We start from the raw sequence: 120,995 nt of genomic DNA on the forward strand, positions 1-120,995 counted from the left end.
CTTCAAATTGAAAATAGTCTGAACTGTTTAGATATAGGATCAACTTGTATTATTTATTGGGAAAAAAAAACCAAAACTACCTCCCAAAATTCTGCTCCTGAACCTGGTAAAAGGTCACTGGGATGCTATCAGTGCCATCAGCAAGATTAATAGCATGAGTGAGAGAAGTGATTCAAATTCCTGAATGCCTTAGACAGTGCTGAGTATTTGAAACATCTGCACAGGGCTTGCAGCTACTGGACCTACAAGGGAACTGCACTCTTCTGGAGCAATAGCTGGAATGCAGGTGGGATATCCTACTGATCTTTCCTCAGGCTTCTGGCTTTCACCTGAAAAACACTGATAACATATTTCCGGTTACAAGAAGAAAAACAAGGAAAACAGCATTTATCTGCAATATTTTGCATTTCACTTTCAGGTGAAATGTATTTAATAAACTCAAAACCAAATTGTACTAATTTCTATGTATCATTAGTATAACATAACCAATTTTAAATTCGTCCCAAATAGTGCTTTTATTCTTTGATGGATGTTCTGTAAGTAGCAGAACTGCACAAACATGTGAGATGGAAAGTAATTCTCTAGTTGAATCTACTTTCTTTGGGAGGTTGGACTAGATGACCTCCAGAAATTCCTTCCAATGTAAATTAAGTGAGTATATAAAATGTAGATGCAGTTTTTAAAAATACCCTTGTGGAAAAGCCATACAGCACAGTACCTCTTCTAATATCACTGGCAAAGAATAACTGAATTCTGAAAATTATAAACTTTGGTGATTGAAAATATCACATATTACGCATTGGTTTTAGTATATTTCATCTTTCACAGCCATTGAACAGGTTAAATTACAAAGACCTATTGTGCTATTGGTTTTTCAGTAAAGTACTGTCAAAAACATTGAGAAGTAAAAAAATGGCAGAATGATTTAGCACATCAAATCATTATTGTCCAAGTGTCAGTTGCTGGACTGTGATAAAACTCTTAGAAGAGTTTTCCCCAGAGATGGTGAAGCATGTGGGCAGAACAAGACAGCATCCAACAGAGACATGTTACATTTTAAATCAGGTTTGATGTGAATTTTACTGTCCCATGTTTCTATAACGTGGTTTTTAAAGCAACACAATGACAATCTTCTATACCCGTGGTGTTTGGCCAAAGCATGGACATACCAGGAGGCCTCTGAAGTAGAGAACAAAAGGTGTCACTTCCCAAGATGCCTGTAGCCTTATGATTTACAAAATCAGTAACCTCCTGTTCTGCCCTATCATCTTCGTCAGAAAAAGCAGATCTGTCTGTGCTTTCCCCAATCCTTTGTTCTGTTACCACATACTATAAAGTCATGTTGTCTTGTTGCAACTACTTATCCATGCATAAGCACATTAAGTATTTTTGCTACATAAATATTAGAAGTTTTTTTGAAAAATATGTATAACAGATCAGTCATTATTGTGAGTAACCCAAAGGAAAAATGATTGTTCACTTATGGACAGCAATTCAATTCAGGAATAGTAATAAATAGATGATAGGCTACATATTTTGGAAAAAAAAAACAACAATACCAAGCCACTGTAAAATACAGTCACAGGTCAGTCTGAATGAAATAAATATTCATTTTCTGCCCAAATTCCATTAAACTCATTGGGTATTTTAAGAGTCGATTTCCAAATGCAGGAAGAAATAGGTATTAACTTAACTGAATTTGAGACAGTCTCTATTTAATCATCCAGATTAAGTATGTAGCTACCAGTTGTTAATAGAGACAAGCACCTTAAAACCCCAAAGCATATCAAAAAAACCCCTCACCTCACGTACATCACACCTCTCTGAGGGAATACAACAGAATACTTTCCAGATGTTCCCTCTCTCTCTTTTCCCATATTTAATGACTGAATTTTCTTGTCCTAGCATATTAATTGGACTAATTGATATGTCACTTTCATTATTAAATGTGAATAACTACTTTGCCTCTCACAATTCTAAACTGGTAAGCTCTAAGCTCTAAGCTCTATCTTCTTGACTTAAAACACTGAATTTAAATGTAGAATGAAAAAAATACAGAACTCTAGTACCAGTTTGTTCTTCTCCATTACAGTCCCTTTTTTCATGGTTTTAAATACCCTAGAGATATTTTTAGAAGCTAAAATAAGGGATTAAAGCAATTCTTCTTGTCAGTTTTATACCTTTAACATGTCTAGTTTTCTTATTTGAGGTTTCTATTTGTTTAAAGCTACCTAGCTGACATGGAAGCCACACAGAGAATTTTTTCCATGAAAATTAGATATTTGCAATATAATACTTGTACTGTAGTTCCATTCCTCCATCATACACACTACATCTAGCTTCAGTGGTCTGAACAAGCAGAGGCATGCACATAATTAATTCCATGAGGGACAGCTTATTCATGTATTTGCACACACAACTCTTGTTCTTTGTATATCAGTTACACATAATTTACAATGACTATTTCTGCTAACTTGAGTACTCGGCGTAAATTAAATTCTAAATAAAGCTCGAAGTTTTCAGACATATTTTTGTTGTAGCTTGATCAAACATTTTCTTTTGTCCTACTTGCACATGAGTGCGTGCACACACACACACTGGAAATGGCTTTTTCTATTCTTCAGCTTGTGCTATGCAGTAAAATGGTTATAAAAATAGCAACATGGCAACAGTTGCTTGCACATGTGGATGTCATAAACATTTTGTGTTCCTTTACAGCCAAACTCAATCCAAAGCACTGTCACAGCAGTGGGCCCACTCCAGGAGCCTGCACGGCAGAGGGGCTCTCAGGCACCAAGGTGATTTGCAAGTTGCAAGGGAGTAATACATACGGTGTGAATTAGCTGTAAATTAAATGCACAAGTGTTTTCTTTATAAGTGACATGTATTCTGGAGGAATTTCTTCACAGAAAGGGTGATTAGACATTGGAATGGTCTGCCCAGGGAGGTGGTGGGGGTCTCAGTCCCTGAAGGTTGTCAGGGCAAGACAAGATGTGGCACGTAGTACCACGGTCTAGTGGGCATGGTAGGTTTTGGTCATAGGTTGGACTCAGTGATCTCAGAGAGCTCTTCCAACTTAATTAATTCTGTGATAGACACAGGATCTGAGTTTAAAAATAAAGAAACCATAGGAATATAGCTAAAAAAACAAAAATAAAAGCAAGCAAATATGGGTTGTGAGCAAATATGATCCAGGAGACAGCCCAGAGGTATCCCTGGGGGTATCCCAGTTCCCTCTACCCACTGCCCACCGGGGGTCTCTTGCTGGCCCACCCAGGACCCCTCTCCGAGTCCTGGCTCCCGGTGTGGGTACCCCTTCCTCACCATCGAGCTCCTTGCCCAGCACAAAGCCCTGTCTTGATTCACGCCCAGGCTGGGGCTCCCATTTCAGTGTTACACCATTGCTACTGCATCGAGTTCTAGGACCGTCACTTCAGGAAGGACACTGAGGTGATGGAGCATGTCCAGAGAAGGGCAAGTGAGATGGGGAGGAGTCTGGAGCACAACTCTTATGAGAAATGGCTGAGGGAGCTGGTGTTGTTTAGCCTGGAGGAAAGGAGGCTCAGGGGAGACCTTATTGCTCTCTACAACTCCCTGAAAGGACGCTGTGGTGGGGGTCGTTCTCTTCTCCCAGGCCACCAGTGACGGGACCAGAGAACAGTGTCAAGCTGTGCCAGAAGAAGAAATAATATCCTCACAAAAAGGGTGATTAGACATTGGAATGAGTTGCCCGGGAAGGTGGTGGAGTCACCGTTTAGATGTTTAAAGAAAGATTAGATGTGGCACTCAGTGGCACAATCTAGTTGAGGCGGTGGTGATCAGTCATATGTTGGACTTGATGATCTCGGAGGTACTTTCTTAAACCGATTCCGTCACTCTAGGGGCGTGCGGGAACTGCAGGCACCGAAGGCCCACTCCAGCCTGGCCCGGCCGCGTCCTGCCCGTCCGGCCCAGCGCCGCTCAGCCCACGTCTCGCGATCCCACCCGCTGCCCGCCCACAGCGGGGCTCTAAGATGGCGGCGGCCGCCACGGCCGGCGGGCAGGTGAGCGGGCGCGGCCTCTCCTCTCTCCTCGGCCCGCCCTGGGCCGCTCCTCGGCCCGCCCTGGCCGCTCCTCTCCCCGCCTGGCCCCGCCCGGAACGGCAGCCTCCCCAGCCCGGCCCGGCCCGGCCCGGCCTCAGCGGCCTGGCCTCGGCCTTTCTGTCTGCTCGGCACCGCCGCCGCACGCCGAGGCGAGGCGCGTTCCGTCCTCCCCCGCCCGGCCTCGGGGCGGCAGCGAGCGGCTTGGATCCTCCGAGAGAGCCGGCGCAGCCCTGCCTGTCCTTCCTCGGCAGCCAGTGAGCACGCCTGAGCCCTGCAGGCCCCGCCGGGGCCGACAGGGACGGGGCTCCAGGGTGGGGAGAGGATGAGATCTCGCATAACGGAGTGTGGGAAGTAGGAATCTTTGAGCACAGCTTTGCTGTGGAACGCTACCCCCGGGCTGGTGCTTTCTACCGTCGGTGTGCCTTCCCTGTTGTCACGTTGGCACTCCCCATCGGTGTGTCCCGCAGTGCCGAGGCCTGACATCGGCACATTTGGGGTGTCTCACAGCTGCTTTTCTCCAGAGATCCCCTGGTGTTCCATGGGGAGATTGTGCAAGTGTAATAACAAAACTATGGCCATTTGTTCCAGACCTTTGCCCTTCCCAACATCTGCAGTTGACAGCTGGCCTGGCCGTGCCCGGTTCTGGGCAAAAGGCAGGGATACAAGCGGCCTGCATGTGCCTGGCTGCCCCTGGCCAGAGACTGCCACAGGTTCCACACATATGCAAAACCTATTTTGTGTAGGTTTAGCACACCCAGAACACGCTGGAGTGGTTGTGCAGCCAATACAGGCCACTCTCAACATGCCTGTCAGTACTTCCAAGCCATTTTGTGCTTGTGAAATTGTATCAGTTTTGTGTTTTAAGCAATATTGGTCATAATGATGTTAGGCACAATAGCTCATATTTAAACCCATTTTTTTTTGATACGCATTTTAGTTTTTATCAACCACTAGTAAAAGAGACATAATTCTTATGTTAATGGGTTTCGTTTCTTTTGCAAATTATGACACATCAAGAATATATTCTGAAAATAAAAATCATGTCTGCATTTTTCAGTGTTAAATGTATAAGCAGAGTTTTCTAGATGCATAGTTTTAAAAGGTCATGTGCATAGTTTTAAAGTAAAGCTGCATAAAATAAAGTTGCAACTGTAATGCAAAGTAAGCAGTTTCCTTGTTCATCACAAGTACTGGGTTAGCTGACCTGAGTGAGAAGCCCATTCTCCAGTTAACATATGTTAATTTCTCATTTCACGGCTACCATCTATGATTCTCCACAGGAAAAGAAAATTAGTGTGTGTAGCCTAATCACCAGACTATTTTTATCAATTTAAAATAGAGACAGGAAATTTAATACCTCTTTATATCTCTTAGAACATGTTACAGTTTGCTGTAATAAGGTGCTGTGATACATATATTAATTTTGGTCTTCACGTTACTTTAAACACTGTGTTCACATATGTTACAATGTAATGACTCCATAGTGATGCAGCATATTATACTGACAAATGTACTGTGTACTGTCAGGCAATAGAAAAACAGCTGAAGATTTGTGGCTATAAGAGCAATGTGGATGTCGTTGCACTGTATCTGGCTAGACAGTAAGTAAAACGTTTCTTGCTTTGACTTTTACTAAAAGTAGAGCACACAGTAAATAGAAATCTTTCACAGCGCTTTCTGTACCAGGAGCTCTGAACATCATTTACTCTGAACATCATTTATATGTGAAATACCAGTAATCATATTTTTACGTAGTCCATACATGTTGTGAATGAAGAAATGGTAAAAGTACACAGACACACAGCAGCACTGTGCTCACAGCTAGTAGCCTCATCCCTAGATACACAGTCTGTCTCCAGCAGCCCAGAGTTGCTTGAGGGTCTGTGAGTTCACAGAGTTGTACATGAATTTCTGCCATGGGGAGCAGAGGAGTGAGAGTTGATGAGCTGATCTCTGCCTGTTCTAACAGGCGCGTAAGGCTGGGTGGAAGGAGTATCAAGAAGGCAAATGAAAGAACACGGGACCTGCCCAGTCTAGGAACTGCCAAATTTCTGACCTCCCTGAAGAAATGTGTTACTGCAATGGCAAAACTCAGTGGTACCACCCTTGAAATTACCTGCATTTGTACTGCTAAGAACTGAAGGGAGGGCAGGGCAAGATAAAGTGAATACAAGCACAAGAATACTTCTTTTGGGCAGGCAGTACTGATGAGAGAGCTGATCTCCTCTGAGAGCTTAATGAAACAGCTTGAGATGTAGGGCAGATGAGGAGAAGAAGATGTGCTAAGTGAAGGAAAGCAAACTTTCATGAACCTGTGGGTGATCTAGGTTGATAGAGGTGTATGCTGTAGTATGAACACGCTGAGAGGCAGCCATAGAGGGATGGATACATGACAGGACATACTTCAAAGTTTTGGGAAAGCGTGCTTGGAATTTCTGGCCAGGGCACAATTCCAAGTGTTGCATACCTGTCTGCAGCCTCCAGCCTCCCAACTGCATCCACTGCTCACGTGGTTGATGGCATATAGAAAAACTAACATAGTTTAGTAATTCAGGGACAAAGTTTTCAAGGTCTCTTGGTCCAATGAGTGAAAAAAAAAAGGTCTTAAGGGATTGAGGGATTTCAGTGCTGTCTGGTCTGTTTTTAGTGGAGCTTATATGGTCTTGAAAATCTAAATGTGCTCACTAATATGTTTAAATTCCTTATCACATCTCCTGATTTACATCAAGAAAGTATTTGGTGATTTGTGAGGTAAAACATATAGTTACTGTCAAATTTCTTAATATGTGCATTTTAGAAAGAAGAAAAAAGATAAAATTTAAGGGACAAATTTCTATAATGAGAAAATTACAAGGGGCATATATACATACTTTCTGAACAATACAATTATTATGCCACATGTGTCAAGAATTAAGACTGTGTATACAGTCTTAATTGGCATATTTTCTGTTTTTAAATGCTTAAATGTGTGCCCTCCCTGGCTTTCAAGTATTTTTTTGGTATAGAATAAAAAGAAATGCTCACATGGCAGATACATAAGTGATCTGTCTTCCCATTAAACCATTTTGGTAAAGATGAGGCAAAATAGATTCTTTCATGATTGGATAGAAGTGAACTCCTTTTATTCTGTATCAGTTTATATAAACTTGAACCCCAGCCAAGCTCAGTATCAGATCATGCCTCCTTTAGTGTTGTTTTGACATATTTTTCTGATAGCTGAAATAAGAAAATGGAAATCAAATAAGAGGGAATGAGTTTATATTTTTAAACCACTACTATTAAAGGGACATGAAACAATGTATTTTGGATGCTGAAAACTGTCATCCCAGGAAACGTGATTAACTTAGCAGTAGGTAGAAAAAGAGTGCTGCAGGCCAAAAAGGATCAGTTTATAAAAGACATACAAAGTCTGGAAGGCATGTAGAAAAGGACAGGCTCTTTTAAAATGTTAGAGGAATTAAGCTCTACCTGGGGCAAATTAAATGCCTTAATATAAAAAAAAAAAAAAAAAAAAAAAAAAAAAAAAAAAAAAAGCAATGCAGCAACCAAAACCAAAAAACCAACAGATTGAGGCTTGGAGATAGTCAAGATGAGGCTGTTACTAGACAGGGAGTAAAGCCAATTAAATGTAAAACTGTAATCTAGTTATGGAGTGGCAGTGATCAAGAATATTAGAAATTTTGGCTTTGCTACCTAAAATGTAGTTCAGGGATGCACAGGAGAATTGGATAGGAGCTCTGTAGGAGCTCTGTATGTCCTGTCAACAGCCATCAGCTTGTCCCTGCTACTTGCAGTAGTATCTTTTTCTGTTACTTGTGACAGCAGACACATTAAGTATGTATTTGCAGGGTTAGTTTCTATGGCTTATCTGAGGAAGCCAAAGAAACAGTTTAAAGTAGCAACATGAGAGGATAGCCTGATTTTCAGTAATACAAGGGACTAAAAGTATAGTGCCTCAACTTTGTAGGGTTTGCTCTTGACAGACTTTTCATTTGCAAAAGCAAGATGAGAAACGGCATCCACCCTCCCTTTGTCTGTACCTGGAGGGTGTGTTGGAAAAAAAGCAACCCAACAAATAAAAAGACAGCATGGAAAGGTACAGACCAGACTTCACAGCTGGGAAACAAACATGCCTTTAGCCTGATTATATGAGGTTAATTTTTATCAGTCCTATTACCTTCTGAAACACTGGCCTTCATCTTGCAACACATTAAAATTCAAAAGAAAATTTTTATTATGGCAACTAAAAATTGTCAGGTTAAAGTAATCTATACTTTTTCTAGTGGAAATTAAGAACATCTATTTATAGCAATGAAAATAAAGAAGAGCAGTTAGTTAAAATCACTTGGCAGCTCACTAATATTTTCTGGTCAGTAGGTAATTTTTTATTTATAGTACACTAGCAAGCTCAAAGTGCTAGATACACAATTAAACATAAAACCATACTAGTGTGGGAGATCATGTCAGCCTCAGTGGATGTACTAAGTTTCTATGAGAATAGGACAGGAATAGAAAAAAGGCAAAATTTCACAATATACACTAATATGAAAAATAATAAAAAATGCACATTGACGTGCTTGATGTCTGTCTTCTGTTGGCTTCTCTGGCACTGTGGCTGGACAATCCCCACTGCACCTTCAAAGCAGTTTTGCTTTTAGCTTCATGTCCCCAGGGTGCCAAACTTCTCCGCCTGTGTTCTGAGCAGGATTTCTACAAAGTGCAAAGTACATGTGACTCAGACTCATAACTCATGCTGTTATGGAAAAGCAATTAATGTATCACTTATTTTGTTCGTGTTTCTTTACCACCTGCTGCCTTGTTATGTTTGCAGGTGTGCAGAGTGCTTACACTGTCTCTGCCACCTTCTCTTTGTGTCTTTCTGTACTATAAATTTTAAGGAAGTGTGCCTTTCTGGTTCTTGTCTAATATTATTTATGGAAAATAAAATATCAAATTAGTAAGCACTATTAATGTTAAGAAATTTGTTACTCTTATTTTTTTCTTTCATCAGAGGACTAAGAAGTATCCCAAGTCTATCACAGTTTCGCAGATTAAGATATTTGTGGATTAACAACAATAAGGTACTCTGATATTCCTTTAAAGAGCAGAACAATGCATCTATACTCCCTGATTATTATTTTGAGGTCTTTTCTAGCATAAAGTATTATATCTATTGTCAAACAAATAGATTCTTTTCAATTTCCAGGCTAATTTTAACTGCCAAACATAACAGATATGAAGAAAACTTTCTTTATTTTACATTACATAGTATAAGCTAATATATTTTCCTTTAGATTCACATTAACTTTATAAATTTTATTTAAGGAGCTGAGGTTTTGTGCTAAGTCCTGAGCTCCCAGTGTAATTAGAGTGGGCAGTTCTTGGAACAGACTGAGGGGTGATGCAGCTGTAGGACAGGAGTGGATTGCAGGAAATGCATGGCTCTTCTTTTATATTCTGGCAGACATACATAGTTTATTTCCTGGCAGGCTGGTGGTTGAGGTGAAGCTCCTTTTTCATGTCATGCACACGAGAGTGATATAAAACTGTGAAATGAGCTTCTCCCTGTGCACAGGAAGCAGCACTGCAGTTCTAGGGGTGACATGGTATGAATGTTTTACTGTACAGTAGTTTACATGACTTCCACAGTGACCCCAAATTCTTCCATCTCCAGAATTGCTTCCTCAGGTAAATAAGGAGATCTGTGAGCAGCAGAAAAAATAAATTTGCATTCCATGTCACTTCAGAGCACATGTATATCTGCTGCCCCAGGCTAGCATCAGTTATATGGCATCTTATGTCCAATTCATCAAAAGATCTCAACTAACTATTTTTGAAAAGAGCAAATGCATAGATATCTTAAAATGTTAAACTAAAATCACAGGTATAATAGGACTTTTCCTTGTATAGTGAAAGGACATTAAAGAAAAAGAAGAAATGGCCTGATGACTAAGCTGAACTGATCTTGCTGATCAAAAAAGATAAATTAATTGGATTTTTGCACAACTCTCACTTTTCCTACCTAAGCAGTAACACAGAACATTCTTTTGTTGTTCTGTATAACTTATGTGGAGAAGTCACTCGGTGGCTTTTCATAGGAGAAATCTTACTGAAATGCCTCAATAGAAGCAGCATATTTTTCTGTAATTAATAATTCTATCAGAAAAAAAGCAAATATCAGATGATTCTGAAAACAGGACTTGCCAAAAATAGGGAAAACCATTGTACAAGGGAGTGGAAAAACTTCTGTCTTATGCTCTTCCTTCCAGCTTTTAGGTACTGTTGATACACAGAGCAAAGCACATTTATTTCGGAGTCAGTGGCAAAATTCAAGGACTGAAATAATTCCTTTCATAACAAATTACTTTTCATCACCAAATTCACAGAGTCAGGAATAAAATTCTGTTTGTTGTTCTTGCATTTAAACTGTAGGATAAAAACTTCATCACCATTAGTACTCCCATTTCTCAGAGACTATAAAAGGTCAGCTTGCTGCCCCACTGCAGATACTTTACCTTGCACTGGAGTCAAAAGTGTATTGGAATTGTGCTTCTCCAAACAAGGTGTGATTCCATAGGAACTGAAGATAACTCTTTATTTGAAATACACCCATACTCTTACTGATTTTTTTTTTCTATAACTCTCATTGATTCTCTAAATATGATTAGATGACATTTCTGATGAATAAGAACAAATTTGTGCTCTTTGAACCTGCTGGGGAAAAAACAATTTAAAACCAAGATGCTGGGTTTATTCAAATGATATATTTCAGGAATATTCTTAAACCAACATAGAATTATCATGCTCTACAAGGATCTTCTAACAATAAAAATTATTTCAAATATGCATAGAAGGAAGAGAAAATATGGAGACCAGTCATTTAAAGAAATCTGTTTCCAAATACAAATGTTAAATGTGTAGTTCAAAAAATTAGGTAAGGCTCTACTGCTTGTATTTGATTTGTAATTAGTACTTCTAATGAAGGTTCAGTTGTCAAGAGAATCCTTAAACCAAGAGTCTTAAACAGAAATTTAAGAAACTACCTGTGGTTAAACAGTTTTCAAGAGGCCTTGTTTATAATTCTCCAACACCACATTCAGAGTGACATTCAACAGTTTGCCTAACTCTAATTTCAGATCCAAGATTTAACCTTCTTGATCAAAAACTATTACTTGACCGAACTCTATCTCAACAATAACGAGCTGACAGATATATCAGGTACCAGTCTTCCCTTTTTAAGTTGTTGAGCAGAGACCTATACTTTCTTTTTTTCTTTATTGGCATTCAAATTTATAAGACTGGATCACAGCAAGTAACTTATTGGTTGGAAGATCCTATGTATGTATAATTATAATTATTAGATATTTAATTTTTCCAACATACTTGAGTGACAGTAAGGTGATGTGTTTATTCTGGTTTAAGGGATGAAATGTCATTCACTTTATGTCAGGCAATTGTGAAATACTTTTGATCTTACATGACCGTATTTAATAATGAAAATTTATAACCAGAAGTATTTTGCAATGTTACTGCCAAATTTGGTTTATTTTAAAAAAGCATCTGTCTTATACTTCTATTTTAGTTTTTCTTGTCCTTGTAGATTAAAATGGCTTTACCAGACTTGTGAATTTGTGAATGAACAGGCCAAAGCGTAATACATTTCCAAATATTTTAGACATTTTAAATGTTAATATTTTATTTTTTTCTGTCCTTGGATGAGAAATGATGTTCGTTTGTTTCTGTGAGATTTCAAGCAATCTTTGTCTTTGAAAGACATAAATATGGATACAGGAGACAATACAGATGATAAAAAAATATGGATAAACAGAAGGCTGTCATTAGTAGAGAAATAAAATACTGTACATGGTTTGGAAAGTGAGATATCTAATCTTGACGTGGGAGGATGTGAACACAGTCTGGGTCAAAACAATATTTTGTAATAGCTTTTTAATACATCAATAATTACTTGAAACAGAACTATTTTCTAAGGAATGCATTATTTACTGCTTGCGAGACAAAGGTAGTATTAGGGATATACTGTTGTTTGTGAGGCAAAGGTAATATTAGGTCAAGGTAAAAGGAAGTGAATTAACCAAAGATTGCAGGGATATAGGAGGAATGAAGGGTGGTAGAAGAGAGGTTGCAAGTGAGGCTGATTTGTCAATGCAAGGGTGATGTGGACAAATGGAAAAAATTGTAATGAAAAAAAGATAGGCATGTGCTTAAAGGATGTGACTAGAAAGGTGAAAAGGATATTGAAATATCTTTGATTTATTGCTTAATTAACATCTCACGCAATGTGCTACCAAAATACAGGCATACATAGATAACTAAAATACCAAATTCAGTGTACAGCATAGCAAAATAATGTTCTAATAAAGGCAGCTATGGTGAGAATGATTAATTATTTTTCATTTTATTTCAGGTGCTCTGAAACACCTACGTTCCTTACAGATTCTGTTTCTTCACAACAACGAGTTAAAAAAACTTGGCAAAACAGTGAAGGAATTGAAAGGAATGATAAGCTTGCAGACTCTAAGTAATACCTTAATTTTATTTTGCAGAACAGCAAGTAGTAACTTTTTAGTTTCTTATCAGGATGTTTCTTGTCTATTTCCGCATCATTTGCCAATAGCTTTTGAACCTAATTAGCAATTTCAGCCAAATTTGACAGAAGAAAGAGATCTCTAAGACATGAAAATTCCACAAAGAGTACCTCAACTGAGGAAAATCTGCTAAGTGAGTTCAGAAGTTAACTTTTTGGCTGCTGACTGCCAGTAGCTTTGATGAATAGCTTGAAGGGTGTCTAAGCAGTTTACAGTTTACTAAGCTGCCTCTTTGTAATGGAACACAGGAGTAGGGTGAGATTATCATAAAGGTGAAAGGAGTTGAAAAATGGGTGTTACTGCTGTTGAGACTGTGAGTGATAGGTTATAGAGCCCAAATGCCTGCCTCATTAATTCTCTTGCTTATAGAACTTCCTTTCTGCATCTTTTTGGCAGACTAGATTTCTAGAGTCTAAGAATAAATGTACTTTAGGTATTATTCATAACAATGTCTGTTAAGGAGCATACTTTCTGATACACTGGCTGAAAATGAAAATTGCACCATCTCTGAAATTTCAAATGAAGTTATACAAGACAGTGTTGGTGGCACTAAGTTACAATATAAGAAGGTAGGATTATATGCTATTAAGATATTGAAAATTAAAATATAAGCAATATTTTTCCATGATTCCTAAAGGAATGTCAACATAGGTCATGCCAAATGCTTATTACTTGGAGAAGACAGTAAACAAGTTTTGTGCCTTGGTGACATGGTTAAGGAGGTGAATGTCCAAATGTCACCAGGCCATAAACATCTCCTTAAGTATTCAGAAAACTGAATGTCTGATTGTGGGAAAGGAAAATATGAATGAAAAATTAAACTTTTAATTCAACTTGACCCTGAACCAAAACTAAGAAAAACAAATCAAGTGTTCAGGAAGACAACATGCCAGCCAAACTATTGAAAGTCTTTTCATTATATGCAAGATAGAAAAATGAGTCCATTTAAGAATGCAGTTGTTTGAAATGATTAGGCAGCGTCTGGAGAGACATCCTATGTATGAATGGTGCAGTCACTTGAATTTAATGTTAGCTCTACAAATTAATAAGGAGCTTCAACAAGCATAGGAAGTTTGTTGTACTTGTTGCAACCATCTGTGGGAAATATATAGCAGATAGTTAAAGTGCTGCTGAGTTATTATAAATGGCAGTTACAAAGGCACAGTGAAAATTGTATGCAAATTGGACCAGCCACCACCATAGAAAAGGAAGTGTTTGAAAGAACAATCAAACAATATATATAATATACTGATCTACCCTAATTTAAAAATAAAATTGTTATTTAGTTCAAATATTTGTACAAGAATAAACAGTAGTCAGTGGAAGAAGCTTAACAACCTTAATAACCATAACTTCAAAGTCATTCCTTCATGACCTTTGCAGTCATGAAAAAAATTGTCAATGTGTTTGCTTCAAGGGGATTTTGTAATAATGATTTCTCAAATTAACAGGTCTCTATTGGTTTAATAAAATGCCCTGTCATATTTGAAGTAAATTAAATCAGTAAATTAACAAAATAAATTTTAAAAGTCATATCCTATATATCGTATTACTATATAATTTATCTGCCTTCTTGCAATATTAATAAATATTAAATGGGTGCAGAATTTGCACTGTGTAGCTTTGCAAAGGGCTGTGCCCATAACTCACTTTTATAAAAAAAAACAGTGAGACTTCTCACTGTTATGAGGTAGATCTTTTTTATTGCTAATCTGATTTAAAAAAAAAGTCACTTGCTAACCTTCAATAGACCTTATGGATGCTTAACAACATTTTATTATTTTGTAGCTCTTGGAGATAATAGAACTATTAAAACACACTATTATTTGTTTGCTTCAGGAGGAGCATCCAGCTGCCAAAATGTTGCATTTCTCTTCCTGAAGGCTCTCTTGGGATTTTAGCCACTGCCCTGCACTGGATATGTAGCATAACAACCATCCTTCATCAGTTGTCTAGGGGAGACACTCAGCTTCAAAAGATTTACTGCATGTGCTGCCTACAACTGCAGCCTTTTGGGAGATTCAGAGTGCTTCTTTTTGGGCTCACCCTGTGCTCACATCCCCCTTTTGGAATCCAAGATTTTTGTTACGTACTCTGTAAATTGCCTCAACTGATTTATTGTCCACAGCTGATAACATCCTGCTGCTAGACCTCAGAAAACTCTCGTGTTCACTATGTTTCTGCCCCATGTGGCACAGACACACTGTTTTCCTACACTCCAAATAGAGAAAACAGACAAAACTATGGAGGAAGAAAGCATTATCCTAATTTGTACAACTAAAATTGCATGACCTTGACAAGAAAGTAGATAGCTCAGCCAGGAATTGATCCCAGATGTTTTGTAAAACAAAACCATCTTGATCTGTACAAGGGTTGAATTTATTGTAAAAATGAGGAGTAGAAAAGTGTACATTCTTTAAAACAAACCTACAATTTAGTGTTGTTGAGCAGGGACATAGTCCAAGCAGCATCCAGATTCACAAGTTTAATATCAGACCTGTTTTGTGCCTTGGAAAAATTTCTCTTGAATCTGTATTCTATTCTACTACCAAACATATGTGCTTTTAGAGATCTTTCTGAAACCTTTTTCTCTTTGGAGTGCTGTAGTATATTTTCTTGACTCAAGAATAGACTTACCAGATACATACATAATATTCTTTCTGATTAACACTGTCTAGGAAAAAAAAAAAAAAAGCAAAAAAAAAAACACCCCAAAAATAAAACAAACAAAAAAAATTCAGTTAAAATAGAACTTTATTTTGCTGCCACCTTGTGGGTGTCTTACTAATTTTAAGTACAGCAATTTTTAAAAATCTGTTAAAGAATTAAAAGTTCTCCTCTGAATACATGAACGGATATTTTCTGTGAAGGAGAGGACAAATGCTCATTCCAGCCTTGTTGCAGCTTCAAAATACCTGCAAAATCCCATCAAGCATTGAGCCCTCTCAGCAGTCCTGAAGAACATGAAATTGCATCTTGTAGATAACAAATCTGTGTGGAATATTTTCTGACTTTTTTCTTCTACTATCTCTTACTTGCTTCTGTAATACCATCTTCCTCTTCCTAACTGCTAAATGACATAATTTTTTTACCCTAGAGCAAGTATTAGCCACAGCCTCTCCTCAGAAAAACAGATGACTGCAGACTGTAGCAGTAGTTGTAAAAATGACTAAGATTTTTTCCCCTGCTCTCATCTCAAGGTGACAACCTCCTGAGTATTTTTACTGCCTTAGAAGAACAGCATTTGTATAAGGAGATAAAAAGCATTGTTATGTTTTTTATTTAGAAAAGAGGTCCCACCCCACAACACTTGCTTGTTTATTAGCTCATCTGTGAATGAGCCAGTTTCTATTTTAATCAGCTCAGATATCACAGTCACTAAACAAACTGATTTGGCATGTGAGCTAGGCTAAGGTTCCACACGTGGCCAAGCAGCAGCACAGGGCTGATACCTGTCTCTGTGTTGCAAAGGTTTGGTTAGACAGGTAATGTGAGCCCAAACATAAACATTTTAGCCAGATTGCTAATGAGCTTTTGGAACTTGGTATTGCCAGTCTCAAGGAAAGCAACTGGAACCCAGGTTCTTAGAATTTAGGCCCTCTGAAACATTATTCTCTTACGTTTCTTGAGTTTTCAAAACCATCATCTGTCAAAATATCAGAAGGCTTTGTTTTTGCATTTTACATTTTATTTGTGGGATACAGCCTCTTATCAGCTCTGATAAAGTCTTAGGTATCCTAAAGCTCATCTGATATTAAATTCATCCTCCTACAAATTTTGTGTCTTATATTTAAGCTTTCACACCTAAAAGACCATTGCTATTTGAAATAGGGATTACCTAATACTATGTAAGAAAATCAAAGGCAAACACTTCAGTGTTTTTTGGTATAAAGGTTTGGAGTGCATGATGACACCTTTACTGAGTTCTTGCCTGTGGCATATTGCATACTCTGCATTAAGTCAGTTCCTGCAGTCCAAGTTTAGATGAGTAATTTCACATGTGTAAAGTGTTTACACGGCCTAAGAACAATTTGAATTTGATATTTTGTACGAAATCTTTGGCTCCTAGTGACCTTTAATTTTCCTGCCTTGAAAGTTGTTGTTTTGCTGGGTTTGCTTTTTTGTGACATTGGGGCTTTTTTTCTGTATATGTTTTGCAGATCTATTCCATAACCCTCTGGAATATGATCCAGACTACCGGCTTTATGTGATATACTTCCTTCCTTCAGTTCAGCTCCTTGACAGGAAGTGTAAGGATTGCTTTCCTCTCTCACAAAGCATTGACAGTTGCTTTTGATTCTAACCAGTTGGGAACATAGGTGAAATTATCCTATCTCTTGTTTTACATGCCTTTGTGGATAGAGCAAGAGAACTAATGAACAAGATATCTGTTTTTGTAAGATTTATCAAGCGAAAAGAGTTTGCATGGCATAAACACTTTCTCAAATGTTTTTGATTTCTTTTTAAATTGTGTAGGTTTTTCTTGTATCTTGGTCGATTTGGGTAAAGATAAAAACTTGTGCTTAGAAACATGTACCTACCTCTGTGCATTCAGACTGGTATATTCACATGGGTGAGTGTGCTTACTTAGGTTTGTACATGTTTCTGTACAGTTTAAGTATATATATGCACATTTCTTGATAAGGCAAATGCAGACCAAGTTTTCAAATATAATAAATGTTCACAAGTTATCAAGAGATCTTTCACAGCTTGTCTACTGAAAATTCTACAGAAAAAAAATTCTTTAGAATAGCCAGATTTTAAATCAGTGAATCCATAAACATGCCACAATGTACCCAGAAAATCACCTTTGGTTATTTTTATCCCTGGTGTTTGGAGAGCTGTGTGACTGACAGGACTGAAAATTACTGGAGAGCACTAAGAAAGTAGCTGATTCCTACTTCAGCTCTGTAAGAAAGCAGCAAGGAAAAATCAGCACCTTCTTGAAAAGGGACTGAGCAAGGCAGATGCAGGACATCTGCAGGTGCTGGGAAGCTGTGCAGCTGTTGTGTAGGAAAGCTGGTGGATGGGCCCCAGCAGGTGCTGATGAGGAGGTGCTGGATCTGACCAGGTGCCCATTTGCTCACACAGTCACTTTGCACAGGTACCTTCACTCTCCTGAGCACTTGCTCTTGTGTTACACTTGTGCTTAGCACATCTGCCAGGCTGTTACTAAAATACCACTTTTTGACTGGGGAGTGATGACTGAAGCTTAATGTGCTGAAAAATACATGTTGCATTTACATGTCTAGAAACACTTCCATAAAACTTCCTGGACTTCATCTCCTAACTACAGTTCTACTCTAATCAGTCCTGGATTAAGACTTGAGGCAGTAATTTGTATCAAGCTGTATCCTGGACTTTCTGTTTAGTGAAATATTTCTCTAAAACATTACTAAGCTTCACCATCTGTAGAACATTACCAGCATAGTCCTGGCTGTCTCCTTCCCACAAGACATGTACTCACGTTCTGCTACCTTCAGGCATGACTACTGCAGTTCCTTCCTAATTGGTCCCCTAGACACCATGACTCCAGAACTTCCCTGAACTGAAAATGCTTCTCCCAGTTACTTGTTCTAAAAGTTTAGCTGACTTCTGTTCCATAGCTGAAGTACTAGATTAGTATAAGGTTCATAAAATTAGGCCACCATCCCCAATTTGATTTAACAGCCTCCAACTATTTGTTTAAAAATTAAAGCTATTTCTCTTCAAGTGGAAAACAGGAAAAAAACTTTTCTTCTGATTGCACTCCTAGGGTTTTCTCTGTAATTGACCAATGGGAATTGAACTGGCCTTAAACCAAGACTTGTTTTTGCTATTCATAAAGACACTTCCAAATCTTTACTTACTTCTGCTTATTTAAGATCTCATTTAAGCAGCACAAAAAGTCTTGCTTTCTAGGCTCTTCATTTAAAACTTCTGATCCTACTGCACTCAGAAGAAAATACTTTACTGTATAGGGCTTCACCCTAAAGCCTTAGTATCACTCCATGTTCCCATTTTGAATTGCCATGAAATTGTGTCATTAACATTATTATTGTTAAAAAACTGCACAGAAAACCTATGAATCACCTTTTGTAGGCTGCCTTTTCAACTGACAGAAATAAAATTTTTTTTTTATATCCCTTTTAACAGTAGTTACACAAAGAGAAAGGGAGTCAGCACTTCATCTCTATAACCCCAAAAGAGCTTGGATGATGCAGTCAGTAGCTTTTGGGAAGAGAGCAGACACATCCCTGGGGACTACGGTGGGATCTGGCAAATGCACTCAACCAGCCAGAAGACCAATAATGCCCTCAGGTATTTATATACTCAAAGGAAGGCATACATTTTTAGGACATTTGAATTGGAAATATTTTCTTTTCATTCATCTGATAAAACATTATTGTTTTTAGTAATAAAATATAAATGCATTGAGAACTCAGCTGGTTTGCTTCATAAAGTAGTTGTAGCAGCAGCAGCAGGCAACAAATGAATCCTTCTACTGAGAGTATTGTGGCAGATAAGTTCTAGTCATACCCTGCAGTTACAGAATTGTCCTTAAAGATAACCGAAAAATTTTTTGTCAGTATGAGTCTTGTGTTTAGTTTTACTTATATTTAAAACATCTCAATAGACTTATGACTCCAAGTGCTCAGCATCATAGAGTTTTGATGCCCTCTAGTGCTTTTACAAGATAATCTCCCGAAGAAAATATTTTCTTCTAGTGTTCTAAATTTTATGTGTCTAGTTTTGTAAGCAGATTCATGCTTTCCAAGCTGGGAATATTTTAATGATGTCTTATAACACCATATAAAGCAATTTCTAGAGTTCTTAAAACATTCAGATCTGGAAGACAGCATGATCCCGGCACAAGAAAGCAGGCAAATCCCACCTGGAACCATGAGACTTGTATCACAATCCAGAACCAACTTTGAAATCCCACACAACCTTGTCAGCTTTTGATGTTTTAAAGATAAAATAAAACCATTGTGCATAGATAACTGAAATTGTTGCACTTTAAGTAGTGTAGATGAAAGTTTAAAAAGTAATCAAATACTTGCAAGTTTTTTTAAATGTATATATCGCAATAGTAAAACTGAAAGCACTGTATTTAACAATGATTTTGAAGAGGTTGGGAAAAAGAGGATAGTTTAAGCATATTTAGTATTTTTTTTGCTGATGATAATCAAAGCAGGCAGACAGCTCTCTTTATCTCTACCCTGCAATTACACACATCTACAGTGACATCATTTTCTGTGAAAGAAAAAAAAGCCTGGATGCGTATGTCCACAGGAAATACAAAAAACTTAAAACCCAGCAAATACTTGCTTCCATAGTAATTTAATAAAATATTATCTTAAATATTTCAAATCATGTGCTAGTTTTCAATTAATTTGAACAAGTAATTTAGGATCAGGATAGCAATCAGTTCTCAGCTACTCAAATTGCTGCATAGCCATTAATATCATAATTTGAACTTTCTCTTGTAGGTCATGAATTTGGAAATAACACTAATAAGTAAGTAATGTGTTCAGTGTCTTCTTCCTTTTGCATCTCTGAAGCATTTAAGTTCCTCTTCCTATGCCTAAAAAATACCCTAACTAGAGAAAATTTCCAGTAAAAATGAGCTTTTGGAACAGTTTCAGGTCTTTGTATTCAATATAGCTGCAACTCTACATTAGGTTTGCTGTCTAAAATTTAGTATTGAAAGGTATTCCACATTTGGAAATGGGTACATAAAAATGCCATTTATTTGTAAGATCAAACACTGATCACTAGAAAAAGCATGCTCAAAGTATTAAAGCTTCAGAATCGCTGTTCTGTATTATGTCCCAGAAAATGTTCTCCTGACTGGCTGCTCAAAAACACACTCTCTAGAAAATATTATGACTTGTAGAATGAAATTGTTTTATTCTGTATGTGATGTTATTTTTATTCTGTTCAGTTTCAAAATCATAGAAATAAATGTAAAACTTTTATCTCTGTGTCTGGATTGAGACAGGAGAAAGGTTGCATTTTAATGTGATGACATTTTAGATGCAAACTTTGTAAGAGGAGATTTACAAACTTTAGGTATCAGGCTTGGCTTTACTTTCTAGCTTTACATATGAGAAGATTTGAAAAAGGCATTGAAGGAAATAATAAGAACCTACATATATCCTTTAACAGTACTCAGAGCACAGCTCTTTAAAAATCAAGTTTTTTCTGTTGAACAATTAAGTCTTACCCACCTTCACTGCAATTAGCTGTCCTCATAGTTAGAAGGGATGTACAGCTGCCTGAAGTCTTATTTATGGACATGCTGAGGCTTTGCGAGGTGTCTTTTCATGACAAAGTGCATGACTCAGAGGAGACAGTCCTGTGGCTTATATGAGGTGTGTTACTACAGGGACATCTTTAAGAAATAAGTTCTTATAAGATAAAATTTTAATACTGTATGTGAGTTGGAAGGTTTTGGTTCCTTGTCAGTGCTGCTTGATGGTGTGAATCTGCTGCTTTTCTCTCCCAGACAGCAGCTGTGGCAGTATACATGAACACAAGCTCACAGTGGTCTGGATTCAGAGCTTGGAGAATGGATATTTGCCTGTGGGCTAGTTAAGTGATCCACAGTGAAATAAATGTGCATTTCCATTAATGGGTACCAAATCACTTGAATCATGTCCATTGAATCAGAGCATTAAAAGCATACAATTACAACTTTTGTGGGAGAAAAAAATTGAAAACAAAGAAACATTTTAAAGTCTACTATAAATGTTTTTTAAATAATTTATAGCGTGATTTTTTCAAATAGAATCTCATGACTCTGACCTTTTTTCATTTTGTTCTGCTTTCTTAAATTTGGTAGAAAAAAACCTTCTGAAAATTTAAAATTTTTAAATCCTCCCTCTTTAGTGTCATCATGACTGCTACTTTCATTTTCCAGAGACTGTGTGTTGTGAATTAATTCTGAAGTGGTTTGGAAATGTTCAGGTAAAGGACTTGCTCTGTTCTTTTTGCAGAGTACCATTTGAGGACCCCGAAGATGCGGTTTTAGTGCGGGCAATGACAAGATCTCTAATGGAATTTTCCTCTGTGGACTGGAACAAAGTAGCCACCTGTCAAGAAAGGCGGCTTGAAAACAAAGCAGAAGAGCCCCTCGAGAAGCTGACAATCCAGTTTAGATGAAAAAAACCCTACTTCTCTAATATTAATCCCATAAGTAGGTCAACAGCTCAATAAAACAATTACACAACAACACGCATCTAATTAGGTGAATTTCCAGAAAAAAAAGGTTAGTGTAACGATTCTTTTATCTTATGTTGTATAGAGAGTGAAGAAATTTGATAACAAATTATAAACAGTGGCAATGTTATAATAAAAGTTGCTTTAAATGGAATCCTTACCATAATTTTGTTATCTGAAAGTCCTAAACTGCACACTAATTTTTAGGAAACTAAGGATAAATACTTTTATATCTTATAATACACTTCCTCACACATTTCTCCTTCCATTCTGTCAAGGCTTAATGGAAAGCAATGATGCTTTCTAAACATTCCAAAGCCCTTCTTTCAGGTTGTAGCTTGTCTGCTGAGTTCCTTCCTTCTCTCTTAAGTTAGCACAGAGCCACAGGACGGTCTATGCTGGCAGGGATCTCTGGAGCTTATCTAGTCCAGCCTTCCTGCTGGAAGCAGGGTGGAGATGAGGTTGTCTGGTGGCCTGATGGGGAATCAGAGATTTCCAATGAGCAAGGCACCGCCACTGGGAGAATGAAAGCAGGATTGGTGCTGAGCCCCTAACGCTGTGAGTGGAACAGGGAGGCAGCAGCACTTCTGCATTCCCAGACCTCAGAGTGGAGGGTGACTACAGCATGACTACAGATCTGAGTTTCAGGCAGGCATTTCTTGCCTGCCAATTGTCATGAAGTTAAATTTGTATACTCAAGCTACAGGACTCCCCTGCATGTCACACGAGAATGTCACCATGTTTCAGACGCAGGAAGCATAATTACCACATAGCCCCTTTCTTTTAAAAAAATTCCCTTTATTCTTCACAATCTACTAATCCTTGAAATTAAAACACAAGTACATTCCCTGCACAGGTGGATTTATGTATCCTCACTCTTACAGTTTTGAGAATATTAAACAAAAAACTTTCAACATATTAAATAGTAAAAAAATTAATAGTGTTTTCTCTGTTTTGAGGATGGTCCTTACTCCTCCAATTAGAAGAATACTGCTATATTTAAACACCACTGATTCAGCTGACAATGGGAGTCTCCACTTTTGCCATCCTTATGCAGCAAGTGATATTTTCAGTTGTGGCACTTCCATTGATTTAATGAGACACAGAAATAAATCTGAGTGAAAAACAAAGTTATGGGGAGCTATTTTCTAGATCTGGTATTTAGCTGAAAGCTGAAGTGAAATCCCAGTTGTATCAATGCACACATGAATGTTCTCTTCCAATTCACTGTGACCAGTTCAGCATGAAAAATCCTAACCATTTTTTGTTTATGAAATAATTCACAAGCAACATCCCACTGTGCTCTAAGGCATCTTTACCTGAAAAATTTAGAATGCATTATTCTTGTCAGTCAAAATATTTCGAGTCATTGTGGTCTTCCCTTCATTAGACTTTGGAATATTTCTGACCAAACCAATAGTGAAATACACATTTCACCATCAGCTTGAGACACCTGAAACAGCAGTTTCATTTACTACAATTGCCACAAAACAGACATTATTTTTGTGCTCTCACTAGTCAAAAATATTTACAGTAATGTCATGAAAAACTGAGAGTTCAAATGAGTATCTTCAGAAACTTAATTGCTACTGAATTCCTTCAGATAAAGCTTCATAAAGTGCTGAAGAAAAAAGCAATTTAATAGTTGGCCTTCCAGTGCTTTTAATAACAGGTCTATGTACTTGCAGAAAAAAAAAATTACAATTAAAGTAAGTTTTAAGTTTGGAAAACATGAATATTCCAAATCAAATGCTGTTCATTTTTCACTATGTGGCTCATTAACCACAGAAACTCAGAGTTTCACTAGGCTTATTGTTGGTATACATACAGATGGATCTATGCCACTAATTTTTAGCAGATAATAAATACCTAACTTGACAATTTACAACAAAACCTGGAGTATTTCTAGACAAAGTAGCCAGTATTCTATCCCTTGATGAACAGAGACATTCTGTCTTTTAAAAGAAGTCTTGCATAAGCCATGCTCCAAGAACTTAGACATGGTCAGCATAAAAAATTCTTTAGTACCCTTGAGAACTCTCAGTCCCTTCCTACCCTCTTCTTACTCCTCAGAATCTTGAATTTTTTGAAGATCAATGTCATCTAAGGCAGTTTCACTCTCCAGTGCATTTTCAGGTTGCAGGGCTAGCGCCTCCATCTCTTTGGTAAATTCAGGTTCTTCTGTTCCATCAGTAGGATGATTTGGATCCACATTTTTTGTAGGATCTGGACCAGGATCTGACTGTTGTTCACTTGTAGAACTTCCCTCTACTAGTTGCATTTCATCTGAACAAAAGAGAAATCACACAATTAATAAACACTGAACTCCTTTGCAAGCAAACATTTTTAATTGTTGAAAAACAGTAACACTAGGATACTTTGCATCAATTACAAAAGTGATTTATTTAGAAAATCTTTATTGAAAAAACCCAAAACACTAAAGCTTTGCTTAAGTTGGTATAAGGTTACTCTGGAACTAACCCTATACAAAGCTCTCATTAATTTATCTTCCATTTTGCCAGACTACTTTTTTTTTTATTATCGAGAGGAGCAAAGTAGGATACTATAGTCATTTTAACTTTCAATTCAAACATGCTTTATTGACACTATACTAATCACCAGCTTTTCAAAGAATAGCTGCAAGCCAGTTAAACACCAAGTACAGGTGGGGTTTGTTTTAAATCAAAAAGGCATGGACACGACTACATAGGACGCATTTCTGCATAAAACAGACTGAAGAAATTATGTGCTTAAAAACAATGAACTTTGGTTGAAATGAGTCATCCTAAAATTCGTAACTTGACTGGTGGAACAGAATAAACTATTGCACCTTTACTCTTCAAGCAATGTTTTCTGAGAAAAAAGAAGTGTTAAATAACTTTTTTCACCCGATTCTACTAAGTAGGGCTTGCATGCTAGGACTTCTGAAAAAAAGGAGGGGAAAGCCTGATTGGGAGAAGTAGTTATATCTCGGTTTATTTTTCTCTGCTGTGATTGATAGCCAGCCAAGAATGGTCACAGCTAGCTAGCCACAGCCTTGCCAAAGCCCTGCCAAGGTCTTACATGGCAGTGAGCTAAGAGCCTTCAGCACAGGCTGAAACACGGACTTTCTTGACACTCAACCCTGTACAGCAGAAACACTTAAAACTCTTGAGTTTGCTTGTAGTTGCAACTGTTGCATTTGGTTTTTTTAATTATTGCTTTCCTGATGTACAGGATTTGTAGGGGGTATTACTAACTTTCTGAAATAAAGCTGCTGTTGATATGAAATGCTCTGACACAACACCATTCACAAGGTGACCTGAAGCTCAGATGACTTCAGTGTCTTACTAACAGTGCATAACTGGATAAGGTCAATAGTGTGCTGGCCGTCTACTTGAATCAGTTAATGAAGATTAACATGTAGATAATGGAGGAGAAACATAACAAAAAACGTTAGCTTCCCTTTTTAGGCAGGAAGGGAGAAGAGGCACCCACCAAGATCCTGCCTCTCCCTCTGAAAAGGACAGCATGTGAGGCATCACTGCTCACAGCTCATTATGTTTTGTTGTACTGGTATACAACATATCCAGGGATTTCTAATATCCTTGCCTCCAACTTCCACAGTCCTCCTGATCCCATCCAACAGCGGCTCTTGTAAAAGGATCAACAGAGGAAACTGTTGAAAACTTTAACTATTACTGATTTATTACTGATTTATATCCTGTTATTTTGAGTACAGCTGAAGCGAACAATATTACCACTGTAAGGCAACAATGATTTGTGCAGTGCACTTCTACAATCCTTAAAACAAAGAAAGGGAAATCCAGTAAGTTGTAAAAGAGAAAAAGTGATTTAATTCCCTACTTTCCTATTATTTCACTTGGAGAAACATGGGAAGGGGCAATACAGTGTTTATTTGGGTATTATGTTTTAATTACTTTTTTCTTGAAGGGAGGAAACCACCATAAGAAGTTTAAAGACTACTGCTTGCTTTCCTCACATTCGAAGCACACAACACAATTGACTTGATACTGTGACTATGAAGAGAAGTATTATGGGAGATGTAACATCTACATTAACCTTTGCAACTGGAAGCAGCAGGCTGCTTGCTTATTATCCAACTTGTCTTAACACCTCCATCAAAACAGAGCAGCATTAAAGTTCTGCACTAGCGTGTTTAAAGATCTGGAGTTTGAAACAGTGCAGTGTAAATCAGAATGCTTCCATTATAGAAATCTGTGTAACTGTATCATTAAAAACCACATTTGGAAAGTATACAGCATTTTTAAATTTAAAGGCCAGAATCCCAACAAACTCAGCTTTGCTGTTATGTTTCATCAAAGATTTTTCTCCAAACCTCAGCTGTTACAGTTTTAAGACCTGTTAAATTGCTCTTTGTGATGCAGTTAACACAGCATTAGTTTCAGCAAGGGAGCAACAGATCCTAACCTTTCTTTTGCTTCTTTTCTTGTTTCCTTTTCTCTTTGGCAGCTTCTAGTTCTTGTTTCTCATGAATTTCCTTCAGGATCTTGCAGACCTTTTTGTGGGTAAACCAGTGTATTTTCTGGCAGTTCTGGTCACAATACATCACCTGAAAGTTACCAGAGTTACCAATTAATTTTCATGTACGATAAGAATTTCTTTGCATTCTTAGTGAAGCAGATTAAATGTCTCTGTATAGCACTTAATGTTATTTTTAAGCAATTTTTAAGGTCATATGGAGTGACACTAACCTATATAAGAATCTATAAAGAGCAGTTTTTTATTAACTCTAAACATACAGAATTTTTGCTATTTCTTCATTCTTAAGTGTATACACTTGGAAATCCAAGTACTCCTTCCTACTTGTGAATTTCATGCATCTTTCAAGTAGATGGCTTGAACGTCTTCAGTGCAGGCATGCATGACATTCTTCCTAAGTCTACACAGTGAATAGAGAGGGATTCAAAATCCTCACAGCACCTCAGTGCCACCATCTTTTTTATTCTTACCATTTTACATACTGAGCATCTTTTGTCTGCTCCCTTTCCCCCACAAGTTGTGCAGAATTCAGCATCCACAAAACCCACTTGGCCGGTAATCGCTTGTGTAAGCACAGAAAAAGCTGTGGGGTCAGAGCCCTGAAAGGCAAGAGGTGATAATGAGATTAAAAGCCAGCCCTGTTGCAGAGAGGGACGCACAAGGGAAAACCAGAAATGGTGAACATGAGCTTCAGTCTCACTCAAAGTGATGCAGCAGTAAATATATAAAACCAAGTCACAGAACTTCAACTAACATGCACAACTTAAGATTTATCTTTAGATAGACATTTGTATATGAAGTTAACTTAAGCCCTGAGCTTCTGTAGTATTTCCTCTGTAAGTCATTAATAAACTCCACATTCTTTACATCTGTATATCCTATGCAGCAGATTTTTGCAGCTCAGTCTCTGGCCTGGCACACGAAAAAATGTTTCATTTGTCACTGCTGTGCTCAGTGCACACAGGTGCTACAGACCAAATGGTCAGAATTTGAAATTTTCAATTAGTTGCATATTACTATTTAGATGTTATTTGCAGCATCCTTCCCATGCAATGCAAGCAGTAAGGTTTAGGTAACCATACATTAAAACTATTCTTTTGAGCAATGATGTAAATATTTGAAGAAAAAGCACCGAGTTGTTCTGGCTCTAAGTAATTCCTATAACTGTCAGACTACCATGGAATATGCACAGTTATAACTACTATGACAACACTGAGATGCCAAGACTGAATCCAAGTAATTGTGCAATGGCAAAGGTCAAAGGCTTCCACATAAATAAAAATTACAGTATGTCCTCCTTTCCAGCTCTGCATAATAGACAGAAATCCAATGAAATAAACCACTGCTTTAAAGGCATGAAAGACTGCAGGCTGTCCTAAGAAAAAAGCAACAGGAAGGAAAATGTTTACTCTAAAGAAAGTTGTAATGCATCACAATGGCTTATATTTTTACACTCTGTTTATCTTCCTGGCTTAGGCAAACAGAGATTGCACTAAGCCTCAGGACTTTTTAGCAGACCAGGAGCCACTTAAGATGGAGGCTATTTTTAATTGGCTCTGAATAATCCAAACACGTCACAAGATTGTTCCAATTCCCCAGTGTTTGTGCGTACAACATCTCGCTCTCAGAGACCAGAGAGAACATGCTTAAAAAAGAACAGCCACTCTTGAGTAAAATTTATTATGAAGCAATAAATAGTCCTAAAATGAAGAGTGTGCTAGCAAAGACCTAAGAGGACAACTGAGGTTAGATTTTTAACTTGTAATTTTTATTTCCTAATTTAGATAAAAATTTTGCTGCACATTGCATCATCTTGCCTCTCCCTCTCTGTGAAAAAATGAACCCCACTGAACCTTTTTCTAACATCACATATTACCAACTTCTTGTGTACAATAGAGCAAATGAATGCATTAAATCTAGGAAATTATTCAATCTTTAACTGAATTTAGACATTGTGAAAACAGAGTGCAAATTAAGATTCATTTTTATCTGACTCTACCATTTCAATAAGTGAACTGGCATAGAAAAATTGAGAAGAGGAAAAGAAAGCTCAGAGACAAGAAAAAATTGCCTCAGTTTTCTTTAAAAGCTGAGGTGTTTAAGCATTTGTTATGGGCACATGAAAAGAATACTAGTTGAAGTACTTTAGAGCATTTTCCTGCAATATAAAAAGTAAACTCCAGCACCAGAGAGTTTAGGGACATCAAACCCTTTGCTTAAGGATTGCAGGGTTGTAATATGTTGCAGAAGTTGAGGACAGAAAGATGTCTCTATCTGGATTTAGTATGCAAGTTACTGAGGAAGCATTTTCTTGACAGGAGAAGGTCACTATTCACATTACTTACTATTTCAACAGGAGCTATACTTCTCACAAGCTGCTGGAGCAATGTGGCTTCGCAGTAAGGAAACTTCCGGATACTTTCTCGAATTAGCTTCTCTTGATACACAGGGAAACCATCTTTATCTCTCCCTTTCAAGAGGCTAAATTTTTTTAAATGCATGTAAAATAATAAATCACATAGTGTATATTCAAGAACAAACACATACAGCATGCTATATGCTGTCCCCTTTCAGATTAGGCAGAAGAATTCATAATATTTTGGCAACTTCCTATGTTAAGTTCATATGTTAAAATGCAAATGAAAGTGTTTTTATTCTAATGCACAATCATTATGAAATACACAATATATAAATACTCTGAAACCAGGACTTACTAATTCAGTCACAGTGAAAAATAATAATATATAGGCATACTATCTACTATCTACATCTGACTAAAATATCAAAATGCTTTGTGCTGTTTAAAAATGATCACTGTAATAATAAACTCTGATAAATGAGCAATACCTTAAAACACAAATTCCACTTTATTATAATAACATGTTGTAGTCCTTATGCCTCTTTGGGTAGTGTTTTTTTTATATGGATCACTGATGAACTATTTAAATTCATTATGTGAAAGTTGACTTCATAATTTATTTTCAGTCTCAGAGGATTTCAGTAAAAATTCACAGTGCTGTACGGGGAACGTGATTCTTCTAAAAGTCAGGTCACTTAATTTGATATGTAGTATCAGGCAGCTGGTTTGTAACTCAGTAGATTTTGAAGATCTGTATAAGTTATTTAAGAGGATAAGTCTCATCCAGAGTCTGTGGGATCTGCAATTCTCACTTGCTTAAGTGTTTTTGAAAAAAAAAACCTCAACCTGCATCACTGCTGGAGAGCAAAACAGCACAAGAAATGTTCCCAGATGAACCATACTGGACACTGAGAAGTTCTTTTTTTCAAGCCTATGACTCCCTTTTTTTCAATCACACATTGCTGTCTGCTGCTTCATGGTGCATATGTAAATGCCAATTTCAAACCAGTTCCAGCAGAACTGAAATTCCAGGAATGTTTCCTTTCTACCCAGGAAAGGACAGTGTCACTTCAGACACCGAAAAAAGGCAGACCTGAAGTAAATGCAGTTGGGATTACTTAACAAGTTATTTGCCATAGCCTTTATCCAAACCAATTCAATCTATTCCTTCAGTTGTCTTTTTCCTGGTATCTGTAACACCAGGGCATACATCTGCTTTCAGACCTCTCAGTAGAAATACTCACCTTTTGATAAACCCATCTAGTTTATCCTCTCGCTCTTTTAAAAATGTAATACATTTCTGGAAGATGCAACTGATATAGTGCATTTTCATAGCAAGAACTTCATTCATGTCTTTCTGCTTCATGCATTTCTCACAAATGAGATCCAGAACCCTGTAACATTTCTGCAGTGCTTCTACTTCAGCCAACAGAGGGTTCTCTTTCACCAGCAACACGATCTAGAAGAGTGAAGAAAATGTAATCCAGTTAAGACTTGAGCATTGGCATTAAAGCTTACATAGCTCATTGCAGCGAAATTTCAATGGAGTTTCTAATATTCTTCTACTTCCTTCTTATGCAGTCTTCCCTTCCTTTTTCCAGGCATTATTTACCGTTCTTATTCAACATACTGTAATTCACAATTCCCATATAAAAAACATTTACAACTAAGATTGGTATTAAAAATAGCAAGTTTGTTTTGTTTTTTTCTTTTTAGAATAAGAACCTGAAGAATCAAAACTACTTCTAAAGAAAGTTAGAGAAACTACCTACACTATACACTAAAATCTCTTTCCTTTTGAACACTACAGTCTTGTATGATTTATAGACTTGTATGATGTAAGCAGTTTCACAGAACACATCAACCTCACATAATCGTGAGGTACTTCCTGTAGCCTAATAAAGCACTGAAGAAAATATTCCAAGAGGAAACTATGCTCTACTCACTCAATTAGCTGCCACTGGTGCACTACTGTCTCTGTGTACTGCAGATACCTAGCTGGAAACTGTTAACAAATTCTGGGCTTTGATTGGCAAGCCCAATGAATTTGTATTTGAATTTAGGTGCATTCATGTCTCTGAACTACACTGGAGGAGCAAACCATAAAAGACATTATTGTCAGCAATATCCTGGGAAGTAAAATAAACATTCTCTTGCACATACTTTCAGAAACAGCAACAGTAGTAGATGTTACTGTGGTGAACCAGTGATGAAGGTAGGAAGATACATGACCAGAAAACCATTGAGAGAACAATGAGATTTTGTTAAGATAGGACATCGTTGTATGTTTCCACTTCAAGTGGGGCTGAGAAATAAAGCCAAAAAAGACAGCTATTTATGGTTACTGATATAAGAAGTAAGAATCTCTCCACTTAAAGGTGTTAGTTCAAGATTCTGGAGTATGCAAACGCTGAAATAATTTTTTAATCACATCTAAACATTGAGCCTGCTTCTTCCTCATTTTCAGAAGAAGTTGAATTAGCAGATAATGCTTTTGATCTGAGTTGAACTTGCAGAAACGTAGAATGCTTTATGACACAAAGAAACCACTCCCACACCAACAAACACATACAATTTATGTATTACTCCACCTTAACAGGATGCATGTTGGTAGTAGTAATAATTTTATGCAGAGGGCCAGCTAATTTTACTGGCAGTTTTGGTTCTTTGTCTAAGCCTTGTGGTTTAGTATAGTAGTCCAGCCTTTCACGTGGAAAGAAGTTGTTGATGACAGTCACACAATCATGTTGACCTAAAGGCACACAAGAAAAAAAATCACCAGTGAAATAATAACAAGAAAAAAAAAAACCAAAACCACCTAAACACAAATGTAATATAAGCAATACAAGTGAGAACTACTCACATGCAAAGGAGCTCTGCATGATATATGTTGCACTGCAAAGACGCAACTCTTGTCATTCTCTTGTGTGTAGCTTTAATCTTCAGTAAGTGTTATTAACTTAGTGACTCCCAGCAGGGAATGCCCTCATGAAAATTAATTCTGAATATCCTGTCCGCTTCCTGCATTCTCTTTCCTTGGTAAGCCACAACTAAGAGAACAGTCATTTCTCCCCAAATTATACGATACCAGTAGTCTCATACTGCTGCTATAATTTTTCAAGCTAAGATTTTTCTACTTTGTACTTTTGAAATTAATGACATTTGCACTGAGATTCCTAAGTTTCAGACCTGCAAGCAGGTACTACTGTATTAACCTAAGGTGGGAGAAGTTATAAGAACAGAATATGCTTAAAGTTTACCAAAAATAAAAGGACTGTAATGAAAGTAACAAGATGAGAAAAGTTACATCCTCTTCTTGTTTTCTACATCTGACAATACAATAGATTACTTGACTAAAGGGAAAGTAAAACTTATCTTTTCTAGCTCAGGACCACAATCTTTAAATTGATTGATTTGTCTTGGCACTAATCCTATAATCAGTAGAAGACATGGCCAATCAAATTCCAACATTTAAAATCCTCCACTGTTTTAGAAGAGACAGTTCTGAGCTAATAGAGCACAGTGTAAGACAAATGACAGGGGAAGAAGTATCCTCACTTCCCACACACAGGCAGATGAATTAATGTTGATTGGACAAAGAATAAAAAAGGAACAGGAATAGATTCCAATGTGCAGGCTCTTACAGAGTAGTGTATCTCAGTATGCCTGAAAATATTTATGCTACCTTGGTAATGTGATGAGATTTTAAACAAAATTCTCAAAAATTATGTTGGAGATAATATTCCCCATTCACTCCACACAGCATCCCATCAGAAAAGACTCTCCAAATCCAAATGACAATTAATGGGAGTAGACTTCTCTGATACTTAAATGAATAGTTAAGGTTTTGCTGTTTGAACCTCAAGTGAGCAATGTCAGCCTTTTCTTCTTTAAAACAGCAGAATGAGATAATGGAAACTGAAACAGCACTAAATCACTATTCAAGGAAGTAAACCTAAATTGCAAGGTAGCCTTGAATTCAGAACACCAAAAGGACTTGAAAGGGGATTCTCAGGCATTCAAACACCATGAAAGGTTGTGTTTGAAAGAAAATACAGGTTCTCATTTCTGGGAAGCAATAGCTGTGCCATTGAAAATGACTCCACTTAACCTTGTAATATTTTATCAATTCTCCCTGCTAAAGAAGAAGTGGGACATTAAGCCAGGAACCAAGTATTGTCAAGGAGGGTAAAAAATTTAAAAAGAGCTTATAAAAACAAACAAAAAAAGACCAAAAATACGGAAAAAAAAAACAGCAAAAAAAGCCTGCTGCATGTTTTGCCAGAGATTATTTTGCATGCTGGAATGATAAATCTTTCTCTTATTCTAGTGAAGTTCAGGTCAGTAAGTAGTGACTGCCTCAGAAGAGGTTCCAAGACTTCTCCCTCTCCCAGAAGCCAGGAAGAAGGGCAGGGGGTGGCATGCTGCCAGCACTCAGCTGCAAAGCTCAGCTGAGTTCCTAACTCCTGGCACTACAGTTGCCCTTTCCCACAAGAGAAGCTCCAATTAGCACTTGGTGCTGCACTTTGGATGTAACCAGCTTCCTCTTACTATTTCCATAGCAGTGACATTGCAAAAACTTACACACTTGTGTATCACCTGTTCTCACAGGTAAGATCATCTGTGTTTTTAGGAAATCAAACATGGGAATAGGACACAAATTGACTCTTACATGATGAGATGTGGAAAACAAAGCTCAACAAGTCAGTTCAGAACAAGTCATTAAATAATGTTTTTCCAAGAAAAAGCATCAGACTCTAACACTTCACTTCTTTAGGAGTTTAGAATATTATAGCAATTTTCATCTTACTGTCGTGGTTTGAGGGGAAATGGTTTTTTTGGGATGGTGTGGTCACGCCAATCGGTGTCCAGATTTTAATATTGGCACCTGGTTTGTCCACTGAGGGCATGGATACGCCTCTGAGAACACAGGGGGTTAAAAGCTGTGAACTCTCACTGGAAGTTCCTTTTGAGTTCCGGCCCTGGACCAGAGGAGACCTCCCCTGTCCAGCTCCGAGCTGGGCAGGGGGGAGGGGAGCCATGCGGCCGGAGGGAGGTAGGCCAGGCCTGGGCAGAAGGGTGGAGGAGCATTGCACAGCGAGGGCTTCGGGCAGCCATCCCCCATTCCCCCCCCGGAGGGAGAGAGAGAGAGCAGCCTGTGCCTGTGATAGCGCGGCTGGAGTGAAGGAGAAGGGGGGGTGCCCAGCAGGGCAGCCAGCCGTGGGAGTTCATGAAGACGACGGGTGAGGAGGGTGGTGGTGGTGCCCTCCGTCTTCGAAGAAGAAGAAGAGGAAGATGATCTCTGTTAAAGAGACCCCTCAGCCCCAGGGGGTGAAACATGGGGGGGACAGGTGTCCCAAAAGGAGAGGGACTGTGCTCTTTTTTGGAACTGGACAAAGCATCCTTAAAGGGAAAAATCCCTAGAAGCAGCTCTGGTCCATGTGCAGTGGTGAGAGCACTGGACATGGAAGGAAGAGGTCACGATGGCAAAATGTTCTCCGGGCGGTGCCACATGTGACACGGAAACACAAGAAGTTTCGACTGTTTCCTGGGTGAAGTCTGTGGTGCAAGAGGGACTCCTCTCTTCTCAAAGAATTGAGAATTGATTATCCAAAGGGTGGTAACAGAATTAGGAGATTTGGTGGGGGGAGGAGGAGGAAATTTGGAAGGTTTTCATCCTGTGTTCTGTGTGTTTTTTCCCTGTAGTTTTACGTTAATAAAGTTTTTTTCCTTTCAATCATAAGTTGGAGCCTGCTCTGCTCTGTCTCTGATCACATCGCACAGTAGATACCAGGAAAAGAGGTTTTCTCATGGAAGCACTGGCATTTCGCCAGGCTCAGACCATGACACTTACCCACAAAAGCAGCCATCTGAGCAGCTGTCCTTCCCACAGAGTTGACAACATCAGTTTCTGCTCCAGCCTCTAACATCATCCAGGTGATTTCTTTGTTTCCTGAATTTGCAGGAAAGATATGAGGAATGAACAAGGACAAATCAGAACTTGTAGTTCTCTATGCTTCAGAAAAGATGTACTGAATTTCTTAAAGACCAGGAACAACACAGAGGAAAATGAATGCTCTTAATGTCATTATTTTAAGCATGGATTAAGAGAAACGCATGTGCTTATTTAGAGTTCCAGCGGGTGTAACTCTGCTCTCTGTAATGCACATTCAGCTTCCCATGGAGCTTATGGGAGTCATCCTCATGTAGCTACACTAGAGGTTGGTCCCTCTGGACAGCAGTATAGAAGGAAATTCTGCTAATCTAATTTAACAGTTTAACTACATTTGCTATTCTAAGAAGAAAAACACATTCAGGACTATGATGTAGCAGGAACACAGTGAACAGAACAGATTGCTCCTTTCTCCACTGTGGGAACTGGGTGTTCAGACTGGGCTAAATACCAAGTAAAATGGAGCTAAAATTTGATGGGAAGATTAGATTACTTAATTGGTGCCCTTCAGAGACTAAAAAAGGACATTTGTCACCACTCCTGCTGGTTCTGCTTTCAAAGGTATTCTTACTTTATCCATTTTTGTGCAGATGCTAAGTACAGAAAAGTGAATACAAAAAGGGGATGGTGGATGAAAATGAATGTTTAAAAACAAAGTCGCTGCATCAGTAGTGCTCATGTACCTTTTGTGCTCACAGATAACAGACTCTAAAGTCAACATTCAGAAGCTTTCACACCCAGGAAGTCAGGCTAAAAGCTCAGCTGTGAGAAAATGGTAAAAATACAGCATTTTCTATAAAGTTGCAGTCATTTAACAGCCTCTAAGAGTTTGTTCTCATCTATCTGCTGCAGCTGCGATATTGCTCAATACCACAGAACACTGGAATTTCACAAATCTTTTTATCAAAGTTGTAGCTGAAAAACAAACTGATCATCTAGTTAAGGTTCATGTACATACATTAGCCTTTTAAAAAATATTTATGATGAATGAAGGCAGTTTAAACTCTACCTGCTAAGAACCCTGACTCCCCTAGAATTTCATTTTTGGAAAGACATAAGTGGCCTAGTAAAGAAGATACTTAAAATAACCTAAAATTCCCAAATCAAATCTTTTCTCCAAAAGGAACAATGTTTTAATGTAGTGTCTTTTTCTCACTCAAGGAAATTACTGTTCCAGCCATCAGGGGAAAAGAACAGCAAGAGGAAAGCTGCAAACCACCACTTGAGACAGGAGAACATATATACAGCTATTAGCACTCCCATGAAAAAAAAAATAACGTAAGAGGAGAGTGAAAATTATTTTGGGAAAACATGGTTTTAAAACTTACTAAATACATTTTTAAAAGCCCACATGACAGTTGGAAAAATAACGTAGGAGAAAGACAAAATTTGAAAAATACTGGATTGAGAAGTCTTATATATTACCAAAAGCTACTGGTGCAGCATCATTTTCAGTGTAACACAGTCTAAGTAAACAAAATGTATCCCACTGCACAAGAAAACTGTCCCAGGAAAGGGAATGTTGAGATCTCAAACAAACAGGACAAAGAAGGTACAAGACAAGTAGGCTGTATGCCTCAAAATGCTGAACAAAATACATTTTTATAGGAGTCTGAACAGAGGTTCTCCTGTTGCACTGCCCACAGGATTTTACTGATCATGACGTAGTTGCATGGTTCATCTAAATAACAGCAAACCTGAATAATAAAAGCATGTCAACACTTATTTTTAAATTACTACCTTATGGCAAACTGCACTCATCGGTGTCACAAAAATCAGTGATCTGAGTCTAGTAAGAAGTTACCTGAAAGTCCAGCAAACATCAAGGCGGTGTATCCATGCTCATGTTCATTGCAGTTTACATCAGCTCCGTGTCTCAACAGCAACCTGCACATGTCCACCTTCCCTTTGTAGGCTGCATGCATCAGAGGGGTCATGCCATGCTGGCAAAAGAAAGGAGAGGCAAGTAGTATAGAAAAAGAATGTTACATCTCTTGATCTTCATACCACTGATTATTTTTACTTGGCCATACATATTCAATATAACTACCAAAGCTTCATGTAATATTTTATTTACAAAAAACCCACACAAAATCTTAATGAAGAAATATGTTTACTAACATGCAGCAGATTTCCATGTCCGTTTTCTTATGCTGTGCTATAGATTTGAAAACAGAGCATGGTTTAACAAATGAAAACCATTTACAGTCAATTTATCATTGTCCTTTTATGTAAGACATTAGTGTTGAAGACACCTAATCTTTCTGCTGGTTGGAAAAGCTTGGTTTAGAAAACGTGTTAGCTTTCTATATTACTCTTTTCTCCCCTGCTGTGGCTTATATGATAAGCAGCTAGAAAATTAGAAATAGGCTGTTGTTATTTTAAACATTACAAAGATTTTCAGTCTCTGAAACCCATCTTGCTCATTACTGGTAGTTCCGCCATCCACCTCTCTCCCACTTCTCCACCTCCATGGCATTGTGTCCATGATCAGCCAGAGCTCTGAAAGGTCTCATAAAGACACACAGCTCTTGTCAGACTTTAACAAACCTGGCTGGTTTGATCAACTGCCCCAGTACAAAAAGGATTTGCTTCAGCGTGGGAGGACTGAACTGTGATCATAAAAAGTAAAGCTGGGGAAACCCCAGAGGAAATTTTCAGAACTAGGGTGAACAGGCTCTCTCTCTCTCTTCAAAGGCAGAGAGAAGTATGCTGCTGGTTGATAAAATTGCATGACACTCATTTTCAGAATACAGTGTGCTTTTTCCAATATGCTGTTTATTTTCACTTAACATCAGGTCAGGATTCACGTTATCAGCCAAGACACTCTAACTGTCCAAGAACACCTTCCAACACTGCATACCAGGGAGAGTGCTTTAGTTCGTCCCTCAAGAAAATCAAAATGGCATTCTGTTCCTTTTTTTGCCAGTCAAGGCCGTGTACTTGAGTACATTCATGTACTGCAGCTCTGGTAAATGCCTGGTAATGTGATACTCTGAAATAATGCAATTGTCAGTTTGAGCCTTAATGTATTTCTTGGTTCGATTTACGACTGAGTGAAATCCAAGTAAGTCTAATTTACCAGCATGACTTAAAAAAAAACTTCTAAAGGTGAGGGAAAATGGAAAAGTTAAAAGTATAATCATTTTAAGGTATTACAGTTTCATTACCCTCCATCTTAACTGAAAATAATAGAAAGTGCATACTTGATGTATCATATTTTAGTAACCGACATATTTTGGTAAACTGCAATATAAACTGACATTGAAGAACCAAAATACCTAATGAGATCCCTTCATGAATATGAAACACACTGCTTTTGCTAGATTTCATTTGGGGTGTCTCAAATGTTGAATAAAGACTTTCTGTCCTACTATATAAAATATATTTTATTCTATTATATTTCATAATGTTACATCAAAAGCAACTTTACAGGCCAGTCTCAGTCTGGAGTCACAGGAGGGATTTGTCTCCTTTAGCAGCACAGAAAGGTACTGCAGTAAGGGAATATAAACACAGCACAGTTTTTGATGGGAGAAAGATTTTTAAAAAACAATGATTTTTAAGTTTGGTCATATCTTGAAAGCCAGTTGTTTCAATTAAGATTATACAACAAAGTAAAGAACTGGGTTTGTTTTATCCTCTCCTCCCAGAAAACTGTTAAAATCCTTTCATTTAATTTTGGAAGTGTCAGGCAGTGGTGTCATCAAAAAAACAGAAAATATATGTATGGTTGCTATAAAATTGGATTTGAAGACACATCAATATCAGTTTTTCACATTCACAGAAAAAAAGAGGGTCAGGAAAGAAACAAATTTATTTGGTAAGGCTTGGTATCCTGTATTATGTCCCTACACTGAAACTGGATTGACTGCAAATACTTTTCTCAGCCTGAATGTCAAAGACAGGTCCAGCAACAGTCTGTTTTCTCACAGATGACATTTGGATTGTCAATACAATGTACTTAAAAGACAAAACTTGCAGATGGTTTATTAAGCATACAGATGCAACAAATATTTTTTCCACTACGAAACATCAGATGAAGGATCCTTTTTCTAGCTGTTACCATGCAACATTCTTCTAACCAAAAGAATCGAGCTTTTTTTTCCAAAGGCCAAAAGTGAATTCTTCCCGGCTTTCTTTTTTTTGTAAGTATGTTACATGGTAACACCTCTTCTCTTCTGCAGGGCTGAACTATTTCCTGTATGTCTCACCATTCAAAAGGAGTAGAGTTTGCTGGAGAGGCATTTTTAGCACCTCTAAAAACTACCTGGCACTTCTCTTGACTGGGTTCTCCAGCTCACCAGCCATCAAGACCTCTCTGGCACAACAGGGCTCTTGGCACAGCCAGCCTGGCCATTACAGACCATCCTTCCCAGTTCTTCATGTTGAAAAGAACCAAAAGCAGACTGAGGAATGGGATTCCAAGAACTGCTGCCATGGTGGGGAAGTCAATTGATTAAAAAAAACCCAAACAGCAAACTATGGGGTCAGTGGAGGGGCAGACAGATGAGTACCAGAACCAGGAAGGGGTTGGACTCCACCACCAGCACAAAGGAAGAAGAAAACAGGTCAATCTCTCTTCAGCATACAACTGAGGTGTACTTGAACAGGATAAATAAAAACAAATTTATGAAGACAATAAAATGGAAAAGCAACCTTCTGCCTCCTAGGACCTATAAAGGAAGCTTCCAACAAAACTCCTGCTTAACCTTCATCAACAGAGGAATGGGGAAACACAGAACAGCTAGGAAATAAGAAGTGGGACAAACAAACAAAAAATGCACAATATCTCCCACTCCAGTGGCATGTGCATATGTGGCACAAAACCTCTCCATTTTGTGAACATTTAAACACTCATGATGACTGTGTAAGAGCACAAGCATCACATGCATATTGTTTTGTGGCTAACACGATGAAAATTTGCCACTGAAGTAGCCACATAAACCTGTGTTACACAATCCAAATGCTCCCAACATTCCCATGCTCACTTCACTCTTCTTCTCAACCATGGAACCGTGTCAAGATGTGGCACACAGGCTGGATTACACTGGAGCACCAGCTCTTTTTCTCTTATATAGAGTGGGAAAAGTAAAAAAAAGGAAAGTGAAAGGGCTGTCAAAACCCAAGCTGAAAAACTGCTGTAGACACTTGTATGCCAGCAATTTAAAAGCATCCACCTCTCCCTTCTCCAGGGAGAATTGGAATCATTCCGCCAATGAGGAATGCAGCCCCACATTAACATAGAAAGAGTGTCTTACTTTACCCTTCAGGTTCAGGCAACAGTTCAAGTCAGAAAATTATAAACAAAACAGAACTCTGGTTTTGGCTTTTACTTGAGACAGTTTTTGGGACATTGCTAAAAATGATGTAAAAAGAACAGGTGTTACAAGGCAGAAATACTTGTTGATGTATCTTTTCAAAATCAACTCTCTTGTACTGAATGCTGTTAGTCTAGAAATACAACTTGACTCTTCGGTGGATGAAAGCCTCTAGATATTTCACCCTTCAAGCTTTTGAAAAAGACTGCCCTTACGCATCTTAAATTTCCTAAAAGCAGGATTTGGAAGGAGGTCAACAGCTACATGCACAAATAATTTTATCTGTAGCTAAGTATGGACTAATTAGAATATGAAATACTGTTCAGTATGTGTCAATCACAGCTACAGTTCTCCTTTATAGTCATCCTGCTCAGCTGTTGGTTTCACATATGTAACACATTAGATTCCTCTGATGATCTTTCAGTTCATCTGCAGTGATGAAAACTTAAAGCCTACATCAATCAGCAACCTGAATTGAAACCAGATAATTCTTACTAGCAGGGAAATTTTCTTTGGTTTGTGTATTTTGAAGTATTATGTAAAAAACATCAAAAGACAAAACCCTTCCTCCTCAACCAAGGCCAAGGATCTGGCATTTTCTGCTAGCATAGGATTTTCACACTAGAATAGCAAGACAGATTACCTGAGGAACCCTCCATTGAACATATTCAGTATGAGTGAAGCTACTCACATTTCAGCCACGAATAAGCAGGCTGTTGCTGTAATTCCCAGGAAGTGTTCGGTTCTGTAGCATAGAGAAGTGGACTGTTTCTAAATAATCCATTACCAAACTGAACAGCTGAATTACCCAACTAGAGGAAAAAAGTAACGTCGCTAATGCCAGATGATAGTTCTGTAAGAAGATTATGAACAACCTTACAGTTATTTTAAATAAAGAAAAATGATGCACTTTTCAGGTCAAGTCTGTTGGCTTGATCTGCAGAAAATAGGGGATATAGTACTACAGTACTCCTTTGCAACCTTAACTACCAATGCGACCAGAGGAAACTTCCACAGTTGGAAAGCCCATATGCTTCCTTGAGTCTGCCTTTCTATAACAATCTGAAATATTTTAGCCACATGCTGCAGATGGAGTTCAAGTCAGCAAAGTGCTGACAAAAAGTCACAGTATTTACAACCACTGCACTCTTAGGGGAAAGAAAAGTTCTGAACACTTTCTCCCATACTAAGTTTCCAAATTATCAACCACTCCATTAAAAAATTACTAAGTGTGCATTTAAGTTAAATATATTTGTTTTTATTTTACATCCATTTCTACAGCCCACCTATTTGCCCCAATGTTTGAGGACACCTGAACTTAAATGTCCCTGAAGTTTTAAACTCGCCAAACTGTTAAAGACCAGTTCTGCAGAAAAGCCATTGCACTTCTTTTCATAAAGACAGTGATTAAGACACAACAAAACAATTTATCTGGTCAGAAGGGGTGCTGAGAAAAAACAGGACTGTATCTGCTGGATATCTCCAACCTTCTGGAAGATGGACATCTGGGAAACTCATTTGAGTGAAGGGATCTTACTCTGTGCTGACACTCCCAGCGGAGCTCAGCAGACAGCAGGAGGTGAAGGGTATGAGGGAGTCTTGGAACAACGGCAGGAAAAGCAAGCAGACTTGGAAAGTATTTTTTTTTATTTCTAAATGCATGTACCAACAGCAGAAGCAATGCTGAAATATTGCATCCATCTCATATGTACATTTTTGAAGTAAGAAGCTGAAACAACTGGAAAGGATTTGAAAAAGAGCCACTATTATAGCTCACTTGCTGCAGAAACATAACTTTAGGCAAGATACTTAAAAGGTCACTGCATCTGGAAAATGTTAAAATGTGACTTGGTCCTTGTCTAAAGGTACATAGAGAAAGGACAGCTGATTGTTAGTAGTTTTTAATTTACAAGAAAGTGGATCCAAGCAGTTAGAATATACAGTCAAACCGAAAACGAAAGGAACAGATTATACGTGGGTTCTTTTTAAATTAGGAAGTGCACTATATAACAACCTGCTTCTGATGCCGTGAGTTCTTCAGCCCAAAATTATTAAATTGTGATTGCATTCTTGCTGCACCACAGCTAGAAGACAGAATTACATTCAACCTGGGCTCATTCTCTGGATTCTCTCATGTAGAAAAGTCTTCAAGGATAGAAATGAGCTCCTAACTGAATTGAGCTCCCACTTTAATACCTAAACATTCCATCTTCAGGTCTTCCTTACTTCTTAACATTACCAAACTAAGTAACAGTAGTAATATAAACGTGAATTTCAAGATAAGCAACTAAGGCAACAGAGAAAAAAAAATAAGACCTGATGCACTGAGAGCAGTCTCCAATTGTGGCAACAATGAAAAACAGACTAAGCTGAAGTTTAACTGGGATTTCACACACTCTTACTTATGTATAGATATTAGAATAACACACTAGAGAGAAAATAGGTTATGAAAGAAAAACTGTAACCCTCACATAGCTGATGGATTCAAGGAACCTGAACCCTCTCCTGTTTAATGTGCATGATTCTTGGGAGTAAAAATGAATCTGCAAGATTCTTGGGAGTAAAAATGAATCTGCAAGAAGTCTATTGCATAAAGTTTTAAGGGCCTTATTTGTATTTAGTCAAATACGAGCCTTAGGTAAATACTGTTAATACTATTTCTTCTACAACAATAGCCTGAAGCACAACCCAGACATGGTTTCTTTGATTAAGCCATATCCTCTCAACACTAATCCTGGATGCTGCACTAATACTGCAGCAATGCTGCTGTCATTCAGCACAACTTCAGCAATTACACTTAAGGAAAACCTTTTGATGTCCATACAATAAAGCACACTTACAACCAGACTTATATTGTGTCTTGGGTTCCTAAAGTTCACTGTAAAGCTTAGTTTGACTAGTTTTACAGAAACTTGTTGAAATTCACACAATAGAAATTTAAATTTAGTATTTAACTTGAGAACAATCAGAAAATTGATCTGTTGGCAGAAAAAAAAAAAAAGGCTAACAATATCCCATGAAGATACTGATAGAAGAAATGGCAATTTTTCTCCATTCAGCATTCATAAGACCACATCTACAATATACCCTGTCCCATTTTGAGCCTTCCAGTGCAATAAAGACATGGATAAACTGCAACAAAATCAATGGAGTACCACCACTACACAGTAGGAACCTGAGCACTTGTGCAGTGAAGAGAGGCTGCAGGAGCTGGGCTTGCACAGCCTGGAAAAGAAATTGCTTTTGTAGGACCCAACAGCCGCCTGCCAGAGCTGACAAGGGAGATCATTGAGAAGACAAATTCCTCACTTATGGTGGTAGGAGACACTGAGCCTGAACTGAAGCAAGTGAAACACTTTTTCACTGAAATCACAGTAAGAGAGTAGAACAAGTTGCTCAGAAATATTTTACAGTCTCCATCCTTAGAGATTTACAAGGCCAGACATGTCAAAACTCAGAGCAATCTCATCTGACCCTGAAGCTGAAGCTGCTTTGAGGCAGAGGCTGAACTAGACATATTCCCAGAATTTCCCAGTGATACCTACGAAACAATAAAACTGTGAAAACAAGCACAGATTAACATTTAAATTGATAAATTACACAGATTTAACGCGCATGATGGGGAATTAGTTTTGCTTGCATGTTACATTTCATATTAATGTTACATGCTTTAGAAATACATTGTAAAAAGAAAAATAAGAGGAAACATGAACAGCACATAGGTTCCTTTCTCCACAAACTTATTCCCACCTTCAAGTAGCACTTCAGGATTTAATCCTCTACATGTTTACCACACCCACTTGTATAAAAGACTGTGGTTCCATTTCTGATCGAGCTAGTATGCTTATGAGACCCAAGCATGGGATGGGGACAGGTGCTGTCTGTGATAGAGGGACTACTGCTTGTGAAGGTGACAAGAAGTCAGGCAGCACCCCCAAGTGTTTTGCTGCAGCATTTGTCTTACCTTACAGACAAAGCTCATGCTGGAACTTGAGACAAAATACAATGTAGTACTTTAAGCAACATTCATCTTTAACCTTTCTTAAAAAAACAGTAAGAACTCTTCAAAGGTTCATTATTCAGCTGCAGGCTGGAAATATCTTGAGAGTAACCCTGATTTTCAGGGCTATAGCAACTGCTGTTAGAGAAATGTTATTTAACAACATGAAGGCCTTCAGACCTAGCATTTTAAACATTAAACCTTATTTTAACCTTATTTAACTCAGTATAATGCTTGCACAGTTTTGCAGTACCTCATCTAGGCAATTGACACGGACATTCTTGCTCCCCAGTAGCCTTCCAGCCTCCTCAGTGTTTCCTTTAAATAAAAAGACACAGAGAGAAAAAGGGGTGAGAAATAGAATAAACTGAGAATCTGGAGGAAAATGGTCATTTCCATTTCTCATTAGAATCAAAATCTTTGTATGTTACCTGCTTAGGACATAGATTAACCACCAATAAATTAACTGCACTTAGTGAAGAAGCTTAGGAACAAAGAGTGTTATGTTCTAGAAGCTAAAAGCCAAGAACTCACAACATCAAAGAGGAGTTGGAAAGCATGAATTACAAGTAAACATCCATTTTTTGTGAAGTAACTGATGTACAGACACAAAAAAGGGACACTCAAACAGCACATGAACAGCTCCAAAAAAGTATCATGGTACTGAGCATTTTAACAAATTTTGTGATTTCATCTCTTCTGGAGCCTCTTTTGTCTTAAAGAGCAGTCTACATTCTCAAAAAAAGAAATTACCTCACTTTAAAGACTTTTTGGTTTTAATGAAACATGCTTTATCATTTACTCACATCATTTTTCCTGTTTCAATTTGAAATTTGCAACGTAACATATTCACAAAAGTGAAATGAATTTGCTTTTGCTAATAGAGAATAGAGATAGAAAGGACCCAGGTAGCTTAATTTCTAAAAATTGCCAAACGCATAAGCAGACTGAACTCGGAAAAAAAACGTGCCACGAAAAACAGGCTACACCTGTTTTTCAATTCTACTGTCCTACTATTTTTCAATTCACTACCAAAATCCTTTTGGCTAAGCCACAGGTCTATGAACATGATTTAAAGTCCACTGGAAGACTATTCAGATATTGCCAACACAGCTTCTACATGCACAAAGAAATAAAAGAACATTCCAAGAGTCTGAGTTTGGAGAATATTATTGCAAATTAACAGAAACTTCTAATTACTGATTCAATCATCAGCAAAGCTCTTTCAGCAGTGATGTGCTTACTAAAAATAAGCACTGCATCACTTACTTTAATTATTTTCATGTTTATCTTCACTCTTTCAGAAGTCATCCAGCAATTTTTCAGCAAAACAGTTCTTGCAACTTCAGTTTTGGCTAAAAAATCCCATTGATATACTAGAAATAATTTATTTTCATAAGGCTTTTTGGTGTGGTTTAACTACACTACATGGGCTTTTACCATTTTTAATTCATTAATTTCAGGAAAAAAAGACAATTACCTGAGTTATCTCACACAATTAATAAAGACTTATGACTGACAGTCAGGGAATCATCAACTAACTTACTCCCCCAGATATACATATATTCTAAACATGTTAGAAGCTTCTTAAGAACTGGATCAGTTTTCAGAAGAATATCCCAGCCAAAGAACAAACATCAGCAAGAAAAAGTCTTCAGGGGGTGATCTTCAAGTAAATTTTAATACAAGCAAAGCAAAGTCGCATTTACAAACTCAGAGTTCTGTATGACAAAACACTGAAGGATTTTCAAACAAGACTCTAAACTGATGGAAGTCAGACTTCTAGAATTGGCCAGAGGTAAAAGTTGGAGCCAGGCGCCTCGTAGTGGTGGCATGGTAGGAAGCCAAGAGATAACAGGCAGAAGCTGAAACAAAAGGAAGCTTCAGACTGGAGATAAAGAAAAACATTTTCACTATGAACCCAGTAAGGCAAAGAGATTGCCCAGATACACCGTGCAGCCTTCCTCCTTGGAATTTTTCAAGGCCTGATGGGATAAAGCCCTGAGCGATCACAACTGACCTCACAGCTGATGTGTTCTGAGCAGGTGGTTGGCCTAGAGACCTCCTGAGGGCTCTTCCAACCTCAATTATCCCATCATCCTAATCAGAAGCAGCAGGTAAATTAGACAGAGGTTTCTTCAAGACCAAGGTCTGAAACTCTTATTAAAGTGAGTCAATCAAACTAGTTCTGACTGTCCTACGCTTGTGTCTCTGACACAGAGGAACATTTTAATGCAACTGAGAGTGAAGCACCAAAACTGTAGTAAAACTTTCATGGGTTCAAATTGCCTGGAAACTACATATAGAAATGCATAGAACACAAAGTGTTTGTAGTTGGCCTCCAACTAATGAACACTGCCCACGATTTTCAAAATACCAGCTGGAAGGTAACTATTTAGCTGGGGTTATGATATTCACATTGCTGGACCAGGAAACCCAAATGACAGCAGGTTCCCTGGCAACAAGCTTGTGTGACAGACAGTGTGATGAAACTGTGACACTCACATGAAATGTAAAACCTCAGAATAGGTCAGGTTAGAAGGGACCACAGTAGCCTGGTTATCTGGTCCAACGTCCTTGCTAAAGCACGCTCAGAGCACATGGCACAGAATTGCATCCAGATAGTTCTTGAGTATCTCCAGTGAGGGAGACTCCACAACTTCTCTCGTTAATCTGTTCCAGATTAACCGGTCAACTGCAGTTGCATGGTCAACTACACAGCAAAGAAGTCCTTCCTCTTATGCAAGTGGAACTTTCTGTGCATCAGTTTCTGCCCAATGCCTCATGTCCTGTTGCTTGGCACCACTGGGAAGCACCGGGGTCTATCACCCTTCCTTCAGACAGACACTGATGCCCTCTCCTCTCTCTAAGAGAACAATATAAACTACTATAAGGAATAGTAAAATAAAACATTATAAGGGATAAGAGGCGCACAACACCCCAAACAACCTCAAGTGCTGCCAATGTGAGAATAAGGTGTCTGCAAAGATGCCCTGGTCTGGCAACAGCACATGCGAAAAACCTCACAGCACGCTAGAAGACTGGATTACCCCCAAGAAACCTTTTTTTTTTTTTTTTTTTTTTTTTTTGGCAGTGGACATTAACACCAATAATTAGGCAAATACCGACATTGCCAATAAAATGCAAGCTTTCCTTGGCAGAGTTAGTCCCGCCCAGAGGAGCTTCCTCAGCGCCACTGCACAGCAGCGCGGCCCCCGCTGCACTCCCCGGGTGACGCGGGCCTTCCCGAGAAAAAAGCGCCGCTCTCGCACGGAACAGCCGCTCTCCCCAGCAGAGAGAAGGGTGACGGCCCGAAGGCGGGCGGGAAGGCAGGCGGCCCTCAGTGCCGTGACCTGAGGAGCGCGGCCCGGGTCGAGGGGAGCCCGCGGCGAGCGGCCGGTAACGGCGCCTCACCCGCCGCCCCCAACGTGCGGGGACACGAAATCCCTCCCGGGGCACGGCCAGCGGGGCCCGTGGGAGCTGCGGCCCGGGGCCGCGAGCGGCGTGGGCCGGGAGGGCTCACCTGTGGCGATCACTGCCAGCAAGTCCTTCTCCTCCGCGCTCAGGTCGCCTTTCCTGGGGGGAGCCATCGCGACCCCCGCGCAGGGTAAGGCGGGATCAGCCCGGGACGGCGCCCGAAGCGCCCCCTCCCGCAGCACCGCCCCCGCCCCGCTCCTCCTGGAGCCTTCCGCCCGCAGCCCCGCCCTGCCGGAGCCGACTGCGGGGCGAACCATTCCCGCTCAGGGATGGGGGTCACTGCTTGCCAGCCTCTCGCCCTCCGACAGTTTCCCATGCGGTGCTGCCGGAGAGAAGGAGCCTGTCCGCTTTTATCCCTTCTTTTCAAGTTGAGAAATGCGTTATGCTTTTCTTTTGTCTCCCATTTTTGGCTTCTCCTCGTGTCCTTCGCTTTTCCTCCCCGGGGAGGTGCCTGGAGTGGTGCGGGCGGGCGGAGGCACCCGTGTGTCAATGTGTCCGTCCTTCACTCCTCCATTGTCTCCCGCCGTCGCTGCTGCTGTCGCGTTCGCTCGCCCTCCCCGCCCCGGACCGCGCAACCACCCGACAGGTGCGGCCGGGATGGGGAGAGCGCCGGGCGGGAGCCCCGCCGGAGCCCCGCCGGAGTCCCGCGGCCGCGCTGCCCAGGCGACGGCGGCTGCTGTGGGGCAGCTCTGGCCGGGCGGGCGGGCGCGGCGGCCATGGCGGGGCAGGGCAGGGAGGGCGGCGGCGTCACAGCCCCGGTGTGGGTGCTGGAGCCCGGGTTCGGAAATGCCGCCGTTCGCGGGTTTGCGGAGCACCGGCGGCGCCGGGTCCGCTGCGGGAGGGCGGCGGTGCAGGCTCTTGTGCACGCCGGCCCTTCCTGCCGTGCTCCTGCTTTCCTGCCTTTTTATGGCATCGGTTGGTTGGGTGGTTGGGCTTTTTGTTGTTTCATTTTTTCCGGGAAGGAAGAGCTTTTTGTTGGGCTAAAGCGGTCGAATGGAGCCGTGGTCGTGCCGCGGCATCGTGTCCTCAGGAGGAAGCGGGCGCTGATGGATCGGGAGGGGAAGGAACGCGCTCGGGGTGTTCAGAGCGGTGCCTTTTGTTGGCGCCTTTCTAAAATTAAACTGTTGGTGGAAAAATAATCTTTGTTACAGATCCAACTTTCCACTATTCCAGTGGAAGCTTGGTAGGCACAGGGTCCTGTTCCCTCCAAGGGACAGAGACTGAGGTTTAACATCCTTGATTTTTGCCTGTGTTTATATCAGAGAAAAGAGCAAGACCCTTGTACTTGATGCTGACTTTTACCCTCTTTTGCCCTACTCGTAAATGTATATTTTTTGTATCCCACCTTTTAAGGAAACCATTTGTTTTCCTGTATCTAATTTTTGAAGGCACGGCTTTATCAGCAAGCCGAATTTTTCCGTTCCTTAGTACTTGCAGGTCTCATACTGAAATATTTAAATACATGTTGGAATTTCTCTTTCTAATACTGATCTTGTTCTCTATTTTGTTACCTGTTGATGACTTGTTGACTGACTTTGAGAAATGGTGAAGTCTCTCATAGAAGAGCATGCTCTCTGAATGTAGTGTATCTTTTTTACTATTTGGGTAAAAAAACCGAAATGCGATACAATTTTATTTTAACTAAAATTGTGTACCTTGCCATGATTTTAAAAATCATGGAAATACAGGGGTGTACCACCATCTGGTTTTACTTGCATCAACAAGTGTAAATAAAAGAGATTGGTTTGGACTTCAGATTATAACAGATTCCCTTGACGTTTTTTGTGGGAAACAAAAATGTCTTGAAGGAAGTGCAGTTGAAGCACAAGTGCTTTTAATATCAGATCCAGAAAACGATCCCCATGTAGTGCTAACAGAAGTATGTCACTGGCTCAACCGTGAAGGCTGAAATTAGGATTTAAGTGGTCTTTTGTTGGTTCACTGCAGGGTGTGAATTTTACCTGCTGTGAACAAATTTTGTGATACTACAGTGCCCCAATAATCTCTGTGGCACTATTAAATAATAGCCTTCAAGCTTCCTTTTGCATTTAAAAACCCCACAAAAACTGTCATGCATTCAGCACAGAAAGGTATTCCTTTTATTTAATATGAGAATGCCATTATTGCCATCCTGCCCTTGTTCACAGAGTGAACAGACAGTTTTTCCTTGGCAGCCTCACTGGATCTCACTTGGTGACTAAGGCTAGAGGAGTGTTCCATCTGCAAGGGTAATAAAATACTTTCAGTGCTAGTTAAAACATGTTTCTCACTCTTACCTGGCTTCTGTGTGACCTTCAATCCTGTAATATGCAGATATTTCAGATCTTCAGATTATCCTTGTGAGAGTGTGAGGAAGTGGCATTGCCTCCATTTTATGAACATGATTTGAGGCATGGAGGCAACAAGTGATTTTTTTTAAGGCAGTGTAGGGAGTTACTGTCTCAGCAGAGAACTGGAACATGAAAATGTAGGTTCTGTGCCTTTGTGTCTTTTTAATGCATTTTCTTTTATTTGCTGTATCTGTTTGTTTCAAATATTTAAGATGTGTGCATTACTGCTCGGTAATTACTAATTTATATTTTGAGTATTACAGAGGGAGAAGGAAATGTTAACCTCACTGTGATTCAGAATATTTTCTCGATTTTAAATTATATGTTTACATATTAAAAATTCCCTATTTCCTCATCAGGTAATACATCTGGTACTTGTGATTTGTGAAGCATGGCATGAACCGGTAGTGACATTTTTCCCCAGCAGTTTGCTGGTTTTACTGCATGGAGGCGTGCTCATGGGGATTTGTGATAGATATTGTTACCAATGTGTAGGGGATCCTAAGTGCCCGTCTGCAGTTTTCAGGGTAAGATTCATGCAAGAAGATAACAAGGATTTCTTTAATTAAGTAACATTCATTTTGGGAGAATGTACAGTGCAATAACCTTTTTCTCAGGGCAGTTTGGGGAGAAGAGACTGCCCCTATACCTTGGAGAGTGCACCATGAAACTCAGTCTTTGGACATGGAAGTGAGGGAGAGGAAATGCTGAACTGGTTTCACTGTTTTCTCTCAAATGGCCTACCTTCACTTCTGTCTTGGAGGGTTGCCTGAATTCTGGGTGTGTACCTTGCAGAGGTCAAAGATCCCATAGTCACTTTCAGTGCCTGGGCCTGGCAGGGTCAGAAACCTGTCTGACCCACTCCATTTTGTCTAGGGGAAAATAATAGGTCAAACAAGTATGCATAGTTCTATGACTTATTTCCTAGCTCCCATCTCACTGGTTCGGCTAGGGATTTCCTCAGCAAGAAGTGGTGTCCTTGTGTTTACCTTTATATTTGGTAGTCTAAAGCAGGCTGGTAGCCTTTTTAAATTTAGGTAAATTGTGTGTATGTAGCATCCCATGATTATAACTTTCATGACTGCTTGAAAGAGGACTGCTTCTTTCCTGTTTGTGAACCTGCTGCTTCATGGTTTTGTTCAATCCCCAGTCCTCAGTTCCTGTTTTGGGAGTCAATAAGGAATTGGTTCCTGTTCAGCCTTGACGTGCAGTCAGGCCTTGACAGACCTGTGGTGTCCCCTACCATTGTCTTTTTGCTGAGCTGAAGTTATAGGTGTATGTAGAATCTATTACATACTGTGGCCAAGTGTATTTTTGTAAACTAGCTCTGTCTTCCTGCATGCCCTGGGCAATAGGAAATCTCCTTCAAGTGGAGTTGAGCCTTGCAGACAGACCCCCACTGGGTTTTGGTCCTGCTGTCTCCAATCCTTATAATTATATCCCGGCCAAAGTTAAGAGGATCTAATAGGATTATTCATTTAGATCAATTCAAGTTCATGCAAGTTCAAGGGGTTTTTATTGCTAGAAACATCCTCTGTTTTTTCCTCTCAGATCTCATAAATAGTAATCTCTGGATAAGTTACTTCCGTGCCCCCCGCAGCCCAGTTGATTGGCATTGTGTAACTCTCAGATTTCTTTAAGGGCTTTTATTATATTGTAAGGGATGCTTTTTCGACTTTTATATATTTCTGGATCTCAGGGCAGCCACTCATCTATGTTATGATCTGTCAACGTTTCTAAGACCTGTTTTATACCAGAGGGTAGATTATAAAACCACGGAAAAATAACTGGTGAGCGCTGATACATGTGTTTGAGCACAACCAGTGTATCCACAATAGCTACACACAAGGTATTCCTGTAGATAAAATGCTAATCTGAGACCTCAATAGAGATCTTGGCTACTGATTCCTTGTGAGACCTTGCACAAAGTTAGGCTTTCTCTACACTTTGAACTTCAGAAGCAAATCTTAGGACTTGACTCTTGCTGTAGCCAAAGTCTGGCAAGAAGAGGTTTGTGCTTCTTTCATCTTCTCTTGAATCCTGACTTGAAGGATTCAAGAGATTACATATATGGGACAGAAGGACACCAAAGTATTTTCCAGAAGATTGTCTGATGCAGACTACAGGATGAGCACAGTTGAGGTGAGCAGTGTTCTCTGGCAGGAAATACAGGTCAGAGCAGCGTGAAAATACCAGTTTGGGGCTTGAATGTCTGTATAATGGTAAGGCACTCGTGCCTGGGCTTAGTAGTCTGATGTAACTTAGGTATTGGTTTACTCCAAGACTTGACCTGATTGAGGAGAGCCAGCTTTGGTGGTTTTGCACCTAAAATATATCCAGAATTGCAGTCACCCATAGAATTTTCTTCTAAGAAAACTGTTCAGCTGTTTATTTGTATATGTTGCAAAGTGCATTTTTCAGCATATGCTTTTTATTTTTGTGTGTCTTTAACTGCTAATCATGCCAGGGCAACCAGAATCTTCCCACAGGGAGTGAGGATTAACAGAGAAAAGAAGAAATTTCGAGGTGCTCAGTATTGTGATGATGATCATGGGCAATGTAAGTGCCTTAGATGAATGTGCATTTGTACTACCTGGTTAAAAGCTTCCTTTGAAAAAGTCAGCATTGCTTTCACAACAAAATCAGATATGTGTACTTCTTTCTTCTTTTATATACCCAGGATAGGAAAAAAATAAATTGCTCTTTTGCAGATTGAGTTCACGTTCCCTCATTTGTTTTTTCTAGGTGGTTCTAGTATGAGTGGCTTGCTCAGACAATACATGCTTTGTGCTTTTCATGTGTAGCTCTAAGTCACTGTGGTTTTATTGAATTAAAAGAAATCTAAGCTTTAAACAAATTGTTTCGTGCCTGTGAATTCCACATAGTTAGGTACTGGCATTTTTTGGAACAGATGGCATGCAAGCAGCTTTCTGCTGTTAAAGACTGAGATGTGTTTAGTGACAGCAGAGCAGTATGTGTCAGAGTATGCCTGAGCACCTTTGCAAGAGTAAATTCTTTCCCTCTTAAGCTTTGCAGGTGGTAGCAATAACCCAGTAATGCATTAGCACAGCTTCTGTAAGAGTTGGTTTGCAATTGCTTTTCAGATGGATGTTCCTAAAATAAATTCAAAATTTCAGAGCGATAAAGCAAATAAAATTACATGAAGGTGCAAGGGAGATGTATCTGTGTGTAGGAGGAGATGGAAAAATTACAGCACATACTGAATTTTTACTGGTTTTAGGGATTCATGAGTGCAGTACTGGGAAAAACAGTGTTAGGTTTGATTGTCACTGACTAAATGCTGCTTTCTTTGGTGAGGAATGGTGGAGGCACTTGGGTTAAACATTTAATGAGATCTAATTAGTGAGTAATTTTTTAACCTCCAGACAGGATTATTTAAACTCTGCTTACAGTCATGTGCAGATATATGTACCTCTTTGTAGGCTTAAGGTTATTGTTTAGGACAGAGGAATTAGATCATGCATTGAATGGATGTGTGCTGTCAAATTCAGGTTACTTTAAGAGGCATCATCTCTTATTCCTCGTTTTCTGTCCTCATTCCTCCTGTGCAAATTCAAGAATTCCTACATCTGTGTTGCTCATAAGGCAATAGGCTGTCACCCACATCTGTCTCTCTGCTTGAGCTTACAGATGGAGTAATTCCATTTTTTATATTTTATGAGCAATAAATCACCTTTGAACTGCAATGGTTTCCCATCAAACTGTAGATTTGATTTCTGAAATGGTTTATTTTTCCATGTGATCCAGTGTTGATTAAAAATGACTCTTCTCCTCTTCTCCTACTTTAATATGGAAGTACTGCAACAGTACTTACATATTAAAGTAGCAACTGTCTGTTGAAAGATAAATAAAATACTCGAGGATCACTCAGAGGTAATGCTTGTGTGTGAGAAGAACATTGACAAATGGAAAAAAAAATTTTTTCTCCCTAGAGAAAAATATGTGGAGTGCAATAATCCTCTACCATGCCTGAAAACTCTTTTGAACTTACTGGACCATGTTCTTAAATGTAGCTGTAGATCTTGTAAGAGACTGCAAAAGTCAAAATAAAAAACCAAGCAGAGTCCAGAACCTATGTGCAGTGATGTGGTGGCCATTTTACTGCACTGAAGTGCTCTTTACTGTTCTTGCATGCTGTACAGCTGAGAGCAGAATGAAGCACTTGAGTTTCAGGGTTTAACAGCTTTGGTCTTCTGTAAAGTATGGTTGTATAGTGCAAGCACAATACAGGGAACTCATATTTTTTAACAATTTGCTGGTAAAACTTCCAACTTGGATTGCTGTTTGTGATAGGGATGGTTTAGTCCAAGTGTGGCAGCTTATGTAGATCAGATTGCAGGACTGTTCTCACTCCATCTCTAGATATATTTTTGTTGGCTAAGCTGATTTTAATAAAGAAAAACATGTTCCTTACATGTGCCGTATAAGACATAATCACTGTTTTGGTTTTTAAATTACAGCAAGTCAGGAAAATACTTCCAGGAAGTAAATCAGTAGTAATTCCTACTTTTTCTGTGAGAGCTTTTAGTTGCTGTGTGTCTAAGAGTTTTTGAAATTAGAAATGAGGTTTTTTTCTACTACAGAAATTATAGAATGGGTTTTAAAATTCACCATGTCCTTCATACATAAATATGTTTTGTCATTCTGTATAAGGATTTGCTCTGCAAAATCTGAGCTATTCTTAGCTGGAGACGTTGTATAGAGATCACTTACAGTTTTTGCAGGCTCATAGTGGCAGACAAAGATTACTGCTTTTATTCAGCCTGTAAGACGATGGATTACCTCTAGTGAGAATTAGGACTGAGGACAGACAGATCAGGCAAAGGAAATGCTAGACACAGTCTGGGATAGAGGTTGGCCAGGGACATTTGAAAGGAAGCATCTTCTGTGATGTCTTGAATCTCAATGAGTTACACCCTTCTACAATTCCTTCAGTTACTGCAGGCAGAAGAATTAAATATGACTTTGGGGTTGTACTTGCTTGTAATAACTACTCTCTCATGTGTTTTCCTTAGATGTGTTTTCATGCAGAAAAGAAGTCTAAGCATAGTTCAACAGTTTTTAATTTGCAAGCTAAAGTGATCCTTTCATTTTAGGTTTTGTTTCCATAAATAAAACCCTCTAGTTCTCTAGAAATGTTTTTAAGAGGGAAGATATATTCAGTGCATTCAAGTTATACATTAGTCATTTTCTTCTGATAAGACATGGGTGAAATCTTGGGAAGATATTACTGAGCCTTAGATATATGGCTTGTAATTTATTTTCACTACCATTTCATGTCTTGAGCAACAGAAAATTAGAAAAACAAAGTATGTTACTTCTTTCAAGTGCTTAAAAGAAGTCAGCCCTTTAGAAGAGGGTTGGTGAGTTTCTTTTCAATTTACAATCTTCTCTGTATGCACTAATATTGATGTGAGTTTGGTTTGAGTCTGGTTGCTGGTTTTTTCTATGTCTCTGCACCTTTCTGAAACCTTAAGTCTTTTTTGTCTTAGGTCTGCTTTGGCTATTTTCTTAATGTGTGTTTTCTTGTGACTGTGACCTGAGGATCCCAAAATCGTCAGCCAGTGCAATGAAAACCCAGTGTTGTGCTCTTGAATACCATATTCTGCCAAGATGTTTGTGGGTTTCTTTCTCTACATTTTGTACAAAAAGAGACCCCAGTCAGTGTGCCCCCTGGGCCATGTGGATCCTTGGCTCTGCCCTTCAAATTTACCATCCTGCCCATGGGTCTCAGCTGCCTTCCCAGCGTGAGGAAACATCTACTTCTGTGCTCAAACACATGCATGAGGTCTCTTTCCGGGTTTTGACTTTAGCTATCTTGTTTTCTGGGGCCTTGTTAAAAGGCTTCTTGAATTAGGAGAAGGAAAGTATGCACATAATTCTCTAGAAGAGCCAAGGGAAGGGATTTACTTTGTCAGTTTATTCCTGTTAAATTGTTTATTGGTGTATGCTGCAAAGTGCCTTTTCCCCAATGTACTCTGCCATCAGTATGTCAATTTGCATTGCTGTTGGCCTTCTGAGATTCTTCATGATGACAGTGGCCTGGTCGGCTGGTGATTCACACTGCTAAATTGTCAAGGCATCAGGCTCTCAGGTCTCTCCTGTGAGGAAGTTGTGTGATTCTTGAACTTTTATCTGTAAGCAGTGGTTCCCAGCTTGCTGAAGCCAAATGCATCAATCCAAAGCATTTCATGGGTAGCCTGTTGGATGCTAGGATTAGTTTAGTATCTTAGTGCCCTTCTTAATCTGTATTTTGTTGAGGTATAGGAAGGCCTCATTCTTTCCCCATTTTCCTTTGTCCTTTCACTTTTAATAATTGTTGACCTTTTTAGTAGGTGTTGGCACTGCAAAAGCAGCATTATGGTATGAGGAGACAACGTAGTCTTTTGAAGCTGAGGGAGAGCAAAATCTTGGTGATGGGGACAAGAACTGTAGGCCATGTTCCCCATTTATTATTTTCAACATACTTTTTACGGGGTTTTTTGTAATCCTAAGATAAATTACTTAATTTATGTTGAAAACTAGGTTTCTAAATTACTGAAGTACCTTAATTCATGTTCCTGACACTTGGTTAGGAAAGGTTCATATCAACATATTTTTGTCTGAAATATCAACTTCATTTTTGAAGCATTGTCAAGAATAGCAAAAAAAATACCAGTTATTGCAAAGCCTCCAATTGAGAGTCATGTTAAATATCTGCTCTCTTCTGTTTTAAAAATGAAAACAAATTAATTTAGGTTGTCACTTATACCTTTGCATTTTTACCCTCCCTTAGCAAAGAACATATACTAGCTTTACTAGTTATTCAGCTCTACAGAGTGTATCAAACTATGCAGAGCAACGTTTGAGGTGGGATACAAATGTGTTGGTTTGCATGGCCTTCAGCAGTCAGTTCCCCGACGTAGAGAGTTTGACTGTATCCAGTGACTGAATGGCTCTACATTCTAGGATTTAGCTAGGTTAACTGCCATGTCTTTCTGAAGCCTCAGAGGGATCAGCCAAGCCTTTCACTGTGGTTTCTCAGTTCAGCAAAAAAAATCCTCTAGCTGTCTCATTAGTAAACCTTTTAAATTATTCATAGTTTGCATCTTCATAGGAAGTGAGTTGTAGAAATCTAATGTAGCTTTTACTGGTGTTTTTGCTCTCTTGTACAAATGTATGTATGCAAACACCTACAGATGCACATTCCGTGGAGCCCTTATTAGGTTATCTGCAGAAGTAGGTTGCTGATATTGGTCTTTCCAGTGCATGAACAGTGATGTTGTAAACAAGAAAATGGATTTCCCTATTAATAGTGTCAAATATCATTGTGCCAAGCTGATGTTGACATAGGCCAAACAGCCGCGAAGTGGATGCATGCTTTCTCTGAAGGAAGCAAGGCTGTCTGGCATAGTGATGCTTTATGCCCTTTAAAAAATACGCTAAACATATTCTGGTTAGAAATCCTTAACTCCTGCAGCAATGCTTGGCTTCAGAAACTGGGTTGGGAGTGGGTGGACGGCTGTGGTCTGATACTGAGGCTGTGCTCTCAACGTATTTGTGGTATGCTGCATTTTGAAACTTCTCAGCCAACAATGAAAGTTCTGTGAATTATTTCAGAAAGATGAACAAGTAAGTCTACTGAATTAACTACAGAACTGAATAGGAAACAAATAGTAATTGCCTTATTGTTAATTTTGGGTGGGTAACTAAATTTTTTAACTCTGCCTGTGATGTTTGTAGGTATCAGTGAGCTATACTTTCACACAGATGGCCAGCCTGCAGGTGTGAAATTTGATCTGATTCAGATACCTAAAAAGCGCCTTAAATCTGAAACTGTGAAGCCGTTCACCTATTTCACTCTAAGATGGGCAAGCAGAACATTTCAGATAAGCTATTTTCTGGAAATGTTTGTGTTTCTCCTTATGGTGAAAATAGGCAAGAATTGCAGGGTCAGGCTAGGTGTCATAATTCATTTTTAGAGGCAAGTCAAATACACCCCATATTTGGGTTCTGACAGTTGGCTGTTTAGTCAGGAAAAGTCAATAGGGGTTTTGATTTATCTGATTGCCTTCTAGAATGATGAGCAGTGAAACATGGAGTGGTCCTCACCACCAGTAGTATCAATTAAATTGCTGGGTTTGGCATTGAACTGAGCTGACTGACAGCTCTCTGTGCTTCTATTATCAGTGCGTGGGCACAAAGCACCGCAGTGTATTCAGCACTGCTTGCTGCCTCTGTGGTGGAGTGGGGCAAAATATTATATACCTGCTCTGATCTACATCTGGGTGAAACAGATGTCTCAGTAACTTCTACTAGCTTCTTGTAATGCGATTAAGCTGTTAGGAGATGACACTAATACTGGAAAACAGATACAAATTAGTGACACACCAGGCTAGTTGCTCTATTTTTTTTCCTTCTTCAAGTGATTTATGTTGTTGCTTTATTTGACTTCCTTTTGTGGCAGTGTTTCTTAGTTCTGTGATTTTGGCCACCTGTATATATAAATGGGGTTTTGAGAACTGAGTTTTCATCTGATTGCAGTTATGATCAAAATTGCATATAATTACCACTTTTTGAGAAGCAAAACTTTCGTAGCATTCATAATAGCTATTGCTTGCAGTGCTGTGTTTATAGATAACTGTGAATTCTTTGGGTTCAGTTTGATGTATTCCAAAGTCTCCTGAATATAGATTACCATCAAAGACATATTCTTGGTTTTATGCATTTATATTTCCAGATGAGTCTTGTGTTTCATGTCATTTATGTTTAAATACAGGATGGATGAAGATCAAGGAAAGCAAAGTTAAACTGTCAAAATTGAGAGAAGATGCAGTGCTTTGAGAATTTTCAGGACTGTGTCTGTGTATGATACTCCAAAATAAGGAAAACTTTGCCGTACATGATTGCTTGATATTTGAGCTTTGGGTTACCAAACCAAAACTGATCTCCCATTTCTGATATGTAAATAGTGTCTGAGTCCAGTACTCTAGGATCAATATCTTTTAGATATTCCACATGTGGCGAGTATGATGTTTAATACCTAATTTCCTCACCTGAAGATAGTTGAGATTGTGGGATTTCTGGGATTTCTGGTTTAGCAGAGTAACACAAATTATACTGAGAATGTCATACAAGTGTAAATAGCACGTAACAAAGTAAAACTGTTGCAATCACACAATTCAATCACAATACCGATGTGATTCCCATTACCAGTCTTGACAGTATTCTCTCTGGGCACCCCAGTGTTTGGGAAGAAATATGTGGCTTGAATCACAATATGTCTCAAAGATTTTTGCTCTCTGAAGAAAACTGGTTTGAATGTTTTCCCTCATCTTACAAAAAGCAGCTAAAGTCCTCCTGCAATATTAGTAATACAACAAGCTGACCCAGGATAGTCCTCTTGGGATTTTTGTTTACTTCTTCTCCTAACCTAATGTTACTCAGGTGCCACCCAGCTCTTAGTGCTATGTTCCTAATACTCCTGGGTGGAATATGGTGTCATGGGTGAGTAATGTGAGTAATGCTTTGTGTGTTTGTAGATATAAGAGACAGCCTTCTCATACCACAGCTTGGCTTCTGGGAGAAATTTGCCTTGGGTCTATAGTCTCATCTCTGGAAGTGGCCTGTAGTGTTGGTAGGTGAGAAAAGAAAAACAAATAGGGGAAAAAAAACAAAACAAAACAAAAAACACGGAATAGAAAGAAAACCCAACACACAAACCCCAAAACCAGTATAGATACAAGGGAGTGCTACATTTCTTTTTCATGTCCTGTGAAACTCAGCGATTTTCAAGCTTAGGAGGTTGTATCATTAATGTTTTTAAAGCCCTTGACAGACTCTTGCTCTAATCTAGGTGCTTTCAGGTTTCCACATAGAGGTGAAGAAATGCTGCTCTGAAGTAAGGCTGAGAGTGCTGGTATGGGAGCTGCCAAGCAGTGGATAGGATAGCAAGTGTCTGCTTAGTCTATAATAGCTGTTTTTCTGACTCACCTAGCATAACAGTTGATTGTGTAGGCACCCCATGGGTGGCCTTTATTTCTTTTTTCCCCCCAACACAGAACTTGGATGTGAATTGGTATCTATTGCCATGGGATTATCTTAGCTTGATCTGAGAGGGGTTGTACCCACCATTGCCTAGAAAGTAACTGTTTGCAGGTTGAAGCAGTCCAAGCATTGATTGCTTCTATTCCCCACTCCAGGAATTTATTTACCAAAACTAGTGTGTTCTGTCAAAATGTTCACCTGCTCTGAGGAGGAAGAAGCAGCCTCAGGGAATATGGGACTGCTTTTGGGATGCAGAGTGACAGAAGTCAGTTAGAGATTCCTTTTTTTTGTCCAAGTGAATACTGCTAACAGCATAACCAGTGTTAGCTGGTATGTTTGGAATACTAGATATGGTGAAAAGTGTTGTATGTTTTCACTGCTGGCCCTTTGTGCCAGAAAGATCAGAATTCAGATACCTGGCAGCTGGTAGATCAGAATTCAGATACCTGGCATTTACCTCAGGTAAAAAAAAAAAACCCCATGCATTATCTTGGTGAACTCTTTGCACATGCTTTGAAGAAATAATTAGGGAGTTCTGAATTGAAACTTGCTTTATTGCTTAAAGCAGTTGTTCTGTTAAAATCAAGGCCTTCACCAATTGCAGGTGTGTAGGAGGTGCTGGCTATTAATACATCCCTCCTCCCATTACTGTATTTAGTTCATGAAATAATGAGCTGCTAGCATCTGGGGAGCATTGCTTTCTGGAGAATGCACAGATTGTTTTTATTTTTATTTTTAACCTTAGCCTTTAGTTTATCAGTTTTTAAGTGTTGCAGTGCTGTGTCCTGGAGGCACTAGTGATGTCCAGTGCTTTTGCTGCTTCTCAGAGCTTTGAGGTAGCAGGAAGAATGGAAGAGGCACATCTTCTGATTTTACTGTTGATACTGAAATTGTGTGAGTAGGGTCAATATTATAAAAACTTCCAGTGGGCTGATACATTGAAAAAACAGAAGCAGGATGGACTTGAACAGAGGAGTGGTACTCTACATGAGAAAGCTGATCTTCCTGCCTTCATTACAGAACTGTTATTGTGTTTTCTTGTGTCTTAACAAGCTTTGTTTTTGGGAATGAAGCCTCTCTGGTCCTTTTTTTTAACACGTTTTCTTCCAATTCCCTGTATTTATTGGTTTATTAGAGAACTGGTTCAAGGGAACCCTATAAAATAACTCCATTAATGGTTGTTTGCAAATGTACTATGAACAGTGGCTACTGTAGTTCTTCCCCAAACATTAATGAAGGATTGAACTAAATTGCTGCAGTACCTTTACAGTCATGCTTTTGCAGAATTTTAGCTACACCATTTTCCTATAACAAAATCATCTCTATGGCAATTGCTAAGACATTTATATTTTTCAGGATGATCAGGACATGTAATGTCTCCAAATTTGAGAGCCCTGTTTTAGCATTTACACAATCCATGGAAAGTGATGTCTTGTGTGAGGAAAAAGCTTTGTTACGTTAGCTTTGGAAGAGTTCTGTCATTCTTCCACTTGTTTTCTCAATTCACCTGACCCTGATCTCTGCCTGATGCTGTTTATCCCCTTCTTTTTCTAAGAGGTTTTCCCCTTGGCGAAGTTTGCAAGCTTAGAGTTGGCATTTTACCTTCAAATGATTGTTAATTGGATATGAATTTATTTGTAGCAATACACCATCTCCATTATCGCAGCCTATTCCAGTTAAAAGTATAGCACCTAAGAGAGCTCTCAACAGTGAGAAAAGCTCCTGCTAATACCTTGTTCTTAAAGAATTACATCTAATTCCTCCTCTTTAGTTGCTGGAAGAAATCTTGTTGCTGAACAACAACATTTTTTGTGTGTCAACCTGAGTGTGTGATTTAATTTTCTTAACTTGTATTTCTACCTGCCAATTATTAGGAATTTTCTACTTTTTTTTTTGTTTCTTTTCTTTCACTGACTGTGCCATGACTCATGCACTTTTTTTGTGATTCCTGATGAGATGACAGAGAAGTCCATTGTCTCAGTGCTCAGTTTACAGTTCTCTTGACACGACAAACTGCATTTGAAAGTGCTTCAGTAGTGTTACTCATCTGAGCCACTTCTGTAGAAATTCCTGGTTAGTGACCTAAGAGATACCTGCTGTCCTGAAATAAGTGCAGTGAGGTGGCTCTCTAATGCAGTGTGTGGTTGTACATTTATTGGTGGCAGTGGGAACTGGGGTTTTTCTGACTGTTTTTCAAGAAACATCTTTCTGTGCATCCCAGTTTAGCTGTTAGGTGATGTGGAGACTTCAGTGAGTCTGTCTTTTCATTTTTTCTGGGTTTATCGTGTTCTTAAATGCCATCTGCATGTCCACCAAGTCTGTCTACATGTGTTTTAAATAATTCCAGTGGCAGTGACTCTATCACTTCCCTGGGCAGCCTATTCCAGTGCTTCACAATGCTTTCAGTGAAGAAAATGTTCCTACTACCCAATTTAAACCTCTCCTGATGTAATGTGAGGCCATTTCCTCTTGTCTTGCTGCTCCTTACTTGGAAGAGAGCAGCTCCATCTGCCTCTGGCCTCCTTTCAGGTGGCTACAAAGAGCAGTAAGGTCTTCCCTTCCCCCTCCTTCTCCAGGATAACTCTTCACAAGCTGCATGCCCAGTTCGTTCCTGGAAAACCTTGCATGAGCACAGGTTTGTATTTATTATTTAATGTGTGGTAAGTTTCATTCTCTTCAGGTATTCATTTTGCTGCAGAATTAAATCAATTCCTTCTGTTTCATGTCCTTGTTTTCTCTCTCCCACTAAGCATGCTAATAAGGGACAAATATTTTTGTGGGAGTAGATACACTTTTTACTGTGGACCAGTACTGTTCTTTGATAAAAAAATAAACATATATTTAAGTGCCTTGGGAGCTTCTGGAAGGCTCTTTAGGGAAAGACAGGGCATGTGGTTCAGCAGTATTGGTATTTCATGTAAACATTAAAACCCCATGTTGATTGTATTTACCCTGCAGATTCTTATGTTACTGTTTTGTCCCTTCATGTTGCTGCTGAGGCTATAAAATCAGGGAAGGGATTTTATTTTAATGTGGCAAGAGCCTGGCTCTGGCTCTATTGTTCCTAATGAACAGCACCTTTGGGGTAAAGGTTTCCATAAACATGGCAGCTGTGCTCTTGCCTCTGTGGCAAGTCTGCAAGATAATCCTGGCTGCTGGTGCTGCACTTCCTGGTGATTTGTGCCATGGTTGAATTTATGGACCTCCAGCTTATTAGTCACTTCTTAAAAAAATCCTGATGTTTTAGGAACAAAAGGCACAGTGTCCTGGTGGAAAGCAGGAAGCTTGATGAGGATTTGTTGAGAGCCTGTGTCTGGATTGCATCTGCTCTGTCTTCTTGTCCCCTTACATTGCTCTGTTCCTCTCTCCTGGTAATGATTTATAAGTTTTCCACCTACAGATTTTGTTAGCTTATGATCTAGCTGTCTGCTGCTTTTCAGAGAGCAGAGACAGCTGCTGGCTGCATGCTGACATGTTTCCTTTCTGGAAAAAGTGCAAGGGCAGCTTTTCCTCTATGCTGCTCAAGTTCGGTAATTTGCATTTAATGTAACTTCTTGGCTTGCTGCTGAAAGGGGTGGAAAACTCTCTTTTACCCCAAGCCTGGAAATGTAACTGTATGAGAATGAAAACACCCAATAACATTGCTGGATAAAAAAGACCCAGTAAAGCTTTTTAATGTCCTGGATATTGTTTGGTGGGAAAGAAAGATTGCCTTTGATGTGTGGGTTGGGATGTTTCCTTCATAGCAACTCTACCCATCTATGCTTCTATTTTATTTGCCTTTGTGATGAGTGCCCCTGTCTTACATGATATCTGAGCAAGGGAAGGAGATGGAACTAACTCCTGCCAAGCATCTGTTCCTGTGCAAGCTGGTGGTGCTGTGTTGGTGGTGATCTGGCAGCTCTCTCCATCGCCCTGTCACTCAAATATCATCGGCGCCAGTCCCCACAGCAGCAGCATCCTGTGGAGCTGTGCTGCTTGCCCCCCTTGCCTCCCCAATCCAGGGGGCTGCCCAGAGGGTCACTGCCTGCCCTGGGGGCTGTATTTTGTGCGCTGCACACAAAGAGCCATAAAATCTTGGTAGTTTTTATTAAAATGTTGTTCTTTTTCTTATGCTGTCTGGCGTTGATTCCCTTCTCTCTGTAACTAGGGCAGTGAAGTTTCGCTGCTGTGAAGTAACTGTTCCCAGATTCATCTGAGCATGTTAATGTTTGAAGAATCTCAGATGATTCTGATATTTTGGTCAAAGGAAGTCCAAAATTATGCTTAGAAAAATAGTGTTGCTTTGAATAAAGGTTTTCAGTATTTTTTTTTTCACTTTGAGCAAAATGTTTCCAAGAACAAATGGTAGAAACTTCAGCCTTACCAAGGCTTTAAATAATTCAGGAGTTAATCATCATAAGAATTTCCCTGTGGTGTGGATAAAAGACTACATTTTTCTAACTTATTGAGTTCATACTTGCTGAAGTGGTGAAAAAACTTTTACTTCCTCTGTTGCAGGTTTTATAAATTAATTGTATTAATTAATGCTGGATTTATTAATTAAAACTGTTACAATTTTTATTAATTGTGTGAGAAGGATTGCTTGATTAGAGTAACTGCTGTATTATATGTGTCTGCATGTCTACAGCTGTATATGTCTCTCAGGTTTTTTTTAACTGTTTAGGGTCTTAAGCATGAAAATGAGGAGCAGCTGTAGAGAAAGCTTAGCTCTTGGACTTCAAGCAGTCTCAGGAGAATGTACCAACTCACCAATTTATGAATTTTTAAAGTATAAATTTGTCTTATAGAATCATGTTAACAAGAGTCGGAGTAAAATTTGGTAAACTTTAAAGTCATACTTTTTTTTTTTTTTTTTCTGATGAATTTTGTAGCTGCAAGCTAGTAATTAGCAGGCTTAGACATTTTTTTGTTTGGAAAATGAACCCATTGTGGAGTGTAGTCCCAGGTTCTGTACTGCTCTGACATCTGCTTGAGTACTGAGCCGTAAATTGAGAGTAAAGCTTCTATTGCTGAGCCTCTCCCATCTTCTGCTGAAGAGTGGAGTCTGTGAAAGGAGTGAGCTGTCATTTCCATATCTCTTGCTTGTCTTCCTGCTGACAATTCATGTAAATCCTGGAGGATGCTGGGCTGCAAGATTAAAGTTTGGCTGGTGGTTTGGGTTTTCTTTTGGAGGCTATTCCATTCCTACCCACATCTATCCTTAAGATCCTTGCTCCACTGAAACCACCATGACTGCTTTAGCTGCCATTTCAAAATTGGCATTGAGCCCAGGTGCTGTACCTTTCAAAATGGAGACTATATGTAATAGTTCAAGGTCTTAAGTGATTTCAAGGTTTTACAGTTAGCTGACACCTGGAGGGCAGGCTGCACTCTGATGCAATCAAATGTGCTGTGCAAGTTTATATGCTTTCACCCTGAATTTACAACCTTCAGCCACTGCTTTTGTACTGTTGTTGGTTTCTTATTGATTTAAAAAAAAAGTTTTTGCATTGCATTCACTTTTTTGAATTTTAAACTATTATCCAGGCATCTATTGTGGTAGCAACAGCACTTTAAAGTCTCATTTTCAGGAGCTGATGCCATTCTTGATTGTTGTATACATGACTGGGTTGGTTTTGCTCAGTCTCAAGATGCTATTTCTTAATGAAGGATCCTGGGATACTGCTTGAGGCAGTGCCTTATAAAGCCAGACCCTCACTCGAGCAGATTAAAGCTCAGTACATTTAAAGCTAAATATAGAAGAAGGCATATCCTGTGTTCCTAGTAATTAACTATCCAAGAGTCTCTTCTGTTGCACTGAACCTCTAGTCATTAAATCTGCCACAAGTTGGGAGTCCTCCTTAAACTGTTTTTTTAAAAATCTTTGCCCAGCTGTCTTAAAAGATATATTTTATGTTCACAGGCAATAGTTAAAATCTGTGGTCAAGCTTCAGGTGCATGCAAGTGTTTTTGCAGCTTAAAAATACACTGCATCCAAGGAAAGAAGTCTGGTGTTAGAAATTTATTTATGCATTTCTGTCTTTTATAGAAACTGGGAAACTGTAGCGGTATGCTGGGTTGAAGGCTTTTGTGTGTTCCTTAAGGAAGTGGGCACTGTGACCTCAGCCTGACAGCATGCTTGTGCTCTGGAAGAGCTGAGAAAAGTGGATTCTTACCGTTCTTACCTGCTGTGTGGCTCGCTTGACAGTTTCTTTGCAAATTTCTTAGGCTCCTCTTGCCATCCTTTGAAATGAATGTTTTTAGAATAAGGTGTAAGGTGTCCAGGCAAAACATGAAAATACCTAGGTGAATGTTGTAGATCATTCTCTTTACAAATAACTGAAGGTCAGAAAGACAAAGCAGATAAGTATGTCAAATCTAGCCAATCACTGGCTAGAGGCTGGGCTGTTTCTTGTCCCTGTAGATTGCTAGATTATCTGCCTAAATTACTTATAAAGCATCTCCTGTTCCTCTTACACCTAGCTGTCTCTTCAGGGGAGAGAACCTTTTGAGCTCTGCTGTGAAGGCACTCCTGGATCCTACAGCACTTTGAAAGATCCCATAATATCCTGGTTTGCCATGTTTAACTCTTTGCAGATGAGCAGAATGTTTTTCCAGAAGGCTGTTAAGTGTTGCAGTTGTTTTGAAATGTTCCTTGGTCTCTTACAACTGCAGCTTTAAATCTCAGTGATGAGTGTGAATCTCAGTTGAACTGCTTGTTGTGTATTTGTGGTTTAGTGACTTACAGTTAGCAAACCTTGATTCTGACCTGTACTGGCTATTTCCAGTTCATGTGCCTGCATGCAGAGTTTTTGACTGTGGATAAGTGGTAAACCTAGACTAGAAGGAAGTGATTTGCCAAGTGAAACATTTGAAATGCTGCAGAAGTGGCCAGCTAGGAGTGCTGCCACTAGAAGTCTGGTGAATGGGAGTACATTGTCTAGCTGGAGCTTTGTTAAGAGAGGTAAATGAACTTTCAGGGGTAGAGAAAACACTACTTGGATAGTAACATGTGATTGATGGCTTCTTTCTCAGCCATGGAGCTTGAGTTTCTTTTCATTTGTGGTAGGAAGCATCTTGGCAAATCTGTGTACTTCTAAACTAGACCTGCAGAGTCCACAATGAAGAAATACAAATAATACATAATTCTGTAAAGCTAAAGTTATTAGAAGAACATGCTCAAAGTGATAAGGATTAATTTTGGACAAGCAACTCGTGTCACAGTGACCTAATGGCCTGCGGGGTGTGAAGAAGGTGGCCTCTAAGTCTCAGGTCTGGCAGGTGCTGTGGGCAGGACAGAGTGATGACCTGTGGTGATTTCTAGTTCTGCAAAGCTTCCTTTTAATTGCTGCTGTTTGCATCGAGCCCTTGGTTTAGCTGCTCTTTACAAAAGCTGAGTTTTGTGCAATGAAACGGATTATATCCAAAGCTTAAAAATAGTTTTGTTTTCTTTAGATAAAATGACATTAATATATTATCACTTCCCAAATTTTTGATATTGTGTGTTGAGATTTGCTGTAAAGATCTGAAGTAATAGATGCCCAGTATTTTTTACTGTTGTATGATATGCCATATAGGTCCTTAACTCTGTATTTATGCTCAAAGTTGATGGGGCAAGGGATTTGTTTATCTTCTATTAGTTTTACAACACCCACGTGCTTTTCAGAACTGAAAGTTGCTAAGATACTGTGATGCTTGTAAGAAATGTTTGATTAGAATTTGATGGTTAAAGCACTCTCTTTATGGTTAGATCACAAATTCTTGTCTTTAGCTGGACAGTGCACAACCCTGGACATGTATCTGCCTCGTGACCAGAGGCACCATGTGCCATGCTGAGCCTCACCAGGATGGTTCCCAGTCCTCTGCCTTAGTGGCTTCTGTGCCCCCAGCATCCCCATGAGCTGCATGGGCAGTGGTTGTGTACCCCTGCCCCAGGAGTAAGGGTGGTGACTCCATCATCTTCCCAGTCAGTTTTGAATCTTGACGGTTTTTTACAGAGATGCCAACTGCCAGGTTTTAAGAGAAACAAATCTCATTAAAGTTAGCCTTGGATTGTAGTGCTCTTCATCTTAAATATAATGTGAATTACTCTTGGAAAATGTGTGAAAAACTTTACCTGTCATATGTTGGGATTTTGCTACACTGAGTCTTTATTTTGCCTTTAGATTAAATTGTTGCTGTAAAAGGTAGAGTATAAATATTTTTCCCTTTCTTTCTCTCTCCAGAAATTTTATGAATAAGAATCAGAAGCCGGTGCTAACAGGCCAGCGGTTCAAAACTAGGAAGAGGGGTAGGTTGCATTACATTTTTTGCTTTATTTTCTTCTTTGTTAAAATAACTAGAATCAGAGTAGGTGGAATGGTTGAAAGTTCAGCTAAAGGATTTTTCTCCACTTCTTTTCAGCCATGTTAAGATTGAAGATGTTACTTTTAACTAAGCTCTATGAATTCTATTATTTTTGCTATATACCCTAGGACTTTATATAAAATTTGAGTTTGAGCTATGAAGTCGTGTGGAGGCTTCAGTTAAAGATCAGATGCTAAAGGAATTTATAATATATTTGCATATGATAAGGAAAACTTGTTAGATGTTTGGTTTGGGTGTTTCTTAAAATGTCCTTTTCAACTAAGAAAGCAAAATATGAGCTTTTATTTAAAGGTTATGTAAAGAAAATTACCTGGGGTTTTTTTGTTTGTTTTTCATTTTTACTTCTTTGACTCAAATCAATGCCATGTCTGTAAGTGAACCTTTCATATCTAGAAAGGAATTTTCTTATCTTCCTTCTCCGTGAGATGGTCAGATCATCTCAGTGGCCCTGCTTTCAGGTCAGAAGGAGGTCAGGAACTTCTTCTTTCACAAATATTTATTTCTCCTGAGTTAGTGTAGTCTTTTTTTTAAATTGTTTAAATACAACAATTGTGTGAGTCCCAATTTACTCATTGTGATACTGATTTTCTGTAAACATGACCAACACTTTGTTTAAGTACAGTAGAGCATCTATTTTTAAAGAAAGCTGAGTGGTGCTGATTGTACCATCCAGGTATTCTGGCACAGCAGGTGTCATCCTAACATGCTTGCTCATACCATACTCAGAATTCATTTGTTGCAGTTTAGGTGGCTGGATGAATGCCCAAAAGTCTGAGACAGAGAGACAAAATACATGTAATTAATTATTTTATTCCCTTCCTGCTCCCCCATCAAAAAACAAAACCAGAAGTCTGGTTTGTGAAAAGAAGGATCACATTTTTTGGTAGTTTAATAGTAGATTATTACAGCAGATGCAGGTGGGGTTCCTGTAATGAAAAAGACTTTTTCCATCTTGACTTTCCTGTTTCTGATCAAAAGCTAACATGTCTTAAAGGCTTATCTAAATGTCTTGTGACAGAAAATGTAAATATGAGCATTTTCTTAGCGAGGATGAGAGAAAAAGTTGGTAACCTTTCTCAGAAAACTTCAAATTCTGTCACAGCTCTGAAGAGCTGAATGATGAGTGTCTAGACATCTAAGATGATCATGGAGCTTAGGTAGGAATTGCAAAATAGTTTGGTTTCAGTCATGTTATAAAGCAGTCCCAGCTTTCTCTCATCTGTCCTCCCTTGCATCCAACACTTCAATTTGTTTCACTATTACAGTCTCTTAAATGCAAAATGTCTTTTCCTATGGTGCATATGCAACATTTGTGAGGATAACTAATTAAAAAAGAAACCAGTATTGTTTGTAATTAGATATCATGGTGCTCCAGTAATTAGTGGGATTAACTTTCTCTCAGTGCAGTCAAGAACATTGTGCAGTGGGAGCTATACACTGCATTAACTCACAGCCATATAGATGTAGCCAGAGGAGTGGAATTAGCAATCCCTAAAGAAATCTGTCTGTTAGATCAGCCTGTAGAAGCAGTCAGATATGCACACTGCTGGACTGATCCCTTGTATTTTTCAGTCTAGGTCAGTCAGTTGTGGTAAATATGTTATTTGATAAACTTGTCTCAGAAAATATTCTCTCTCTCACAGAGACTTTCACCTTATGTTTTCCACTGACTTTGGCATAATCTGTCACAGTACAGATTTGGTCTTTGGCTCCTATTTAATGCAAGCAATAATTAGAATAAATAAAGATACTTGATTTGCCATTCTGTGCCTATCCCTTGGATTTCTGTTTACAGAGGTTAGAAGTAGCCCTAGATAACTCACTGATTATATGGAAGAAAGAAGAGACATGGCGGGTGGTCTGAAAGATTGGTTGGAGTGTTTCTTTTGAGAGAGGTTGCTTAAATGGGATTGTGGATATTACATGGCTTTAATATAGAAATTTTAACATGCAAACACTTTTTGTACTCAAAGCATAAAATCTTTTCTTCAAAAGTGCTGTCATCTTGGTTGCTTTAATATTTTAATGGCCTGCTTAGAAATTTGTAGATACTTTGTTCTTTCTAGAGGCAGAGCATTTGAGGAAAAGAAATGGCTTCCAAGTATGTTTATTCCCTTAGGTTTCCAAATACTTTTGTATCACAGCAGTGCCACAGGTTGTTAGGTCTTTGGCTTAAGACTAGATGATACTATTAGGTTTTGTTTATGCTGAGTTTCAGTATATCAGGGAGTCCCAAAATGTCACCCAGGTAGGACAGAGTGCAGTAGCTGTGGTTTGACCATGACATTTCAGTTTTTGGAGACCGTTCTGTGGTGTGTAACAGGCAGGCAGGTAGGGGATCTGAAACATGCACGTGCTGGGGACAGTGAGCTGCTTGTTTTTACCCATTTGTGTCCCATGATACTCCATTTTCCCTTTCTGCAATCCCTGGGGCACTGCCATCTCAGCAAGGTGTGACACTGCAGTCAGGCATCTAATAAAACTAATTGCATGTGTGAGCTCTTAGCCACTGGTCAGCTAGCTGCAACTAATCTCAGGTTGTGAACAACTTCTGAGCTTTCAGAGAGCAAAAAAGAATAATACAATGTTTTTCAATTTAAAGTTTGAAAATATGCTTAGGGTGTAAAATATCTTTGAGAGAGAATCATGGAGGAGGAGCTTGTAAATCTCTTTCTAGTTATATTGTTTAACCAAATGAAAGAAATAAGCCTTGAATGCAGCATATATATAGTGGCAGATATTCAAATCACTTTAAAAGATTTGAAGGAAGAAAAATTATGCTGTTAAGGGAAGAACCTTCCAAGGGAAGGAGGAATCTCACATTTCCTATCAATCTAGACAAATAAAATAGTTTGGTCAGTTCTTGGTATAATCTCTGTACCTGTTGAATATTCCTATTTCAGTGGGGGTCAGCAGTAGTTGGTGTCTGGCCAGTAGTTGTGATTATGGAGCTATATTTATGGAGATAAGAAAATTATCTAATAAAAAGTCAATATTAACACCTTTCTGTTACCTTGTTTGGCCTCTCTTCTTACTTCATGTTATCTTTTATCTTCCACAGAATTACAGTTGTGGGCCTTCTGTTGAAGTGATAACATTAACTAAGGACAGGACTATGAACATCCTTTGTGATTTTCTTAGAAGCAAAAGATAGGAAATAAGGATCTAGGAACATGCTGAAAATGAAAAGCTGTGTATAGCATTGCTGCAGTGGATATTGTGTGCATCACATCTGCAAGCTACACCTGCCTCTGCTAGCCCATGATTGGATCTGTGCTTGTTTAGTAATTGTGCACTTGACAGCTCAACAGACTGTCACCACTTGTTGGTGATGGCTTCTTACTCACCCTCTTGTAATACATCAGCATATTCCTCTTCAGTACATTAGCTTGGTAGGAAAATGTTTCAATAAAATTATAAAACGTTTTTCATGCAATGAATTCACCTCCTGTTCCTATGTAAATTTTTAGATTGTGATAGACAAGAAAATAATAAGGTACTACAGATGAGAGGAAGACTTCTGGGGCAGGGGAAGAATCTATTTAAAACAGCTAAGAAATATTAATCATGGTGTTTGTGTTTGTACTGAGCACTGTGTACCCATGATACCAAGCATATAATACCTTCTAGTTTAGATAAGAACATCTTGAATTTTTAGGTAAAATACATTTGAAAAAGTAAAACAGGATATTTTTTTTCAGCTCTTAAAATAAAGGTCTGTCTTGTTGCTGGTTGATGTGTCATCAAGCATTTTTAAATTTTTTTAATTCTTCAAATAATACGTACTTTTTTGGCAGTCCAAAAGAGAATAATTGCACTCAGATGCTTGTTTATGGGTGGAATTGTATTTCTTGTGTACAAGTAAAACTGCCTGAAGTACACATACTGAAGTACTTATTTCAGTAAAAGACTGGTTTGCATCTTGGTTGATTGGCTGCTTTGTTCTTTGGTTTGGGTTGGTTTTTGTACTTCAAGTTGGAGGAGAGCTGCAACTGAGTGTTTGGTAACAGGTCTGGTGGCTTGGATGGGATTCCAGTAGTATGCTTCTCTGTGGGCATTTTTCCTTGGAGCAAAGGCATGTACTTCAATTCTCTCTACCTCCTGGTTTGTCCCTGATGGCCGTGCCTTGCAGATAGGAGAGGTGGTTCTCCAAAACACAGACTCCAGGTTTTCATCACAGCTTAAGTCAAGATAACATGGCTGAGAGCCTGAACATCTCCAAGATCTGGTGTGAAGTAAAAGCCTGAGAAGAAGTCATTTGCATTTGAAGGGGCGTTATTGAATAGTGAGTGTATTGGGTGGTGAGATCGTGGTGGTGGAGAATCTAGGTTGGCCTTGTTTGTGTGAGATCGTGGTGGTGGAGAATCTAGGTTGGCCTTGTTTGTGTGTGCCACTTGAGGGGAGCCAGAGTTGGGAGCAGATGGTTGCTTGAGCATATGTATATGGGTGTGCATGGAGTTGTCTCACTTTTGGTCTGAGGAGGTCAGATTTGGGGGATGGAGAAGCAGTCCATGTGGAGATGGGTAGTAGACTCAGTCATGAAAAGCTCAGCATATCAGGGGATTTTTGAGAAAAAAGGGGATCCTACTTCAGTGCTTAGTGCTTGAGAGACAGTCCTTGAACTGCAGCTGGCTGTGTGCTGCCAGGCTCCTTGAAAGGACAAGTGGACTGATCCCCTGAGCTTCCCAGTGGTCTGGGACACTGAGTGAAAGGGACTGCTTTATACCTTCCAGGTATAATTGCTGTGGAAGAAGGGGATGCATTGGAAGTGGAGGAGAATATGCAAGTGAGGTACTGAAGGTACTAGAATGAGTGCTCCCCAGGTAGATGCAGCAGAGGAGAGAGAATTTTTCTATATGAGAAAAAAAAAAAGCTATCAAAAGTAGGAATTGTCTTTGAAATAGTTATTCAACTGCCATGAAAGTACTGTGGCAGGAAGGAAGAAATTAGGGAAGAGAGTCTGTTAAAAAGCAAGGTCTCTTGTTTAAGGCCTGTGATGAAAAGCTGCACTATGAGTAGCATGGAACAGAAGCCTGCAGCCAGAGGATGCATAAAGGCTAGAGCTTCTCACAAAAAGCCTGCAAGAGTTGCAGCTGGCATATTTCAGACTGCGTTAGCATATGTTTAGACAGAAATTTAACCAATCCTCAATTATTTTAGTAAGTAAAAATCTGTGTATTGATCCTCTGGATATTTTCCAGTTTTTCAAGAACTTGTATCAGTGTTTGTGTCAGCAGGTGATAACAACCCTGGGTATGAGTGCAGAGAACAGCTTGCAATTTTGTTTCTGAAGTTCAAAGTTATTTTAACAGTAACAGGATTTAATTTGTACCTGTATATAAAGGCAGGGCAAGTTTTCGTAAGAAGCTTCAAGTGGCCACAGTTAAGCTGTTAACTGCGTGGACAAAAAGGCAGCAGGAGATATGGGTAAATCTACGTAAGAATTATCTGGAGGTTGCAGTTGTTTCTGTTGTAACTAATGACCTTGACACAGGGACTTTGTCTGGGGGTCAGGCAGTGCCTTAATTGAATTCAACGAGGGACAGCTGTGGAAAATGCAATGTGAGTGCTGTGTTCCTAGTGCTGGTTAGCTATATGAATATAAAATATAAATTCTTGGTTGTATTGTGTTGCCTTAAATGTTTATTTAAAAACTAGTTTTATTAATAACTCAATCTCCTATTTTTCCTGAAGAATCTTTTTGAAAACATTTTAGTTATGTGACCATGGTTATTAAAAGAGAAATAGCAAGAGATGAAAAGTGAAATGTTCATACACTGAGATTATGTACTTATAGAGTGGCATTCCCTTTATTCTGCTCTGAGAGCAAGAGAAGAGTATGAAGTTTGAAAACAATCATTGCTTTTCCTCTATTTATATATTCCCATATGTTTATGGGTGTTTTGGTGTTGGGAGATGAGGAGGAGAGGGGAAGCAAGGGTAAACATTACAGAGTTTCCAGAAATGATACAAACTAACTTCTGGTGTGTTGACCAGAATGAGAAGAGTATTTTTGGTGCCGTGGTCCTTTCAATTGCTGATTGATACAGGATTTTAACAAGTTTTAAAACTGACTCTCTCTCTCTCTCTCTCTCCTTCTCGTTTTTTCTCTCTGTTTCAGATGAAAAGGAGAAATTTGAACCCACAGTCTTCAGGGATACGATTGTCCAAGGCCTCAATGAAGCTGGGAATGACTTGGAGGCTATAGCCAAGTTTCTGGATGCAGCAGGCTCACGACTTGATTACCGCCGCTATGCTGACACACTCTTTGATATTTTGGTAGCTGGCAGCATGTTAGGTAACCCGCAGATTATCTGACAGAGAATTTTGATGATCAGCCTTGCTTGCTTCTTTTGAGATGCTCTCTTCATACAGTGGAAATTATAGCCTGTATTACAATTCCATTGCTTGCATCTCATATCATAGCACTGCTTGTTGTTTGTCGTGCAGTAATACCTCAGTACTTTCTGGATACTGCTCTGAGAAGCCTTCAGTCTGAGCTAAACCAGCAGATAATTGCAACAGCAAAGAGAATGAGAGATGCTAACTAGGGGAAACAGAAGGATTTATTAGCATGAAAAGGTGCACTCCAGGTTAAGAGCTGCTGCAAATCTTGCTTTGTAGGTGGTGCAACAAAAGGTAGCTCAGAGAAGTGAAGGATAATGAGGTGTGCTTTGTGGATGTTCATGGGACTTTTCTACCAGGTATCAGTGCCAGCTTCTGGCAAAAACATACTTTTCACTTTCCTCTTTATTTTGAGTAAGTTATCTCCTTTTACTGGTCACATTGCTTTGACTCCTGCTTCCTGCTCTTTGGTGTGTAAGAAGAAAAGATGTTTTTGTAAGATTTGAGGTAATGCAGGAAACAGCTAGTGGAAATACCTAGGAAAAAAACTGTCAACAAAATAAGCCAATGTTTTGAATGTTTACATGAGCTCGGTAAGCATTAGAGGGGTTAGCAGGATATTCCAAGTACTCAGATTGCTAATACAGTGTTAATACTTTTCTCTTTGGGAAGGATTTACATTATTGTGGTGTTTAAAGTAAGAATTAAAATAATGTGTAAGGGTTGTGCTCCAGCCCATAGTTGTTTAATCACTCTCAGTGTTCTCAAGACCAGCTGAGATTCCTTAGGGTGAGCTGAATCATTCAGTCCTGAGCCAGGTGTTCCTTCTGTCAGATGCCAGCACATCTTAGCAAAGTTTGGTCTGTCTCAGTTTCTCCCTCTCCCCTGCTAACTGTTACTGTGGCCTTTTGCCTCAGTGATACTAACCTAAGACTTACTAGACTTATTAAATCGTACGTTTTTTAAAGTAAGAAATAATTCCTTGCCTTTTTTTTTCTTCTTTTTTACAGCTCCTGGAGGAACACGCATAGATGACAATGACAAGACCAAGATGACCAACCACTGTGTATTTTTTGCAGATGAAGATCATGATGCCATCCGAAATTATGCTCAGGTCAGCAAAGGCATAGCTGATTACTGTTTTCCATTTATGTGTCAAAAGGGATTATAGTGGAACATCTGCAGACTGTCTCGGCTGCACTAGGCTAGCTAGAGACCAATTGAAAATCCTGTTAATCATTAATCTGCCCCAACATAGACATTTTAGGTAAGAAAATAGGATGTTTGAGATAATCTGATCACAGATGGCAATGCTTGCTTTACAAAAAGCAGTCTTTCTTATCACAGTCTACCATTGGCTGAGTCTATTTCTAGACACCACCCTTACTGATTTTGTTGACCTTTTCTGTGTGCAGACTGAAATAGTTATATGACCATATTTAAAGAAACACATGCACTGTATCAGAAATTCAGCTTTTGTAAGCAATGGTGTGGCCAGCAGGATCAGGGCAGTGTACATCTCCCTGTACTCAGCACTGGTGAGGCCACACCTCAAATCCCTTGTTCAGTTTTGGGGCCCTCACTACAAGAAATACATTGAGGTGCTGGAGAATGTCCAGAGAAGGGCAGTGGAGCTGCAGAAGGTCTGGACCACAAGCCCTCTGAAGAGCAGCTGAGGGAACTGGGGGTGTTTAGCCTGGAGGAAAGGAGGCTCGGGGGAAACCTTATCACTCTCTACAATTCCCTGAAAGGAGGCTGTAGCCACATGGGAGTCAGTCTCTTCTCCCATGTAACAAGTGACAGGATGAGAGGAGATGGCCTCAAGTTGTGCCAGGTGAGGTTTAGATGAATATTAGGAAGAATTTATTCACTGAAAGAGTTGTCAAACATGGTATTAGACTGCCTAGGGAAATGGTGAAGTCACCAGTCTCAGAGATACTTTAAGAGATCTGTAGACATGGTTGCTTAGGGCCATGGTTTAGTGGCACTTGGCACTGCTGGGTTAACAGTTGGACTCTGTGGTCTTAAAGGTTTTTTCCAACCTAAACAATTCTATGAAGTACGTGAATGACAGAAAATACAAAGCTCCTGCCTCCAACCTTTAGTTACATAACTTGTTAGGAGTTGGGCATATATTCCAAGAGCTTTCATTTCTCCTACATATGCAATGTATAATTTCTTCCTGCAGGAATAAGGCTTGCATAAATAGGCCTATGTGAAATTTATACAAAAAGCCAGTGAACCCTAAAATATTCTTGAATAGAAGCTAACTTTGCATAACTCCTTAATGGAAGGTAGTAATTATATGAGAAATTACAGTAAGAATTCTATGGAAAGTTCAAAGCCACCATGCAATTCTGGATACCAGCAGGATTGCATAAAAATGTAATACCCTTGCAACTCCCATATGTCAAAATTCTTATTGTTAATTAAGTATGTATTTATCTTTTTAAATCACTGGGTATTATTGGAATGTTGGAGACAGTGGATAAAAGAATAAAAGCTGCTGTCCCTGGTAAGGTGTTTAGGGTGATAAGTTCCTGGAAAGGTGCATAGTTGATTTAAAGAGATCAAAATCTGCATTGGTAAAAAAAGTTTGCTTAATAGCAGAAAGCTCCTTTAAAAAACATCTTTAATAATCTAAATTAGTGAAATATACTTATTTTTGGAAAGGGAGTCAGTATTTCTTACACGTCAGCTTTATCCTCTGTGGAAAACAGGGTATTCTGCTTCAGGAAAATCTCTGTTATCAGTAAATGCATTGATTCTGTCTTCTTGAATTTTAATATTTTAACAATCTTTTGAACAAAATTTGGCAGTGCCAGTCCTCTAAGGAGAAATTTAAAGTGAAAGATTGCATATTGAAAAATGAAAAGGAAGGCTTCACCTCAGGATTTGAAGGACTGGAATTTTCAATGGATTGTCTGCACTTCAAACCAAAAGCCATCAAAATAAATCAGCATTTTATAATTAATGCCTGAAGAGTTGTGTCCTTTTATTGACCTTGCCATTTTTTCATGCATAATGAAAAATAGAGCTCTTACTGTATTATGAAAATGTGGAGTTAGTCTAAAATAGTTTTATCTAGTAGATACCTAGAAGGTAATTTTTTACTGTCTCCCAAGTAGCGTGGCTGGTTTTTTTGTGGATTTAGTTATGGAAACGATTGAAAGTGAAGAGTCTTCAAGTCAAAAGACTGAAGTTAGTATTGATATTTTAGCAGATTATTTGCGTATGAAGTCATGCTTCTGTCATTTACAGAGACTCAAAAAATATGCAGAATTTTGTTTGGAAATATTAACAAGAATCTTACTTTTTTATCTTATTTCATTAGGATTCTGTGTGTCTCTACTTCTCAGCATGGGCACACTTGATTTTCCACTTTTTCTGAGCCAAAATACTACCAGATAAAATGTTTGGATGTATTTTATATTATGGAAAGTGAATTGAAGCTTTCTAAAGCTAATTTTCCTTCCTTCCCCATCCAGTGTGGCAATAATGTCATTTGTTCCCCACATAAACCTTTTTACCTGTGACAGCGACTCATATGCTTTGTGCCTTCATACAGCAGTGCGAGTGATGATTTCATTTCTTATCTCTTCCTTCTTCACCTTGAATGAACTCTGCACCTGTGCTGCTTCTGGTTTCATGATGGGAAACAAATGGTCAAAACTGGAGAACAAGTGGTTCCAATAACATAATTGGTTTAGAAGCTTTGGCAAATGTTCTTCCTTTCTCTGACAGTAGAGTGTTTTCTTGTAAACATTTGTGTTAGTTGATTTACCAAGATATTGCATCTTTTGAAGATGCCCAGCACCCTTACTCCATCAGCCTACAGCTGAGAGCTTCCCTAGAGCTGCATTACTGGGGGAAGGGTGCATTACCCTTGTTCTCCTCCTCTCCCTTGCTTTTATCTATGGATAGGGTGAAAAGCAGAGAAGGAAAAAAATTTTGAAAAATATTGTAAGATTCAAACTGTAATAAATTCTCCCATTCAAGCATTGTTTTATGAAGCAAGAATCACAGAATTGAGAGAAGGGTGTTTTGTGCTCTCCATGTGGCAGACAACACTAGAGAAATTATTCTGCAAGCTGCTTATTTCCTTTCACTTTTTTTTGTAAAGAAAGATGGTTGTAATTGTTACACTTTTTAAGTTAATCTGTGTTTATCTCTAGGTCTTCAATAAACTTATCAGGAGATACAAATATCTGGAGAAAGCATTTGAAGATGAAATCAAAAAGGTAATGTTGGTGGCAGTCTATACTAGAATGAAAATATTTTTACTGTATTTCTAATATAATTGTATATGTACAAATATGATGCTGCTAGGTGTTTTATTTAGCTCTACTGGAAAAGAAGATGGAATCTACAGGAGGCAGCTTTACTCTGCAAATTCAGCTCTGTGGAAATACTGCAGGAAGCACTTGATGTAGTATATTTCTGAATTAATGATTCCTTTGGTTGCTGTGACCAAACTCACTTGCTTATTCTGACTTTTTTGTGCAAAAGTTTGATACATTTTGGGGTGTACCTCTTAGTGAGAAGTGGTATTACCATCCTGCAAATAGAACATCTCTGTTTTTTTCCAAAAAATAAATAACAATCTGCTATGCAGAATGTCTCTTGGTGTATGAGTATTAAACCATTCCTGCACTGTGGAATGAATCCTAACCACAAGTTTTTTGTATTTGAGGCCACAGATGTGTAAGAGAAAGTCCTCACCAGTGGCAGAATGCTCAGGATTTGCCTGTTAGACTGTAGTGGCTATTTGTGGATACTGTTTTGTTTTGTGATCCTGAATTCTAAGGAGACAGCAAAAGTCAGTGTAAAAATGCTTGAAAAAAACCATACAGATTTATTTTGTCTATTTTGAGTTCCTAGTAACAGCTGTAAATATCTTTTTCTAATGTCCTGAATAAGTAATAAGAACAGTACTGTTCTGTAACTTAACAGGCATGCTAGTAGTGGCAAAACCTGTCCCCTGACTAAAATATCATGTTTGTTAAACATAAAAATGTGTTTCCATATTATTTAAACATTAGAAAGGTTGCTGCAAGGGTCACATGAGGGCAGATTTGGAGCTTGGTACCTCACCAGCACTTCTTTTGCCTGAATTAATTTGGCTTTGATTTATATATTCTTGCTCATACAGGAAATTATTTTTACACTTGTGGCCAGCATGCCTATCAACTGATGCTGATTACTCAGTACATCATTCTAAAGACCTAAATTTACCTCTATCCCCACACAAATCTAATGTTCCTGCTGTTAATTACTGTAATCATTGACATGAGAAGCGCTGACTCACAGCATTCAAGTTTCAGAGAGTGCTCAGCATATTAAGCAAATGCCAATTCAAGCCGCCTCCGCTCATTTCTGTAACTTGCTTGGCTTTACATCCTCTTAAGCTTCCAAAAATTCACTCTGCACTCTTAGTGACAAGATGAGACTATGGCACTTCCACTGCCATTGCCCTTAAAACCCTTGAGGACTACTTGTAGGTGCCTTTTGCTTACCTTCTCCCTCCCCCTGCTTGTGTGACTCCACAAAATGGCTGTTTTCTCATTTATGAGGCCATAGGGTTTTTAACCACTTATTCCTTTAATCCCTGCATGGTGTACATACTTTGTACAGGAGTAGCTGCCCATGGTGGTCCAGAAGATAGATACATTTGCATTTCCAAAAGGTGTTTCTGCTAGACCAAAGATGGCTACAGTTAGTCAGTGGTTTGATATGTAAGAGAGTGACTTGTTGACATTTTTTTTGTGGGTCATTGTCCCAGCAATGAAAGTGATGTTTCTGGCAGACTCACTGGGCAGATAGTGTGCTTGGGGGAAAATTAGCTCTTCTCATAGAAAAAGGCATGCCAAAAAAACCAAGGCAATGCCAGCAGTTTCACGCTAAAGAAGCAGATGTTGTCAGAGGGACTTTTCTTTCAAGATAGATTATCTTAGATCGCAGTATTTGCACAAGTATTTGCTATATGTCTTCTAGAACACAACTTTCTCATTAGGACATTATTTTCTACCATCCTTCTCCTTTTTGTCTGCTTCTAGCTTTCAGTTGTTTTATTTCTTAACTCTGTGACACCAAAATTGCCAGTTACTCATTTTTCTAATGGCATCAGCAAACCATATATCCAAAGTTTTAAATCTAAATTATTTTGTGCAAGCAATTTCAACAGACGATGTTTAGATGCATTGCTCACTTGCTGTAGGCACCTTAAGTTCATAGGAGCATGGCCCAATGTACTGGTATAGGCCCATGAAATTTTGCAATAGTTTCAGTAAAATTCTGAGTTCCAAACTTGTGTTCTTCTTTCTGTACGTAGGTATTTCCTTGGATGAAGAATCCAGTTATTATCTGTCTATTTAGTATGTTTGCATGTTTAGGCAATTTTCTATATAAACTTTTTTATATCAGAATTGGGATAAAGTACAGATTTTTTTTTTTTTGCTTTAACAGTGGTAAATATAACTGAGTCATAAGAGGGTGTCTGAAGTGCTGGGATATGTTGTGACGTCCCCTATTTGTGTTCCTAGTTTCCTAATGAAAGAACTGTAAATTAAGCTTGGAATTAGGAAATAAGAGAACAACATTCTGATATTGAATAGGGAGTAAGCAGAAATGCTTTAAGTCAGCCAAATAAAAGGCAAGACTCAGTCAGCAGATATCTGTTGCTATATTGGCTGCCTTCTCCATTACTGACGATTCAGTGCTGTCTGCAGATGTGACAAACTGTCAGCAGCAGACCAGTTCAGATAATGAAGACATAAAAAGAAATCGTGCTCCCTGTATGGGTAAAGTTCCTTAATTTTCACCATTTAAGATTTCTGGATCACAAGAGGTGATCAGAAGCACTTGTTTTTCTTGTGTGCTTTTTAATGTTGCATGAATATGTTTACTTGTGCGCATCTTCTATGCCCAGAAATTGTACTTAAAAGACTTTTTCTTTAAAGACAAAAACAACATGGAACATCACATGAGGCCTGCTCTTGTGCTTATTAGGTATTCTGAATTTCTGTTTATGTAGTTGGGAGTTCTTATAGATATCACAGAAATACAAACTAATGAGCCAGAGCTGCCCTTTTTATGCCTAGAATCAGTTTGTATCTAATGAAAGCAGTAATGTCTATGCTTGGCTAACAGCAGGGAAGCATTAGCTTGGAGAATGTTCTGTGGGTGGCTGGGAACTATTCTGAAGTGTCTTGGATGTTTTGTAACTTCCATACTGAGGTTTGTAATTGTGATGCTAAAAGAAGAGTGCTTAAATTACCAGCAATAAAAATCTGAAGTAACAACTTTGAACTGAAATTTAGGTTCTGTTTTATGGTTTTTAAAATGGGTTTATGAAAGATTTGGGTTTTTCTATCACCCAGTGTCCCCCTAAATTATGTTTCACAACTGCCGGGAAGTATGGAATAGTATCCTTAAGCAGCAGAAAAGGACAAGTCTAGGTTTGAGCTGCTTTTGAAAACTATTAGTAAAATAAAAATTAGGCAAGTAGCACCAACAATACTTTAAGTAGCAAAGGATGTGTAGAAGATAAAGGTTCTGTTTAAAACAGAATTTTACATCAATGGGTGTAACTGTTCATGGTCTACACATTACTGATAAAAGGATGGAGGTTGGAGCTCAGAAGTCTGTTACGTTAAAGTGGTCAGTGTGACCACTTTCTAATCAAAATCCTCATCTATTGGTTATTTAGAATAACCAATATTGGTTATTTAGATTAATTTATAAACAAAAGAAAAAAGATTTAAGTGGAGTACACAGAAATCTGAAACTGTTTCCTCTTTATTAACAGTCTCAGTACTTCCAGGAAAGGGGTCTAATTCTGTTTTTATTTTTTCTTATGCAGATCTCATTGTAGTACAGTGTTATTGATAAAGCTTGTATAAAGAAAGCTTTAAATCCACAGGCTTCCAGTTTACACTAGGATTATATTGAAATTCTGTAAGAATGTTCTGTTTTCCATTAAATGTGGCCCTGGAGTTCCTTTGCCTACACCATTGTACACACCAGTTAGTTGCTGCATTTGGCAGTACAGCACTCCATTTGTTTCTCAGTCATATATTTAGAAATAGTAACTCCATTCTTCTGCATCCCAAATTTTCATGCATTTTGTAGTTGAGCCACAGTTTGCTGAAATAAAATTACACCTTGAGATTTGGTAGATTCATAATTGTTCTTTTAAGCAAAAAGTGTGTGTTGCAGTCATTTGGCTGTAGCCCACTGAAAAAAATAAAAATTCCCAGTGATTTGTCTGTGGCTGAGTCATTTAGTCCTGTGTAAGCTGTAATTTAAAGCTGATGTTATTACGTAAGTACAACCGTATGAATGAGGGGTTTTTTCAGTTTTGTTCACTGATGCAGAGCAGAACTATTCATAAAACACTGCATGAGATTTAATAACTTTGTAAGTTACCTGAATTTTTAAAACATCACTGCATTCAGAAAGTTTTACATTTGTTGATAAACTGCTTGGATATCTCAGAGATGATCTCTCACTGTCCATAGTAACAAACAAGGACATGGACATGTGTCATATTGTGTCCCTTTATATGGGTAGAATCTGATCATTAAGAAATACCCTAATGTGGAAACCTGGTGAGAATTTTCTATCAAAACAGTTTTGCTGTAGTTGCATTTGTTGCTCATGTAGAAAAGAAAAAAGGGTGTCCTGACAACAGAAGGTCCGGACATCCTTTTGGAGGGATGCCATTTGTTCTTTTTTTTGAAGAAAAAAGATCATTCTTTTTAACTGCAGAAAATTGTATCTGCAGTACTTTTTCTCCCCCCCTTCTTCTTATGTCGCAATGGTAAGTTTGCAAGCTAGCATCTGATGGAATCAGCAGCTTTTTGCATTGAATGAAGCTGTCCTTTATTGTCTCACCTCTTTTTTTCCCATCACCCATATAGTGGTCACTAACAACACATTAAGAAAACACTATTGTTAACAGTAATGCCATTGACAAAATCTGATTCTGCATGGCTTTTTTTCTGATATAAAGGAAAAAAGGCATAATGTGCTTCATCAATGTACTCTCAAGTCAGTAATTGTAACATATGAAATTAAGATTTTAAAAATAGACTTAATTGCCAGTTTTAGAATTAAAAGGTGTATATATAGTCCAGATCTTCCAAGATGATGAGATTTGTAATTTTTCTTCAAGCTATTTGTTTTCTCTTGTAATTAGTACTGGGAATGGCAAGGTCTTAAATCAGCCTGTGTTCCTGTCTGTCCTTTGTCAGCTTTATCAGTAGTGTCTGAACTTGAAATATATTTCTTATTTTAGCCAGTAAAAAAATCTGTTGTAATTGTGCTGTGTTCCCTTCCCTAAAAGAAAACCAGGAAATTTTCCCATCCTTTTATTGTTTCCATGAGCAATAGTTTTTGAAAGCTAGAAAACAAATTGTAACTCTGTGTGGCTTAGCTGGAAGTGTGAAGATGTGAATAGGCAGGCTCCTGTCTGTGATCCTGTAATTTCTGTGTGTCTCAAGCCTGTGGCAAGTAGTTTTGTCTTTACACATGCATTCATATATTTGGAGAAGAGAGGTGTTTTATTCCTGACTAAGGCCTTGTTCTTCACAGAATCATAGAATGGCTTAGGCTGGACCTTAAAGAATCATGGAATGGTTTTGGCCCTTAAAGACCATCTAGCTCCAGACTAGATTGGCCAAACTGCTGTGGACAGGGACATGTTTTACTAGACCAGGTTGCTCAGAGCTCTGTCCAACCTGGCATTGAACACTGCCGGGGATGGGGCATCTACAACTTCTCTGGCAACCTATCCCAAAGCCTTGCCACCCTCACAGTAAAGATTTCTTTGTAATGTCTAATCTAAACCAGCTTTCTTTCAGTTTGAAGCCATCCCCCCTTCTCCTGTCAGTACATGCTCTTGTAAATAGTCTCTCTAGATCTTTTTTGTAGGCTCCCTTCAGGTACAGTCTTGTGTTCTTAGAGAAAGTGAAATTACAAGGGATCAGTGAAATGACACTGTCATGCTTCTGGGTAGAATTTGATGTGATTGCTGTAATTTGTATTGAGACTTCTCAAGAAATAAGAAATATAGCTGTTAATATTAATTACTGCCTGTTGTCTACCTGTGCCTCAAATAAATGCTTCTTTTTTTCTTGTCTGGCCCACAGCTCCTGTTGTTTCTTAAAGCCTTTACTGAGACAGAGCAGACAAAACTGGCAATGCTTTCTGGCATCCTGTTAGCCAATGGGACTCTTCCTGCTACAATTTTAACAAGCCTCTTCACTGACAATATAGTCAAAGAAGGTAATTTTCCATATCTGTTTTCTTATCTTAGCTTTTTTTATAGGAGATGTATTTTATTGCAATGTATTATATGTGTTGCAATAAAATGGAAGTTGGAAACTTGTGAATGTACAACAGAAGCAGAATTTTAAAGCGGAAGCATATACAGACAGCAGGGCCCAACATATTTTGTGAAATCTTGTTAAGAGGCCAAACAGACAGAAAAAAGCCACAAAACAAAAGCAAACCTCAGAGGATTTATGGTTTTTTGGAAGTCATACTTGTGTAAGCGCAGTTGTAGAATTTATGTATTATTGTGGTACTGTAAAGTTGTGAAGTATAATATCTGTTCCTGAGATAGATCTGGCATTTCTTCAAGTGTTGCTAATATCTTGTGAATGAGAAGTGAGACAGATCCCATGTAAGCCAAAGGGATATTGCAGAAGAAAAATCAGTCCCTCACTTTGCCTTCATAGTAGTAGTGATCAGTGACTGATAAACTTTCTCATTAATTTGTGTTCATTATATAATGAGTAAATGAGTTCTTTCAGTCTTAGGGTGCAATGCCTTTTTGAGATTACTTTATTTAAGGATTTTGTTATATATTTATAGCATGTACCTTGGAGTCCTGATTTTACAACTGCTTGCTCAATGATTTCTTTCTCTGACAGTTTTGACTACCAGGCAGAATTGCAAATGTACTGGTAGTGTTGAACAGTTTTCATGACTTTTTTTTGGTTATAATAAAGAGTTATGTATTAGCCAAAATGTATTCTAATTTTCATTTAAAAAAAAATTATTCTAACTTGATGGTCTCATTTGCAGCATGAGACAAAAAACATTACATTAGTTTTCTAAATGCTGCAGAAAGAAAAGCCACAGCTGCAGCTTTGCTCTGTCATCACTCATGGCTCTTGAAATCAGAATTAAACTGGGAAAAATCTCAAACAAAAGCACTAATTGATGTTTTTAGGATGATTGTCTGCAATGCGTTTAAATGAAAGTCTTCCTAGTTATGGGAAGACAAGAGGCATTGGAAAACCCAAATTTTTAAAAATCATGGAAATTGTTATATTTTAAATTTAGCATTTTAAGAATATAATTCTTATTTGCATTATGTGCCTTACGTTTCTAGGAGCCCTAAGCTTTTGTCAGAGCTTACATATACTTTTAGTTCTTGGTGTATATATACTAAAAATGCATCCATGACAGCATTTGAGGAAAGATTGTTCGGTCAGTATCCTGGGGTAGATATTTTATGAAAGAATAATTGAAGATCCAAAGATAGTTTAAAAATGAGGATCAAAGCAAGGCAAACCAGATCATACAAGAATAAACTCAAAGATTTCTTTGATTTACAAAAAAACAATGCTGCAGGCAGGTGAGGTTAAAATACATGAGGAAACAGGTGAGCTCATGGACTTGTTGATCAGCATGGAACTTGTAACATTGGCTAAGAAATGGCTGAAAGTGAGATAAGGGTAGATTGTGTGGACAGGACATCTGTCAAGTTTGAGAGCGAATTGCTAATTTATTTTTAGATTACCTTATTTCAGTGCTGTCACTACTTTTACTGCTATATATAGATGGAAAACAAGATATTCTCTTGTGGATTACTGACATACTTGTAGTAGAGACAGAGAAAGATCTAGGTGGTGGTGGAATCTTGCCAGAGTTAAGTGTACCTTTCTTGTCCCCTATGCTGGCAAAGTAATGCAAATGCAAAGAGCAGCCAATGGGGTTAGTCAATAAATGACTGAAATTACTTACTGCAAATAAGGGGGGAAAAGAACAAAGCAAACGAAAAGAGAAGAGCTATTTAAAGGAAAAGAGTGACAGCATGTGCACAGAGTATAGGAACAAGCCAGTGATAAATTTGGGCTGTAAATGAGAAGTAAGTTTGAAAATATGTGGGTAGTGAAGCCCTAGAACAGCCTCCCCCTGTCGTGGTGTAATCCCAGCCAGCAGTCAAGCCCTACACAGCTGCTTGCTCACTCCCACACCAGCAGGATCAAGGAGAGAATGGGAGGGGTAAAATCTGGAAAACTCATGGGTTGAGATAAAGTTTAGTGGGTAAAGCAAAAGTTGCACACACACGGAAAGCAAAACAAGGAGTTAGTTCACTTCTGCCCATGGGCAGGTGTTCAGCCACCTCCAGGAGAGCAGGGCACCGTCACATGTAATGGGTACCTAGGAACACCCTTTAAATGTTCCTCCCGTCTTGCTTCTTCTCCCCAGTTCATATACTGAGCATGATGGCATATGGTCTGGAATATCCCTGTGGTCAGTTGGGGTCGTCTGCCCCACCTGTGTCTCCTCCCAGCTTCCTTGCCAGCATGGCAGTTGGAAAAGCAGAAAAGGTCTTGGCTCTTTGTTATTGCCCTGCTCAGCAATAACAAAAATGTATCTGTATTATCAATCCAGTGTTCAGCATAAATCCAAAATAAAGCCCCATGCAGCCACTGTGGAAAAAAGTTAGCTGTACCCCAGCTGAAAACAGCACACCGTATAATACTGACACTGGCATAAAACTTGCTTTGTTTTGTTTTAAGCTGAAACTGGAAAAAATGTGTAGGATATGATAATGCTTGGTGGCAGAGACCATTCCATTCAATTTTGGTATTGAGCACATAAGCTTGTGGATATGCTGAAGTGTGTTTGCAAGTGGAAGTTATGCCTAAGTCACCTACTGGTTGACCAGCTTTGTTAGTCTTGGTTAGTCAGCTTGCAGCACTTAGGATTGCTGCATCATTTCCAACATGTAAAACAAGCCCAAGGAAGTATTTGCAGGCCTCTCTTGGCCTGCAGGGTGCATCCCTGGTTCCATTAAGTACTTCTCTAAGGATCACATCTTATGACTAAGCTCCTGAAATAAGTTTGCCAAAACTGCCATTACAGTCAAGATGTGTAAAGACTGTCAGTGAACTTCACAGTGGTCTGGGGACAGTCTCTTCTGTTCTTGTTTGGTGACTCATTTAGTCAAAGTATCCTAGAAATAAAAATAATGAATATCTATGTATAAAGCGGCTAAGAGTGGTGAAGCTCCTTCTCACCAGTAGGTCCCATGTAGCTCTAAGAGCTTCTGGACTATCTGGAGGTGAGACAGAAAACTACAGTGACCAGCTGTGGTCTAGGATTGTGCTATTTGTTATGCATTACCATTGTCACTGCCTTCAGTAGCCCTGATGTTGGTATGAGTGTAGTATGGAGAATCATAACTGACCTACTGGTGACCTTCCTCAAGGATGAGCTCCATCTCCGAGATCTCTCAGCTTCCTTCAGCTCCCTGCACTTGCAGTGCAGAATCTGGAGCAGTTGTGGTGGTGCGGCTGCTCTAGGAAATAGGAGATGTGGACTTAATGGTTTATTAACTCCCCTGGGAAATCCACAGCTAGTGGAGGTAGAGTTAGTTTGATTTAATACACAAAATACTAAGTTTTGCCTCAAGGAAGGATTTTTTTTCACTGAAAATAGTATTTGTGCCTGGTGCAACTGGCTACTAAATGCCTCCTAGGAGGTCATAGTACAGTCAATCACTTGAAGTTGCAAAGTTATTTAACCCCATTCCAGGATTTGCTAAAAAATTTTTGAATATATGGTTTTTTTTAGTTCTTGTTCTTAATTGTCCTTTATTGCTTTGTGCCTTTGTTTCCTACCCATTTAATGCATAATTTTTCCTTTTGCGTTGTACTCAGTCTGTGAATTGGGAATGTAGGAAAAATAATTGCAAAGAAAATCTTTGAACAACTGAATGGAGAGGGGCAATACCAAATGAAAAGATTTTCAATCTAGTATAATTCAGAAAACTAGTTTTGCATTAGAGAAGAAAATAGGCATTTCAGCTCTACGTGTTTGTTTCTGTTGTCATAAATGTATTTTCATTCCACAGTCTTGTTACTTTTTTGTAATCTTGAACTTCTTATAGTCAAGTCTAATTTATGTTGAAAATTGCTGAAACAGATTTTGTGCTTTTCTTTAATAGGGATTGCAGCCTCTTTTGCTGTAAAGCTTTTTAAAGCATGGATGGCAGAGAAAGATGCCAATTCTGTTACCTCTGCTTTAAGAAAAGCCAACCTCGATAAGAGATTGCTAGTAAGTACAATGTATTTTCAATAATCTTTATCTCTCCCAGGGAAAAAGAAGGAAATGAAATGCAGATGGTAGTTTGCTGTAAGCATGTTAACTCCCCCTCAGACTCTGTTAGCATTTCTAAAATGTTTTGAAACATAGCAATATTGTTATGGCTGTAGCACTGATACAGGTTCAGGAATATTAAGTATCACATGTTTTTACCTTCTGTCTCTATTTTTCCTGTAGTCAGATGCCTTCTGAGAGATTGTATATATGGGGCTTGGGAATGAAATAAATGGGTTTTTTTTTCTAACAAAACATACCAGCAAATGGGCATGAAAAGCGCTATTTCTTTAAATATGTTTTCCTTTTGCAAATGGTATATAAAATATAAGGAGTCAGAATGTAAGTTTCTGAAGCAGCAGTGTTTAAATAGTGTAGTAAATGAATAGTAAGCTGATTTTCTGCAGCACTAGCCATCTAGGTAGCATAAATGGTCCTGCAGTGGTGGCAGCAGACCTAGTAGGTACAGTGCAGAAGGCTTTCAGCCTTAGGACTCAAACCCTATGTTCTGGGTTTGTAGCAAGGTATTCAGACAATATATGAATATGTAGCAGTTTCATATGCTTTTTTCTCCCAGTGACTTTCTGAAGATCATTTGGGGTTTTTTAATCCTTCAGAAAGATTGCTGCTGCGATAGTGCAGTCAAATGCACATCCTGTGTAGCCTGGAGACTCAGCAGTATTTCCTGTTTCTACCTCAGTAATGTGTAATTAAGCAAGTATCTTTCAAAAGTAAGGAGCCTCCCACGCCACTCCATCTCTTCAATTTGTACTTGATTTTAAGTGTCCAAGTCATAAATAATTTGCCATTAACTGGGAAAGGGGCCATTTACACTGGTTTTTGTGCGGGGAGGGCAGGGAAGAAAACTGCATCTTACTTCCAGTTCAAGCTTGACTGACTTAAACTTTCAGCTATTGGCTTTCATTACACTGCTCTATTAAACGACTGTAAAGTATCAGATGATGTTGCCTAGCATAGATGCTTTCATGAAAGTTTCTTAATTTCATTAGTCAGTAAGTAAATAGATGGGAAGTCTCCAGCTTCTTTGTTAGAAAAAAGTGTTATCCATCCCACAGATCATTGTTGAGACACCAAGAATGGATGGTAAGCAAATGCCATTGAATGCTTTCCAAGATGGGGCATTTGCTATAGTGATTTTTAAGGATCATTTCAACTTTTCTAGGTAGCTGGACTTTCATAAATTGACAGTGCTTTTTAATTAGAAATGCCTACAGGAGTTAATGTTAGCAGTTCGTAGTGGATTTTGTGATTTTTGTTAAATGATGCATTAGTGGTAGGTCAGGGTGCCTTGGCCACTTATGTATTGTTCAGTATATTTTTCTTAAGAGATAAATGTGTGCATGCACTGGGAGGGGATGATAAATGTGCTTTGCCGTCTATTCCTTTGTACTTTCCCTACAAGACTCTTGGAATCTGGAAGAAGTATGGTTCCTCTTAGGACTGCTTTGAGCAACATGTTTGGTTCATGGCTGTTGATAAGAACATGCACTTCACATGGAGTGGGTATTAGCTTATTTGTGTAACTGGACATCATTTTTTCCCTCCACTACAGTGAAACACTGCAATATGAATGAAGTGTTGACTTTTCAAGTGTGGATACAAGCAGTGTTTTAAGTGAAGTAACAGGTTGTTCCCACTGTTCATTCTTTAAAAATGTTCTTTCCATTCTGTCAGGAGTCATAGTTGGTTATTTAACAGAGAGCATTCCTGTCTTTTTAGGAACTATTTCCAGCCAACCGGCAAAATGTGGACCATTTTGCCAAGTATTTTACTGAAGCAGGTCTAAAAGAGCTCTCAGATTTCCTTAGAGTTCAGCAGTCACTGGGGACTCGTAAAGAACTTCAAAAAGAACTACAAGAACGTCTCTCTCAGGAATGCCCAATTAAGGAGGTAAAAGTGGTTTTTTACAACTTTCTGTTTATATAATAATAATCAAAGACCTAAATCAACATTAGGTAGAGAGGAACAGATTTCCTCTGTTTTTCTTTAAACTATTTTAATTTATTCATCCATTCCCTCTGTGCTTAAGACTAAAGCAACCAAATATCCTCTATATTTCCAAGTGTAGTTGTCTGTGGGATGGGGGTGGTTTTCCTTCATTTATCCTTGAGAATGTATTTCCTTTAACTGCATTAACTGTTAGGTTGGAGGGGAGGGTCAAAATCTTGGTCTAATTTTGTTTCTTAATGCTTCTACCCCATGATGTTGGAAATGACTACAAGTGTTTGGAAAGTCAGTATCATTTCTGGTTCATTAGAAATGTCCCTTATTTCCTTCGCCAGGTAGTGCTTTATGTAAAAGAGGAAATGAAAAGAAATGAGCTGCCAGAGCCAGCAGTGATTGGTCTCCTTTGGACCTGTGTCATGAATGCTGTGGAATGGAACAAGAAAGAAGAGCTGGTTGCAGAGCAGGCCCTCAAACATCTAAAGGTATATGCATGGATGAAGAGGAGAAGAATGCTGTGAATTCACAGAATATATGCTTTGGCTGTCAAAGTTTTTTACCTGTTTAAATCCAGGAGATTTAGATTTTTGAAGGTTGATGCTGAGCATACCAAGCATTGTGTATAGTCTGACTTCTGTCAAATGGATGCTGAGGACTGAGGTAGTTCAGATCCTTGAGTGCCCTGAGTCCCACAGTGCCAGGGCAAGCAAAGGTGGTCACAGAGGTGAGCCTTTCTTCCTTGTGCTTTCCCAGGGTGCCAGGGCCCTGAGAGGCTCCTTGCACTGGGGCAGGGCTAAGCAACTGCTAGGACTCAGCCTGCTCAGACCTCACTAGTAAGCCTGCAGGAACTGCCTTTGCAATGTCTTTGCCAGAAGCTAAGACTTTTTGGGAGCATGGTGAGGCAGCACCTGTGCTGGCTGTGCAGAGGGCTGGATAGATCCAAACAGGAATGCCAAGGCCAGAGTCTGTGAATTGGTTGTTGCCAATGTTGGCTGTGGTAACTGGATACTCAGTGACCTGTCATGTGATAAGCCAGGAGCTGGCTTGGACTGTGTGTACATACAGTGTGGTTACTCTGATCCAGCTACTGTCCTTGAGGATGAGGGAACTGAATACATGGAGACAGGCTGCAGTATTGCAGTACCATCACTGCACATTGGTACAAAAACTCTAAAGACCTTGGCTTAGAAAAGAAGCACCAAACCAATGCAGAAGCATCAGTCACTGCCATCATTCGTATTCCTCCTCTAAGTCTGAAGTAATTGTGCAGTGCAAGACACTGGGTCTGAGAGCAGAAGCTTTTCAGCAGACTCAGTCTTTTAAGCAGGTAATCTCTGACCAGGAGAATACTCCCTCATAGCCAGGGCTTCAGAGGTTTGCCTTGGAACAGAAGCAATCTGGGATTTATTCTTTATGGTAAAATAGATCTTTCTTCATATTGGACGTGTCCCCATACTTGGGTGTTCCCATGTTGGTTTAGCTCCTACTGCTGTTGTCCTTTTGTCTGAATTTGGTTTCCCAATATCTTAGAAATGCAGTCGCTTGGGATATTGTGTAGTCTTTGATGGTAAGACTGAATGCCTTCAAGTTTTCTCAAGTGGCTCAAATAGCAGGAGAAGGAAGATAGTTTCCAGAAGGAGGAGAGACATTGTTTTTCTTGCTCCTTTGATGTAAAATTTGATTATCTCTCTTTGAGTTGAAACAAAGTATCCATTGAGTTTTATTGTCTAGTACTGCAGGGCAAATTAACAAACACTTTCTGGAATATTTGAACTCTGGGAAAAGAGAAACATAGCTGGCTTTGTACAAATCCTGTTGACTGGATGTTTAGTCCTGTGCATCACCCCAATGAATTAGGTAAGGTATCTTGTCTGCATAAGATAGGGATCTTTCTAGGTACATCCACTTTCTAAAAACTGAGGACAATTTGTTTGTGGTATTTACTGTTTGCACTCAGGAGTAAGATTTTAATAGAAGCAATAGAAATAGAAGTTTAGACTTTCATCGCTGCTTCTTTACAGCTCAGTCTTCGAAAATGAAACAGCATTTTTCACATCCCTCCACTTAGGATAGGTGGAGACAGATCGTGGATCCTTCTCTTAGGCCTTTCAGCTACCTCAGTGTCTGAGCCAACTCCAGAAAGTGGATTAACAGTGTTAGGATGAGACAGAGCTCAGTTCTGCACCCTCCTGTGTGTCAATGTCCCAGGAAACAGTCAGGGAGTTGCTTTGACCTGGTGCTGTGATGAGGCTGTGTATGAATACATACTTGATGTGTGACATGTCAGATGGTGGGATTTATTCTTCTATGGCTCCATTCTTGTATCACAGGTAACTTTCACAAAGCACATTGCCAGAGCTTTGACATCTGTCTCTAACTTACCAGATTCTTTGAATAAGTTGTACACAAGGCACCCCTGGTGAAAAGATGAGATGGGTCAGAACACAGAGTGTTGACCTGGTTCACAGATCTTAAAAAGCCTTGCTGGATGGGTGGCTACCTAATAGCAGGGTTGAGGCGAGCAGCCATGAACCAGCATAGTTGGTCAGTGCAGTTAAAGTCATGTGTGCCATCCATATGGCAGGACCAGCAGAAGCTGACCTCAGGAGGAGACAGGGCAAGCTGTTCAACCCTGGATCTCACAGAATAAGCTCCTCATTGTCCCAGTAACCTCACCGTGACACTGGAGGGGCTTAGTGCCTCGGCCGCCTCCAGTGCACAGAAGAGATGCTCTCCATGGGTAAGGAGAATCTTCCAGACAATTCTCACTGCAGGCAAGGTTCTGGTGAACTTCACAGCAGTGTGGGTGCTGAGCCCCTGCTCCCTAACATGACACAAATGGAAAATAATGCCATTTGCTCAGCCAGCAATAAGAAGGTTCCTTAGTCATTTAGACATCTGTAAAACTCATAACTGTGAGCCTGTACCAGTTGAGAAGTAAGGGAGGAATGTGAAGGGGATAAAGTCAAATGTGGTAAAAGGAAGACAATTTACTTCCAAACTGAAAACCTAGGATTTTTTATTAGAAGTTATTAATGTTTATAGACAGCAGCACTTCACAAACATGTGGATGGGGGTGAGTTCTACTGAGTGTATTAAATAAACCAACTGCACTGTATATTGCCTTGCCTACCCACAGTTTGCCTAAATACCAGCTCAATGCTACAGGGGCTAAAAGGGGAAAAAGAGCTACTCACAGCCTGCACAAGTTTTTCAGTGCTCTTACCAAAGCACTGACGTTGTTTCTAAAGATGTGACTATACCTTCCAGGAGTGGAAAAACTTGGCCTCTGGTGTTAGCTACATGTAGCCATTTTAAGGGAGTTCCTTCCAAAAGTACTAAATACTGTCAGCCTGCTGAGCTACTTGTGGCTGTTTTGATTTCATGCTCTCTTAAACAGCTGATAATTATTGCAAAACCCATTTTGGAACAACTTTTCAAATTTCAGTTGATTTTCATGTGTTTTACTAATTATTTCCATGGACCATATTGGATAAAACCCTCAGGATTAGCCCTTTGTGGAGAGGTGCTGAAGTGTACTTTTAAATATGCCCATCAGTGCTGTGGGTAATGGGTGGTTTGTCACCTAAGACCAGCAGTAGCCCTGGTCACTCAGACTACAGCTCTGTGATCTCAGGCCATTGCAAGTCCAGCTGGAAAATGCCAAACTGGGGCTTACTGAAAACTTGGAAGAAAGGCTGATAAGTGCAAGAGCAGATGAAATAGTAATATGCAATGTCTATTTGGCTAGGGTCTCTGAAGATCAAAGGTAATTAAACTTCATCTCTGAAAAATGCTCTTAATATTATCTTAATTTTAAGATTGTGGTCTTAGCTGAACTCATCACAGGCTAAGATGACAGGAAATTGGAGAGATACGGATATAAACACTAGCTTTTAAGGAAAGATAGGGTCCTTCAGTGTAATTTTTAGTTTTAAGATCTGAAATAAGAGGGGAAAATTGCATAACTATTAAGTTTTTGCTGTATTTTTTATCATATTAATAAACACCAAAAAAAGACTATGATATGTACCACTACTGTCTTGTCGGAGTAACATTAGCAGTTAATACTGTGCTTGGAAAATGTTGCTGATTACCAAAGGCTGTCATGATATTCTCAATTGTGGTAATGAGAAAAAATAAGGACAGTTGATTGCAGTTAATTTACTTTATTTCAGTTTCCTAGGACTTCTAAAACCCCTGTGAAACTAGAGACTATTTTTCATGTATTTCATCCTGGGATGTCTTACGTTATGAACATCTGTAAAGCATCACTCCTGAATGAACAGAATGCTTCATTGTGAAATGTATGACAGAAGTAATGCCAGATTGTGGGCTTTATAAATTGATTTTACAGAACTCAGTAACTAAGTGGTACTGAATTTTAGCTTTGTAAAAGCATGCAGGACATGCTACAAAAAATCATGGATATTTGTGTATACGCATTGTATGTGTTTTAGAAAATGCAGTGTGCAAGTAAATCTAAGCTTTCAGTGAAACATTTTCAGGGATGAAATTCATGATATTTATTCTAAAAAAGTTCATTTTTAAGTGTACTGACATGCATTTTATTTTTTACCCTCTCTTCCTTTCAGCAATATGCCCCCCTCCTTGCTGTGTTCAGCACTCAAGGCCAGTCAGAGTTGATTCTACTCCAGAAGGTGCAGGAGTACTGTTATGACAACATCCACTTCATGAAAGCCTTTCAGAAGATAGTGGTACTCTTTTATAAAGGTAAAAGTGTAGAATCCACTCTTGTATTCTGTGCTTGGATTTTCAGTGTCAGCCACTGTCTTATGATATTTAACCAAGTAGTGCATATGAGAAGGCTGTGTTGGTGTTGAACTCTGGAATACTTTGTGGTTTGAGAGTTCAAAGGAGTGTGTGGCAGCAGGAAAAGCCAAAACAAGCCCTTGTCTCCCTCTGTTGCTTTCACCCCATTCAAGAAGTGTGAGCAGGATCAAGCACTGTCCAGTCATTTCAAGTGCAGTTTAGTCCTTGTATAAAATCACTTCTAGGAAGACATTTCTATAAATTTCTGGCAGATTTCAACAGACCAGAGCTTGGTTTTAAGAAACCTTGAGAGTGCAAACCCTCCTAGCAGGAAGATTTTTCAGGGGTTTGGAGTTGGAGGTTTTTTTTTTACTCACTCCCTACCAGAAGGATCTTTTCTTATGCTTCTTTTCCTGCCAATTTTTTGCAGGTGCTATAGTTTTGATGGATTTCATTTTTATTGTGAAATTGACTTCTTCACAAGTTTATTCTGATCAGGTTGTCATAGAGACTAATGGTCTTGCACTGCGTGTGATGGGTGGGTGCCAAACAGTTTGTTCTTAAATTCTTGCTATAAATAGTTGGAGGAGAAAAATCAGCAGGAGTAGAAACCTAATGTTGATCTTTGTTCACCCTGTTGAGTTCAGGTACATGTTCAAGGCAACTGAGTTCCAACTGTTATAATAATTTCATGGTTTTAGAAGGCAGAAGGAAGTGAGTCATGTGGATTTATTTCTGTTATGCTTTCAATATAGCGTGGCCTCCATGATAAATGAAAAAGCAATGCACCTTGTCCTTCTGCCCTCCAGTTCTACAATTTGTAAATACTATTAATGACCATAGAACAACTTGAACCTGCAAGCTGCTGCAGTCACTTGATTCAATTTTCTTTGGAAAAGAACATTTGCTTTGGACATGGTGAATGAGAGGCATAATTGCTGTGCACTCAGAGCATAACTGATGGTCAAGCCAGAAATAGTCTTGTGTAGGATTGCTTTCAGAATTTTTGTAGATTCATTACTGTGTTAGTCTGCAAGAGCAGTTCCTGAAATTCCAAAGCATTCTAAAATCGAAAATCAATCACTGAATTGTACTTTAAACTTAGTATGCTTGAAGAACCTAGTTCCCATCTACTCTGCTCACCCCACATGTGCTTGTTCTGACTCAGGAGATTAGGTAGGCTTGTTTGGAGGGCTGAGAAGACTTCAGCCTCAGGCCTACAGGTGCCTCAATACTGTTTAGTATTCACATAATGTCTAGAGGAGTGTTTGGAGTTACCGTGTGGTCTGTACAATATGTGCTGTGCCTGTATTTCTGCATGGAATCGCTGGGGCAGGCGTGCTGCAGCACCTGCCTCTGCCATCTGATGCAGTCATGTGGCAGCACAGCTGCCAGCCCTTCCTGGCCCTGTTTGGGCTAAAGCTGGATCTGCCCTGTTTGACAAACCTGCTGCCTGCTGGCAACTGTTTGCCTGACCTTACAGCCACTGCCATAGGGCCCTTCTGGGTGCTGGATGCAGGGAGCATCAGCCCTGTCTTGTTTTGGCAGCTTGGGAGTTAAAAAGTGTCCATTAGGTGAGGACACTTGTCAACCAGGGAAGATTCTGGGAGCGCTAGACCTTCAATTCCTGTTTCTTCTACATGACTCTATTGAGCTTTAGTGGCTCATGGTGTGGTTTGTGCAGTGCTATGCTGCCTGCCTCTCCTTTGTTTCAGTGCTGGTAGATTTCACCCTCTCCTCCCCAGTTCATATCTATCTACTAAAAACAAGCCATCGAGTCTTTTTAGAGGCATGCACTTTATTTAGGTAACTTCCCAATGACAATGTATGTTCTGTTTCCTAATAGAGGAAAAAAAGCCTTCCAAAGCTGTTACTGGCTGTGTCAGTGGTGAGGGAGCAGCAGACACCCCTCTTCCCCTTTCTGTTGTTCTTAAGTGTAACATGCACAAGGTCTGGAGAGGTTTCAGGGTCCATAATGAACTTCATCTAGTGACAAATAAAGGTATCTGAATGGGCAGATAAAAATGCAGCTTTGTACCAGCATGAATCCACATTCAGTTTGTTGCTTGTTACTCATTATGAGGGAGTGCTTCCTGGGCATAAATATAGTCAGCAGTGATGATAGGCACCTAATGCCAGTCACGCTTTGACTAATTTAGTTCTATGACTACTCTCATCAGGATGTCCAGCATCTTGCATCTCAATGCTTTCCATATTTCCATCATGAAATAGCCCTTGGATTATTTTCCTGTGAATTACCTGGTAATACCTAAACATGTTGACAGCTGGGGCTCATTAGCACCTAGAAGATCTTGAAAGTCTGTGGTGTGTTGATTTTTTAAAATTTATTATTCTGTCTCTAAATAAGATGGAGCATCCATTTTTTTCCCCAATGTAAACCAAAGCCCTATTTTCCTTTAAGTAGCAGCAGCTTCTTACTGACTCATAGGTATAATTTGCAAAAACAGTTCTGTAGTTGGTTAAAGCTTGTTAACATTATTATTATTATTATTATTATTACTCTACGCTTGTGTTCCTAAGACAGTATAGAGAAAAATAAACTGTCCAGTTCCATACTGTTCCCCAGCTATGATGTTGCTTCTCTGGTTTTCACTTTAAGCCAGTACAGTTGTTTATCAAAGAGCTGCATTTTAACCAAGATCCAAAAGCCAGTTGCAGAATAAGAATTGCTGAATTCTGAGTGGCACTCAGTAAGTTTGTTGGCTTCTTTGCTTGCATTGTAAGATGTATGTTGTTTGCTAGTTCCTTCTGTGTTGCAGTGTGTCCCTTCACTGTTGGGAAAATAATCACTGTTGTTACTGGTATACCTGATATATATCATGTTCACCCTTTGATCCCCTTTTTTAAGTTTGTGTATATCTTTGAAATTTCAAACGTGAAATCCTGACACTGTTGAAATTAATGATTGTTCCTTTCATGAGAATCAGAATTTCACCCTTTGAATGGCAAACACAAAGCCTCTGTGTACTTTTTCATTAGAATTCAAGACAACATTTACAAAATACAAGAAGAAATAACTGATTGCAAGTGCATATGAAGTAGGACTCTGGTTTGAGGTATAATTAGACCTCAGAGATACTCTTTTGCGGTACAAAGATACAGCAACCAAATGATGCAGACTGACAGAGATTCTCAAATTCTGCAGGGAACACTTAGAAGAAAGGAATCTTCAAGTTTCACTTCATACAGGAGTTTTGTTTTTGACGGATTACAATTATCTTTAAATATCTTAATTATTCAAGTACTTTTTGTGGTACTTGATGCAAAATTTTCCTGGGAAAAACCCAAAACAAACCAGAAGGGCCTTAACTGTACTGTGGGTGACATTCCTTGCGCCTTGTCTGAAGGCTCTGTTCTCCCAGCTGAGTTAGCTGCAATAAAGTTGAATTTTGCAGATTGATTGACTGTGTTGGCAGCTGCCAGGGTGTGCTTTTCCCTTTTCTGCCCCTGGCTATGTGGTTTGAGTTAAAAGCAGGAATTCATTTGAACTGGGTGATTGAGTGCAAAGCTGAGACCTGAACTTAAGTAACTTTCCAGTTAACCCTGAAGAAAAGAGACTAGGCTGTTCAGTCTCTCTGCTCTGCAGCTTCTTTTCATGAGGGACATCCCTGGAGGCTCTGGTCGTGGGTGGTTTGAGTGGCAGTTGGCTGCACCTGCAGGAAAAGCAGCTCTCTGGGGCTGACATCACCTGGGACTGCAGTGAGAATGATGTGCACACGCCCACAAACTGCAGTGCTCAGCTTCAGCCATTAAAATATATCTATAATCAACTTTAATGAAGAATAACTACATATATACAAAATGAGTCATTCCCTTCCTCCTCCTTCCATTTTCCCTTCCCACTGCTTCAAAGCAACCTAGAGGTATGATTAACTACTCCCTGCCCTGCATGATTGTTGAACTGAGCATCTTTGTGCAGGTGGGAGAATGCCATCCCTTATGAGCACGGGAGGCATGAATAACATAACATTTCTTAGAAATTGAAGGAGCGTTGCAGTTGTCCTTTTTGTAGGTCAGGGCATTTTGTTCTTCTCTGCTAGGGTAGGAGGTTTATTGCCATGGAGTTAAATACAGGCAAATTTTTCGTCTTCCAGACTTGCGAGTGTTTTCATCTTTGAGGCACACAGTGAGATTGCATGCTGCTTTTATCAGATTGGGGTTTTGGGAAGGGAGGGAGAAATTGCACTTTCCCCTTTGGCCACAAAACATTGAGCTTACAGGCTTCAAATAAAAAAAAGCAGGAAGCCAGACTCGAGTCCTATTACTTTTGAACTGAGCTGTGTGCCTACCTGAGGTGTTTCCTTGTACAGTATCATAGTGTCACCTGTCATGAAGCTTCAGCACTTCTATACAGCAGCTTCATACTTGTGAATGTCCACAGTGCCCCAGAGCTTGAGCTTTACTTTAGCTTTTTTGGTTGTTGGTTTTTTTTTTTTCCCCTGAAATCTCTCCCAATTTTCTTTGCCTGTCTTATGTGCCATACCCTGAGTAATTTTGCAGATATAGTTGTGTGAACTTAAGGACTCTGAGGTAAATGTAATCTTTTTACATGCACTTCTACATTAAACTGAAAGTTCGTGAGTCCATGTGAAATATTTTCAGGTTTGCTAAATTAAAATCCAGACTAATTAAATATTGTAATGCCTTTGAGCTGCTACTAAGGACTACCAGGAAGTAGTTAATGCAACATGTTCAAAACCTCTTTCTTATCTCCAACGTTTCTGTAATGTTGGAGAAAAAGTTCATTGTGGCAGGTTGTGTTTTCAGCAAGATGGTGGGATTTTTTGGTCCCTCCTGTAGGTTCACTAAGCACAATTTATATATATGGAAAAAAGCCTAGAGCCAGCTCAGTCCACTTTTCCCTGCATTTTCTCAGCATTACTGTCAGCTGCAGTAAACTGCAGAAGAGGTTTTATTTTGGAAAAGTGCCTGAGAGACAAGGTAATTTCCAGTCACACATTCTTACTAAATTCCTAATTTTCAAGGAGATTTCATATTCAGTTACTTCAGTTACTGTTGAATGTCTTGGAATAGTTTTGATTAAGTTCAAACATATCCCTGGTTGCTTACATCTGTTTATTATTCAGCAGCATATGTGAAATGTGTCTCCTCTGTCTCATTTGATCAGATGCTTTGGGGTTTTAGTGTCATTTATTTCAGTTTGTCTTCTTCCCTTCCCTGCCACATCTGCTGTAACTTTAGGCTGAAGCAGAAGGTGATGGTCAGGGTTGGTGCCTTGTTAAGCTAATACCCACTGGGTGGGACAGCACCAAGAAGCTCAGGGAAGCAGTGGAGTACATAAATGTGTTGATTTTGAGCAGGGAGGGTAGTTTGTTCAAAGACAGAAAGAATGGAAATTTTAATGAGGTGTAGAAAGCTGTCTTTAGTCTTTTAATAGAACAAATACAGTTTGATTTTTTTGTTGTTGCTGATGTTGTTGTTTGTTCTTGCCTCTTGTATTACATAACTGCCAAAATGCCATTGTGGATCCCAGATTTTGGCTTTACAGCCATCAATTACTGAGATACTTGGCTTGGCTGGATCACAGAAGCTTTGTCCTGGGGCTAGAGGTCTGTTGCTAGACCTAAATTTGCATATGTTGGTAACAATAAGTGTCCTTGCTATTTATTAGTATTTCTTTATTCTGAATTGTACTCAGCCTCACATGTCCTCACTGACAGCTATTTTGTTCCTGATTATTGACATAAAAATGTCAGCTGTGCTGTCCCTCCAAGCCAATCCCTTAAAATGGGTGGTCTGAATAGTGACTTAAAAACTTATTAGCTAAAAACAATATAAGACCTTTAGGGGAAAATGATTGCAAAAAATCCCTACTGGCTGTTTCTTAAGTGTTCCGTCAGGAGGTATCTGTCACTTCAGACTTCTAGAACCATGCACAATTCTGTGATACTACAGCAAGAAAAAGCATGGCAATTCTTATTGTGGTAACTCTCAAGATGTGCAGGCTGATTATTATATTTCTTTTATCCAGCAATCTTATGTGGTATATTTAAAACACATGAATAAAGAACTCTTCTTGACAGAAGCACAATTTGATACTTTATTTTAAGCCTAAATACATTACACATTTTAGTGCATCTGGAACCCATTATATGCATCAAATACTTTGTATTTGAAGCCTAATATAGATCATGCAAAGCTTGTTCCACTGCAATCATATTAACTGTATGCTGCCTTTAAAAAAATGTTTGTCCTTTCTTGTTCAAAATCTGTTAATCTCTAAAAAAAAATTTTTTTTTTTGTTTTCAAACACTGATCTGTATTTCAGCTGATGTTCTGAGTGAAGAAGCTATCCTCAAGTGGTATAAAGAAGCACATGTTGCTAAAGGCAAAAGTGTTTTCCTTGACCAGATGAAGAAATTTGTGGAGTGGCTGCAAAATGCTGAAGAAGGTATGGGTTCATTTGAAGAACTATGGTCGTCTCTTTGCAAAAGAGATTTTTTTTTTTCCACATTTTAGTTGTACCAGGATATGAAGTATTCAGGACTCAAAATACAAAACGGTGGGCATGACCATCTCAGTTGTTTCCAGGCATGCCTAAGACTAACAACACTTGCTGCTTTTTCAGTGATTATGCTATCCCTGTGAAGTCCTTTATTCATTGGGTATCACTTGTCTATAGATAAACTCTTTTAGCTTCTGCAGGGAGGAACTCTGCACTGATGACAGCATCAAGTACCTTGGTGCTAATACCTGCAGCCAAACAGTTTTCTGTCTCAGTGCCTTTTTTGCTGTTGCCATGTTTAATGGCAGAGAACATGAGTTTGCCTGCACCCTGGCTCTTGAAACTGGCTTTAGCTGAATGGTCAGGTTTAACATTATGTGGTCTGTATTTGCTTTAAAATGGTTCTTTAGAAGGGGAACTAGTTTCTTTCTTAGGGAACTAGTCCCTAACTTGGTTTTCCTCATGTTATTGATAGGAAAATACTTCTACTGAATAAGTTACCTTTCTTTTGCATAGAAAAGGAATTCCCCATCAGTTGGGAAGATAAATCCATGTGTAATAGATATGGATAGAATTATTAGGGTCCATTTGCATCCATTTAATGTAATTAATTTTATAAACTTGGAGGGAATATGTACTAGGAACAGCAATTCACATGTTCAGGTAGCAGTAAAAAAAAATGGCAGCTGCTTTCACACTTAGATTTTGGATGGGCAAGCTTGGTCTAATTAAGCTTTTCTAAAAAATTTTCTGCTTGTGTGCCTCGGCTGCTCTTTATTTTTATCCTTTCCTGCATGTTCCCTCTGCCAGATGTCCTTAATTACAAAGTCCGGTACACACGGAGACAAAATGTTTCTGTAAAAACATGCAGCCCATGTTTGCCCTCAGAAATCTGATCTATGGTGTAATGTTTGTTGGCAGTGAGCCCCTTCCTGTCAGGTGAGCACAGAAATACAATATGATGCAAAGTAGCTTTAGGTTACAAAACTAGCGTGTGTATTCCTGCTTCTAGGTTACTTCTACTTCTTCTGCTTCCATTACTAAATGAACTTTATCTTATGCTATAAAAATATTTTAAAAATTGGTTTGTACATGTTTCATACCTCCTGTAGGGTAACCTTTCTGGATAGGCTGGATGGTGATGCTGATTGATATTTGCAAAGCAAATAGTTTTAAGGGTGCTTCCTGGATAAGGCTAGTACAGTCTACTCATAGAGATTAGAAGAGTGAGCAAATCATGCTGATCCTTTATTAAACTCAGCTCCAGTACACATTGTGGCTCTGTAGATGAGGACCAGAATCATTCATAGCAACATGGTGAAAATTTTAGTGACAGATCTGTAAATGAAGAGCTCCACCGTGGAGGGCAGCAGAGTAAACCTTCATCTCCTGAAGCTGTGTTTCTTTCTTGTTTTCTCTGTTTGATCTGCCAACCTTTCCTAGGAAGTACTAGGTGTGGTGAAAATTTTCTTTTTCGTTTTGGAAGGATATCTTGTTATTTTTATATAATTACTCACATCAGTGTCCTTGTGCAACCTACATGAAGTGTTTCACTCTCTTCTCTTCCAGAGTCGGAGTCTGAAGGGGAGGAGAACTGAGGTGGTTCCACAAAGCACAGTCTCAATCTAGGTTAATGCCAAATGCGCTTGGGAATGCCGTACTGTTCAAGCAAAGAGGCTTTACTTCAGTGTCATACAGAAAACTATAGACTAGACTTTCCTTTTGTTTAGAAGAATAAAGGTTTTTAATGGAGCCCTGAGGCATTAGATGCTTTACTTGGGACTCTACCTCTGGCTCAGTGTACACTAACTTAGGCAAAGACATTCAGCAAGGAGCCATATAGAAAAAGTGAAATTAAATACTTATGGACTCCTTTTTATTAACGGTCTTTTTCAGGTACTATGGTATATGAACACTCCAATTTCTGTTTATAGAACTGTTTGGTCTGTGTTTGTAGCTCAATATTGGCTTGTGTATGTGATTTGACACCACCACATTTTTTTGAATAAATGGCTTTTATATCTTAGTTTTGTGGCATTAGTGTGTATGTAAAGTTCTGGCTTGCCAAAGTTTTTATGATTCTTCAAGTAAAAATTACACAAGAATGGCAACAGGCCATTTTCTTACTTCTTCCTCAAAGAATCAGCAGCTGTAGTTAACTGGTGTAGAGATCACTGCCAAATCTTTATTCCCATCCTTACATACAACTTTGGACAGGTTAACCATATTCTACAGCAAATATTGATCGATTCTGTTCCTTAATTAAAAGAAGATATACAGGAACAAATCTTTGGAGTCCCAGTTTTGCAGGTGCAGTTTATACAAAATATATATAGAATAATATGTTCTGCTCCTTTCAAACTACAGTCAGTTATTGTTGATTCCTGAATTTAGAAAGAGAAGTTGTCTCATTTTAGAAGAATTAGCTTCAAAACGTGCATGACTAGAAGTCCTTACATGTGAAATCTGAAATTTATTTACATCAGGTTTAGAAAAGCCAGGCTTGTATTCTTACAAGGGAAGAGCATGACAGGGCATAGTCCATTAGTGAAGTGTTGTATTTTGTCATAAGAAACCAGTAAGCTAGCAGATAGTACAGATTTTTCTGAGGTCAAGTCAACACTTCATATAAACCACAGATGAGTCTCGGTATATATCTAGATTTACTGTAAACAGCAGTTAGCCAGTGGAAATCAAGTGCTGTTGAGTGCCAGCTTTCCATCCAGTACAGCATTTATTTTTCTAACCAGGTATTGATCTTCAGAAGGGGAAATATATCATGGTGATGTTTCCAGTAAGTTTGAGAAGACCAGAGCCAGTCACATTAAAAAGCAAAACTGATGCATTAGCTACATACTTTCCATTTTGGTCCTTGTTATTACAGAAAATAAATTTGCTGGGCATGAAAACACATGCACAAAACTCTGCAGCTGTGACGTGGTAGTACTGAGTCATGGATATGCAGCCACTATTGCTAAAAACATCTTAAATTCAAAATTGCTGTTTCCTGAGGTACTAATGAATATTTAGTTTGGTGTATGTAAAACCATGTTTCTGTATAATCTTAAACTTGGGCTGATTTTGAAGGTGCCAGTCTGGAGTAGTGTGCAGAGATCACAATCCCATTTCCCTGCTCTGAGACTGCCAGGGAGAGGCAGGCACGGCTGGCTGCGGGCTGGCTGGGCCATCTGCTGGAGACAGAAGTCATCGGCTGCAAGAGGCACTGCAAGGCCAAGGGCAGCAGGTCTGGGGTGCCTGCTGCAACTGTGCCCCCAGCACACTGCAGGTGCAAGCAAAGCTGGGTGGATCTGCTGCACTGAAGTTCAGGTGCCTCCAAGCCAGGCACCTGGTGATGGTTTCAGGTTCCTGCCAAGTTGAGATATTCTGTGATTGCTGACACAGTTGTCCTAGCTCCATTTGTAGATCATGTGTTGGAGAGAAAAGGGTGTTTTTAGCACAGGGCTGCTGGCCAAGTTGAGACTTGTCATTTAGAGCATGGTGAGGAGTTGCACTCTGGGCTGACAGGAGTTGTTCACTTTTCAGTCACACAGCTCCCAAAACCCTACATCTTCTGTCTTCATATCATGCCTAATGTGTAGCTCCGGGGAGCCCCTCTCAGCTTGCCCTCCTGCAGGAAAGTTATTAGGCACTAAGAGTTTCTCAGTCTAGTTTTCAGGAATTTTTCCCACTTAAATCTCTGAGATCAGATGGGAATTTACATGTGGATTTTTTCATCCAGCATTTCACATGCATGCTAGTAACTGAACTAGGTAGGGGCACAAGTACAAATAGATCTGGTTTGCATCAGACTGAGTATCAGTACAAAAGTGTGTAATGATAAGGTTTTTCAGGAAACCTGTAGATTAGAAGTTGGGCAGAGCTTTTGATGTGATTCCCTTCAGAGAGTCTACATTTCAGTTAAAAATGTTCCCAACCCAAGGCATTTCTTCAACATAGCTCTTGAATTAGCGTTTCTCTGCTAGAGAAATCAAAGCTACAGTCAGCACCAAATACATGTTTTAAATATGGAATCAGTTGTCTTGTAAAACTAAAAAGATATTTCATAGAAAATGTGCTTCACATAACATATCGCATTCAATTTTGAAACTGCAGTCTTAATGTCAGAACTGTACATCTTTTACTTTACAATAAATTGCAATAGGGGGCACTTTAAAATGGGGATTGCTGAATTTGAAGGTGATTCTTCTATTCTGGCCTCTCCCTCAGGGTTTAACTAAGAAAGCCAAGTACGTTGTTTTAAAACACTCCTCTCGTACAAATGCTCTCCAGGAGAGAGACCACATCATCCTTGGGATGATGCAACAGTGAGGTTGGTTAAAGCACTGGTTATGAATCTGACAAAGTTCCTATTTCTTGCTGCTCCAACTACCTTATTGCATTGCAAGCTTGTCTAACTGTGTCAAGCCCTGAGAAAAGGAAGTTTCCAGCCCACTGCAGTCAGTAATCCCACAGATCACAAACCATCATTGAGCTGACACTCCCTGCATTGTTTTCAGCAGCAATCCTGCTTCACCCTTACTATGCTTTGGCTGATAGAGATTTACCCCAAGAAAGTGATGACCTGCTGTGCCAGCATCCCCCTTTTCTGCTTGGCCAGCACATCCCAAACACAGCAGCCAGACCTGTGCCAAAAGGAGTGATGGAAAACTCCCCAACCTCATCCCTATGGGAGCTGCAGGCTGGCTGAGTAAGGAGGGCATTTAACACCCAGGGAAACCAGCATCTGCCAGGTGAGAACCCCTACAGGATCCCAGGGGTCCAGTCCATGACCATACTTGGGAGAGGGAGACATACATAGGTGGTCTTGTGTGTGTGTACAGTTAAGATTTTTCCTCAAAAGTGGCTCTTAAAGCAATATGGAGCCATTTTCTCAAGTCTTTAAAAGCCTTCCCCCTCCACAGTCCATTTAGTGACAAGGTAGCATTAAACAATGCCTCATAAATGGGTGGGTGTGGGGGTTGTGTTTTCCTTCAGTGCTGCCATAATCCACAGTTTAGGAGCAGGGCTCTGATAGAACAAGCATCCATGCACTGGGCGAGCAGCACTGAGGGATTGATGGACCAGGCAGTGTTGGAGGCCCTTCCTCCCCACTCCAGCTAACACTCGGGCTGAAGGTGGCTGGTGCCGCTCTTCATGAGGTTCCTGCTCCCAGCACAGCTCCCCAGGGGTGGTGCCTGGGTCAGGGCACTGACAAGCAGCTTTGGTTTTTCATTAGCAGCAAGAAGCAAACTGCTCGTGTCTGTATTTGAGCAGCACAGCTTTATTTCAGGGCAGCTTGTGCCCTTCAGCAACAACAGGCCATGACTTTAAGGCAAGCAAGGGGCAAGAAAAGCTGGCCCAGTCCTTTGTGTTCACTAATGTAAGGGTGTTGGGTTGCTGAACTCTGATTTCTGCTTTGAACCCCTTGCTCAAAATGTGACCTACCAGAAGCAGTGGGTTCAGCCTAGAGTGGCTGCAGATGGGGGGCACATGGTGAATCGGTCGTGCCAGATTTGTCTGAGCAGCATTTGGAGAATAAAACCTGTTGCTCCAAGCATGCCTCTAACTGAGGCACTGGTAAGCTGCCTCAGGTTTTTAAGCTCCTGTCATGTTCATGGACAAGAATAACTACCTTTAAAACCACATTTGCACTTAAAAATGGTGATTATCTAAAATAAGTCTTGTGGGCTGGGACAAACCGGTCCTTTCTCAAAAAGAGCCACAAATAACATTGCATGAGTTAATTGCAGCAGCCATTCAGCTCTCACTGAGCTATGCTGGTTATTAAGAACCAAAATTAGGAAAAATTACATAAGTATATATTTTCCCAAAAAAGCCACATCTTTTGATTTTGAAGGGGGAAAAAACCCCCAAGAGTTAACTTCTTCCACTTTTCCACCAGGCTTTTGGTTTTGTTTTTGCTATGATATTTTAAGTAAAAGTTCTTGCTCCTTACCAGCCCCATGGGCTTTTATAGCTTCATGTAAATGAAAACAAATCCCAGGAGGGGAAGTTATGCCAACACCTGCAGAAGACACGATTGAGGCAGGCGAGCACTCCTGGGCTGTGCATGTAATCTATATTTGGTACATGTCACAGAGCCACTGCACTGGTGTCCTGGATGACTAAAATAGCTCACTTGCTATTTTTTTCCTGGCAGGAATCTGATTAACACCATGGTGACAGCTTCAGTTTCCTCCCACAGAGGCTTGGTAGCTCACATCACACCACACACCAGCAGGGGGTTCAGATGCTCCTTTCCAGTTTACCAACGTCATTCCTTGATGAGAAAGAAGTCCTGAGTTTACAAAACCTCAGTAGGAGCTGTGCAGGTTCAGTCTCACCTCAGCACTCCTGCCCTGGGGCCCCAGAGGCCCTGCTGGGAGAGCAGTGTCCTTAGTGCTCATGGCAGGAGATCCGGATTAGGGAAGTGAAGGGGACGTGAAGGGGAAGTTTTCCTGCTGCCTGTCCCACCCAGGGGCAGGACAGAATTGCACTTGTCACTCTCAGCCATCAGCAAGCAGCACTCACGTGTGGCTCTGTTTCCAGACATACAGGATGTGCCCCACCCATGGACAGGCTTTGCTGGACAGTATAGAGGGAAGAGGCTGGTGTTAGAGCTGCTAATATGACCAGCTCCAGACAGGTAACATTTGGGTACCTGGATCTGTCCCTCCTGTGGCTGCCAGAAACTCAGTTGCCTCAGCCCAACTGTCTCTGATAAGAGTTCAACGTTATCAACTGCTTGCTGTGCCCTACACTCACCACAGCTCTTCTACTGAGGGTGTTACAAGATTCGAGTGCTATTCAGCACCCTTCACCCCACAGGACTGCAGGGAAACTGCAGACTGCTCTGGAACATTGCCAGCAGGGAGAAACACACCCTGAACACCAAATTTCGCTGATTTAGGAACACACAAGAATAAAAAAAAAAAATTGATTCAATCCACAGTGAACAAAAGACTGTATCATGGCAACTTCATAACAAGAAGATACATTTGTTTTGCAGTCTCTCAAAGTGCATCAATTGCCTGAGATTTTTCTGTTTATTTTTCCCTGATGAAATGGGCAAACATAGCACTCTCCATATCGTTACTACTTATTGCTGGGATATTTGCATAGCACCGACAGCCATAAATTATGCTAGAAGAAATAACAAAACAGTATTGTTGATGTATCCCAGGATATGATCAAAATAAGGTTTTTAGCCAGACCTATGTTATTAAACCCACTAGTCTAGCTGGGAAAAATCAATAAGCTTTCAACTCTCCTTCCTTGCCCAGGTCCAAAATAGAAGCAGCAGCCTTGAAAAAATAAAAACCAACTGTGAAAAACTGATCTAAAATTTAGTTAGATTTGTATCAGTCAGACCACCAGAGAGAAAATAGATGGTATCTGTGACACTGAAGGGGATTCTAAAGGGAAATGAGAAAGCAGATAATTTACAATTTGTGGAATAAGTAGGACAGTCAGTGAAAGAAAAGGTAGAAAATTGTCACAGAATCCCTCTCTTTTACTGATGGCATAGATAGAGAAGGTGAATTTATCATGAGGCTTGCTGCCCATCCCTACATCAACTCTGTTCCCTTCAGTCCCTATGATCCAGGCCCTTGGGATAACAGCTATGCAAAGACATCTGAAAGAGCCTGGTGATACTCTATTCCACAACAAGAAATTTTTCTGGTGTCAAGAAATGGAAGCAGTAGAAGATCTGGAAGATTATACTTCTCCCACCTTTTGAAAATAAACCCCAGTTTTCTGTGATTTTATCACGACAATGGTATTCTGGGATTAATAGAAACCACCTTATTTTTTTCCTTCTTGTTATCACAGACTTTGTATCTTCTGCATTTTGCTTTAAGAAATCAGTGAATCCAGAAAATTGAACCTCTAAAGCTTTTCCAGAAGAACCCATTAATGTTGACTTCTAATCAAAAGGTATCTCATCCTGTTTCCAGCTGAGAAAGTCCTGATTTCTCTCTCCCTCACAAACCTCACATAATTCAATAAATCCTACATGGAAATGTCTTCTGCTCCCAGACAGATCACCTCTCACTTACTGTGGTTTCTTACCTTCCCTCAACTTCTCAGGTTGGCCCAGATTTCCAGAAAGAGTGGGAAAGTGTTTTGTCACACTCAGCTGAACTTCTGGACCTGCAGTCAGAGCTGTCTGCTCTCCCACGCTGCTGAAGACCCTGTGCAGAGACACATCCTGAGCCCCTCGCTTGGAGGAAGGAGAGGGGACCCTCCCTTTCCCAGGGGCTGAGGCAGACACCAAAGCCATGGCTTCAGCCCCCTCTTGGTGTCCCTCCAGCTGGCACACAGCCTCCCTGCCAGGCCCAGGGGAAGCAAAGCACATGAACCACATCTGGCACAGTTCCGCCGCTCCGCAGGGAAATGTGCGATGGTACTAAAATAATCCCAGCAGCCAGATTTGTAGGGATGCAGTCCCTAGAGATCCCAAATAGGCCAGCAGCTTGTCAGGGGAAAGCCAGCAAACACTCCAAAGACAGAGACAGAGAGAGAGACAGAGAGACAGAGAGACAGAGAGAGAGAGAGAGAGAGAGCGAGAGAGCAATCCCAACAGAAGTGTAGGACGCAAAAAACAGGACAGAGAGAAAATTCAGAGTACCTCCATCATTCAAGGTCACATGTTGTCCCTTCTTGCACTAAACAGCACTTATGTAACACTCCCATGTGTTGCCCCTCTTGCAGTCACACCAGATTCCTGTTACTGATGAACAGAGACTGCTTTATTTCTACTTTTTTTTTCCTGTTTCAGCTTTTAACAGCATTTTACGCATAATCACATCCACAGTTCTCTTTACACCTTTTTTTTTTTGTTTTGTAGTGGTAAGTTTTAGTATTTTTATAATAACTGGCTATAATTTAGTGATTTTTGTAGCATCTGTGTCATATTTATGCTACAATTTAGTCACTGTACCAGCAACTAACTTCTTTTTAAGAAACTTTCTTAAAACAGCAGCTCATGGTAATCCTTTAAACTGAAGGATTCTTCAGGCAAAATGCAGCTCAGATGATATAGGCACACATTTGGATGATTTATTTAAACTGAATAAAACTATCCTCCCTTCAAGTACTAAAACCCCAAATATTTGTTTATGCTCTGCCTGTGTGCAACTTCACCTTTATGCATTACTAAACTTGACTAGGATGGATGAGATGCAAGAATCAGATGTAGGCAAGAAAAATCTGCATGGATAAATCAAAGGCATGGACATATTTACTAAAGAAGTCCTAAAGCAACTGGTTCTCATGACCCCAGACTCCAAATGGCTTCAGCAGGGTGTGGGAAGAGGTCTGCACACTGTATGGGCAACTGACTGAAGAGAAACACATGGTGGTGCTGACGCTGCAAAGCAACCCTGGAGTTTTAACATGAAAAAAGCACAGAGGAAAAGTGTGGTCTTCTGGGGAACACTAATCCTCAGAGAGGAAGCAAAAGGACAGCATCTTCCCATACCAAAGGAAGAATCCACTAGGGACAATTGCAATAGTATAGATAGGAACCTAAATGTAAACTAGACGAAAAGCACAAAAGCATGGCCTTCTACAAACATAACAGACAGCAGAGCAATAACTTACCAGTCCTGCAACAGTGGGAGGTCTGAATCATGCTGTAGATGACCTTTTAGCTGGAATTTTGTTTCCATACTAAAATTCATGTTAACTTTTCTCACCAGAAGTCACCTAAAATATCAGGAACCCAGAGATATTCTGAATTCCCAAGGGGTTTTAATCCAGCCCATAAAATGGAAGAATCCAGATAATCCCCCAAGATGAACAAGATTCTCTCATCATAGCCAGAGACACCTTCCTGTTTAGAGAAGGTGTTTGGAGACAGATCATTATATTACTCAGCCACTTCTCACCAATCACGTTTTACTGCTGTGCTAGTCTGTAAGGGACAGAAATATATTCTTCAGTGGCAAAAAAAACCCAAGAAATCATCTAGCTCAGGAAAATAATATTAAACAGATAAAGTGATAAAGCACCGGGGAAAAAAATTTACTGCTGAATAAAAATATCAAGTATACTCTACCCCAAATGCAGAGGTGCTTTGGTTAGTGCAGCTTTGGTTAGTGCAGCGTTTGACACAGGAGTGTCAAATAAAATAATGAAATGAAGCACTGTCTTAGTAGTTAAGGATTTACCCAGCATTTGGTGTCAATGCTTTAAGGGATCTTCTTTGTTCTGTCAGACCTGTGACCTTACTGTCCTTTGACTCAGAAATGGAGATGACACTTAAGGAAGACATTAAGATGCCTGTAAATGCTGGATGAGTTCTGACAGCACAGACTTAGCAGGGTGAAGTGGTGCTGTCTCAGCCCCAACACAGGTACAGCAATGAGAAGCAGGTAAGAGACCTGAGCTCCATTCCCTTCTTTCTCAAAGAAAAGCTTCTTTGTACCCATAGCCAGAATTGAGACCAGAAACAAACCCTGGCCTGCTGCTGTTGACAAGAGGACCATAAAGTCTGTCCCATTTTTATCAGCATGTTTCCATTACCACTTGTAATACCTAACAGCAATCTTTTATTCCTCATGCCAGCAATCCCACTGAACAGGTACAAGGTGGCACCACAGTGCACCCAGAGGTGCCAGTCCTCCAGACCGCTCCACTCCTAACATGACTGACTGCTTGCTCTCCCAAAATCACGGGAAGAAATATTTCCTGGGGAACAGCAGCCTTCAAGAGCACTTCACTCAGAGTATGTAGTAATTTAAGGCTGAGTTCTCTAAAAAGACTGGTTCATATTTAAAATGGTTTCCTACTGCTGAAGCAGCCTTGTTTTCCATCAGCACCCCAGTTACTGCTTTCTCAGTGTCTATGTCTGTCTCAGTGGCATCAACAAGGAAGCAGCACCAAGCATACTGCCAGCTGCCAGGACTTGGGCTGCTCCAGAGAAACTGTGCCATCAAGTCTCAATACACCTCTAGGAGAAATGCCACCCCCGGGGCAACAGGCTGGCAGCTTCCCGAGCTGCCATCTCTCACTCATACATAGAAGGTGTAAATAAAACACAAGATGGTGTCAAAAACACTTTCCAGCTGATACTAGGAAGTAAACTAATTATTTTAAACTTGAAAATCCACCATCATTTAAAATTGCCTGCAGAACTAAGTTTAGATTTACCTTTAGAATTGCTTAGATTTCAGTGTACATACTGTAAAGCTCAATAACTGCAAATACTCTTTTTTAGGATTCTTCACTTACTTAAAAAAAATAGAACAGTATAAACCCCACTTTATTCTTCCTTCATTCCTAACTGCTTCTCCTACCCTCTTGCAGAAGGGTTCTTGACCTATGTGAAGTAAACAATTAAATGGAAACTGTATTAGCACATTGGCAGAACAATTCTCTTTGTCTGTGTAAACTGTATACTAAAAAACAACTGGAAAAAAAAAAAAAAGACCAAACCAAAGCTAATAGCTGGCCAATTAATACAAAACCATTTTCAACTGATGGCTGTCTTGATCAGCACTGACAGAAACTCACAGTTTCAAAAGGGCAAACCCTAAACTGGGAAGGCAGATGGTAAAAAGAGACAAATCTTGTGATGCCAAGAAGAAACTTTGGTGGAAGATAAGCCATGATCTATCAGCTTTATCTTCATTTTAGAGAAATTGTACCAAGACAATTCAACTGACAGAAAATTCCTGTGAGCTTAAGGGATTAATTACTTATTGCAGATACCAGTATCTGACTGTCAGCTTGTGTAATGTCCCCAGTGCAGATGTTTGGGCACTGATAGCAAAAAGCACTGGCAGTAGACTCCATAAGCAGCTAACTTGTCAGATAAAATAGGAAGCTAAGTTTAAATGGGTAAGCCTATATACTGCTTAGCTTACATAAAGCCAGAAATGCACTCTACACCAATACAAATGGGCAGATTTTCACAGTGATATGTCTGCCACAGTACTGGAGCTGGATTTATACAGCTCAAGAGCAAAGCAGAGAATTCAGAATAAGCACGAGAAGCCAGAGTTTCACTGTCAAACCCTGGGTTACCATCTGACACTTCAAGTAACAAACAAGGTTTGTTTCTTCTATTTCCATGTTACTAGATACCCATTCTGCAGTTAGTGTCATCGGCTTACAAGAAGACTACTGGAAAATAAAGAGCTGTTCTTATAGATGAACATACTCCTGAGCTCTCTCATTGCTTTAAATTTTTATGTGAGGACCTGGTACGCTTTTAGTGCCGTCAAGGGAAAAGACCAGATGAGGAAATTGCTTCCCAGCTTGTCCCCAGCTTGCACACAGATGATGGTGGTGATGCAGCAGAGCTGGCAGCAGCAGCAGGTCGATTTCCTAACTAAAGGGCGGTAGCTTTTTCTAGATGCTCCTCACGCACACTCAGAAGTGCTGAACTCACATTACTGGCAGCTCACAGCTATAGGTCTTCTGTTTGCAAGAAAAGAAGCTAGGCTATTCTAATGAGATATTTTAAAGAAAGATGACTTGCTAGAGGCATATAGCATTATCACTGAAGTAACTGCTTCAAAATGTATGTCAGGTGTCTAAATTACTTATGACACTGGTTTAAGATTTGATATTAGGAAAGAAATTAGGTTCTTGAAATTTAACTTCTGAATTTTGAGCTATTTACTGTTCATGATTTCAAGGTTTTGCTCATAACCAAATCATCTATTTCTGTAAAGTTCTTACCTCACCAAAGGAGCACAGCAGCTAACTGTACCACAGCTAAGCCATGCTAATAGAGCAGGGTGAGAACACTGACTGTGCTTAACAGAAACCACAGAAAGATATAGCAGATAGACAGAATGCCAAGTTTTGGTGTTTCTCTTTGCCCTGTGAATTTGTTTCACTGGGGGTTGCTGATTTGGATGAAATGTCTCTATTTCTCTTCTGTTCTTTAGCAGGATATTAAAGGGAAGTACTGGTTGTGATATCACAGGGAAAAAAAATTACTGTTCTGGCTCCTGGACAAATGATATAGGAATGACAATGAAACTGTGTTTATTTAGTCTACAAAGAAGAAGGCTGGGGGGAGATTTTACTGCAGTCTTCCACTCCAGAAAGTGGAAGACTCTTCTAACTCCAGACAGGACTTAAAATGAAGACAGAGCCAAGCTTCTCATTTGATACAGCAAAAGAGCAAGACAATGGCCACAAGTTGCAACAGTGTTAATTCTGATAATGCAAAGGTTTTCACAGTGAGAGTACTTAACCGCTGGAACAAGTTGGGGTTGCCCTTCCTCCTTAGAGCCATTCAAAATTTGACTGAATGTCTCTCTGGGAAAACTGCTTTGGCTTTCAAGCTGACTGTAGGATTAGATGACCCCCAGGAGTCCCCCCCAACCCGTGTTCTCCATGGTTCTGTGACAGGCACAACACAGCTCACATGCACAGGAGGAACAGTGACACAGCCAACACACACACCTAGTGATGATCACTTAGCAAATCAACTTACATCAGAACCTTGCTGCTCAAATTTCCTTTGTGATGCCCAGCTTTTCTCCCCACCCTTACACTTCCACCATACAAGGTCCTGGTCAAATAATCCTCTTCTGTTCTGCTATGTACTTATAAAGAATTAGGATTTCTGCTTCTAAGAATTTCTTGGAACTCTCCCAGGGAATCACCTGGAAGGGCATTCAGCAGATGGTATCCATCTTCCCTTGAGGTGATGGTTTCCACCTGAATGTGATAAATGGGAACTCTTCAGGATGCTGTGGTAATGAGAACCCACAGCAGACATAGAATAAAGCAAATAAAACCTGCAATTAATCTGAAAGCTATTTACTCTCCCACAGCTAACACCCCAGTGTTAGTCCACAAGCGTTAGAATGTCCTGTTAATCACAGAGCTGTTAACTTCTATTTGCTGTTGAAGTTTGCTGGGTTTCTTTCAGACCTGAAGAAGAGATATGGCAGTGGGTCAGGTACCAGTGCATTGCCATGATCCCCTTCCCATGGAAATAAAGTATGATACACACAGTCTCCCAGAGGCTACTTTCCTGCTAGTTATCCACCTCTCCAGAGAGACACACAAGTGCCTTATATGTAACAGGCAAAGTAATTTTGGATTTGTTTGAAGGAAGCCCTAGACCACTTCACTTCCAAGATCCAGAATTCTGCCTTTTTCTCTTCCAGGCTTAACTAAAAGCAGCCCATTTTCAGAACATTTCTGAATCCTGGCCCTGAATAGAAGGGCTGGGTTTTCAGTCAAGTCTTTCATACACTACTATGCAAAATACCATTATACTGCTATTTTCAGCTTCTGGTTGTTTCCTTAATATATTAGATGTAACAAACTGTCCTTATCCTGATCCTCTATCAACTTAATTCAGAATCGATTTTAAATGTGATGAAAGGTGATTCTTACAGTTAAGATCTTTTGAAATCCCAAGACATAGCTTCTGAACTTATAAGTATTTGTCTCTTTTACTTCTTTTAGCAGGCTGGCCTCTGAAATACACTTTCCCTTTAAAGTCTGTGTCCTAGGGCTATTTTAGTTCTTTGTTTTGTAGTTTTGCCTTTTTTCCCCCTCACTTGTCGACAAACTTTAGAGGGACAAACTTCACCAAGCTTGTTTTCTCTGGCAAGCACTATTCATGAGACAATTCAAAAGACATGGGCAACAACTGAGTTAACAAGGAGACATGCTATTGTTACACTCCAATGTTATTTTCCACCCCTGCATGGGATATCTGGTGAGAATCATAAAGAATGGCTTAAAAAGCAAAGCTGGGCATACAGCCACCCCATCCAGGACCAATTTTGCACTTGCCTGTAGCTGCTTCTGCTTGAGTAAGTCTCCCTTCTAGGTAGTTTCCTAACAGCAATTCAACTTCCCAGGCTCGATCCAAGAGCTTTGTGCCATTTGGATTTTGGTCAGAAAGTATGTCAAAGAATACACTCATTATCTGTCTCTCCACGACCAAAGATGAACAAACCATTACTTCCTTTGTAACCACTTGTTAGATTTATTAAACTGAACAGGAGCTATGTCTTTGTGCTTTTGGAGGAGCTAATTTCTGACCTAGTTGTGGGTTTCTCTAGCCACACTGCTTAAATGGCCCATTTTCCTGTCCTAATTTCCCTTTCTCAATCTACAATGCTCCACTTCACTAAAGAAATTTAAAAAAATGCCAAACAGTTTTGTACATTTTTTTTCTCCGCAGAGAAGATTCCAAAGAACACAGACAAATTTATTCTGTATGCCAGGCTCACCTCTCCACCGTGTCTGGCTCGTAATGATCATTGACAAGACACAGCACCATAACACCTTGTGTGTCAACCTGTAAGACAGCAAAGATCCATGCAGCAGCTACACTTACTCATGCTGTTCCTGACTGCCTAGTGCCAGAAAGGGCTTCTTTACGGTTGGTGATGGAATGGCACAAGTGCAATAGCACTGCTGGGAACTGGTTTTGTTCCAGGAAGCAGGGAGAATTTCATGACTGCAAGCAAACACCATGGCACAGCCAATTAATTACTAACACCTCAGGAAATAACTGGGGTATGTCCACAGGACATTTGCGCTGTATTTGAGAAAAAAAAAATCTTGATTGTTACAGATCAGATAACAGTTTAAATGTATGTTTAATTGATTCCATATGTTCAGTCATAGGTTACAGCTAAGGTGACTAACTGACGTGACTCAATAACTGAGGCAGTTCAGGTGACTGAGATGACTCAGATTTTCCTGCCCAGTGACACAAGAAATGACTGGACATTGGAAACTCTACATCCACGGAGAAAAACAATGGATGATAAGCAGCATTTTACTTCACAGCCTTTGTTGACAGATTCTATGGTCATCACCAAACTTCAGGCATACTTAACTGGCACAGGAACATGCTTTAATGGTCAACTGCCAAGGAAGGATAAGGACTTTATTTATTCCAAGTAAAGCCAGCTGAAACCCTGTCTTGTTGTGCATATACACTTTTCACCTAAAGACTAACATCTAAATATGTCAACTGTACACAATAAATATACTCCTGGAAACACCTGGCTTTCTTAAACCCTATTTTCCCCCCTACCTGATTTTGATGTGCATGAGAGACTTTATACAAATGAGGAGAAGAAAAATGACTTTACAAAACAAAGAGTGAAATAAATTACCTAAAGTGCTGTCAAGGACTTATTGTAAACCTGGGAAAAATAAAGCGATAAAAATCAATTTTGGCAAACAATGCTTCACTCACAACATTTTAGACACTCCATAATAGTAGAGAGTAACCAAAAAGGTCACATTGTCTTAAATATAAGACAATAGTATAAACTTTAGGAGAACTTTGTACATACTTGAGCCTTCACTTTTCAAATTTGTGCCTCAGAAGTGGCACAGGCCTTTAGATTTCAGGCACAAAATAAGTAACAGAAATCAGCAGTACCCACGTGAAACCACAGCCTACAGACACAGAACAGAGCTGGCTATAAGCTGAGTTTTCATTTAGTGTGTTACAGTAAGAGGCTTCATGCAGCAATCCTCCAGAAAACAATCCAGCTGATGCGAGTTTACTGGGAAATGAAGAGTAAACCACTCAAACAGCTTCATTTTAAGCTTTTTGGACTAGTAAGAAGTGTACCAGCATTGAGCCCCAGTGTTTCCACTCCCCTCTCCCTTTGCAGAAGCATTTAATTTTTGTACAGTCTTGTAAGTGCACGTCAGCAGCATTACAAGTGGCCAGTGTACTCTTCCCCCCACTGCAGTTTCCCATGAAAGAAAAACTAATCCACGCTGTTTGTAGCTCCTCCTGCTGCCAGCACTGCCATTGAAACACACCATAGAAGGGCAGGAGAACAAAGACTGTGCAAGGAAGCGGAGAATAAGCACCAGAAAGACAAAAAAGTGAGGAAAGAAAAGGAAAAGGCGTATTCTGCTCTTGCTTATGTCAGACAGCTCAAGATTTGTGTAACAGATGGGAGTGCAGAATTTATCCCCTGTAAAGACAAGGGCTGAGAAGACAAATACCTAGGATCCTCACTTGGACCAGGTACTTAAACATCTTAAAAAATATAAAAGTATTGCTATATATATTTTCCCTACAAAAAATGACAGATTTCCCTCCAACTGCAGGAGAGTCTATTCACAGCTAGCAAGTCATAAATAGCCATTTAAAGAATTGAGCCAATTTAATTCTAGCCAGAACACAAGCTGAGTGCTGAAGCCTGATATGAAATGGGAGCACAGACACACTGCTGACCACCATCAGAAATTACAGACATCAGCACAGCCGACTGCTGTATCACCAGAAGTGCTATTTTAAATCCAAACCATATTGTTCCAAGTTTGTACTATAGCTTGTGAATAAAATTGGAAGGGGGGTGAAGGAAAGACCCCTGCTACATTTGTCATAGATCTATTTGCTTAATTGGAGCCTTTGAGTGCTTACATCAGCTGAACTATGCCCCAGAGTTTATGGTCAGAGGTGGATATGAACACGTTGCATCACACATGGTTAGATGCCTACCTGAACACAAAGCAGGGAAGGTGTAAAAGGTACTCCCCACCCATGACAGGCTGTAGGAGCTGGGTCCTTTAATAAGAAACACCAGCATTAATTAAGAAAGTGGAGGTACAGCTTTTAATAATTAATAGTGAAAGAGATCTTCTAAAATGAAGGGCAGTGGATGATGGTATTGAATAATTCAGCACTATAACCAAAGAAACAATGGCACAGTAACTTTAGATGTTAGCATTAGCAACAAAATCCAACAAAACATTTGATATGCTGATGGCTGCTTGTGTTCAGGAAAGGGCATACATCCAAAATACACTTTTCTATCACGTGGACAATTTCTGAAACCTGCCTTTACTGGTTGGTAAAGTTGCTAGTAAAGTTACATTGAAACAAGTGATTTTTATACTGGGTTTATGCTCTGCCAGAGTTGGGCCCAAAGGATCAGAAGCATGGCCCGGTAATGCAGTAGCTCCAGTCAGTAAATCTGCATTCCCAATAGGCCAAATTAGCCACAACATTAAGTCAGTTTAATTATCAGAGAAAAAAAATCTCCACTGGTTTTGAATGCTTCACAAAGCTTCAGCAGCAGGGATGTCAAGTTTAGAATCAAAGAAACATAAAGCTTCAACAGCTGTTGAGCATTCAGATTTAATTTGTGGTCACAAATATTTCAGAATTTGAATTTGATGTCTGTCTAGCAGCTGAGAGGTAGATATACATGAATAGAAAACAGCAAGTCTTTGTTACTGCATGAGGAAAAAAAATATGTATCATATTTAATTGGAGAAGTCTAGCAAAATACCAAAGAGCACAGAAAAAAAGATGTTTAAAACTAAACTAAAAGATGTTTAAAACTAAAAAGAAAAGATCTGAGCAACATACTAGGAAAGATAAAGTGTGCTGCTGTTCAATGTCTCACTGCTGGCAAGGATTATTTGCCTGCTGGGGCTTCCTTAGCAGACGAAGGCCAGCCAAACTACAGAAAAAAACCCCCACTTTTGGAATTTCCTCCCTGAACTGTTTTGATGACAAGTTCCTACTAAAAATTGTCATGAATTCATCAGAAAGTACATGCAGCTTCCTTTGCTTACTAGGAACTGACGATCACAAGCTCTCTGGCACCAAAACCTTGTAAAGTAAAACTACTGTGCCATGTACCTTTACGGATATCCCGAGGGAGGAACAAGAATGTCCTTGTCTCATTGTGAAGCCCAGCAAAAAAGACAAGCAGCTATCTTGGACACTAATCCTGCAACACATGTCCACACTGGAATAGCTGGCAGATATTAGATCTGTTGTATTTATTATAAAGCATCACTCAGCAAGCTGCAGC

General features: G+C 39.3%; 3 protein-coding genes across 5 annotated transcripts; 2 read left to right on the plus strand and 1 right to left on the minus strand.

Moving 5' to 3' along the window:
- The first annotated feature begins 3,991 nt into the window (after positions 1-3,991).
- LRRC72 (leucine rich repeat containing 72) lies at positions 3,992-22,046 on the plus strand. Of its 2 annotated transcripts, XM_059844158.1 has the most exons (9): positions 3,992-4,043; positions 5,610-5,683; positions 9,094-9,163; positions 11,219-11,300; positions 12,508-12,621; positions 16,849-16,938; positions 18,824-18,988; positions 20,161-20,188; positions 21,670-22,046. In XM_059844158.1, the coding sequence occupies exons 1-9, from the start codon at positions 4,014-4,016 to the stop codon at positions 21,833-21,835; spliced, it is 819 nt and encodes a 272-aa protein (XP_059700141.1). In that variant the 5' UTR covers positions 3,992-4,013; the 3' UTR covers positions 21,836-22,046. The 2 variants fall into 2 exon arrangements, with proteins under 2 accessions (XP_059700141.1, XP_059700149.1); XM_059844166.1 differs by lacking the exon at positions 12,508-12,621.
- A 623-nt stretch (positions 22,047-22,669) lies between these two features.
- Positions 22,670-47,777, minus strand: ANKMY2 (ankyrin repeat and MYND domain containing 2). The gene is made up of 10 exons (XM_059844148.1): positions 47,552-47,777; positions 44,282-44,346; positions 36,512-36,650; positions 34,609-34,707; positions 31,346-31,506; positions 29,999-30,213; positions 28,741-28,876; positions 26,866-26,994; positions 26,324-26,465; positions 22,670-24,178 (listed from the first exon to the last, which is right to left on the minus strand). Exons 1-10 carry the CDS (start codon positions 47,760-47,762, stop codon positions 23,955-23,957), a joined length of 1,521 nt encoding a protein of 506 aa, XP_059700131.1. The 5' UTR covers positions 47,763-47,777; the 3' UTR covers positions 22,670-23,954.
- Positions 47,778-47,940: 163 nt separating this feature from the next.
- BZW2 (basic leucine zipper and W2 domains 2) lies at positions 47,941-104,227 on the plus strand. Of its 2 annotated transcripts, XM_059844125.1 has the most exons (12): positions 47,941-48,091; positions 68,090-68,154; positions 74,353-74,529; positions 75,587-75,690; positions 78,752-78,817; positions 84,728-84,863; positions 88,825-88,934; positions 90,717-90,887; positions 91,280-91,426; positions 95,537-95,675; positions 102,025-102,147; positions 103,771-104,227. In XM_059844125.1, the coding sequence occupies exons 2-12, from the start codon at positions 68,097-68,099 to the stop codon at positions 103,797-103,799; spliced, it is 1,260 nt and encodes a 419-aa protein (XP_059700108.1). In that variant the 5' UTR covers positions 47,941-48,091; positions 68,090-68,096; the 3' UTR covers positions 103,800-104,227. The 2 variants fall into 2 exon arrangements, with proteins under 2 accessions (XP_059700108.1, XP_059700118.1); XM_059844135.1 differs by lacking the exons at positions 47,941-48,091; positions 68,090-68,154 and adding an exon at positions 74,856-74,935 and having other exon boundaries at positions 74,391-74,529.
- Positions 104,228-120,995: the final 16,768 nt, after the last annotated feature.

The sequence above is a fragment of the Haemorhous mexicanus genome, chromosome 1 (assembly GCF_027477595.1).
Source record: "Haemorhous mexicanus isolate bHaeMex1 chromosome 1, bHaeMex1.pri, whole genome shotgun sequence".
In the NCBI taxonomy this organism is placed as follows: domain Eukaryota; kingdom Metazoa; phylum Chordata; class Aves; order Passeriformes; family Fringillidae; genus Haemorhous; species Haemorhous mexicanus.

Coding starts and splice junctions, on each gene's coding strand:
- BZW2 (XM_059844125.1), top strand. CDS start 68,097: ATGAATAAGAATCAGAAGCCGGTGCTAACAGGCCAGCGGTTCAAAACT. Junction 91,427..95,536: donor AGGCCCTCAAACATCTAAAG/GTATATGCATGG, acceptor TCTTCCTTTCAG/CAATATGCCCCCCTCCTTGC. Junction 102,148..103,770: donor GCTGCAAAATGCTGAAGAAG/GTATGGGTTCAT, acceptor CTTCTCTTCCAG/AGTCGGAGTCTGAAGGGGAG.
- LRRC72 (XM_059844158.1), top strand. CDS start 4,014: ATGGCGGCGGCCGCCACGGCCGGCGGGCAG. Junction 11,301..12,507: donor CGAGCTGACAGATATATCAG/GTACCAGTCTTC, acceptor ATTTTATTTCAG/GTGCTCTGAAACACCTACGT. Junction 12,622..16,848: donor GATAAGCTTGCAGACTCTAA/GTAATACCTTAA, acceptor TATGTTTTGCAG/ATCTATTCCATAACCCTCTG.
- ANKMY2 (XM_059844148.1), bottom strand. CDS start 47,762: ATGGTTCGCCCCGCAGTCGGCTCCGGCAGGGCGGGGCTGCGGGCGGAA. Junction 44,347..47,551: donor GCTGGCAGTGATCGCCACAG/GTGAGCCCTCCC, acceptor TTTTATTTAAAG/GAAACACTGAGGAGGCTGGA. Junction 26,466..26,865: donor GATGCTCAGTATGTAAAATG/GTAAGAATAAAA, acceptor GGTAACTTTCAG/GTGATGTATTGTGACCAGAA.